This window comes from Hippocampus zosterae, chromosome 5, assembly GCF_025434085.1.
Source record: "Hippocampus zosterae strain Florida chromosome 5, ASM2543408v3, whole genome shotgun sequence".
Classification (NCBI taxonomy): Eukaryota; Metazoa; Chordata; class Actinopteri; order Syngnathiformes; family Syngnathidae; genus Hippocampus; species Hippocampus zosterae.
In genome coordinates, this window is record NC_067455.1 from 7,578,904 (window position 1) to 7,700,799 (window position 121,896).

Sequence of the window (121,896 nt, forward strand, 5' to 3'; positions counted from 1 at the left end):
TATTGGAAGCGCCAACCATGGCTTCAAACCCTTATTTGAAAATGGAACCCTGGCTTGTGTTTAAACTGTGGTCACATCTTGACACCCTAATTTACTAAAACACTAGTGTGACGTTTAAGCACAAATCTTTGTTAAAAATCCTGCTCTTGGCTTCCAACCCTAATTTGAAACCTGAACTTGGGTCTGGAACTCAAACTTGAATCCCGAACTTTTTATTTGAAACCCTCACCTTGGTTTCAAACCCTAATTTGAAACCATAACCCATGCTTGAATTCCTTATTAATTACCCAATTGCCAATCTGAACCATGACTTCAAGTCCTCATTTACTGCAGTGTGAAGTTCCAATGAGAATGCGTTTTAGTGTAATGAAACTGGTCATCGATGGCTATCCGACTTTTACCCCTTCTGTTTTTTTTAGCAGTTTATCGTTTATCAGGCCATCGCAGCGGCAGGTGAGGTGGCCGGCGGCTTTTGTCTGACGGAAGAGCACGGTTTAAAAAAAAGACGAAGGTCAAGGCGCACCGGTAATCCGGGCAGCTGCGTTGGCGGGATTAGTTTGGCTGCTCAGGCCCAACTAAAACAAACGTTTCCATGGCGGTGGTACAGCCATAAAAATCAGCAAACGGTGACACACCTACTTCACCCAGATTGTTTATTTATTTATTTTTTTAATGGAGTTGCTTTCTTAAAATTAATCTAAAAAATATCATGACCAAGAGAGCGCGTGCAGGAAATGGTGATAAAAGACAACTTAAAGGAATTGATTATTGGCAGCATGTGTTGCTGCTCGCTAATAAACATACGAGTGCCACGCACAGCGGTGTTGAACTACACGCTTGTGCTTTCGAATGTTTGTTTTCACATTCTTGCGCTGTGGAGAACTTTTTCAATGCCTTGTCAATCGTCGCCATCCTCATTACTTGCTGTTGTAGAGGTCAGGCGCAGAGTAGCAAGGGTGGCGAAAAAGATTTCCTTGGCGGAGGGCTGGGGGATGTGTGTGTGTGGGGGGGTGGTCATGCTGAGATACAGCCGGCAAAGATGCAGTGTCAGCCGTTTGACAAATGGTGCCGCTAGTCCCAGGATAGGAAACCCTAAAATGGCTTTGTAAACCCAATCTAAACCCTACCCCAGGTCTGAAACTATTATTTGAAAGCCTGATAATTGAAATTCTCGGTCACATTTCAAACCCTAACCCAAGACTGAAATCCGAATTTGAAAACCTAGCCCGGGCTTGAAACATATATTTGGAATCCTAAATCTGTCTTGAAACCCTAATCCTTGCACAAAATGAAACCACAGGCCTGAAACCTTAACTTGAAGCCCTCCCCTTGTCGTGGAATGCTAACTTGAATTCCTAACCGCAGTATGAAATCCAAATATGAAACCATAACTTGAAATCCTAAATCTATTTTGAAACCCTACCTTCAAAGCCAAAGCAGGCCTCAAACCTTAGCTTGAAATCTTAAGATGGTGAAACCTTGAACTTTAAAACTATAACCTTGTTTTGAAACTTTTATTTTTTTTTATTTGAAACCATAAATGTTGACACTCTTCACTTGAAACCCTAATCCCGATTTGAAATGCGAATTTGAAATCCTTGCCAGGATTGAAACCCTCATGTGAAATCCAAATCCCGGGTTTCAAACAAGAATGAAACTCAAATTAGGGTTTGAGGCCAACTTTAACCCTAATTTCATATCTTGAGTTGGCCTCAACACCAAATTTAATGCGTTCACGCTTCTTTGAAACACGCTTTTGAAACTATTTGTAGTTTTAACCCAATTATCTTTCCACGACAAAGCATCACCTCTTAATGTCTGTCGTGTGTCCAGCAACGCATGGTCAGTTTTACCCCCATTTTGCTTCCTTGTTTTTTTTCCCTCAGATGTCTGCTACTGATGTCTGTCGCCAGACACAAAACGACATCAACCAGCCACAACGTCGACTTACTTGTGTCCTATCTGGACACAAAGTGACCAATACCACCCCCACCAACACTGTCATTAAAGTCCTCCAGTCACAAAATACGACACGAAACTATACAAACTAAATTAACCAACTCACAAGTGTTTTTAATCTGCATCGGCCAGAGAGATGCAACGCATTCAATTTAAAATAAATAAATTAATAAATAATAAAACATTGTGACTAAATCTTCATAGTTCTTTAGTGCCATCTGCTGGTATTTTCAAGTACTGCGTGCTTCCCCATCTGGGCCTCGGACACGTTTGCTCGTCGCTGATTGGCTGTCCTGAGAAATATAGGAAGAAAACAGTGTTCACGATTTACAGTATAAGGATCCGGGCCTGGAGGGCCACTGTCCTGCCTGTTTCCCAGCTCTCCAGGCTGCAACACACCTGATTCATATGATCAGCTCATCAGCCAGCTCTGAAGCAGCATTAGAATGATCTTGATGATTTGAATCAGGTGTGTTGCTCCTGGGAGAGCTCGAAAACAGGCAGGAGAGCGGTCCTTGAGGACCGCCTTTGGACACCCCGAGTATAAGGTATTTCATTTTCATTTGAAACTATTTAGTCATTGAGGTATTTCACAACAACATCCCGGGAAAGTGAGAATAAAAGTGTATTATAAATGTGTTGTTCAAAAAGCCAGAACAATCTTGAGTAACCTCCCCAAAAAATAAATAAAAAACACCAAGTATACAAAATTAGACTCCAAAATCGCTTATTCCGCAGACAATACCTGCATCTGCATCATCAACACCGCAAACAGGTGTACTGTTCTTAGAAAAAGATTACCAAAATTACTTTTATGAATATTCATTGTAAAACTGGTAGTTTTTTGAGGGCTTGAAGCCTCGAATTAAGTGATTAATGAAGCGGAATAAAAAATTGGCTGGCACTAGCTAAAGTAATTACCTGCTAACTAGTTTAGCTGGTTGTAGTTAGCAGTTGGCTAAACTATTGCTCTTTGTGTTTTGGACTATTCCTCAACCTGATTTAAAGAAATACATGTCATGAATTCTTGAATACTATTTCTCTAAATACAAGAGATTTTACTACTAGTGCAATTTTATTCATGTAGTGTGCATATACAAAGCATTTATTGCGGTTGTTAGCGTTATGTTGCCAGTGTATTCCATTTGTATTGTTCTCTGTGCCTAACACTGTCTCATGCACTGTATTATTTATGTATGTGTAAAGTTTTAAGGGTGTGTTTTTTTTTTGGGGGGGGGGGGTTGTTGCTTTCTTGGTAAATTGGTGGTGGTGGGGGTGGGGGGGGGGGGGGCGTAATGACACGTCCACTTACAATGTCTGCCTTGATCCTTGTGTAGAATAGTCCATCTCGCTCCCAAGAAGTCTAATCTGCTTCAGATGCCTGAAAATGATCTCTGTTCACTTTTGGTCTATAAGCGGTGAGTTTTAGGACCATTTATGATCGATGGTCTGATTGTGTCTAACACAATGCATCCAAAAAGGGATGCAACACAAATCCATCAACATTCTGTAGCATCAGAGTGCTTTGTATCCTCTTTTTTTGGGGGGGACCCATCGGTATCATTTGAAGAGTCCTTGCATTCAGACTGAGCCTCTAAATCTGGACAGATTAAAACAAAGAGGTGAGTTTGAAGTTACATCGTTCAGTTTGCTTAAGGATGCCAATTGTGAAATGTCATACCTGGACCTCCACCAGGAACTCATCTTCTCTTTCTGTTGTGACTCTGTCAGGACCATCAACAGCTCTGGAATGACAAAAATATATATACTATATATACTGTATGAAAACAAATTAGGATGTGTTATGAACTATGGGTATACAATCGTTCAGTCGCTAATACCATATCCTTTCCCGACCGGGTTTAGCATTGATTGCTTTGGTCGCCTCCTTCGGTTCTGATCTTCTGCCGGACCAGACGATGATCACAAAAAGTGAAAACGCTCCTCTGTTTTATGGGAAGGTCTGTAGAAATAAAGTAGAAAAAAAAAAGTTTGGTGACATTGTCATCCAAGCAAACCAAACCCCAGCGAGGTTACCCGGTGACTTTACTAAAAAAGGAAAACCAAACCTGTCGACTCTATCTGGTGACATTGTAAACTCAGTAAAGCGAGCATATTGAGACTATTGGTGACAATTTTAAATTAGCAAACGTGTCGGAATATCATTTAATAAACAAAGCGACTCTATCAAGGCAATCTGCTAATGAATGAAAGACAATCTTTAAATTATATTAAAAAATTCGCCCCTGAAAAGATTGCTGGACTTACAACAAAGTGTTTGGACACCGTCATGTCTTGTCTTTCTTTTTTTGGGTCTTGTCGCTATCCACACTGTTGTGAAGAGATGGATTAAGTCGCGCTTAACAATAATTTTGGCCGTAATCTATTAGATTAAAAAAAACAAAAGTCCAGGTGTGCACATCATCCTCTAACCTACCCAGTGCGGTTTGTAATCCCAGAAGGGGGCTGTGTTTTGGTCACAGCTTTAGCCCTTTCGCTGGTATCGGTCTTCCATTTACGCGCAGATTCAGTCCTCCTCCTCCAGGCTGAGTAAGAGTTCTGTGCCTTTTTGCTCTTTGGTGTTTCTTGGGGGGGGGGAAAGACGTCGAAAGATGCTGTTACACAGACTAAGGAAGCACTTTCGAAGACTCTATATAACAATTTTTGCACTTCGGTCTCCAAGGTGAGGTACATCTGACTGACTTACTATTTTTTGTCGGGACGCCATCAGATTTTGTTTTCCTGCCAAGATACAACAATGATAGTGCGTAATGTTTGATTGGGGGTGGAGCTTTTATGCCAAATACAACAATGTGCGTCTGTCACAGGTTCTGATACTTACACAATGCGCTCTGTCGCTGTAGACTGGGTTGTATTCTCCGCATGGGTATTGGCCCCATCACTACTTTCCGGTGTTGTGTTCATTTTTCTCTTCTTTGTTACCGGTGAGTCCCTGTACAGATAAAATATTATGGGAAGACCCATGGGAAAATTAAAGTTTGTGGTTTGCTTTTTCTGGGCGGATGGTTTGTAAACAATGTCTTGTGTCTCACTTGGTCTGTTTCAGGAAAAAAAAAAATATTTACAACCGTACTGTAATGTAATGTCACTTTCTCTTACTAGGCAAAAGAATGCAAACAGGAAGAAGGTATGTTGATGACTTCTGTGCAACAATTAGCCCAATTACATTCTAAATCCAATTCAATTCTAGTGTTGCTTTGAGATAAGAGCCAAGTGACCCAACTTCCAAGATTTCAAGATAACATATGGGTGATTCCTTGCTTTGACTTGAGAACAAACATTTGAGACATTCAAAGCCAAACCGGATTCCATTCAAACCAACTAGAGTGAGAGAGAACAGTCAGGCGACAACACTGACCTCGAACTGTTTGGTGCGGTTCTCAAACTCGGTCTCCTCCTTTTCAATCTTCCTTTTCCTACTGAACACAGTGCCCATGAGCAACGACAAAACTCACACAAGCACACATGAAGATATATTCTCGAGATGTGTAAAGTAGGTGACTGAAGACAAACCTTTTGGTGTGCGGATGCCTCCTGGCTTGGCCTTCCATTTCACCCGCTTGTTGCTTGACCAATAAAGACATGAAAGGTGAATGAGGCACAAACGTGTAGTTCATGAAAAAAACGATAAGACATCGTAGACCAAGTCTTACTTGATGCTCCTTGGCGTTGAAGACGTCGCCGTGGCCATGCTGGTGGTCGCAGATTCAGTAAACGTGTTGGGGATTTCTGGAGGAAAAAAAAAAGGGACGACGTGTTCAAATAACAAACTTCATCAGACTTGCTCGCCAGCTATTAGACTGCACCGACATACCGGGTTGGGTACAGTGACATAATCTAGGTAAAAGTTTTTTCTCAATTAGTAAATAAAAATAAATAAAATGTTGCAAGATTTTGTAATGATATTGGCTCAAAAAAATTCACATCAAATTTCTGCTAACTTTTTTTTCATGCAAAAATATAACATTACATACGATTGTGATTAATTGATCGCGACAAGCGGTGGCATCACATTTCTAAATATGACTTACCCTTTGCTGTTTGGTCACCATCGGAGATAGTGGTTCGTCTTCCATCCGGGTTGGTACTTTTTGGCGCACTTAAAAAAAAAAAAAAAGCAAGTAGGAAACTACGGATTTGGCAGACATCTTAAAAAGAGTCTTGACCAAAAAAAAAAATAAAGCTAAAAACTGACTGGTTGCTGTTTTGCACTGGTGGCTCAGATTTAGCCGCTGTGGTGGACATCATGGTGGAAGCCCCTGTTGGAATGTCAGAAATGGTGTCATCGTACTTTGATTCCAACAGTGAGCTCAAACATACCTCTTTGTTCCTGCACGGACTTCTGATCCTCCTCCTGTTGTGGTTCTCTGAAAAACAAACGCTGTCAACAAAAAAAATCATTGGCAAATTGACCTTTCTGATGGTTTGGTTTTGATGTACCCGAACCATTTACTATGTTGAACGCAGATGCGCAAATATGTATTTCTAAAACTCGATTTTAACCCTTTCAGGGCCAGCGGTTACTACAGTGGACGTTACAGGGCACATGAAAGATCTTTTTTTTTGGGGGGGGGGGGGGGGACTTCAGTGCATATTTGTTTCATTTTATTGTGTCTTTTATACAAAATAATATTTTATGGACAAATGGATAAAAGATGGCAGAAAATTACCATTAATTTCATGGAATTTTAAGGGCAAATGCTCTATTGGGATATATAGGTCCGTCCATCCATCCATTTTCCAATCCGCTTATCCTCACAAGGGTCGCGGGGGGTGCTGGAGCCTCTCCCAGCTGTCTTTGGGCAGTAGGCGGGGGACACCCTGAACCGGTTGCCAGCCAATCGCAGGACGCACAGAGATGAACAACCATCCACGCTCACACTCACACCTAGGGACAATTTTGTGTGTTCAATCAGCCTGCTATGCATGTTTTTGGAATGTGGAAGGAAACTGGAATACCCGGAGAAAACCCACACAGGTTCAGGGAGAACATGCAAACTCCATACAGGGGGGCCAGAGCTGAAATTGAACCTGGTACACCTGCACTGTGAGGTCGACGTGCTAACCACTGGACCGCCAGGCCACCTGGATATATAGGTGACCCCCTAAAAAAAATTTACGCACTAAATATATATTTTTTAATTAATTGTTTGATTGATGGGAAATCATTTTTTTTCCTGCCAAATATCAGAATCGGCATCATCCCAATAAATAAATAAATAAATAATCGGTTCAAATCTTCTGCTGCTTACCCTGCCATGTGCCGCACGTTTTCATGGGGCGACGAGTCTGGCGACTTGTGGAGGTTGACTAAACGGAGCCGAGACGAGAGAGTCGTGTGTGACTCCGAGTCGAGGTTGTCCAGGTTGAGGCCCCTCAAGATGCCCGAGGAGATCCCCACGATGTCAGGATGTTCCCGGTGGATCTGCCAAGTGGGACGAGTGGCGTGGTGCGAGGCCGCAGAAGTGTCAACCTGAGTCCCAGGGCTTGAATTCTGACAGGCCTGCATCATTTCGCAGCTCAGTTTCATGCTTGAACAGAAGAAATCAGGTGTTTAACCCACTGAACTGGCTTCTGCGGTTTCTTGCCGTGAACTTACTAGAAGCTGTTGGCGTGGCTGTGTGCAAGGTCAGTCAGGGTGACGAAGGGATGCTGGAGAATCTGACTGGGCATCAGTCGCTTGCCAGCGTCAGGCCTCAGGAGCTGCTTCAGCAAATCCACAAAGACCTCCTGGTCTTGGACTTCTGCTGTGGTGTCCTCATTTGACAGGTGGACCACTTGTCTGACCTGGACCGGAACACACGACAAGCTTTAATACTGAGACGCATGCCAACATGACATGAATCATGCTTTTTCAAAATCCAACCCTCATTTATGGTTGGTGAGGTATGACATCGCTGTTTTTATTTATTGAATTATTTCTCCAAGAAAACCAAAGGGAAGTCAGAAAAGAAACATAAAGGTTTAACAGCAGCATCTGCAGGTCGTGCCTTTTTATTCAAGGTCCAATTAAATGACACGATTTGGGATTTCACTCGTTTTGCTTATACAGTTCATCTTTGGGACAGTAAGGAAACTTTAGAGAAATTGCTTTGTGTCAACACCAATACACTTAATGATATTTAAAATTAAATGTAAAAAAAAATCAAACTGCAATGACGAGATTCACAAAGACAAATTTGTGAACATTTTTGACCGACAACCAAACTATATAGCATTTGACTAGCACTTATATGTGCTAGCCAAGGGATTAGCAGCACCGAAGCAGTTACACTTCCTGTTCCTTAGCTAATGTTACGTGCTGGAACTTGACACAGCTCAGCAGCATACCAAATGCTCCATTCCATTTACCCCAGTAATATCTCTGAATTAGTTTTCCCCCCAATTGATTTGTTTGTTTGGCATTTTCACCTTGGCACCAGCATTCACATGCGATTAATCAGGCAAAAAGACATTTCTCATCCTGTGTTCTTTGCTAGGACGCTATTAAGATAAAGAACAAAGCTTGATACCTTGCAAAGGTCATCCAGAGAGTTGAGAAAACTGTCGGTGCAGGCTACATAGCCATACTCGTTGGGCGTCTACGGGGAAGTGATACAAAACTGTCAGAAACGCAGTGAAATCTAAAAGGAAGTTTTCCAAATGTCCAAACCTTTTGAGCCATTCACCGCCTAAAGATCGTAGGCTGTTGATAGCTCATTGCTATTCAGAAGTTAACTTTATACCTTTAGTCTCCAGTGACATGTCTGGTAGGCCCTCTCCTTCTTGTAAAAATAAGTCGTGTTGACTCCAATGTTCAGAAGTCTTTGTGGAAGATGACCCAAGATGTGCTCGATCTTTCTCAACTGTGGAAAAAAAAGGTTAAAAATGGAAGAGACCTTATTTCAGAGCAGTCAGGATTGGAATACATTTTTTTTTTTTTGGATGGGTGGGTCAGGGCGGGCTTCTTGCCATGTCGTATTCACAGGTGCTGTAGAAAAGTGGAGAGCCCAAAAACAACTCTGCGATAATGCAACCGAGAGACCACACGTCGATCGCCTCCGCGTAGGGAAAACCGAGGATGATCTCTGGAGCCCTGAAAGTAGCAAGAACTATCTATATCTCTTGCACATACATCATCAACCAAATCTCAACATAATCACTGAGGGGAAAAAAGGACTTCAGCTACACTCTTTGCATACCTGTAGCGGCGGTTCTGAAAGTGTCGGCCCTGATTGGTCTCGGAGACGTGCTGGGCCAAGCCAAAGTCGATGATTTTAACTTTGTACGGCCGGTTGACGTGCTCCACCATCATGATGTTGTTGGGCTTCAGGTCTGCGTGGATAAGTCCAATACTGTTCAGAAAATGCAGGCCCACGGCCAGCTGAAGACACGAGTACATGGTATTCAATTATAATAGCTTCACCAGCCTGGCTTGCTAGCTTAAAAGCTAACTCAAACGATGGACAGAAATCCCGATATAAAGCTTGGGCATCAAGGATAAATCAATGCGTATCGAAAAAAAAATATGTAAAATTATCACAAAAACTGTTCAGCGCAAAAATAACTCCAGGCCGAAATGTTGAAGCGCATTAGCATACCTTGCTAGCTTAAGCCACGACAGGGCACAAAACCCCTAACCCTCAAATTGCAATCTAGATGAGAATTAAGTATTATTTTGGAGAAAAATCCATCTTCTGTGAACAAACTAACACTTTTTTTTAAAAAAAGAAAGAAGTTGTACTGATACAACAATATATTTTTTCCAAAACAAACGACAAAAAAAAGTTTCGTGAAAAAAAATGTAACATTACAAGACTGTTGTTTTAAATTATGTATTTTTTTTCTGTCAAATAATTTTTTTTTGCTAAATTACATTTTCCTCCACAATAATACATTTTAAAACTGAAAAATAGGACTATGGTGGACCACTACTGGTCTGTGTAATATGTAAATTGTCTTAAAAAACTCTGAATACCCTCCAGTATGTGTTTATTATTAAAACAAGCGGGGAATGGCCAGGAAAATTAAAAAGATGTCCATCAATAGGTGAATCTATAGGTGCAAAACCACAAATATGTGGGGGTCCACTGTATTGCTGTAATATTCCCGCTTTTCATCCTAAAAAAATGCTACCTTTTTCTTATAAAATAAAATCATTATCCTCTCAATCATTAAGTCATTCTTGAAAGATGACTTTTTGTATTTTATTTCTTTATTTATTATTTTGGTCAAACGAAACACAACAGCATGACACCTTGTTTCTCATAGTAAAATTTTCTTTTTCGTGTGGCCCCAGTACTCCGCTTTAACAAATTCAACAGACAATGTTTGTGTTAGATCTCTGTTTTGGAATAAAGAACTCTTCCAACTTTTCAACAGAAAGTTGAACTTTCAAACAAAACAGACATGAGCTGATCTTTGAAAACCACTACTGTACATCTGCCACATAGATGGAGTCCCAAAGATCACAATGCACTTTTTTTCTTATTTCATTTCGGGTATCAGTCAGAATGACGTGAGCCCTTCCGTGAGGAGTTTTTGCCAGCAAATTCTCTCGCCCGTGAGACTTCTACAATCGACGTAAGTTTAGATGGAGGCAAATGTACCTGATGAAGAATGGGTCGGATCTCCTTGACAAGGAGGCACTTGGTGGGTCTGGTGTTCATAAAATCCCACAAGTTGATGTCCAACATCTCAAACTCGAGACACATGTACGCTCTGTCCACAAAGATGCTCTTGCACTGGATCAAGTTGACTTTGTCCGTGTCGTAATCCATTAAGGTTTGCAGTGTGCTGGCCTGAAAAAGACAAATCAAATCAAATCAAAATCATCGATAACCAGAAGTCCATCACGTCTTGTGTTCGGCACCTCTTTCTTAAACGTGTCCAGGGCGTCGATGTGCTTGAAGATCTTGACGGCGACTTCCTCCCTGGTAGCCGTCTTCAAGCACTTGACCACGTCGCCGAAGGTGCCCTCCCCAAGGAAGTCCAGGATGTGGTAGTCAGATGAGGGCGAGTGGAGGACCCTCAGGTATCCGTCTGCGTCGCACGGCAAGGAGCGCATGGCGATGGCCTCCTCTTCTGACGACGTGACGGCTTTGGCTTGCACCCTGTAAGGGGGTTTCTGTCCACCGACAGTGACAGTAACAGAGCGAGCTCAAAATGATTGTTAGGTTAGGATGGGTTTCTAAACAAAGGGTAGGGTTTCAAGCCAGGATTAAGGTTTCAAGTTAAGATTCGGGTTTTTATGGTTCAGGTTTTTTACCCTTTCAGGGACGGTGGTTACTACAGTGGATAGCTTACCATGTTATCTGGTTTCAGGGTGCATGAAAGGGTTACATTGAGAGTTCCAAAACAAGGATAGGGTTTAAAACCATAAGGTCTAAGGAGTCAAGTTTGGGTTTCAGTCCAGGGGTTAGGATTTCAAAGCAGGGTTTTGGTTTCAAGACGGGGTTAGGGGTTTAAATTATAATTGGTGTTTCAAACCAGAGTTGGAGTTTAGTGTCGGTTTTAGGGTTTCAAGGAAGGCTTAGGGTTCAAGTTATGAGTTTCAATCCAAGGTTAAGATTTCAAAGCCAGGTTTGTGCCTCAAGTTAGCTTTTTGAAGATAGGATTTCAAACAAGGGTTATGGTTTCAAGCCAGGGTTAAGATTTCTCACAAAGGGTTCAAAGTAGGGCTCGTGTTTCAAACCAGGGTTAGAGAAGGGTGGGATTTCAGTCGGGGTTGGGCTTTCATGTAAGACTTTGTGTTTCAGTTCCATGTTAGGGTTTCAAATGACTGCTACCCGGTCTGGTTTTTAGTATCAAACTTGGGTTGGGGTCTGAAGACAGTGTGCCTTCACGAGAAACAGAGTTAGAGCTTCAAAGTAGGGTTCCAAGTCAAGGATCAGTTTCAAGCTATGGTTGGGGCTTCAAACAATGGTTCGGGTTCCAATCAGGGGTTTCAAGACAATTTTAAGATTTCAAAGTAGGGTTTCAAACAGTATAAGAGTTTGTTTCAAAGTTTTGAGAAAGTAAATCAGGGTTGGGGTTTCAATGCATGATGGTGTTGAACCCTTCATTATCGATTTATTAATTGTTTACTAACCTGCTCCGCAGCCATTTTCCTGTCATGGCAGACACAAATGAATAAAACACATCCACCTTTGGCAGCACTTAATTTTTTTTTACGAGGATACTGACAAACTATTTCTTCAGCATTTTAAAATGTTATTTCATGATAAAAATGACTTTTACAGGAGTTGTTGTCACTGTCAGCGGCCCCTGTAAAGTGAATGATGTCACATAGCTGTGTCATGTCTCTAATGTACTTCCCCTCCCGGCATGAGTGACATCACATTTTCATAACATCACCATGTGACCTCACTACGCCACATCAAGTCTGCTGGTAAACTTGATCAGAGAGCTTCTGTCTCGAATTTGCATAAGACTGATTGGAGCCGCTAACAGGAAAAAGCAAAATGCTACTTATCTTCTGATGAAAATATTTTGAAAGTATTTTAAGGGTCTCAAACACGACCGCTAACTCACTGGTGCAACCTGGGAAGGTAAAAAAAAACAAAAAAAAAACTAACTAACCAAAAAAAAACAGTGCCTAGGTCCAATATCAAAAATGACACGTTTGGTGAACCTGTCTAGTGCACCAGGACCCACAAAAAAAGTACTGGTATTCGAGACCCAGGCCAGAAACTGAACAGGAAATGGGGTTAACCTGGCTGTCAACAGCCATTTTGGGTAAATTCCAGTGCGAATACTCGGCAGTATCCTCAGGCAATGCCAAGACAGAAAGCTGTTTTTGTCTCCGACATCGAATGCAGCATGAAACTTTGATGACTTTTTTAAAGATTCACAGGTTTTAAAAACATTCGAATTAAAACAAACAAACAAACAAACAAACCCCTGGAATTAAACAGGAAGCTGGCTATGCTAAAGTTGTTGTTTTTTTGCCATCTTTTGTGATAGCTGCATGGCTTTAACATTCGATGATTATTTTGAGGATTGTCAGAAAGTTAAAAAAAAACAAAACTCCCAACATCAGTTGGAACGATCGACACGGAATGGAGTAGACATGGATCACAAACAGGACACACGAAAAACTCGAGGACCCATGTCAGAGTGAGGAAATAAAGTAATCCGCTACACTACCATCATTTTTGTTTACACATTTAATTATTACTACAAATAAATATAAATATGTTTTTTTCTGTTCATGTCCCTAAAAACATAATTGTAGATCGTCAGTCATAAAATGCAAATGATAGCTAAAATTTTTAATTCTAGCAGCGTTTTCATAGAGTAGCCTCTTTTACCACTAGAGGGCAGTGTGGCATTGAGGGAGACAAGTAAGACAACTAGTCGAGCATATCTGCTACTAATTTCAACACTTTTTTTTTAAAGGCTTGACTTTAATTTTGGAGCCGTAAATTGACCACTTTTAGTTCATTTTATTTTTCTCTGTGTGAATCATTCTAGACTAGATCATACATGAAAAGCCTTTTGGAAAAATGACTATTGATGAAAATATTCAGCTGAGCTGTTGTGTGGTAATCAATGGGGTCCTGTGGATTATACATAATAGACATACAAACCTTGCATGATGTCTCCGTGTGTGTGATGGACTCGTCAGACTCTTCAATTAGCAATCAATCAATGCAGGCAGGAGAGTGGTTTGGTGTTTGGGGTTTGGTCTTAATGATCTTTTAGTCTGCGAGAGTATGGATTGAGTCAGCCTTGTGGGCCCTTCATAACGCAGAGCCGTGTTATTATCTGGGCTGAAATATTGACCCGCCAGGGCCGTGCTGGGGCCTTGTGGCATTATTAGGATTTTCACATCCATACAGAAACAAATGGGGGTGTGATGTCTGCTTATGTTTCTCATGCGTCTCCTGCCTGCATTTGTCCTCTTTGCTACACTTTTACAAGCCACATTGGTGTGTTTATACACTGACCGTGCGCGTGCGTGTAATGCAGCCCTTGGGTGCCATACCGCGCTGCAACAAAGGCGCAAATATCCCATCAGTGAGAGATGCAAACTTTTGACCTTTTACCACTATGAGAAAACGCGAGACCCAAATGCACATTTAATGACGTCCTGGTTTAATCATGCCATCAACAAAATGCGTATTAGAGTGCTAATGTGATGATTTGATTAAGAAATGAGTAAGAAATGTATTATTGTAATGTGATATGCGTCAATAATTGCCATAATGCACATAATAAGACATCCATTAGATATCATTTTTACTATTTTAGGATTTAGCCTGAAAAGGTTTTTTTTTCTAAGCCACTCAAGAAAGGTTGTTTTATAAACTTGCTTGCGGAGACCAAGCAAAAGATAAATTTCAGATTTAACATTTTGGAGAAGATTAAAAAAAAGATAACAATAATTCAAAGGGGGCATGTGATTTAATAACAATAAAAACACTTTTGGGGCAGAGGGCTATTATTTTAGATTTTAGGCCTACTCTAAAAATGATTTGCTTTGAAAACTACCAAAATACAAATTGTATAATGTTTCAATATATTTTTTACTAGGTCACAATGCATATTACACAACACATGGCAACAGTAATTAATTTCATTGAATATTCTCTCTTTTATTTTTATTGTTTTACTTGGCTAAAAATTTAAATGGAACCAAAAAAAAAGCTCTTAACTCCCCGAATCAAAATATTTTAGACCAAAAATGAACTTACTTGTGCAAAAAAACTCACACAAATTTTACATTTTATCGATGGTCAAAATGATCATCTAAGAGTAGGTAACATTTTAATACCATCATACTTTTTTGTTGCTGTTTTAGGCAAAACAGTTTGTCCAACGTTCTCAACGTAAATGTCATTTTTTACATACTTATTTGATTCATCTTGTTTGTGGAAAACAAGCAAAACAATAGGCAGAAAATATCAATAAATGTATTTATCAGGAAACTGGTGAATAGGATGCATCAAAATGAGTTTTGTACTTTGTATTTATTCATGTATAAATATATGTATTTTTTAATTTTAAAAAATATGTCCTTTTATGATCTTCTCATTTCTGGTCTTAATTTTTTTTTTGCATGTGGATCATCAAAGAAAAAAATGAAATTATATTTGTAGGGCGTTTGTGTGTATGTATTGGTCTCCAAATATGACACAAAACACGCTGATGAATAACTTAGTACAAGTGACATCAAAGGTCATCACTTCCATTGCCCAATAAAGAAGCACACATGTGGACATTAAATATAAATACTTTTATAATGTACAAATTGTACAGATGCGGCGGTTAACAAGAATAACGTCATAGATGGACGGGACGGCATACACATAAAGAATACTTACATCACTGGCATGTTAGCTTTTCAGACACAAATAGGCAGCTGGAATGATACAATATTCAAATGTCTCCTTACTGCTGGCAAACTAAACAAATCAAACAATTACCCACAATCCCAAGGGTGGGGCTGGTCTCAGAGGTCTCTTATCGGGAAAAGAAAGCGTTCTGTTGGTAACGTGACGGAAGCGTTTGTCAAGGTTAAGACCGTTCGTTCCCTGTCCGAATGGAATGTTAAGACACACAAACGGCTATCGTGTGACATTGGTGATGTCATTGAGGGGAGGGCAGGCCAAGGGGGTTGCTGATTGACATGTTTCATAACATAACAACAAAAAACAACAACAAAAAACCCCACCCCAAAACAAACAAGTTAAATTCATTAAAGTAAATTCTACCAATGATGAAAATAGATACTTCGAGGCAAAACGGACAACTTCGGATTTGACAAAATATCACCGAGTACGAATCCAAATTTACTGATAGACCAGTATGGATCGTTGATCGTCTGATAAAAAGCCGCTGTGTCCAATCTGTAACCTCGATGTGCAGTCAACGATGGATATTTAAACCGTAACATGAAAGCGCTACCATATTTTTACGGTTGACATGTGACGTATCACGTCGTCCGTCACCGTCCAAAATCGATTCCTCAGTATAAAACCTTGATATCGTCAATTTGTGATGAAAGTGCTTCTATAATCTCGGTATACTGTCTACGGTTGTACCTCCCCACCACGCCCCACTACTGGAAAATTTGTAATTTATCGAGTATAATTATTTGGGTAAATTATGAAAATGTCAATTTTTATGCATAGCATTACCTAAATTGATGTTTTTCTTCCAATATATTGGTTATTGCTAAATCACCATATCATACCAGGTGGGAGCCCGGTATGATAGGTGGCACTGATCATTTGCACGGTCTTTGTACATTTTCAGCATTTGTCCTGAAGCATGTAAAATATATCTTGAAAATTGTTTTGAAAAAAGTTTTGAAATTGCAAAGTCAGACGGACAGGCTCGGTTACAAAAGAAACGACTTGACACTTTGGCAAGAAGAAAGAAAATCTATCGACAGTTTTAGGAGTGGCTTCATGTTTCTCTGACATCACCACACCCACAACTGAAATTGAAATAAACCAACAAGTGTTCGTGAAACAGGAATCAGTGTCAAATTTCGTATGCAGGAACCCCCCCCCCCCCCCCAGCTGAACATGCATTTATTCTTTCGTTCCTGAAATACGTTAATCACCGATTAATCACCATATCATGATGTTACCATTTAAAATATGGTGCTGATGAACATTATTTTGTTCCGAAATGTATATAAACCGAGGAACCTGAGGAATTGTGGAAAAAGGAAACTACATGAGCTCTGTGCCTTTGAAGCGCTGCGGCAATTCCATAAATCATCGCAAAACACAAAATACAACGTTCAATTAAAGCCCAAGAGCAGCCAAAAGCCTTCCACCAGTGAGAGAATGTTCTTCATATCTTGGAACACAATTAATAGTGCTTCTCTCCTTTGGAAAAATCAATCGGACGGTAAAATGTGACCCTTGAACCCAGGCGGCCATTAAGTATGACCTCGTACTTTGCCGTCGGGAAGGGCGCAGACCCTCATTTTAAAAATCAAGAAACCCTCGGGAGGTAGCTTGAAGCATCGGTCTCAACACAACGGGCAGGCAAGTCACTGTAATAAAAACTTGAAATTCTTTCTTTCCAGTGTCGCCAGCGTCAAAACCATTTTCAAACATTTCGAAAAACCCGACTGGGAAAAATACCCGCCTGTGTATTTTCAGCCATCTTTTTAAAAACTTTTTTTGTGGGTCACACCTCTTGTGACTATCAAATTTCACGTTGTCAAGTGACACTATTTCCAGGTGTTGAATTTTCAAATCATCCCAGGCGGTGTTGCTATGCTAATTTTTCAGATATTTTTGGGGGGAAGTGGTAACTTACGAAAACAAAAAGAAAATAAAAAAACAAGACAATTTGGGGTGTTAAGGCTAAGCCGGTCTCACGCGTGTTTTCCGCTCTGCACAAAAACAGCACCAGACAAATATTTTTCGACACATGGACACCACATGAGCGAACACAACTAGCTCGTGTAATTGTTACATTGAAAAGCAAAACCATCAAACCAGGAAAATCATTCCGAGTTCACATGAAAGCATGAGACATCAGAAAGCTATTTGTTGAGGTACCTGGTGTGGGCATTATTGTCAATAGTGGCCTGGCGAAGCGAACCCCTCTCTCTCCTTGTGTAAGAAATGCCTGATTTCTGACAGATGCCCTACTGACAAAATCCATTAGCGGCCTAATGAGCGATCTGCGTGGCGGACGTCCCCACCTCTCACCTTGCCGACCCACCCGCTGTCCCGCCTTTCACTGCGGCCGCGCCACCAAATGCCATCTCACGACTCACTTATCGTTACATACAGCACCTGCTGAGGAGCGCTGAAATAGCTGGAGGTCCAAAAAAAAAAAAAGCCACGCTAACTACACTTACTTTCAAATGAGCCAATTCATTTCTATTTCATTTCACACGCCACAGGGCAGCTTGTGTCCGTTTTCTTGAGCTCGATTCGCGAACTGGCAGCCTCATGGCATGAATGCACATTTCAAAATGTATTTTCTTTTTTTAAGGGTTGCCGTCAAGTGAAATATTTTTCAAATCCTTTTCATGGCAAGAGACAGCTCCATAAAGCTCAAAAGAAGTCGGGTTGTATGACGGTCCAAGCATAACCTGGTTTACGAATGGCGTACGAATCGACTAGTTAGCGCAGTGGCATGAACATACGTCAGTTAGCGGGATACTTCGTGTCTTTCATAAGATTGTTTTATATTTGTGGCCTAAAAATTGGCAGACGTCGTTACAAATTTCGGTTATATCATCAAGGTAAAACAAGGCGAGGCAGCTTTATGTACTGTACATAGCGCATTTCATACACTAGCTAGCTCAACGTGTCGGAACAGAAATTCGGGCGCCGTGTTTTACGAAGGTGGAACCTCTATAGTCACACAATTCATAATTGGATCACACTTTAGGGGAGGGGCTCTACCAGAGTCATTAAAGTATCAAGTACTGTAACGCTGCCTTCCCAGTCCATATACAGGGCTCCTCTTTTCTCCTTTGGCGTAGAATTGTTTTCACAACAATATTTACCGTATTTACGATTTTTAGATTTGTTATGTTAGACCTGGGCATGAGTTGTAAACCAACAGCTCGCTTTATTCGGATTCACCCCACATCTAAGACCCCACAAATGCAAATAATGCGAACCTTTGGCTCGCAGCTAACGCTATAGCTAGCTAACATTTTTAGCGGATGATCGCAAACTTGATCAGGAACAGCAAGTTGAAAAACATCTCCAAAAGGTAAAAGCTACATTTCATTCCCATGAATTTGACATGTGCTTGTCCGAAACATTCTGTACGCAAGGTGAGTATAAGCCGTCAATGATGTATCGCCTCCGAAGATCTCTTGACGCTAGTTTGGATTGCCTGTCGCAAACGGGTCCCGCCCCCAAATGTCGGCCTTCTCGTCAAGGCAACACATCAAATTGCGTAGAATTGAATGCATCACAAGTCTTTTCTGTCTTTAGACGGTCAGTAGTATCACGGAGGTTGGCCAGTGTTCTTTGTCTTTCGACTTAAGGTTTGTCATCTTTTTGGATGTTTCTTTTCAGAACGAGAGTAAAGATCAAGCAGAATCCAAAAATAAGTTTTTTCTGCGTACATCGGTTATGCGGCACTCCCTGTCGCTTTAAAGGCAGAGAGTTGCAGGCCACCTAACACTGCAAGCTCTAGTTTTAGGTCTAAGTCTAGTCCGAGGATCTTCATCTGGTTCCTTCAGGTCCTTCAAGGATACATGGTACATTCAGGACGTGTGGTTATACAGCAGAGTCGGTAGATGAAAGCTGGCAGATTTAAGAGGTCGACGCGAGTCCCAAAAATGTTCAGTATGAACCCTGTCTTGAGTTTAAGGTTTGCGAGGTAGGGTTTCCACAATTCTGGGCTACTCTTGTTTTTCGTTTATCGTCGGGGTCTGGGAATCTGCCACCATATCGTGTCCTATCGTGTCCTTGACATCTTGGCCAACGGATTCGTCAATCGTGCGTTGCTTCTGGTCTGGTTTCTCTTCAGTTTCATCTTCGTACATTTCAAGGCCGTTTTCCACAACAGCTTCCACTTCCTGCTCATCCACGATGCCGCCGTCCTCCTTTTCATCAGCAGCAGTATTTTCTGTGACTTCCTGGGCATCAGTCAATCCCTCTTTGTCAAGTTCGAGCGTTTCCTTTTCTCTCTCTTCTGCTACTGTAGCTACTTCCTCTTTCCATTGGTCAGTTTCGACCCCGGCGGTGCTCGTAGCGTCAATCTTTTCGTCTTGCTCGTCTGGTTTCTCGTTCTCTCCGTTCCTCTCGTCTCCTTCCTCATTTCCAACCTTTTCCCAGTGATTGGGAATTTTCGTGTCTTTTTCCAGTTTGGGTTTTGTCTTCCTGTCCTTGTTTTTGAGGCCATTTTTGCAGGCCTTACCGCGAGGTTTGAAGATCAGTTTCTGCAATAATGGGAAGTTTACGTTAGCGTGGCAACATTTGACATCGTACGATACGTGAAGAAACACGGGCACAACTGTCTAGTGAAACGGAAACGGTGGAGAGAAAGTGCCGCAGTGCAGAGAAAATCTGGTTGACTTGTGCTATCTCCTAAATCTTAGGCCCATTAACCATGTTATGTCATTCCACTCACACAAAGGTTAGCTTCAGGGGTTATCACGACTCGTTGGGGTCATCTACAAAAATGTTCAGTTCTACTTGTGTCAACATTTCACCCACTGCTGAGGAATTGACCTCACTCACAGAGAGGTCATTTTATTTGGCCTAAAAGGAAAAACATCTGTGCAAACGGCCATGGAGCAATGACATTAGCCAAAGCAAACCATGAGAGGAAAAATGAGGTCGCGTACCTTGGATTCCCTCTGCTTCCGGCTCAGGACAGGTCGCTGCAGGAACACAATCTGTTTGGTTGCCAGACTGCCATCGCTGCAGAGGACACATTGGCAGGGAATATCATGATCAAGACATCGAGAGAAAATATTTCTTGGGAGTCATCCAAATTATTGGGATGAGTTGAGCAGATTTTTTGGGGGTCAGTAGAACAAATGTCTGTCAAGGATGGTCGGCAAACAAAGATCTCTTGTCAAGTTCGAAATGACATAAATCATGTTTAGGAACCCAGAAATGCAGACACAGACAAAATGCGAGAACACAAATGTTTATGATCAAAAATGCAAAGCCGACAAAGTCCAAAACAGAAAACACTGGTCACAAGGATCCAGAACCGCCCCCCAAATACATTCACAAAAAGCACCTGCAAAAGTCAAGGAAATAGTTAATGGAGAATACCAAACAAAATGACAAGAGTCCACTTCACAGGCAAAACAAAAGCCAGATCAAATAACTGAACAAAGTCTATACTTACAAAAAAATGTGGTACTAAGGGAACAAGAACGACTATGACGAGAGCAAGAGGTCTCGACACACAAGAGCAGCAACAAGGTCAAAATAATCAGACAAACTGCAAGCAGTGGCGTGGGCATATGTGGCTAATGAAGATTAGCAGCAAGGTGTGCACACTGAAGGAAAGACCCTCGTCTGCCACCTGCTGGAGACACGCATGAAGAGGATCACGACACTGTCCAGCTTGAAAAGTATTTTTGTCTGGTCGTTTGCTGGTTAGCAGGCTACTTCCAGTTTCACCACCCAAGATGTTTTGCTTTCTGGGGTGGTTGTTCCATGTAAACCTTTAAAAATGACAAAACAGTGAGAAAAGATAAAATCCCAAATCCATATTTTCATCCTGAGTTGCCGTGGGTACACTTGCCAACTAAGCTACTTGGTATTTCGCAGGTGCAGCAGCTTAAGAAGAATTATTTCTCTTGTAGCAGTTTAAAAATATGATGTGGGATACTTCACGGCTTGATCTTGGCTGCTCTTGAGAAGAAATTCTTTAATTTCCAAGTGTGAGACAAGACCTTAGGATCTTTCATAGAGAAAGATCTTTGGAGGAGCGGTTCTTAACTAGTGGGCTGCGTAAATTCATTACTCATCGCAATCTAAAATAAATTGAACTTTGAAAATCAGGTGCATCCATTCAGATCGCCTTTCTGTGGCAGGTGGTACGAAAAAAAACATGTATGTGTACCACAAGCCTTAAAAATTTGTAAAAACCCCCCAAAACATTTTTGGGGAGCGTAAATGATAGTTACAGCTTCCAAAAAAAACCCCGAATGCTGCATTCACCCTTTTCATGCACCCTGTAACCTGATAAACTGTCCACTGTAGTAACCGCTGTCCCACAAAGGGTTCTGTAACGTACCAAGGCTGCTTTGTGCAACAGATGGCGACAAACCTTGAAAACTGTCCTCCCCCCCTCAAAAAAAGCAATATCTTGAAACTTGGCTTCTATGCTGACATTCAAAATAACGCGAGACACAAAATCGGTCCATGTTACAAACAACATTGGAGACCGCTGCTTTAAAAGTCAAGACACCAAGTAAAAACATATACTTAAGAATGTTATGCTATTGTCAAGAAGGAGCAGTCAAATGAAATAAAATAAAATACTAAATAAATAATCGACTGTTTCATCCAGTATGTGATGCATTGTGGTTGGCAAGTCCAGCCGTTTGTAATCTCGTAGCAAGATAAACACCGGTCCTGTCTGCATTTGAGAACAAGACTCTTGATAAGCAAGGGACAAGCCGCCTGTTTCACGGAACCGGGCCCTCTTAACCGCCACGTTCACGCCAGTGACACACTTTGTAATTTGCCTTTGAGCATTTTTTTTATTCCCACCCGCCCCACCTCACAAAAGCTTCAATCGCTTCCACACGGGCCCGTGTCAGGTTTTGGGTCGGCGCCCCTCTATGATCCCGTGCCTTTCATTCTTTCCACCGCACTCATTAACAAGACGTCTGCTCTTTTATTTTTAATAAATCCGCCGCTACAGGCTGATGTTGACCGCTTTATCGCTCGCGTCCGCTTTAGGGCTTTCATGTTCCATCCTGCTGTTTTGGGCTAAAATGAAGTTGTCCACATCGCCCACCAATGAGAGCTGCGGCTGCTTGATGATGGCTCAGACACATTAAAAGCCCCTCTACAAATCGTCCCCCCCCCCCCTTTTTTTTTGCAACATGAAACAAATAGATGCAAGACTTGCAGAAACCACCCAAAAAGCCTCACCAACCGTCTCTTTTTCCATTAGCGGTCTCCTAGTGTGCACGCTCTCTCTCTCTCTCTCCCTGTGCTATTTTCTGGGCTGTCAAGAATGCTGGACGGCTTCCTGGAGAATCAAAGGCGAAAAAGCGAGCGCGCTTTTCCAGCAGAAACTTCAGTCCGGCTTGTTGAGGAAATGACAGGCCTTTGTGCATCGCTCACTCTGCTGCGCCATAAGACTTCTCACTACTGAATGGACCTGGATGTGGTGGCGTAATAATGCAACATGGAAGAAAGCTTTAATTTTTTTTTTTTTTTTTATAAAAAGCCCATGGTAAATCACAAACTGCCCCTAAAACAGACAGCGGACTCTACACTGTGTGATTCGTCCTTGAGAGCTTTGTCATCTGCACTCAACCGTGCCACTTGGTAATTGCTTGTTTCTTTGGAGCACTTGAGATGCTCCAGTTTTCCGGCATTGCGCTTCATAGTACTTGAGGCTTTTTCATCTGGTGTTCGCCGAGGTCTGGCGTGCAGTGCATGCATGCCCATATTTGGCGGTGTTTGCTTAGCAGCCTACCGAGATGTAGCATGGATGCTTTTGCTGCAGCTCGGTTTATTGCTGTCAGCACTCTGGTATTACTCCACTGGTCCTTTCTCCTATTGGATGTGCTTTTTGACCTCACCCCACAAATCTGCTTTAGAGTTGAACGTGTCAAGCGACCCATGTTCTGTCCTTTCATATACACAAGAAATAGGTCCACTGACGCCGTTGCAAGGCGCAATGAGAAAAGGCCTTAAGTGCCCCAATTGGTATCATGGATTGTCATACCAATAGAGATGGTCTTTGTGCATTGAAGGCGGATGTGCGCCGATGTTACCCGAGCGTTTCCGAAGAAGACTGGAAGTGAGAGTGTTGCAAAATGCAGATGTTGGCAAAAAAAAAAAAAAAAAAACTTGCTTTGGAACTTACATTCTGCCACTTGGGGAAGATATATATACATATATAAATGACATTGCGTAGGACATACTGTATTTATTTCCAATACTTGATAATCGTCAGTCAGGGCGCTTCTTAATTGAACATTTACATCACAAGTCCATGGAGTCAGAGGACACGAGTGGAGTCAGCTATCCCTACACACAAAGATGTTTGGTCCTAAAACCTGTTTAATATTTAAGATTGCCTCGATCCGTTTATGTACTGTATGTATTTATGTAGGGACGGCCCGGTAGTCCAGTGGTTAGCACGTCGGCTTCACAGTGCAGAGGTACCGGGTTCGATTCCAGCTCCGGCCTCCCTGTGTGGAGCTTGCATGTTCTCCCCGGGCTGGCGTGGGTTTTCTCCGGGTGCTCCGGTTTCCTCCCACATTCCAAAAAACATGCGTGGTAGGCTGATTGAACACTCTAAATTGTCCCTAGGTGTGAGTGTGAGTGCGAATGGTTGTTCGTTTCTGTGTGCCCTGTGATTGGCTGGCAACCGATTCAGGGTGTCCCCCCGCCTACTGCCCGGAGACAGCTGGGATAGGCTCCAGCACCCCACGCGACCCTAGTGAGGATCAAGCGGTTCGGAAGATGAATGAATGTATTTATGTACAAATCCGCTATGAACACACTTGAGAGAGAAGGATCATCTTTATAGGACAATCTTGTAAGACAAAAGATACAATTGTCTTAATGGGTGTACAGGTCCTAAGAAAAACAATCCACTTATATTAAATTATATCATGTTAATTTTTTTAAGAACACCCCATAATTTTACCTGACTTGATTGCACTTCCTCACAGATTGTCAAATCAATTTAAATGACCAGTAATTATCAATTCAATCCCCCCACACCCCCATTGATATTAACCAACATCAGGTGCAATCGTGTACTTGAACTTTCCCATTTTTATCATGAGCTTTATGCAATCATCAATCCAACAAGGCTTTTATGTGTCCTCGCCATACACACACATTTTTTTTTTAATCGGCGAATGATGACAAATGACTTAATGGCTGCAAAATGTAATCACAAGCTACACTAATTGAATGCAGCCAAGGCGAGACTAGCGTCCGGGTTAATGTTGCGCGGAGACGCCAGCCGAGCCGTCCGCTAGCATCCATTTCGGATGAGACAAAAACAAGCCAAAAAAAAAAAGAAGCAATTTGCACTTTGCAGACATGTTGTTTCAATGAGCGAGCGAGCGGTAGCCGCCGCACAAACAAGCCTAATGAGTATCGGAGCGAAACGTATCATCAAACTGTTTGCGGGCCGGGTGAGAAATAAGCTGCTCTGTTGTACTCTATCGAGGCCGGCTTGATTAATTAGCCCTGTTGTGTTGCGGCATGGAGGCACTTTGCGTGTAAACGGGGTAAGGGGGGGGGCGGGGTGTGCTTGGTGAGACAATGAATCAGTTGTGAAACGCTCAGTCAGGGTGCTGATGGAAATATGTCACGCTTCTCTCCATTGGCGGGACGCATCACAGCTTTTTCAGGGGAAATAATAATAATAATAATAATACATTTGATATAAATGTGCTCTGACCAAACTCTTATGCATCCTTTACACCAGATCGGGTGGAAATTGAAATATCGGTGCCGCAAACTAAAATCAATTCCCAGGACAAAAAAAATATTCATGCGTTCATATTTTTTAAGAAAATGAATTTGTGATCTTTTTTTTTTCCTCCCTGTTTTGTTTTTAAGATTCAGGACCCCTATACCCAGTAGGGCTCTGGGGATTGCAACCTCGGGTGGAGCCCAGGTTTCTAAACAAACACAGTGAAGCAGCATTTAGATGTTATGCTGCACCCAATTGCCTTGCCTTTGAAGTCATTTTAATAAGCTACTGTGCTTTTGTTCTCTTTGCTTTGCCTTGGAACATCTGCCGTTATTCTCTCTGGAAATGCTTTCAAGCGTTTTGGTTTTGGGTGTGTGAAGCACATTGAGTTGGCTTGTGTGTGAAAAGTACATTTGCCTTGCCTATCGGTAACCTACATTGTGTTTACTGTGGTGCTGTAAGAAACTTCAGTTTTTCAACCCGCTTGGGTACCGCAGCATTTAGAGGCGCGGAGCTTTTCATTTAGGCGTTGGAAGCTTTAACACATGAAGTTTATGTCGCCCCAAGGTCCTCCTCTTAAACAAAAGCGGATGCCGCTGTCACCGCCGTCGTCGCCGCAGCCGCGAGTGATGCGTCAGCGTAGGCTTAGCCGAGAAAGTGTTTCCGCGTAGAGATTCTTCCTGTGACGGGCGGCAGCTTCTCTGCTTTAAAAGTTACCGAGAAGCAGATTGAGGTCAACGTCTTAGAGCAGGAAGTTTGAACCGCAATTCAAAACAAGGTGTGCACGCTGGCTATGTTCCACTTCATACAATCTAGGCCACATGGCGGTGGAGAAAAATGTCAGTACAGACACGAAAAAAACAAGCGTGAAAAGCCGATGAAGAATTTTCAAATGTCACATCCGCACACTCAATGACAAAACCAAAAGTGTTTCGCAATTTGCGTTACTCGTCTTTCAAGTATATGCGGTTCATATTTTTGAGCAATGAGACAAACACTCGAAGACATGCTTGCCATTAAGCCTTTTGCGCACCCTGTAACCTGATAAAATGTTAAGCCGTCCACTGTAGTGACTGCCATCCCTGAAAGGGTTGAAGGCTTGGTAAATGGCCAGAACGTCTCTTCAATAGTCACTTCAAAATTTGCAGACTTCCTGTGTCTTTTCTCAGGCTTCTTGAGACCTTTTTTTAGTGGGTCTACGTATGAGAGACATGCCTACCATGCCTACCATACCTACCTACCGTTTTTTGGGCAAGTCATTCAACTTAAACGCCATGCAAGATAAATGTTTTGCAATTTATCATCGTCCATCTCATCATCTGGTATAGATTGTTCAATTTTGTAGTAATGTAACAAAATCTTCAGGACAAGTTTGTCTTGGATGGACCCGTAAAAATATCCGACATGAGTCAACAACTGGGCTAAGACCTGGAATAGAAAACATCTCAGCGTTTTTTTTTTTTTTCATTTCATGAAAGACATGGCTACAAAGTTTCATTTCACAATGTGAAACTGGCTTTAGAGGCTGAATTAAACATCCATCCATCCATTTCCTGAACCGGTTTATCATCACAAGTCGCGGGGTGTGCCGGAGCCTATCCCAGCTGTCTTCGGGCAGTAGGCGGGGGACACCCTGAACCGGTTGCCAGCCAATCGCAGGGCACACAAAGACGAAGAACCATCCACGCTCACACCCAGGGACAATTTGGAGTGTTCAATCGACCTGCCATGCATGTTTTTTGGAATGTGGGAGGAAGCCGGAGTACCCGGAGAAAACCCATGCAGGCCCGGGGAGATCATGCAAACTCCACAGGACTCCACAAGTACCTCAGCACTGTGCGGTCGACCCGCTAACAGCTTGACCAACGGGCCGGCCTGAATTCAACAAAAAAAAAAAAAAATCCAGGCTGTGCTACCCGGCCGACAAGTTTCTATTTGTTGGCTCACTCAGAATGATGAAGACGGCCACTTCAATCCTTCATGTGTCTTATCAAGCAGAGCTTATTGAGACTTTTTTTTTGGGTCTCCTCAAAGACACACCTGCCAAATGTGATATTTTTTTAAATGAGCTTCGGGTCCGAATTTTTGAAAAATCCTAGGTGGCGTCATTGTTGCCAAATGTCAAGATTTTGGGCCATTACCTGTTGGTCTTGATGACAGGTGTCGGCAGCACACAGGTGAGTCTCCACCCATACACGGCCAAGGACTGCAGCAGAGGAACATAATCGGCCTTCACCTGCAAACCCTGCACAGGAAAGAGACGCAACGTTTAAATCCAATCAACTTTCCGCCGTGCAAGCGGCGTAAGACATAAGCGAGGCTTGAAAACAGCATCGACTCTTGGATACGATGATGTGCATGTCGGCGCTTTTATGCAAGGTCTTTGCGTCGTGTTGGAGTTTGCTGCAAAGGTTGGGAAAATAAAATCAAGCGCCGCAGAAAATCCCCCGGTTGCTATGAGTCAACATAGCAACGCGCTGAGATGATGACAAGAGTTTGTCAGCGCACTAAGACCTTGAACAAACAGGCTGCACAGTGGAATTGCTCACGTCTTGCTGTTTGCCATTTTTTATTATTATTATGATTTTTTTGGGGGGGGGGGGGGGTACGAGATGCCTCACTATCTGGCCATAGCCACATTTAAACTAAATTCTGGGGTCTCATGGGCTTCCTCGCATGATGTAACTGAACCCTTGCGTAATTGAGCCTTAGCCTGACTTAGATTTGTTCTTGATTTTACTGTTTTGTGCTTTCTACCGCCTTTATTACCGATTTGTCTTACTGTTTATTGTGCATGTTGAATTGCTCCATGTACAGCACTTTGTATGCAGCGATGGCTGTTTGAAAGTGCTCGATAAATACTGTTGACTTGACTTGACTTGACTTGAATTTTCACGCGACGTGATGGATATTTTGATTTAACCGGAGTCTTGGGAGATTTGAGTTTGTTTATTTTTTTAACATACACGTGAATTAGTTGAGATCTGGCATGATTTGAATATGTCCACCATGATCTGGCGGAACGCTGGTAAGATTTGCGCTTTTTGAGAAGTCTCGTGCGATTCACAGTCCTTGTCACAAGATTGTACGTTGTCTCCTGTAAACGAATACCCGTAGATTCCACACTATAAGGCGCATCGAAAACCATTACATTTTCTCCAAACCCGACAGCCCGCCTCATAATCCGATGCGCCTTATATATGGATCAATATTCAGATTTCTTGGGACATAGTATTTAAAATGTCTGTAAAGTGCTTTGTTACAGCTGCAGCCGTTGTGAAAGCTCTATCTAAATAAATCTGCATTGCATTGTATTCCTTTAGTGTAGCTCCATCTAGTGGATGCATAACGCATCTGCAGCCACATTGTAGTGAGCCCTATATATGAAAACAGTTTTAAAAAAAGGCCATTCATTGAAGGTTCGCCTTTTACTCCAAAGCGCCTTATTGTGCGGGAAAATACGGGAAATTTGTTTCACAATAGTTCCGATTATCTTGTGTGATGTGCATTTTTGGGACATTTGACATCATGTCGCATGATGTTGCGCAAGTATAGCATCATTTAGCATAAGTCTGGGCATATTCGACGCTGCCTATGGTGATTTAGCCAAAGTTTGGCGAGACTTGATTTTGTCTTGTGTGATTTAGATGATGTCTTGCATGATTTGTCATTGTCTTGTGATTCAAGTCACGACGTGACTTCGTGGAAGTTTCATTATAAATGTAGAGCTTGCTCGCGGACACGTTTGCAGAAATAGACAAACGATCTGTGGAATTTGTAATTTCATACAAGTGTGTGAAAGAAACTCAAATGCTGACATTTTTCATTTTTAAATTGCCTACGACCGATGTCGAAACGCACGTACCAAAATGTAATAAAAGGAAATCGTCGCCCTGACAGAAAATGAAGCAAATCAAGTCTGAATTAATGCACTTTGATAAGACATATGAATGGGAAAAGGTAATGAGCCCCGCAAACAGACACACACAATAAATGTCAAACATCACAAAGATTTAAATGCAATGGAAACTCATTCAGCGACATACGAGCCAAAACGCAGCCCGGAGGGAAAGGAAGAAAAACAAACGATAAATGATAAGCAACAAATGTGTTCGTCAAGTAAACAACTGCACACATTCTGCATTCAAATGTCAACGGTGTTAAACTCTGCCTTTAAAACACAAAAAAAATTCTGCTTGTTTTTTTTGTTTCTTGTTGTTTTGTTTTTCGTGTGTGTTCGTTGGCTACCCCTTCATTTTTATCCATGGGCAGGGTTTCGAGTTTCAGCGGCTGTTTTGTTTAAAGATGACACATCTGTTTAGGTCTCCGCAGTTTTTAAATGTTGGTAAAATTTGCCAACCAATATAGAATTTTTTTTTTTATGCCGTTTAGGTATGAAAGATATTACATTTGATTTCATATATATGCTTTTTAGGAAACCTCTTCCAAGTTAACGACGAAAACGTCACCACCAGCAGCTTGCATGTCGCACATGTTGCAGTGTGTGATATCTCAGTTCTCCCTGGCGGAGGTGAGAGAAGAGGCGACCCAGATAGCAGCGGGGCTAATTTGCACCGGCGCTCCGTGTGAGAGGTCGCGCTTTGGCCTGTCAGGTTTTGCCACTTCGATAAGGAGGCAGGAAAGACCAATGCTCCTCAGCGACCGCTAAGAGCCTCGCGTAACGCTAACGCAATGGATTTAGACTCAAAAATGCTCCCAACATAGGGATTACCACGGAGATATTTTTTGAAAGGAAATATTCTGGTTGAGTTACATAAATAGCTTTTGCAGTGGTCTGGAGCTTTTGAGACAAATTCAGAAATCTGAGAAGGGTTGGCTTAGGTTGCTGATGTGGCTTCTTATGTAGAAGCTAACGTTTAGCTAGCTCGCAGGATTTGAATGAAATATCAGAACCCATGGTGGGTGAATTCTTTATTTCTTCGTCCATTATTGTCAGCTACGCTCTGCCAAAGGTGTACAACTTTCAAGCTGTGGCCCGGACGACACTGTGTGAAACAACAGTTGTACCGGCAGTTGTTTCGCTGGTGAGGTGATTGGCTGCGCTTTCGCCAAGTCGCCTCCGCGGACTGTCAAGAAGTGAATTGCTGGTCCAAGGGAATGTCCTTTCACACTTAGAAAAGTCTAAATTCCATTAGCGAGATAGCATCTGTATACACGTACACACATGTACGGTATAGAGTACACACATGGACAAGCAAACAACCGCACATCTTTTAAACACACTGGACCAGAAATCCATTTTAACACCAAACCTTTGCTAACAGAAGATATAATCTGGAGGAGATAAGCGCTCGTTTACTGCGACTGACACACGCACACGTGCACACAGTCAATGTGTCAATAAGATGTACCGCACGTTACCATGTTTCATTCCGCAAACAATAAAAAACAAACAAAGGGTAAAGAAGACCAAAAAAAAGGCAAAATATTCACATAAAATACACAATTGTTGGTCTCTTTGTCTTAAAGCAAGACACCAATCAAAATTCCTTCTATTAAAAAAGTGCAAATATCAATGGAATAATGACATACAACCGAATGCAACCATATTGGACTTTTCTGACTGGTTCACGTAATCACGCAAATGTTAATTTTGGGCTTGCTCCTGAGTTTATTGTGCTATAAAAATGTCATCAAGTATTGCCATAGTTTCCCCAACCGTCACAGGTTCCATAAGTTATTTTGAGAAGGAAAATTAAAATTGACGGTGTCAGTTCCTGGCGAATGCAGCCTCATGGTCCACGGAGAAGGTGCAACCCATTCCATGAAGGCAGCAAACTGTGATTGATTGTCACCAAAATTTAGGTGCACATAACTTGGCATGATCTAATCATACTCTGAAAATATCAGAACGAAAACACTCAATATATATATATATTTTTTATCTATCGATGTCGTAAGTTTGCCTCTTCTAGTTGCCTCAAAACCTTTTCCCCTAATTTTTGTGGACATGAATATTGACATCCGAATCAGAGTCTGAAAATATTAGTAGAAAACTCGCAAAATTTTGGATGATATACAAAATCCAGAGCGTTCATGCACTTGTAAGCGGTTGACAAGAACCACCAGCAAAATATGTCATAGCTGTTGTTAAAAATCAGAAGGAATGCAAAGAAGTTGCACTGACGTCAATGACGGTCCACTGCTCCACCACGATGGCGTCGTAGGTGGTGTTGGCCTCGCCTTCCCTGGCTTCCTGGAACACAAAGACGCTTTCCACCGACTTGGGAAGCAAATCTGCAGAGAGGAAGGAAGACAAAGTGGCAATCAACCAACCAAGAAAAACATTTACATAAGCGAACGTGAGCGTTTTAGTACACTCAGGCTCATCGAAATGAACGACGTTCGTGTAACATTGGCACAATCATACGAGGATTGCACCAACGATTGCTTCAATAAGTTTGATTTTTGTCACACTTGGGAAAAGCGACAGGATTTCCTGCATTTTTCGCTATAAACTTTTCCTCACAAAATGAGCTGAACTCATCAGGATTTGTCTTCATTGGTACACGAGCTAAATTGGGAAGAAAATTAGCACCGTCTGCCCTTTTTGCCGTTATTTATTGTATATCGGCACAAGAATTGTGAGAAACAACAAGATTTGTGAACAAACTCCAATACCTGCCTCTTTTCACAAATTTAATCGCAGAGGTTATTTATCCTCGTGTTCATGCGGGTTGGCAAATTAGCTCATTGCGCATTATCGCGAACAACTGGACTAAGCGTGGAACAGAAGATTATCAGCAACAACAAGAAGAAGAAAACGTATAAATCGCTCCGGAGTGGAAGTCACAATTTTTGTCTCAATACATTTGACAAAAACTGAGAACAAGAACAGGAAAGCTCAGAATCTCTTCGAACCATGCAACAGTTTTTTCTTTTGTGTTTAATATAGCTTACATCAACTTGTTCCGTTTCCATTTCTTCTTCTACTTTCATTTGACATTTGGCAATTACTTTTGGTACATTACCGGCTACTTCTTTAGCAAGCTATAAAGAAGGTGGCCAATGGCGATAATGCATGACTACTACTACTACTACTTCCATTTGCAAATACTTTTGATGCATTACCACTGGTGGACATAAGGTGGTAGTAATGCACAGAAATTCAACATCATTGGGGAACGCGGGTTTTAGGTCTCTGTCCGAGCTGTATTTTCAACAAATCACAAGACCAGCCAAACAACGACCAAAAAAAATGTAACTTATACAAAAGAAAAGTACGATAATAACATGTATATACTGTATTTTTTTTTTTTAATCTGAAAACTTACCGGTTGCAAATGCGCAGGTAGATGAAAAATACACTCACCATCTCAACATTTTAGAGGCAAGATGCGACCATTTAGGGGCAATCTGAGGTCATGTGGAGGCATTTTTTTTTAGGAGGGGGGGTATTTTTTCACACAGTATACGATGCGTGAAACAGCTGGCTTTGACAGGAAGTGCAAAGGGGGTGAGTGAGTCACATGATCTCAAACATGCTCCAGCGCTGATACATTTCCTCTGCATCACATCCCAGACAGACTGACCTTCATGACCCCTATATCCCCCCCCCCCCCCCCCCCCCCCACGTCTCTTGTTATTCCTTTGAAACACACAAACACACACCACACACACATCCAGGCTGGCCCTGAGTGCTTTCTCATTACTACCCTGCCATTTCCACACTAATACAGTTTGCTGGAGCCCAGACGCAACACAAGACACTCCACATTTCATTACAAGACCCAAATAATAGTGCTGGGGTGGGGGTGGAGGGGGGTGGTAGGTGGGAGGGGCGGTGCCAGTGGCTGGAGCGACAGGAAGGAGGATAGAAAAGCAGACAGACAGCGAGGGGGATTCATATAGATGCCTCCCCAAAATCTAATTAGGGCTGGGGCACTTTCAATTGAAGATGTTTCAGACATCTGCTGGCTCACTCAAATACAGACATTGTTCACTCAAGACCGCCAAGACCCCCCCTTTCCATCCCATTCAATCCTCCAGACTCTTGCCTTTTTTTTTTGGTCCTCTACTCATTCTGCGAATGAACATTCTCTCTCACCCATTCAACATGCTGCACTGCGCCCTTCATGTACCTTGCCACTGGGCTTGTTACGCTCACAGAAAAGATCGAAAAATGTACAGAGTACACGGTTTGCTTGTTGTAGTTTTTTTTTTAAACACTACACAGGTGAATAACGGGGGATAGGGTACCCCTGAAAAATCTGTCAACAGGTGAATTCGCAAAACTATGAAAATTTGGGGGTCCACTAAATATGTTAGCATTAAGCTAGCAGACATGTTTGGACAAAATTCAGATACATGACTTGGTTTGAGTTTTCCATTTATATGTTTAAATGTCTTTTGTTTTTACAGTACTTTAACTGGGAGTGACCAACAACCCGGTTGCTGCTTTGATCCCCCAACATTGCAACCATGTTGAAGCGTTTTCTAGAAAGTGATGTTATATGATAGTCTCCTATATCTTGACAGCAAGGGAGTGCTAACACACACATAATACTTCAAAAAGTTTTGTTTCATTACATTATAGTGTATTTAAAGACTTAAATTGTGTCATATTGTGTCTATGTATGAGTTTTAAGACTAAACTCCCCAAAATTATACAGTCTTTATATGGGTGCCTTGAACGTATGAAAACCCCATAGCGACAATTTTGTAGCGTTTAGCATCTCGGAAACTGAACAAACCTTTCACAGCGCCCACAGTTTCCCCCGTGTCGCTGTTCTGTGTGAAAGGTACCGATACAAATCTTTGATCAACCCTTTAGGGGACAGCGGTTCCTACAGTGGACAGCTTATCATTTCCTCAGGTCACAGGGTGAAAAAGAAAAACCTTTGAAGAAAACTGTTGACTGGTTTTATTTGATCGCAAGATATAGGCCAATAAAAATTCTGCCGTTCTACCTCGGAAGCATTAATTCACCGGGAAGGCAGCGTGAAAGGGTAAATTCGAGATTTTGTTCTGCCTTGACGGAGGTCTGCCCTTTGAGTGACGCATATTTACAGAGAAAAGCAACACCACTGGGTGAATGCTGATGCCTGATGCCAGAGCGATGCATTATGGGTGGTTCATCATCAATAAATTACGGTGTGAAATGAAAAATGAAATACACATCATTTTGGGCTCATTAGTGGGTGCGCATTAAGGCTTGAAGACAGCCTGTGACCAGGTCATGTCTGCCCACTTCAAAATGAAGGCCGGGACCGGCGCTGACGGCTCATTTATATTTCACACAGTGGACGGGACGGATGTGATGAACATGTGTGTGTGTGTGTGTGTGTGTGTGTGTGTGTGTGTGTGTGTGTGTGTGTGTGTGTGTGTGTGTGTGTGTGTGTGTGTGTGTGTGTGCGCGCAGCTCGTTGGCAGGCTGGTCATTCCTATCGCTGGGCAGAATTAGCATGGCTGTAAATAGTAAAAATTCCTCCGCGCTAAAAGTCTGTAATTGACCGTAGATACCGAAAGATAGCTGAAGACGTTTGTCTAAATGAAGCTCTTCAACTCACTTCAACATAGTTCATCGGCAGCGAGTTGCTACCAGCTGGCGGCGTAGCACAACTTCTTTAATTCAACATGGCTCCTTTGCACCAAGATCGCAAAACGTGGTGAAATCATGAGTTTGTCGAAGTGAAGCTTCTCAACTCACTTTAACCTAGTTCCTTGTCACCAGGATGCCACCAGATGGTGGTGAAGTACAAACTACCACTTTTGTCTCAATGAACCTCACTTCAACTTTGGCCTCAAGATGCTACCAGATGATGACAAAGCCACTACTTTTATCAAAGTAGTTTGCGTCCAGATTTTGACAATATGAAGATCCTTAATTCACACTCCATCATAGTTCCTTGACACCAAAGTGTCATACGTTGTCAGCAAAGCAATCCTTTTACTGTTTTTGAGCTCAGCACAAACGAGCAAAACATCGAGGACTTTTTTTTTTTTTTGCTTCGGCCACCTTGGCGCCAAGGACTATGTGAAAGTAAGTTGAGGAGCTTCATTTAGACCAAATGAGGCGCAGGTGTTGGATAGAGACTTCTGCCTTGATAAAGACAATAATGGTCAGTTTTGGCTGACACAATCAAATTTTACATCCCTGCCAAGAAAAAAAAAACCTTGTGTTTCCAAAACCATAATTTTCCATGAAATTTAGGGGAACCCCCCTGCAAATGTTGATAAGTCATTCAACATTGAATCGGTCCATTTTTTCCAATAATTTTGTAGCTTTGTTCATAATTTTGAAGCGCAACACAAACAGAGAGTGACCAATATGAAAACATGAGGGCTCTGCCCAACAGTGACAATACGTTTGTTGTTGTGCTTGCTAGTTTTCATCATACCGATGGCCGTTTCTAATATTTTCACTGTGTCAAGTAGCTCTAGAAGATGGTACAAAATTAATTACTACAATCATATTGTGATTATTTCCTGCCATAGGTGATCAAAAAAAGTAAGCAAAAGGCTCAGTAGCGACTGTAATGTTTGAGGATGGATGCTAATCCTTTGCTAGTCCTACACAGCTTGCGATGTGTAACAAAAGGATTAGCTCGGTGCCGGTTGCCTTGTTGCTACATAATTGCTGGCTTCTTCTTCTTCTTCTCTCTTTTCTTTAACTTTTTTATGTTCATTATGCGCCTGCATCACCAGATGCATTGTATTTGGGCATCGAGGAAATGGCACTATGCAGCAAAGAGGAAACTGTGGCCCCATGACCTTCAACAGTCATGGGAAACTGCAAAAACCAAGCGACACTGAACGCATCAGTCGCAGTCATCTTAACTTTGAATGTGGTCAGGAACAGGTCAGTTTCATTCTAGAGAAGATTTAGGGCAGTCAGGATGAATGGCTGCAGTTAGGTGGAGACTGTGGAGTCACAGTGCGGTCAGTGTCTGTGTTTGTCAATGTCTTTTTTTCATAAAGTGTTCAACTATGTGTAAAAAAAAGTGCACTTGAGGAATATTTCATACGTTGAATCAATATGTTAATGTAATTTCAATTTAAGAATGCGCTTAATATGAATACATTATGATGTGTTAATTTAATAAACTGATTTAAACATTCATTCAAATTTAATTAAAAATAATTTAATTATGGATTCGGTTAAACACACTTAATTTTAATTCATTCATTTAATCTTCATTTCATACTTTCATTTAATTTTAATTTAAAAAAAATAGTTCAAAATGATTAAACCAATTTTAATACATTCAATTCATTGTAATTTAATAACTTTCATTTCATTTGAATACATTCATTCCTTTTCAAGTGACCCATTCATTTATTTTTAATATCAAGAGCTGATATTCGGTCATCTCAAAGAGTCCTTTCTTTGATGGACATATATTCCTGCATTTTCTTCAAGCATGTGAACTCAACTCAAGTCAAAATCATTTTTTTTTCTTACAGTTAAAAAAAAAAGCACATTGGCTGACTGCAGCGTCACCTTGTTTGTCGTCTTTGCCCAAATTTAGATCGCATGGTGGGCTGAGTGTGGCGCATGTTGAATGGCAGCTCAGGCGTTTGTGTGACAAGAAAGAAAAAAAAAAGGAAAGGAAAAAAAGGCTGCAAATCCTCACAGCAGCTCTGGAGAGGGATTAAGCTATTCGGGTAACAAAAGGAACAGTCACGTTTTTGCACTTCTGCTGTCCCTTCGTTCGGAAACTCCACTCTTGGGAGGCAGTGGCAACGTGTTTGTGTGTCCGCTCGTGCGTGTATGTGTTCATTTGTGTATATGTATTTTTAATGCTTTCCGTAATTTCGATATGTTTTCATTGCCTGCGGCCACAGCGAAGCACGCAGACGAAAACATACACAAAATGCAAACAAAACACCCTCCACACAAATATGAACACACACTTGGCCTGAACTCACACATGCGCACACACATTGTGCACATGTCTATGTTTTTTTTTTTTTACAGTCGTATGCCAACTTGAACTTTGAACAATATCTCAACTTACAATTTGTACCAAAACAACTCTTGGGTGAATTAAATTGTGGAGTCTATTTGCACGCTCCAAAGTCATCTCATGTCTTTTTGTTGCAGTTTTTCTGATCAACCTTGTCACTAAGCCACACCCCCTGGAATCGGCCAATCGCTGCGTAGGACTTGCAAAGAATAAAAATAAAATAGAACAAAACTGGAAATCGACCATTTTGCGCCAAATGAGTGAGTTGGAAGCAGGTTTCCAAGCGAGGTGCCGCTAAATTGTTTTTTTGAATTTACTTAGTTGTAATTAGTATTTATTTCCCCCCAAAAAATGTTTCAGTTTAGTTGTTTTTCATTTTCGTAGTAGTTTTTTGATTCTAGGAAATATTTTTCAACTGCAAGATTTTATTCCATTAACACAAATGTTTTATTTTTTCAATTTTACTCTCCCGTTTCATTCATTTTTATTCGCCACAATAGCCTTGCTCGTGACAATACTTTCACTGATAATTCGGTAGACAGCATAACAAGGACACACGAAAACCTCTGCCATGCTTGACACTGAAAAGGAAGTCGGGCATTTTAGTTCGAATCAGACATTTTGGTCAAATTCCAGGGCTTGCAAGTTTAGATTTAGACAAACTCCTTCGACGGAATCCAGCCAATGGGAGGAAGATCCAAATTCTACTTGCAGCTTTAATTCTTATTCTTACAATAAACATCCCTGCTATTTTGTCAACAACTAAAAATGGAAATGAGGCTTTAATCCGTTATCAACTTCATAATCTGTTTTTCCAGACGTTCAATTTGCCAGATGAATGAAAAATGTGTTTACTCTCACTGCCCCCCCCCAAAAAGCCTGCCAAACAACCCAAACAGGAAATAGTTTGGATGCCAGGAAAAAAACCCCAGACAACATCGTGTCCTGCCCCGACACACCAACACGACCACCCGTTTATTTACCATCAACGTTCCCCAGGTGGAAGTGCCCGTCGACCAGCGAGGCTCCGTTGTTAAAGTGCTGTGTCATGTGATCCAGCCAGTTGGCTTCCACCTCTCGGACGTCGTCGCCGTTGACGCCGGCGTGCACCCGCAGCGGCACCTTGACCGTGTAATACTTCACCGTGCCGCCCTCACGCACCGCCGGGTGGTTATACAAAGCCAAAAGTTCAGCCCCTGTGGAGACAAAAGACGGACAATGTTAACGTCTCGCATTGGTTTTCGCTATTTCCGCACGCATTTTTATTTGGCTTCCTGTTAGACTACTAAGTCACTCGGTTCATTAAAACAAAGTCGGATCTTTTGCCATGTTACGACTCTTTGCTCCGTCTGCTCTGTATCATTAGCATACGCTCCACGGAACGCGATATGTGCTGATCTGCAAAAAAAAATCCCCATTCCCCTCACCCCCCCTCACCCCTTTGTCGCTTCTCTTCTGTCCGATCCAAACGTGCGGCGAATTAAACGCAGTTTGGAATTTCCGGCCATTGTTTTTCCAGGAATGCAGCAAGTTAAGAGGGAGCGTTTGCACTGTAAGTTAATTTGCGGCTAGAGTTGAGTGAATAATGCATGAAAGGCCCGGCCGCCAGCTCGCTGTTTACATCAAGAGGTAGCGTATACATAATGCAGACGGCCCTCAGGAGGGAGAAGACAAAAGAACGCATGTGTCCCCGTATCAAAGACGAGCCAAGTGGGAGGGTTATTTTTTTCACTCTTTGGTGGAAATATTTTTGCTCTGCTTGCAGTCGCGGAGAAAAAAACAAAACAAAAACAAAGACAAAAGCAGTGTAGCCGAGCGCCGAGCAGATCAAGGAGGTGGTTGTTGAGTGCACCTGAACCACAGTTGACCAGATGGACCAGCAGAATGGCAGATGACCAAAAATTGCCGCACACGCACACACACACACACACACACACACACACATTAAAACAAAAACACATTTAAATGAACACCCCCCCACACACACACACACACACACACACGACAACAAAAACACATTTAACTGAACACACACACACACAAACACAAACACATGGACACATACAACAAAGTGCAGGACACACACACGCACACACAAGAAAACAAAAAACACATTTAAATGAACACACATACATACATGCACACAAAACACATGGGACATGTACACTAACATGCAGCACACATACACACACACACACACACACAAACCCTCACAAAAACACACACACACACACACGAGCAAACTCACTAATGTGAACACCCCACACAAGGACGCTTACGCAATAACAACATCCGCATAAACATGAGCACGCACGGCCACGTGAAAACAGATCCACCAGAACACACAAACAAAAGCACACAAGCATATGAACAGACATGAACACACGGAAACTCATGTACACACGCAAACACAAATAGTATTTCTCCTAGGCGCACGCGCGCGGCCTGAAACACACCGAAAGAAAACAAACTAAAAAAAAAACCACACACACATACAAACGAAGCCTCAACACGCAACACATGCAGGAACGGATGCTAAAAAGACCACAAACTATCAATTTCAAAGAAAGCACACATATGAAGTCATGAAATTACACACACACACACACACACACTTGGATGCGACAGAGATGGCGTCAGGGCTTGGATCCGGTGTCGGCCGAGATGAATCATTCATAAGCACTTCCTGTCAGGCTGGTGTGACGGACGCGGCGGCCGGACGCCAAATTTTGCCCCCAAATGTTGACATTTCGTCCAGTCACTGTGGAATTCTAACGAGGCAAACGAGCACAACATTGGCCAACGTTCATCTCCAAATGACACCCAGGCAAACACATCCATCTTTGAGGGCTTGTCGTGGGTCGCTTGCATCATGGCAGCTGGGCCCCGTGCCTGATACGAAGCGGTAATACCAAAAGTTGCCCATAGTTGGTGTTCATGATAACCGGCATCTTGCACAGTAAGAAGTTGAAGTTTACCGTCAAATTAAACAAAAAAAGACACATTTTTTCAAAGCAAACATGGTGAAGCAGCATTTAGCTGTGCTGCTGCACAGAAATGGAATGGGCTGACAACAGAAAGGAAGTCAGCCCCAAGTAGAAATGCCTTTAAATCCAAGTTAAAAACTAAGATTTATTCACATTACGATCTTTTAAGCATTTGCTAAATCAATTTCGTGATACAGGCTTTCAGTAAATTCAGAAAGCGACAATTTACTTCATTCATTTGCTTAAAAATGTCTTCATATCTTTCTTTGTCAATGTGTTTAAATAACTTTTGTTCTCTTTGCTTTGCCTTGAATGTCTTTAGCTGTTGTGCTTTTGGTAGTGTTAAGCGTATTGACTTGCCTTGTGCTATATACATATATTTGCGCATTAATGTCTGATAGTATAATGAAAGCACATTTTTGGCAAATTCCTCAGATAGGCTAGTCAATAGCATCGGTGTCGGTCCATATAACAGTTTTAGAAATGGATATTTGAACACAAATGTTGGGGCAACAGAATTTATAATAATCACAGGCATGTATTCTTTATCCTCTGCCATGATTGAGCAATTTTACTCCATCTTACTGAGAAACAGAGACCTTTGCTATGTCCACCGAATGGCCATGGTGCGTACGCCAGAAGGAGCAGCAGAATGTCCTAATGTGAAGCTTCACCTCATTCATTATTAAAAATAACCACCAACTTGCACAATTGAGATAAACAGAACCATTTAGAAACAATCATGAGTCAGGAGTGGTTTCTGTTGCTCTCAAAATCGATAACCCACTCCTCAACGAAAACTAACAGTAAAGAATGTAATGTTGTAGGAGACCCAAAATAAAGATAATTGATTGTGCACTTGTGTGGATGATACTGAAAACAAAGCTCATTTTTGAAACGGTGATGCGACATTGAAGAATATGATATCAGATGATGCCCAACCTCTAAGAGTGCAAACTCTAGATGAGCAGATTACTGTTAAGATAGCGCATATTTCTTTATCTACAATTGCCTCACCAGCAAATAACATCAATCTTTTAGCGGGGCCTTGCAGTTCACAGATAATAAAGACAAATAAATTGTCTTTGCCAAGCATTGTGTGACCTTCCTCTGATGATTCGGCATATTTTGCGGCTTTTAGAGTCCAAAATGGAGACGCCTGATTTGTCTTTGCGTTCCGGAGAAAAGCACTAAAATCCTCATTATGGTCATCATCAGAGTCCTCCAACTTTGTTATCTGTTCTCCCTCCAGCCTTCTATTCCATGCATGTATATTTTGTTTTACTTTGGTTAGTCTCCATCCCTCTTCTTTCCATTGCTTGCCTCCACCTTTCTAAACAATGTTTTCAGCCCCACCAAACAAAATAATCAAATGGCAGAAACAGCAGCTAAGCTAAGAAAGGCTAAGGTTAGGCTAGCGTGGCTCTAGGCAATCACAATAGCAGGCCACATAGTACTAAGCTATGACCTTGCCAATGACATTTAATGATGGCTTTAGCATGCCAAGCTAATTGCTAAGCGAGTGGCGACAGTAGAATGAACACTTGAACATTTGAAAAATCATCAGGTCGGCGCACATTAGTATTAGCGTGTTGCCAAAGCTAAGAGCTACGTCACCATGGAGCTAAGACATGCAAATATGAAGAATTGCACATCAGTTATATTAGCATTACCATGTTAAGCTAATCGCTGAGCTAATGCAAGATGCGACAAGCATTAGAAAATTAAGCATTGAACGTTAGCCTAATAGCATGAGCATGTATACCGGTACAATTACTCTAATTGTATCCCACCAGTGGTGTTGTTCGACGAGTCTCCCGTTTCTCCACTTGGATAACAGTTTATTTTTTGGTGATTTTCTGACACCAGTGACTCACACAGAAGCTCATCTGCTTCATTTCATTTCCTGGTTTACCACTTCATCTTCCTCCAGAGCGATCGACTTCCATTCGTTTCAAGTGACAACAGCTGGGACTTGACAATACGCCTACCCGAGACTTCTTCTATCGTCGCCGTTTCCTTCAACATGTACATTCAAATGCGCACCAGCCACTTGCACGCCTCTCTGTTTCTCTCTTTCGCTCGCTCTGAATTAGACTGCTGCTTCAGGAATTCTTCTTATCTCGTTCGGAAGCCTATCTGGAGGGCATAACCGCTAACTACATTCAACATTTATTTTCATTCGTTATCTGAGCCGCTTATCCGAGCATGAAACACAACACTCTTCATTTAAAACTTCGGCCTCATCACTCGATCTGACATTCTGATGGCTCCTAGTTATTCGTGATAACTGCCACCTTGGACAAGATATAATATATAGTCACGCATGAGTCAAAGGACAGAGTGATTCAAGCTATTCATGTTACATTTGTCTAATCTGAGCGAGGGAGATTTTCTGGGACAGCTCAATCCCAGCCTACCAAAGCTTTCCAAGTCATGTCTCTCGCTTCCTCTCTCTTTGACGTGCCAACGCTGGCCACCACGCTCGGGATTAAGCGCCGACAAGCTAGCAGAACCTCGGGACGTTAAGAGAGGGACAACACGGGAACATGGGAGCTTGGCACGGGCCGTCACCCTTTCGCACACCATCTGGGCTATCGTTAGCCAAGAAGAGGCAAGAAAGATGGAAGCCACGCATAGGCCCAGATGGAGACACTTGTCATGACGCCATGTTACATACATGTCACACATACATTTACAGTATTTTGCAAAAGCTGTACCGTATTTTTAGAGGCAATGGTATACAGAAGAAGAAGTGGGTGTCTCCATCTGTTCAAAGTCGGATAGACGGTAGGCGTAAATCACGTGAGCCCCGCGAGGAACCCGACGAAACAGTTGCGGATTATTTCACAGACGTCGTTTTGCTAATTGGGATTCTGTTGAAGAATTTTTCTTACTTTCTTTTTAATTTAATGGTTGTTTTGGAGAAAGAGGATTACATCCCGAGGCACAGTGTTATTGTGTAATGTTGAGGCAATAGCGGGAAACCAGAACGCTGCACACATGTTTACTTCAGCAGCCCAAAGACAAGTCAAGACAAGGTAGGGGTCGCCTCTCTGTGCTGTGCTTGGGCTCAATTGACCCCGAAGGTCTGATCATGTCCAAATTACAGCCCGAGGGCCTTTTACGGCCCACCATCCATATTTTTAATGGCACATGACATATACTAAAAATAACATGGCCTGCAAAAAAAATGGAATAGGGAGTGTTGGTGGGCAATGTTAAAAATGGAACTGTTCATGCAAAGATACAAATAATACAAATAATATTAAAAACGGGCGGCCCGGTAGTCCAGTGGTTAGCACGTCGGCTTCACAGTGCAGAGGTACCGGGTTCGATTCCAGCTCCGGCCTCCCTGTGTGGAGTTTGCATGTTCTTCCCGGGCCTGCGTGGGTTTTCTCCGGGTGCTCCGGTTTCCTCCCACATTCCAAAAATATGCAAGGCAGGCTGATTGGACACTCTAAATTGTCCCTAGGTGTGAGTGTGAGCGCGGATGGTTGTTCGTCTCTGTGTGCCCTGCGATTGGCTGGCAACCGATTCAGGGTGTCCCCCGCCTACTGCCCAAAGACAGCTGGGATAGGCTCCAGCACCCCCCGCGACCCTAGTGAGGATCAAGCGGCTCGGAAGATGAATGAATGAATATTAAAAACTGTACGTGTCACTGATGAACATGATTGTTCCGATTCAGTTATTCATGATGAACAACACTGGAAACAAACAGCATGTGAAATTATTCACAGTCAAAGTTCCGACAAATGATTCAGGTAGTTTTGTCTTTTCCCCGATTTGGACATTTTGACCTTTCGCTATACTTCATTGCAGCTTGTTTGTGTTTCGTGCGACATCCTTATTATTGCGATTGTTTGGATTTGTCGGGCAGGATAAACATGTCCACCGTGTCTTTGGGGGGTCGACAAGCTACGCACAAGCCCGGATGATGACCTTTGACGACCCTCCGCGGACCAATTAGTATAGCGGGTGAGGGGGTGAGGGGGGTAAGGGGGGGATAACTTGCAGACACATGAAACAACACGAACGCGTCTTCTCGGCTCCTGCTGCCTTTTAAAGTCAACCGTTTGAAAACCAGGATAAGAAGTGGCAAGTTTATCAGCCATTACTTTTCTTTCTGGTGGAAGATTGCGGCAATGTCCTGCTTCGCTAACGTCGGCACGAAAGAAATCTCGGCCGCACTGTTTTGCGGCAACCAGTGAAACGGCCCTCCAAATTCAAACTATTGATTTTATTTTGTTCGGGGGTTCTTGAAAGACAGTCACCATGGTTACCACTACTCACCATAGGATCTATGCTGGTATCTGGTCCTCGGCTTTGTCTCTGGTGCGCTGTCCTTGCTGTTGTTCTGGCATGGCAACTCCTCCTCCGTCAGCTCCTCTGAGATCGGAGATGAGGCGGCCGAGACTTCCCCGACAAACCCCGAGTGATTCCCGGAGTTCTCGCACGTGTCCGTATCCTTTCCGGGACGTCCGTGGCGGGCGGGACTGGACGGGTCGGAGGGGCTGCAGCTGCTGAGGGAGCCCAGCACGGAGCTGGGGCTGGAGTGCAGGGACAGGGATGGGGTGTCTGGTTCTCGGATCATGGTGCAGGGTGCCCCGTAGGGTTCCTGCACAAAGCCCACAAACGTGACACCCTGCTCAGCCGCGTCCTGGATCTGCTGTTGGGGAAGAAAAGGCATCAAGTCAGTGGAAGTCTTACTGGCTGCCGTTTGAGGGAATATTTCTCTTCAAAAATAGCTTACTCTGGAAACTTAATAGGGGAACTTTAAAATCAGCTCAAAAGCGCTTTTCACTTAGTAGCATGAGCTTTTGTTGATCCTAAGTACAGCCGCAAAAACAAAAACTCTCAAGAAGTATGCCCGAAAATGCACAGGAAGTCTGCTATTTTAGTTTGAAGTGGCCATATTGGGGTCATAGCCCATGATCCTTTCAATAGACAAGTTGTCAGCTGATTGACACTCTCTGAAATTGTCTTTTGAATTCTGCTCCCCAAGCCAGAGTCACATTGCAATTGGAAATTTGGTAGGCATGTGTTTCACTAGCAGGCACAAACGAAGTCTCAAGAAGCAATGCCAGAAAAGAAACAGGAAGTCTGACATTTTGGTTTGAAGGGTCTATTTAAGAGTCATTTTTAGGGATCCTTCACGGCGGCTTGAGATTGTGACGATTGTTTTTTGAAACTACAGCCAGTTTCACTGAAGAACAAAAATTTGTCTGTTCTGACTACATGCACACACACACACACACACACACAAAAAAGGCTCAAGAAGACATGCTTGGAAACAGAAAGGCAAACATATTTTAGGGTCGCTTTCAGGGATCCTTCAAATACAAAGTCGTAGATTGGGGAGCACCTCCTTGAATTGTTAAAAATAAATAAATAATCCGTCCAGCCAATTTCACCGATCAGCATGAAATTTGGTAGGTTGCTCGATCACAAATACACAGCAAGTCTGCCATTTTTAATTTTGAAGTAACAATTTTCTGGTCCAATTGGTCCTTCAAAAACAAATTCATCCTAAAAATTTAGTTTGGGGCGGCCCGGTAGTCCAGTGGTTAGCACGTCGGCTTCACAGTGCAGAGGTACCGGGTTCGATTCCAGCTCCGGCCTCCCTGTGTGGAGTTTGCATGTTCTCCCAGGGCCTGTGTGGGATTTCTCCGGGTGCTCCGGTTTCCTCCCACATTCCAAAAACATGCGTGGCAGGCTGATTGAACACTCTAAATTGTCCCTAGGTGTGAGTGTGAGTGCGAATGGTTGTTTGTTTCTGTGTGCCCTGCGATTGGCTGGCAACCGATTCAGGGTGTCCCCCGCCTACTGCCCGAAGACAGCTGGGATAGGCTCCAGCAACCCCCGCGACCCTAGTGAGGATCAAGCGGCTCGGAAGATGAATGAATGAATGAATTTAGTTTGATTGCAACTTATTTGAACCACAACTGAATTTGAACCACAAGTGCGAGACAGACAGACGATGCAAACCTGCAAAAGAGTTGAATTTTCCCCTTTGGGTGCGGTTGGCGTTAAAGGCTCACCATAAAATCCCAAACTCAAATAAGAAAGGCCTTGACCAAATGTTTTGTGATGAAGAGACTCATAGGCGCCTCTACTGGCAGAAACATAATGATGCAATTTTGCCAAATTCCTCCAGCGCTTCCGTCTTGTTCATTTGCTCGTTTACGTCACAAACCACTCCAAACACACACACAAGCGCAAACGCTTTGCAACCGACTGACATTCGATGTCACTCCTGCGATCGCGCCACAGACAAAGGTTGAGCCGTTTTCTGTCAAAGAACGCCGATGGCCGCCACTCTCGGCATTGAAAGACAACACATACACACAAATCCCGCCTTCCCTCAAACCCCCCTCCCTCTCTCCACCATCTCCATCTCCGTGATGGAAGAGAATAAAAATCAAATTGCAGGTTATTCACTATGAAATTAAATTGGAAAAGAGTCAAATGGCTTCCCGGCCTTATTGCTTCATGCGAGGCGACGGTCGCGACGCCAGGCTTTTCCTTGCCATGCGTCCAAATGGAATCACACAGATAAAAGGTTGTTTTTCATTTAAGGCTAATACAGGCGGGGGGGGGGTATGGATGGAGGTGATGGAGGGCTTGGGTGTTGGCAACGGGAGGGGGGCGGAGGGCGTTTGAAATGAATGAATGGCAACCGGCGCATTTGAATGAATTCATTTTCAATAGCGCTATCGTCATTAACATCGTTTTGTTAAAGGTCTTGTTTGACCAAGTAGAACACACACATTAATTCTAATAACGTTACACAAAGCACACCCACGGTATCGGGTTGCCGATCTAATGAAATCTGCTATCAAAACATCTGCCAGTCGAAAAATAATAACGCTCGCCATTCAATGGCACCGTTGGCGAGTTATTCATCAGGAAATATATTTATTGGCTCGTGTATTGGTCATCATCATTTTGTGAGCCGAACGTGGTGGCCTGCGAGCGCATTCATTTGGCTTCCTTCCCAAGGTTACTTCACTATGTTTCACTGACTGCTGTAAGAAGTGTTTAACCCTTTGAGGGACATCGGTTAGTGACTCCAGTGGACAGTTTATTAGGTTATCAGGTTAGCATTTTTTGTGCATGAGAGGGTTAAATAAAAGATATCCCTCTGATCGGACCTTAGTACATTGCGTTTATTTTTGTGTATGTGTGTAAATCGCACTGTATTGCACTGGTGTCCAACGTAAGGCCCGGGGGCCAGATCTCGCCCGCCAGGTGATTTTATGTGGCCCGTGAAAGCGGCAAAAATGTCAACTTCTATGACGCTTGCTAAAATCTGTCATTTCAAATTGTCAAATGTAAGAAATAACAGAGATATTATCGGCATTTTCTTGTTACCAAACCCTCCTTACAGTAAACAATAGCTGAATAAAACGTGATTCTTGAATTCTTTATATGGTCGTAACGGCCCTCCAAGGCAAACAGCAACTACAATGTGGCCCGTGACAAAAATATGTTTGACACCCCATAATTGATTCATATTGCAATGGGGGTCAATTGTATTATGCGACAATAGAAGTGAATCATATTGTATCATAACAGGAGGGAACTGTGGCATAAGTGGGAGGAATTGTATCAAATCGTAATTGGAAGGAATCGTATCATGCTGTGATTGGAGTGAATCAATTTCGTATCGCATACACTGACAATCCTGTTGATCACACTCTTCACATTTTGGACACTGGAAGACTCACAGAAAGGCATAGAAATCGACAATCCTGGGAATTTTGGTACGGAATAATTCAGCAGTGACTCCGCGCATTTCAAAGTTTAGAGAAGATCAAATGAAGTTCAGCTGTAGAAGGCGATAGAGCACCTGTGGTTCGTTTGACAATTTTACCCGACAGCCCAGGAGCCGAACTTTGTGTGCGTCGTGTATGATCTGTGAAAAAAAAGTCCTGCTGATGTTTGTGCAATGAACGGAGACCTCCTGGCAACAGCAATGATTGCTTCAGGTGTCACGGTGATATATTCATGACACAGTTGAGATATTTCCGTCTGGATCAGCCACGAACAGATGCACCCGTCAGACGCGGCCTCGGGCGCGAACGTTTCCCCGCGGCGTAAACACCGAGAAGGTAGCGGCAAGGTGAGCCAGACACCTTTCAGGTCAAAGCACTTTGCACCGCTTGGTTTCCCCACTTCGTTAGCCAAGACGGGCGCGAGGCAGAAACGCTGCAGAACAATATTCCGGAAAGCATCACAACAATTTAGAATTCTTCCCATTTCCTCCCGGTGATGGTATGATGAAGAAGGCATTTGAAGGTCAAGATGGAAGCCGGCGAATAATGACAGAGATTGAGAGAAAGCCAACGTAATGATAGAGAAGGAAAAAGTCATCCCTGTCCGTCTCACTTGGAATAGAATTCCAGTATGAGTGCTCAGCTCAGCAGATGAAAACGATTAGAAGCGGTAATGAGGTCCAACAGGATGGCGGGGGCGCGACTAATGGAAGGGCAGAGAGGGTTCGAGCGGGGAAACTTCATTGGGGAGGGGGGGGGGGGGGGTCAACGGCATGGCGACGGTTACAAACACAGGTTAGACAGCACAGAAAAAGATGACAAAGATCGAGGTGTTTGTGCCCGGCAGAACTCAATTTCAGATAAGACGTATCACATTGCATCCTAATTATAAAGAGAAAAAAAGGGATTGGATCTTCGTGAATCGGATAGCATCGTAAACCAGAGTGAATCGTGTGGTAATCGGATGCATTTGTTTGACACGGAAAGAAGAAATATGGAGTGAATCAAATCGGATTAAAACTGGAATGAATCCCAATCATGTAAAAAAGTGTTCACACCGTAGTGAAGCAGACCATAAATCGAAGGATCAAATCATCTTGTATTTGGAATAAATTGAGTGAATCTTATGTCGATTATCGCGTTTCACAAACGGAATGGTGGATGTCGCAGAGTGAATCATTACACGAATGGATCACGTTGTATAGAAACTGCAGTTTGAGCGAACGGATTTTATGGTGAGCCGAACGCAGTGAATCCGATCGTAAAAGGAGTGAAGCATATCCCGTAGACGGTGACTCGTATCCTCTTGCGTTCGGAGTAAACCACATTGCGTCATAACCGTGAAAGTGAATTGTATAGTAGCGTAAATAGAGTTAACCCTTTATAACTACGGTGAATCGCAATCAACGAGATGAATTCTATTTTCACTTCAGGGAATCGTATTGAATTGTATTGTAGTTGGAATGAACCACGTTGAAATTTGAGTAGGGGGGTGTGAACCGTATCCCATCGATTCTTCCCATCGTAATTGGGAAGAATCTAATTTATTCATGATTATAATTCACGTCCTAATGGGCGTGAATCCCATCATCGTGTAAGCGGAGTCAATCTTGTCGTCTGATATCTGGTGTGATTTCTTACCTTCTTGACGTATCCCTGGATGAGCTCGGGGGTTGGCGCCTGCTCTGCGGGCACACACGGCTCCAACTGCAGCCTGCACGGCGAGCACGCCGCCAGCCTCTTGTCTACCCTGCGGAGGAGAGCACAACATTAGCTGCGCTCCGACTTTGATGAAAAGTTCAAATGGAGATTTCACCCCCCCAAACCCCCCCACACACACCCCGTCAATAACATATTGTTCTCTGTGGCCCGTATAAATGTAGCGAAAGGAGCGTGTCAAACATGAGCTGCTGGGATCGTCGGCCTGCGGGAAGCGACGACGACGACAATGACAATCGAACAAACTTAAAGACTCTCGCAAGATGAAAGACAAGACGCGCGGAGGCAAAAAAAATGCCATGCAAATCTCCTCACACAAAACACACACCCGCACACACACTGAACCTCAAGTGGATACAAGCGGGCTGTTTTCTATTTATAAAAAGACGTTTCCCCTCCGTTCTTCTCCCACGTTGGCCCCCAGGAGGGGAACGCCGCCGTTTCCGTCTCCCTGCTGCTCATCCTGGTGACAACAAGTCCCGAACGGCCTTTTCCTCACCGCATGCGTACGAGTGTGTGTGTGTGTGTGTGTGTGTGTGTGTGTGTGCGTGTGTGTGTGTGTGTGTGTGTGCGTGCGTGACGAGAGCAAAGTCACCCGTAACGCGGCAGGGTGCGTTCGAGCTTGTGGTGTTCGACGTGGCGTGCGAATAAACTGACACTCGCTGACTTTTAACGCCTCAAGCGCACGCACACAACCGGAGACCACTCTCTGCAGTTACTTTCGTCACCACGCAGACCCTTTTCTTCAGAATTAGAGCCATTTGCGCCTCACTGAATGTGATGCTATTGTAATTGAAGTGAATCAAAGCGAAGTTGGAGGAAATGGTTGCCGATTGCATCGTATGCTAATGGTGGAGAAGCGTGTATCGCGCCTGGAATGAATCGAATTGGTTTTGGTTGAGAACGCATTTTCAAGGATTTATTTGATTTTTTTATTGTTTTTTTTATCAGAATCTGGGTGAAAGATATTGAGTAAATCTAGTGATGGGTCCAGCGACACCGATGTGTTGATGCATCCGCCGGGCTCACAGAGCAAACCAAGTGTCGGTGCATGTGCCGCTTCATTACGTCACGTGATTGACACATGAACTGCACCGGCGCAGTTTAGACTGCATCGGCTGCGTTTACACAGTCCAGGCTGCTAATTGACACATCGGCTGCCCGGTGCAGTTTAGACTGCATCTGCTGCTTGGCACAGTCCAAGCTGCGGCACTTAGTCCAGGGGGCGTCGACTCAGTGCAGGGGGCGTTGACGCAGCAAAAGCCCGCACAGTGTTTCCTAAGGAAGTGCGTCTGGCGACACGATGCCGATTGCCGAAACAAGCTAGCCGAAATAGGCTATTATTATATGAGAAGTGTTTTATGAACGTTTGTACTGAACGTCATACTCCAGTTGATTTAGAGGTGACTGCGAGTGAGCACACTGCATGTTTGATGACTCTGCCACCTTGGTATTAAAAGTCACATAAAACGTAAACCTTGTCTGCTGACCATCATTACATCGGCTAGGCTAGCTTAGCTGTTGTCGTAGTTCAAAGCTTAATATGTGGCGTGGGTTGGGTCGGCGCCGCAAGTACGTGCTCGCGCGCACAGCTGAGAGCAGCAGACTATCGACTGAGTGCTGAGACGCACTTCACTCGAGTGACGTTGCTACAGTATGTGCATATTATGGAGCAGCTTCTGGACAAATACAAATTGTCCGGCGCGTAGAGCCATTTTGATCTCCTTTTGGAGAATAAGGTATTCATTAAAATCTCCTTGTCTCACCAAGTGCCTCTCGGATTTTTGACATGTCTTATTCCATTGTGTGTGTGTCTTCTCCACAACAGAGGAAATAGCATGCATTAAATGCAACAGACTGAAATTTAAAACACCGGAGCATCTTATTTTTCTAAATCAAAAATTGTGAAGACATAGCCCACAAGCATCCTCATTCACACGAATTTCACATTATTGAAACACATTGAATGATACAATATGAATGCATGGATGTGAATGATATTGTCAAGGGTCAATGTCATCTTTATTGTCAAATATGCTTTATGTATGACATGCAGCATAGATGGAATTTCTTCCTCTCAATCCTCAGTGCATACATGCATGTGAACATGCTGTGCATTAAACACACGCAGCTAAGAAAGGATAGTAGCTACACTATATAAAAAAAGACATGTAATCTGAACAGTATAGACAATATAAACAGCGTAAACAACAACATAAACAATGGCGCTTGTGGCTACACTGAGCTTTTAACTCATTCAGTACCAGTCATTGGGTAGAGTGAGGTAGTGCATTGTATACACGTCATCATCAAATCAGTTTGTTCAGTCTGTCAAGTGGGTTGGCTGCAGGGATTTTGAAGGTCCAGCAGGTGGCAGTGGTCAGCGACACAGTATCGGTACAGTATCAACACAGTGTGTCATTGCGTCGACACGCCTCATGAGGCCTCATGAACCCATCACTAAGTAAATCGTATTACAGTGATCCCTCGCCATATCGCGGATCCCCCCCCCCCCCCCCAAAGTTTTGTATTTAGAAAAATATGGCGAATGGCTCAGAGGTTTTGTACATGGCTGTACGCATGATTGGTTCCCGGCGCGACGTCGACCAATGACAGCACAAGTCAATTTATCCGGTGAGCTGATTGGCTGCGCCTCCCAGCTAGCACCTTCCCTTGTGTCTCGTCACGTGGTTAACTCTCTGATCAGTGTATCGTCAGCTGTGGACACTCTGATCAGTGTCCAGTCACACTGTTGTGTTGACTACGGGGGGAGTGGGGGGCGGGCACAGTAAATCATACTAGTAGGGAATTTTGCTTTAACTGGAGTGGATCATGTCGTAATTTGGGAGAATCGCTTTTGCGGTATAATTTGACTGAATTATATCAGTCAATTCAATCATTGGGCTTTATTTATCAACTCAAGACCATGGAATAAGATACATAGAGTAAATCGAAATTGAAATTGTAGTGAATGGTATCGGAACTGGAGTGAAACATTTCGCAATTCGAGAATCATATCATAATTGGAGTGAAGGGATCCTCAATGGATTGAACCTAGATCCAAAATGGATTGAATCATTTTAGATTGTGTCCCAATTGGACTAAATTGCATCATAATTGGAGCGAATCATTTTGTAAATGGCAAAGGAACAACTTTATGCTTCTGTAATTCATCATCCAAGAATGTCAGAGAGCGTTTTATGAAGACGGTTTTAAATGGTAAACACAAAATTGCAATCTTCGTGGGTCTCGCGGGAGAAAGCGTTGTGGATCGGTCGTCATGGTTACAGTTCAAACAGTAAAAGTAAATCAATTTGTCACCAGAATTCAACAACGTCAAGTTACATTTACTTGCTGTGAAAAGATTTGTTGCAAGATTTGTAGTTGTGGTCTGATAAAAAAGAAAATGAAATGTGCGCTTCTACTTATTATTATTCTTATTTTTTTTTATCTATACACTGTCATAAAATGAACCAAGAAATTAAGCTTTTTGGGGCAGAGATGACATCAAAGACTAATAGAAACATGAATTTATGAATCATACATTACATTTAATCTATTTTTACACCCCTGAGCTCCGTTTGCGATCGTCCAGGGAGCGATATGCACACATACCGCGCATGTGCACACACACACATTATGGTGCTTTTTAAAATATGTTCTCCTATTACTGCACAAAGAGGAAGAAGCAAAAGAAGACGAAATGAAAAGCTTTTAGCATGAACACGCCACCAGATTGGGAGGGGGGTGTCTCCATTTTGTCATTCATGCGCTAAGAGTCATGAAAATGGGTCCTCGGAGACAATCTCGGTATCAAGAGCTCTAATGTGCCATAATTTGATTTGGTAGGGAAAAGGTTGAGCCCGCATCAGACAGTGATTCTGGTCGTCATCGAGGATTGAGGAGAGGACTAGGATTTTTCTTGGTGCATGCAATTTCGCCACCGGGGCCGTAGACACAAACCCGCCAATCACGGCTCACCTACTATTTGGGTTTGATCATGTGACCTTCACAAGGTGAGCCCATCGGCTCTGTGATGTCATTATCAGGCGACAGCAAATGGCAAAATGGCCGCCCCCTAAGATGTATGATATGGGTGGATTTTGCTTCCTAATTCACATTCCACAAACAGCATATTAATCCGAATACTATGTGAAGACTCGTAGGTAGGCATCGAACATATTTTAAAAGAACTTCATTAAAAAAAGAGGGTAAAACTAAATAACAAACTGAAATTTTTGTTAATTAAATAAAAACCACAGAGCTGTAATAAAAAAAGAACATGAAACTACATTTCATGTTTTTCAAACAAACTCACGATATTGATATCAAAAATGTCCTTCATTTTCATCTTTATCAATTAATATCATAGATCAGCTTAGGGCATTGTTTTAAATGTATTTACAGTATTTTATTACTATTTAGCCGTATAGAAGAAATATGATCGAACAGTTGTATGGGAATTATAGTTGTTGGGGTTTTTTTTGCACTCAACAAATACTTGGCATTTAAAAAAACTAAAACTAACACCAAAACTAAAAAAACTCAACGAAAATGAAGCATTTTTTGAAAAAAAAAACCCCAACAACTTACCAAATCTGCCGCAAAAACTACTTAAAGTGAACTGAATTTAAAAAAAAGTCAAAACAAAATAAAAATTTATTATCATGTAAAATCCCAAACTATTATAACCCTTGTCTTAACACACGTCTGACAAGAGGATCATTGTATAGTGTGACATAAGACAAGATTGTTGTGCATTTGACATCCTTGGCCGGGAAGGGACAGAATCCGAACTTATATAGCGAGATTGTCTTGATTTGTGTCGCTGGCCTTAGAACATGAGGGATTCTTGGGGAGGCAGTGGGAGAGCAACAGAGCGTGGAAGATGAAATAAGGGAGTGCAAGAGACAATTGGTAGTAATGGAGTCGGGGAAGGGCGGTTCAATTGTAAGCAAGCAGGAGGGAGTGACAAAGTAAAGGTTAAAAGAGAGAGACAGAGAGAGGGGGTGGGGGGTGAGAAGGAGCGATAAATAAGGAGGGAAACATAAGACAGATGGGTTTGTCTGTGTTTTCGTCCAGGGGGCATTCACGTTCAAAATAGCAGAGCAAGACCTGTAGTGTCAACTCTTGTCTTGGTGCATCACGAGCTCCGCCTGCTTAGGCCTATGACAAACATCTAGCGGCCGGTGTCGGGATCCTCCTGCTGGGTGAGCACACCTGATGACCCCCCCCACCTCCCCAGCCTACGCCCTCCCCCTCAGCTGGTCCATAGTGTGGACAATATTCATTGGTGAGGAATGTTGCCATTTGGTGTTTGTGGATGACTTGGGTGTGCCTGCTACGTCAAAGCAAGAATGCTTTGGATTTGGAAGCATAGACGAGTGTTTTTTTTGGGGGGGGGGGGGGGGGGGGAATACAATGCCCGAGCAAGAACCGTCTTGATTTTTTATTTGAAAGGCGAGCTGATGGATGATAATGTAACTAAGGTCAAGCTAAAGTTCTTGTTGTGGAAACCATTCTCTGTCAAAGTTTTAGCGATACAATGAAATTCAAAGGCAGAACCTGAATGGGATTTGAAGCTTAGTATCGTAGCCCTAGAGGTAAAGTCATGATTTTGATTGAAAAAAAAAATGCCATTCTGAAGCAAAAACCCTACGGATTCTGAGAAACTTTTTTTTTTCAACGCCACACGCCATTTAAGGCAGCTTAGCATACGACCATCAACTTTGCGACATCACTCGCATAAGTGGACATTTATGAGGCGTATTCGGTGCGCAACACAAAAGTCTTTTCTCTCGTGCAACAGGCGACAACGAGGCTAAAAAAAGACTCGCAGCGGAGAACACGACTCCCTCTGGTGCCATCTCCCCCCCCCCCCCCCCACCCACACCCTCCTTCCTTCCTTCCACCCGTCCATGCATGGGCTCCATCCATCGCTATGACAACACAGCGAGCTACAGAGCATTTCTTCATATTTTCACCTGTTTGTGAGTCATTTCATGCCGGACGCTCACCTCTGTTGCTCTTCAGTGGGGACCTCATTATCCCCCCCCCCCCCCTCACCATAACCACGCTTCATCATCTTCTTCTTCTTCTTCTCCCTTTTCTTCTTCTGCCGCAATCAGCCAGTAATGATGAATACGTCCCATCAGCCATTGCCTGCTCAACTGTAAACTCGCTGCATCGCTGCCTAATGGAACATTGGGGGAGTTGAGAGTTGACATTTTATGTTTTTCTGATGTGAGGCGGAGATGTGGGGGGGGGGGGGGAATTACTACTGTGTTGTAATACAGCTTTGTCTTTTTTTCAAGCCCTATTAGAGCGCTTGAAGCATGATGACCAATTTACAGTTTTCTTTGATGTCTTCTGCCCCATCCCCCTCCCCCCACCACACACACACACACACACACACACACACACACACACACACACACGCACACAAAGCTTGAGGTCACTTTTTTCAAAATATGGATGCAGGATTTTTTGGAGTGGGGAGTGTGGTTGTTTCTTTTGTAAGGAAAATTATTTGGTATTTTTTAATAATATATAATACGAATATAAAGTTGAATAATGTATTTTTTTCAATTAAAAAAACAATTTTAACTCAATGGGCTCAATCTTTAAATTTTAAAACAGAGTTATTTTATTATTTTGTAATAGTCCTGTTTTTTTTTCAAATCAAGATTCTCATGTAAAATAATAATTGCATTTTTTTTTCGTGAACTTCAGTATCAGAAAATATCATCAAAAACATTTTGGGGGGAAAAAAACAAGCTTTACAACATCCTTGCGAATTTCCCCCGCGACATGTAATGTAAACATTATTATTTTTTAATTTAGCTTTGAGCTGAATTTGAAGCCCACTGTCTTTCCTTCAACTGCAAGCTTCCTTTTATGATTTTTGGAGGTTGTGCAGCCTCACCATGATCCTTTTTGACCATCCCGATCGTCCAGAAATGACTGCCGATAATATTTTGTAGTAAATGCATCAAAGGTATACTCACTACAAACATAATAATATATTTTTTTAAAAGGCACATTACATGCTTGTGAAGTGGCAGATATCACAAGGCGACGCGCCATTTTTATTTTATTTACGACTTGCGATTCATCTTTAATATGTTCCCTCCATGAACTCCCCCACGAGAGCCCACTGACTTCTATGTTATTCCTTCTGTTCTGGTGAAAATATTACTGTTTAAGGTACAACGAGAACACCCAAAACTCACTCAGTGGCGCCCACTGGAAAATTGGAGTAAATCCGCGAAACTGTGGGTCTATTATAACAGCAAGTAGTCAAGCACCCATATTGGAAATTGAACAGAAAGTCAGACATTTTGGGAGAATTACATGTGCAACTGCATGTCGTGTGCAGCTTGAATCGAGCATTACTCCACCTTTAACCCTTTCAGGATTAGCGGTTGCTACAGTGGACATTTTAACGTGTTATCAGATTACAAGGGTGCATGAAGGGGGTTAAGTAAACAGCAACCTATTACATGCCCAGTAAATGAGTGTGTACTTATGAGCACGTACCCCTCGTTGATCTGGACCAGGATGGCGCGGTAGAGTTGGTGTTGCGGGCTGTTGGACTCCGGGCCGCAGGGGTGGATGAACGGGTGAATGGCGGCCAGCCGGAAGTCTTGCTGGTAAAGCTCCTGCAACTGTTCTGGCAACTCACGCACCGACGACAGACGCAGAGTGGACGTCCCACCTGAGACAAACAAACATGGCAAGGAGAGGACATGACGCCATCGCTTTGCTTTTGTAACATTATTATGAGGCCATAAAGAGTAAAGCGACCATTTTTGAGGACATTCCCACTCTATAAAAAAATAAAATAAAAATAAAAATTCACTGAGCAAAATGAAATTTGGTAGACAAGTCTATCATGAGTGGACACACAAAAATGTTCAAGGAGCCATGTTCGAAAAGACACAGGAACACTGCCCTTTTGGTTTTAAGTGAACCATTTTAGGCCATTTCCAGGTTCCACCAAACACAAAGAATTTGACTCGATACTAATGTTATCATAGCTAATGAAAATAATACTAAAACTAATACAACTAAGCTAAAAATAAGCATTTTGGGGGGGAAAATAACAAATAAGACAGCTGCTCTAAAAACGAAATAAAAGTAATGGAATTTAAAAAAACAACAACAAGTGATTAAAACCAAAATAAAAACAAAATATCATGAAATATCCCAGTCTACTTCTATTATAACCCTGCTCAACACTGTTATACAATACTAAATGATGAATAAAAAATGAAAAAAAAAGTCTCAAGAAGCCAACAAATCATCCCATTACTGAAGAAGAACTGATTACGTGCATTGGCTGACATTCCTGAGCAAGGTTTTGCAGCTGCAGTGGGAGTTCAATGTAATTAAAACTGTCCTACCAAAAAAAAAGACAAGATAAATAACAGATCTGACAATTTGCATTTCAGATAGAAAAGTGATTAAGAATTCACTTCAGGTTGGTTTTGCTAAATTAGCCTCGGCGCTCCAGACCTAATCGGAGGAGATCAAAATCCAATCACCGCTGATTGCTGACGCCGTATGCGGGCACATTGGCTTTCGGCGGTCCGGGAGCATTAGCGCTAGCGTCGGCTAACGAGCCGCAATCAGCAAACGTTGTTGAATAAAAACGCATTCGCTGCTCAGTCTCCAAGATGAGGCTCTTTAGCTAAGATCGCTAACATCTCGAGCGGTCGATTCTACGCTTCGAGTCAAAGTAAGGTCGAAGGGAGGTGTGAACTCGACAATCTTTTTTACATATAGTCACATCCTACCCCAGTCTTGGGGACCTAGATGCTGCAAGAACCAAGATATGGGCAGGCAAATTTCTCTCAGACCCTCCAAATCCTGGTCACCACCTCTTTCAGCTCCTTTGCTCAGATTGGCACTATTGAATAATGCCCTCCAAAACAAGCAGACGACAGCTTCTTTTTCTTCAAGCATCGTGGGGCATTCAGAGTGTGTTCACAACGGCGCATCATTCAGCACATTTTCTTCGATTATAATGCTTTTATGATCATAGATAATCCAAACTTGAAATTATGAATGACTATATGAAACACTGCATATCTCCTCAGAGACAGTACCTTGGCCATGTACATCAATTTATCACTCCAAGTCCTTGGTATGACATTGAGAAACCATCCCTGAAGGTTTGAAGAAGACTGGTTGAAAATTGTGCCTGCTAGCGAGGTGACAAGAGTGAAAATCTGACATCCCAGCACGTCCTCCCAGGAAGCAAAGTATTATGGAAGCGCTGACAGAAGAAGCAAAAGAAGGAGAAGAAGAAGAAGAATGATGTCCTCAGGGGGCGTTAGTAAGCGGCCGTCTAAAAATACCCCCCACCCTCCATCCCCGCCACCGAATTACTCAATCACAGTGTCCTACTGCACCACAATGCTGCCGCTTTGGAAACTGACACGCGTGAAGGAATTAACACAAAGAAATAGGCCGCAATGGAAAATGACTGAAATATAGCCCTTCCCCCCCCTAACACCCCATTTCCATCTTCCTGCACCACTGGCGCATTAATCCTTCTGTGATCCCTAATTTGGTTTTCTTGCCTTTGGTGCGAGAAGAACTCCTGGCGGAGGGAAGCTACAACGGCACGATGAGGATCAGAGCAGGAAGTGAAAAGCAGAGAAGAGTAAATAAGGAGCGCTTTCAATTAGTCGTGGAAACACAGCCGCAAGCCACTTCTTCCCCAAGTGGGCGCTAATCACTCTGGGAGTCGCTATTAATCCAGCCTTTAAAAAAAACACACACTCACAGCTATTAAATCATCAGAGATCAGTGTTTTTGCGAAAGCGGGATTTTTGGATTCTGCGGTCGACAACCAGGATACCCAAGATGGAAGAGAAGTAACGTACGTTGTTGGGACAACATGAAATTAGCACTGTTGGCCGAGTTGCATCGAAAATGTAGAAATGACAAGCGGATAACCGTCCCTGAATTTGAACGACTTTATGTCCGAGTTACTATTTGCACACCTGTAAAATTTGACATTTTGACATTTAACTTGAATACAGTGATGACTTTTAGCAAGGCAACCATGCCACAACTCTTAATAATCCTACTGTCATTTAATTCTTTTGGTAGGGTGAACGGTTCAGAGAATGGATAGTTCAGAGAATGGATAGAGAACTGTTCTGCATTATTTGCCGAAATACTCACTTATTCACTAATTCCAAAGTAGAGCTTGGCATTGTCTAATATAAACGTAGCACTCTACCTCCATCCTGTGGGATCAATTTTTAATTATAAACCAAATTCACAATTTGCTCTTTAATCACTATATCAAACCAAAATGGCCGACTTTCTGTTCAAAATGGGTGTTTGAGACCCTTTCATTTAACCTAATTTCACATCGGTCCATGAAACTGATGTCGATGGGTATTTGTTTTTTCTCCAAACTTTTGAGAGGGCACTATTGAACCAATTTTGGACAGTTATGTTAGAAAATCCGAAAATCAAAAAGATTTCCAGCGGAACACACGCACTCACCGAAACGTTTTTTTTTTTTTGGTTTTGTTTTTTTAGAAGAAGCAAAATTATTAGTGAGGTACTTATGTAGTGCATTTCTACTAACACTGTAAAAGCCATCAAAGTAACAATGTAAAAAAAACTGCTGTGGAAATGGATATTTAGCATATAAAAACAAACAAACAAGCGAAGAAAACAACAGCACGATGGCAAATCACGGCAAAAATAGACGCTTTTCTGTCTGACGGGCAACAAATTGGTTTTCCGTGGAATTGTGTTAGCGCAGAGTCAGACAGGAGCATTAAACACAGCCAGGCTTCCGGGGGGCGATTGTTTATATGGATGTACCGTAAGGATTGCGGAGCTAGCCTCGGGGCTTTGGATTCCGAATGGCTGATGGAGTGAGAGCTCCTAATCTAAGATGTCAGCAAACAATCTAAGAAGGAAATTGGACCTGGAGCTAGCGTGACGCCACCCGTCGTGTTTGCCAGCACTGATATGACACACCGTGACATTGTTATTTATGTTGACATTCACTTCAGCTTGTGTGTTGGGCTATTTCGTGTCATCACTGGTATGTTCCTTCCTGAATTGCGGTCTTCAACTTACGCTAAGTGGTGTAACAATCTTCCCCCCCCCCCCCATAAATTCAAACAAAGATCTAATTAAAAAAAAAAAAATAATAATAATATTTTGAGGAAACCGGTTGTGCTGTCTTTCACAATCCTCTGGACAAAGAGTGATTAAAAACAACACCAACGCCCTTTGGCGGCATGAAGTACAGAAATGCATCACTGACCCGCTCAAATTTACTCATGAGCGCCCCCTAGAATGTGATCCGATTAAGCCCTGCCACATATGCAAATTCCATTTTACGATAGCAGTGATTTGTTGTTGAGTCAGACGGAATTTGAAGTACATCGATGTTACAAAACAGGATCGGGATTGTTTTATTCACCACCAGATTAGGATACAAAAAAAACCAAACAAACACAAGAAATTTTTCAACTCACTTAGGCGTCATACCAATGCAAGCTACCAAAGTGTATGAAAATCTGTTCACGACTGCTTCAGTTACGCCGTGACAGTTTTGAGGATTAAAAAAAAAAATCCAAACAATGAACTATCCACGCAATGTGAATATTCATGTTGCGCGCACCCAGAAGTAAATATTATGTAAACGTATAAATAGAGCATCTGCTCTGCGTATGTGGTGGGATACGAACCATGGACTGACCGTGTGCTGCAGTGTGAATTTGCCACCCTGCGTGTATACGCAAACACGTTTACACCCCAAAGACCCTAAGGCGCGTGGGAGCAGGTGGCATTTTCATACAATATGAATGGAGGGAGACCAAATTGAACTGCCCGCTGAAAATGGGCAAGAGCAGTTGACTGTCGTTTAAAAACTTTGCTCAAAACCATCATTTGAAACCTGAACTTTAATACGAAGCCCTAAACCTGTCTCTTAACTCCAGTTTTGAAATCATATTTTTAAAACACTAACCTTGGTTTTAAACCTTTATTCGAAAGTGAAAGGCTGGCTTCAAACCATAACCCCTGGTTTGAAACATTAACTTTGTTTTAAAACCCTAAATTGAAACCCTGAGCAAGTCTTGAAACCCTAATCCTTGTTTTCAACCCTAACCCTTGTTTGAAACCTCAACAAGCACATCCAATAAGTATGTAACAAGCACTGTGATGAAGCACTTTGAATGTTTTCGCCCAGAAAGAATGAAAAAACAAAACAAGGATCTCATTAAGCATGAAAAAAAAAATCCTTATTTTCTGATCCCTGACTCAAATCAAGAGCGTCAGTGCTCCGTTTTGATAAACTCACAAGTTGTTGTCTCATATCAGAGCAAGAATCATATTGATTTGGTCATTCTTGTTGTGAGGCAGACGTTTATTGATCAGGAAGCTTATCGGGCAGCTTCAAACATCACTGGAGCTCTTTGATGCCACTACAAGCCTCCGACTCTCTTTTTCATGACATCTGATCGATGTGTTCAAGATTAGCTTCCTAAACCGCCTTGAAACTGGAAACACTAACACTGGCTAGAACCCCCTAAACTCCAAAATCCTAATTTCAAACCCAACCGTATGTTGAAAACCCTAATTTGAAATGCTCAGCCTGTCGTGAAACCTCAACCCCGCAAAAATTCAAGTCAAAACGAAATACAAACTAACTTGAATGAAAAATGTTAGAGATCTTTATAAGAAATCCAAGCAAGAACGCAGAGATATAAATCACACGACAGAGAAATGAATTCATTCCAAGCGTAGGTGGCAGAAGAAATGTAACAATAAGCCAGCACATTTCCTCCTCAAATGTGAGAAAGTCACACAAGCGGGCGTGAGATCGACGACTTTGACACCTCGATTGTTCCAGGCCGCCATCACTCAGCAGGTTTAAAAATAGATGAGTAAATATGAAATTAATATGCACACGCACGACGCCTCCGGGTGAGACATTTGCATGCGCAGAGAAAAAGTAGCCTGGCATCCATTCCCTGCCCGATTGCCACCAAGAAGGAAGACAGTCTGCTGGTCTGACGTCTTTGTTTTAGACTCTTTTGTGACACCCGTTTGGGTTTCGAGACTGGAATTAGGCTTTCAAACCGAGGCTAGGGTTTCAAAGTAGGGTTTTGAACCTCAGTTAGGCTTGCGAATAAAAGTTAGGTCTTCAGCCTGGATTCGACTCTCAAATTAAGGTTAGTATTAGAGTTTCAGATTTGAGTTTCAAGCATGGGCTATGATAGGGCTTTAAATAAGGGCTCCAGGACAGACCTGAACCCTTTCAGGCACAGCGGTGAATACAGAAGACAGATTGTCATCTTATCAGGTTAAAACAGAGGTGGGCAAACTACGGCCCGCGGGCCGAATCCGGCCCGTTGGTCTTTTTAATCCGGTCCGCCGAAGGTTGGTCCACAATTAAGGTTCGATGTGAATGATTGCATTCATTTCAATTGGACTTGTAATGACAGGCATTTCACCGCCAGGTGGCGCATTGACTTGAAGTTGCAGAACACAGGGGGGGGGGAAATCTTTTCGACCACCTAGTACCTCTGTATCGCTCTACTTCTACTGGTCTGATCACAACCCATCTGCAGCAATGCACAGGCTAAAATAGGTCATCAACAACACTGTTGTCATTTTAAAAAAGTATATTAATACAGTACTTTCATGCTTTTGTTCTGTTGATGTTTGATATGGACTGTCAACAAATGTAGTTTTTTTATGTACCATAGCTCATGCTGACCTGGCCCTTCTGTCAAATTTTAAAAGTCAATGCGGCCCCCGAGCCAAAACGTTTGCCCACCCCTGGGTTAGAAGGTGCATGGAGGGGTTAAAAACCAATGGCTAATTGGCCTTTCACACTCAACATTTCTTGCCGTGAAGTCGTCCTCTTGTTGTTCTGCTGCCAATTAAAATGAGTCCTGACACCTGCTGGGACCCCCGCGAGTGGCCCTCTTTCCTGTCATTAGCTCCCCCAAAACGTGGACGCCGTCCTTACACTCCCACTTCCCCTTTCCCTTAGATTGCCTCGCATTGTCCTCCTCTTCCTCCTTTACTCACTGTGGGAGTCGAGCGGCTTCTGTCGTTGCCACTCCAAAGCCCCCCGTGGATTCCCTTCTCTGCACCACCGCTGCTCTTCAAAAATCTAGTAGGGTTCTGAAGCCAGCAGCAGGGTTTCAAAGCAAGGTTTCAAGACGTGGCTGGGCCTTGCAGATTAGTGGATCAAAACGCCTGGATTAGGGTTTCAAGTATGCTTGAAACCCTTGGTTACGGTTTTAAATATGGGATCCAACATAGGGTTTAGTGTTTCAAATTAGTGTTGCGGTTGAATATTTGGTTTTCAAAGTCCGGTTTCTTGGGGCTTCAAATTAGGCTCTCAAATTAGAGCTACAGGTATAAGGTTAAATTTCAGTTTCAAGAAAGGATAAGGGTTTCAAATTAAGGTTTCAAACTAGGGCTGCGGTTTAACATTGGGGTTTTTTAAGTGGCTTAAAATTTGAAGCTATGCTTTCAATTCCCGGTCAGAGCATTGAAATACGGTTTGGTTTTGAGCAAGACAGGTGTTTCAATCCTGGGTTATAGTTTCGAAAGAGGGTTTCAAGCCGAGGTTGGGGTTTAAAGTGGGGTTCAATAAATGGTTGGGGGGTCAAAGGAGAAAAGGGGCTTCAGGTTGGACTTGCAAGTTTGTGTTTCAATCCAGGTTTTCACGCATCGGGTTAGTGTTTCAAAAGGGGGTTGCTCAAGCCTGGGGTGGTGTTTCAAAGTAGGTTTTGGGCGGGGCTTCAAGTCAGGCTTTCAAATTAGGGTTTTAACACTGGTACAGCGTTTCTTTTTTTTTCTTTTCTTTTTTAATAGGGTTTTGCGATAGGGCTACATGCGTAACATGTAGAAAGTGAATTGTCAAAAAGGTGACATTTTCTTCTTTTGCAAAATAAATGATCAAAAAACAAACTCTTGGCAGTAAACTCTCCCAAAAAATCAAGTTGAGAACAGTCCAATATATATTTTTTTTTGTTGAGGAAATGGGAAAGTTCCGTTCAAAATAAAACACTGCAAGCTGCCAGCAGTAAATGGCAGATATTCAAACACACAAAATTTGGCAGACTATAAAACATTTCAGGACACATTCTTCAATTGTTGAAGTGCAACATCGACAGCGTGTCTTCTTTTGAGGAAAAGGTAAAGGGACAGCGGTTACTACAGTGGACAGTTTATCATGTTATCAGGCTAAAGGTTATTATTATCGGTGCGTGAAAGTCCATCTTTCTGTCTATCGCTCCCTCTGTGAGGGCTCCACGGCCGACAGGTCGCATTTGTCTCCCTTCGCTTAGGAAGCGACGAAGCAGGCAGGCAGGCTGGCGGGCGGGCGACTGCTGCAGTCGCTACAGCACTGACATTTCAAGCTCGACGCTAGAGGAATGTCAAGTGAAAGTCAAAAACACTTCCTCAGATGCTTTGGTCACATGAAAGACTCGATTCTACTTATACCAAGTCTTCGACATCTTCTAAGCGCAGCGTTTCCCAACCTTTTTTGAGCCATTCACGAAACCTCATCACACGCATTAAAAAAAAAGAAGAAAAAAGTCGCAAAAATTATATACAGCACAGCGAACCTAGAAATTTTCATGGTTCACGTTTGTGCTTCATGGAATTCATGGCTCTATCAATCACAGCAAGTCACCCAGGTCGTGAAGGAGCAAAGCAGCCCCAAGCCATCACTGCAGCCACCATGTCTGACTGCTATTTTGATGTTCTTGTTCTGTTACAATAACGCCAAATACAATGAGGCAGACACTTCTAAAAAGTTCAACTTTTATCTCGTCATCCCATAGAATAGGAATTAATTAGATGTGGGGGCGGGGGGTTATTTTCAAAAAGTAAGATGTAAGATTCTGTTCTTTTTGGTCAGCAGTGGCTTTGACTTTGGAACGATGACATGAAAATCATTTTAGTTGAGTTTCTTTTTAATCAAATCATGAACACTGACTTTAACCGAAGCCACTAATATAAAAGCCGTATTTATAGCACAGGTTGATTGGTCATGCCTGGAGAGTAAGGCACAAGGATGCCATTATAGAAAAATGCCTGTCGTCGTGTTCCCCTCTCAAAAACTATGTTCAAGTAGCTACGGAGCTAAAGCATTACCCCACGCATCAAAATAATAATATAAATGATCGATGTTTATATTTCCTCCATTGGTCTTTGAGCCGCCCAAGTCAATTGAGCATTGCTGCGGAACATATAGAAACGAACCTGTAACAAAACTATGAACACCTGGCTTCTCTGACATCTGCAGCCTCAAACCAGTGACCGACATGCCCTGATTAAGTCCCCCAGCTCCGCTTCTGGTTCAGCTGAATCCAATTGAAAACACATTACAAACCATGAAGAGCAGGGTAATACTCATGGGTTTGCGTGACCTGTCCATGAGTAGCATGTCGCTTTTGATTTTTGACCTTGGCGGGACGATAGAGAGGTGGCACAAATGTGGAAATACCTTACATAACAGATCTTGGGTTAGTCAGGGGTGGTGCAAAAAAAAAAAAAAAGAACCCCCCAAAAAACCCGCAGCTGTCATGATCTCAGGATGTGATTTTCTACCCCAGTCGGTGTCTTTAAGGATCTCAAGGTAATTACACAGTAATCCAGAGCACCTAATGGACGACCCGTTGCGTCCCTTCAGCACCTCGAGAGTGTAATTGTCGCATTTCCACATCCAAATTATGTTAATGGAAAAAAAAACAACCAAAGATTTTCCTTTTAAGCAGAGCATGCGAATATTTGACTCATGCTGGTGTGAAGTTGTGTGTGACGGGCTGCGCGATGCGGCTTGGAACCCTCCAAAAAAAGGAAAATAAAAGCCTCCACGTCCAACCCCTCGTCTCCAGCTGTCTCTTGGCAACTGTCATCTGCGGAAAAGACGAACAAAATGCATTTGCTTCCTGTGATGGAGGTCCACTTTAATCCCTGAACATGCTTCTCTTTAAAAAGCTTTTTGCTGAACAAATTATAGGTAGTTTCACCCTGCCTTGCCACTTAGGTGCCTTGGAAACATGACGTGTGGGGTCTTGAGCAACGAGGAAAATTAGCTGGGTTTTAGCTCGTGGACGTCTCTGCGGTTTCCTGGCTGGCTTTAGTTGTCTTAAATGATGCCCGCGCGAAAGAGAGAGCAGCCTTATTAGCATTTAGATGCCTTGTTTACCCCGAGAACCTCTGTTCTGATTAAGCATCACGGCCCAGGCCAGGATGTGGCTAAGCTAAGTACCTCAAGGACTCACAAATTGTTGACCGAGCAAAAAAAATAAAATAATAAATAGAGCCTTGTGTGCTTTCTTCAGACTTGATTTATCTTATCCCTCGAATTTGCTTTTGGAATTTTAAGCATGCGCTATGTTTTCTTCCTTCAAATTACACAATGACTTTGTTGATAGCGTGCTCATCATGACAGACATGACTAGCTTAGCGTTGATTGTTTTTAATAGTTCTCACAAATTTACAAATTTGCCTTGGCCCTTTTTTCCCTCATGTTTTCTCATGTTGGACTAAATGTTTTCTTAAGACAAGCTCATTTTAGAAGGACCCACGAAAACGACCCTCAAATGACCGCAAAAAACAAAATGGCAGGCTCATGAGATTTTTGTTGTTGTTGTTGTTGGTCTATTTGGTCATGCCTTCCAAATGACACATTTTTAATTGATGTCAAAATGCTGACGGGTTCACCTCAACCATGCGCTGTATTGCTCGCAAGTTGAGCCTCTGGACCCTGTGACGTCACTTCCTGTCGAAAGCAGGTGGCCGTAAAGAACAACATGGCAGCCGCCACAGATGCATAGAAATGGGTGGATGTTTCTGTGTACTTTTTAATTCAATAAATCCACACCAACCACAAGATGAACATCATCAGGAATCAAAAGGTCACGTTAGCAAATACATCCATTTAAATCCAGGGCTGACAAGTGGAAACCACTTTTTTGCAAAGAAACGTGTGTTTTCCCCAAAAAGCGAGGTCCTTTAAAGAGAACATAGTGTTGGTCAATGATTGGTGACAGGAAAAAGAATAGAAAAAATAAATCAAAATCAAAAAGCGATAATGTCTCCTTGAACAAGCCCGATCGATGCCTTAATTAAACATTTTTCAAGCAAGCCTGTTCACCTTACTGAACAGTCTAAAAATAGCCTCGGTGTGAAAACGGTTTGATGCCTACAAATTGCTCCTGACTGTGGACTCGAGCCAGTTTGCTGCGGTTTGGGGTCAGCATGTTGAATCCACTGTTTTACTGCCTCAGGTCGACAGTCGAGCCTCACTGTTTACCGATCGACCGAGCCTTGAAACACTGACAGTCACATGTCTTTTAATCTTTGAGTGGTCTCAATCTCAGGAAACAAAATGCATAATTGTAGTATAATAATTGAGTGCAATGCTTTGTTGCTGGCGCTGTACGCTCAAACGTTCGACTTTTGTACCCTAATATGTGAGTTCTCGAGTTTGGAAACATAAAAGCCCAATCAGAGGTGCAGAGTTCGATTCGGGCTGCGGCCTTCCTGTAAGGAGTTTACATGTTCTCCCCCTGTGCCTGCGTGGGTTTTCTCCGGGTACTCCGGTTTCCTATCACATTCCAAAAACATGCGTGGCAGGTTAGTGGGACACTTGAAATGATCCTGAGGTCGTTCGTCTATGTGTGCCCTGCGATCGGCTGGCAACCGGGTGTATCCTGCCTGCCGGATAGGCTCCAGCACACCTGCGACCCTCGTGAGGATAAAGCAGATTTGACGATGGATGGTTGGACGGTTTCCGACCAGGCCTTGACTCCAGTTTCCTCCCATTTGTTTGGCTGTGCATTTTCTGTTTTCAAAAACATGTGTTGTGTTTAATGGCAGGCTAACGAGCACATCTAATTTGATTCAGGTGTTCGTTTTAGGAATGGAAATTTACAGGGTGATTCAATTTTTTTCCTTTGGATTGAGTGATTACATATTTTTGCTTGGTCTAAAACTGTAACTGTTACTTACCAAGACCTTTTTTTTCTTAATTTGTTTACTAAAGGCATAAAACTGCTCTTTTAAATTCATTTAGTTTTGTGTCATGTCTGAGATTTGGTTTTTCTGAAACGTCAGAGCAGTAAATAACGCATTGGTAAAATTTGTATTTGCCATTTTTGTGTGTGTGTCAAACGTCAAACCCAAAAATGAAGAAAAAAAAAATCAAGATACTGTATACACACACACACACATATATATTATATATATATATATATTTTAATCAGTGTCAAAAATACATTGAGACACACAAAAAGCCATCTCCGTTTCAAACTGGCTCTCTTGACCGGTGTTACCAAATCACTCCCGTTAGGTTTGGCGGCGTCTCAGAAAACGAAAGGCGAGCCCGAGCGTATGCTAATAGGAAGACACGGCCAATCCATCACCCTGCGTCTTGAGCAGTAATTAAGTCCAATTATAAATGGGCCCAAACCTCCCCGTTGAACGACAGGTGGTCTTTGCTGGTAAAAAAAAAAACCCACACCCACCTTTGCGGTGTCAATGCAAACAAAGGCCACTCAGAGGAGTGAAATTTGAGAGCCTCGTGTCCTTATGATGGATCGGCTCATTGTCTCACGGTAGGCCGATGCATCTGCTTTCACTCCTGACTGACTATATTTAATTGTTTTGTAGTATTAGTGTTTTCCTCCGCTACACTGAAAAACAAATGACTTAAGTTTCGGTAGCACATAATTAAAATAAATTCAATGAACAATTATTTGTTTATTTTTGAGGAAAACAAGGGGGAAATTATGTTGGTTTATCACATTTGAATCATGTGCAACCGATGTACTTGTTCAAATTTAAAGCAAAAAAAAAAAGGTCTTTTGGATTTGCTTAACTTCATGAAGTTTCATTTATTGACTTCAAATGACGAAGGGCGTGACCCTTTTTTGGGGAGTTCGGGTGATTTTCCACAATTCATGTTTGAAGTCAAGGTTATTTCAAGCATGGTTTAACTGATTCCAAACAAGGTTAGAGTTTCAAATGAGGGTTTCAAGCCTCAGGCTTTCAAATTGGGTTTTGAGCTTTCAAGTCATGATTAGGGTTTGAGGTTGAGGATAGGGTGTAAAATCAGGGTTCCAGGCAAAGATTATGTCTGGTTTCAAATAACGGATCCAATCCAGGGTCACGTTTCAAATAAGGGATTCGACTCAAAGTTAGGGTTCCAAATCAGGGTTTCAAACCACGTTTGGACTTTTGAGCCAGGCTTAGTATTTCAAAGAACTTTTGTTTTCTCTTCAAGAAATTGGAGCAAAGCGCCTAATGGAAATGGTGAAGGCAAACATGCCACCAATGTAATCCAAGTGATGTTGTACATGTCACATGCAGGAGAGCGAGACCAAGCTCGGTGTGTTGGAACATTACGGCGTCAAACTGAGAAAATCTGTCCACACGGCAGCCGCTGCAAGGTGAACTCTGATTGCTTTTCCCTCTTCGTCTCTCTTGCGCGTCCGCAAAATTCATCACGCCGACAAATGGCTGCAATCAAAGAGCAGCGCGCATGCAAAAAGCGCCGCAATCAGCGGACCCTTCAGCAGCCGATCGGGGAATAAAAGGTACGTCCCATTTACGCCAACTCCGGCTCGTGTGTTCATCGGGAAAGAACAACGAAAAGCAAGGAAGAGTCGAAATGGTTGAATGCAAAGTAAGTCGACAATGTTGGTTTGAAGCAACCATTTTCAGGGATTCAAGCATCCGAGGGAGAGTCAGTCAATGCAGAAGTACCTTGACAGCCCTAATAGACTTATACAGAGATGGAAAAAAGACCACCAAAAAAAAATAAAACAAACAAAAAAAACCCTGAACCTCTTTTATAGTTTGACCATTTTTCATTCCCATCAAATTTTAGTTCTCAATGATAATGTTTACAGTAGTTTGGTTTTTTTTTCGCAATTAACCCTTTCACGGACAGCAGTTAAGTGGACGGCTTTTCACGTCATCGGGTGACAGGGTGCTTGGAAGAATTAAATGGAACGTGAATACGACTTTTTGATTCAAGCCTTCTTAAAAATCAAACGACAAAAATGTTTGTAATATGTTTCATGACTGCATTTTATAATCATTATGAAACCGTTTCTGCACCATCGTGGCTCCTTGTAGTGTGCTCGATTTGGCCTATGGGGGGCAGTATAATACAGACATAATATGAAGAAAACTTCCACGACGACTATGACTTCGTTAACTGCATGGACTTGGATATGACTGGACTAACGATGTCGCTTACTCACTAGGGGCGGCCATATTGTGTTGCTACTCGCTAAGGGCGCCTAACCTGAATATAGTAATATCGCCGTGGCGTTTTCACACGATTTTCTGTCTCTAACCATGGCGATGTAAGATGGCTACCCTGTGGATTCAGCTGTGAGGGGCCAATTGTTAGTTCATTATATATACGTCTGTGGTGAACTGTTTTTCCACAGATGATAAAGAATATATGCCTTTGAGTATCGTTGTACTGCCTGATCCATTGCTGAAAGTGTTATATCATTGCCACATAGGTGCTATTCGTTAGCCCATGTATGCTGTTTTGCATTTTGTGTTAGAATTAAGCTAAAAAAAATGTTCATAAGCCACATCTAAAAGATGTCTTCATAAAAAAGAAGACCATGTGTGATTCTCTTCGTTTTACATTTACAGTAAATTTCAACGGGACGTGAAATAGAAATCGAAGCTCAAAAAAATGCCAAGTTGGGAAAATCATTCACCCACAGAAACCTTGATACGAAATAAAAAATGTCAACCGTATTGCAACTTGTACAGCACCGAGGCATAATACACTCTGCGAAACTGACATTTTTCCTCGGAGAAGCATTACGAATTGAAATGCCTTGGAAATCTTTTGGCACGCTGCATTTGACATCAGCAACTTGTGAATTAGCACACGCCGGCCATATGCTAACATCTGTTCAATTACATCCGTCTTACTTTCAAGTCGCCTTAATGATATGCAACTTTCATCAATTATGGACGAGCCGCAGCACTGACGGTGCCAACCTGCCGGGCGAGGAAAAAGTTGTTCTGTTGCTTTTCAAGGTCACGCGTGCTGCTCTCGCCGAGGATCTGTGCTTGATTAGTCAGGCCTGATTGCCCATTATTGTGGTAATTAGTGGTAGTTGATAGCAGGGACGTGTTCATAATAAACTGCCAACAGTATGATAGCGTTGGCAGTACATATGGAATAAAGTTGCGCTAACACGATACCCTGAAATGAACTCCAAGTCCAATGTAATAGGATTGTCTCCAATTACGATGAGATCAAAATAACTTTGATTCTGATGTGAAACGATCCATTCGGATGACAATTGTAAAAAAAAAAGAGCTCTACTTTCAACGCGTTACTATTCTCTCCAAATTTCCTGCCATAAAATAAAACAAATAAAAAATTTCTAGAAGATATGATTCTCTACAATTGCGATACATTAATCCTCAATTACGTTCGAAAGAATTAACTCAAATTAGGATCGGATTTGGTTTGCTCCAATCACGGAAAAGTCAATCCATTCAAGATATGATACAATTCACTCCAACTGCAACACGATACAGTTCGCTCCAACTTCAATATGATATGGGCAGGTGTACCAAATGAAGTGGTCAGTAAGTGTCCATGTAGTTATTTCTGCCCATAAATCACATTAAACATGACGTGATGGGAGGGTAGCTGGGTGGTCCGGGAAGTCTGGAGACAGAGCGCCCATTTTGCTCCCCCCCCGCCCCCCCCTGACACTTAGTCTCCATTAGCATGCCAGGATGACAGGATGGGAGGGGATGGATGGATCAAGAGGATGGAAGAAGTGTGTGTTTGTGTGTGTGTGTGTGTGTGTGTGTCTGTCTGTGTGTGTGCGTGCGTGCGTGCGTGTTTAAATGTGGGTAGTAGCATAAGATATTGTGTGCATGCGTGAGCTGTTTGCTTCTTAACACAATCACTCGCCCCTTCCTCAGTCTGTCACTGTCAGGCGTGTGTGTGTGTGTGTGTGTGTGTGTGTGCGCATCTCGTCTTTCTCGAGGGAGCGTATGTCTGCCATGTGTCTGCCGCGAGAACTGAAAGTCTGTCAGTCGGCGCCGCCCCGGTGGCTGAATGAGTTCACTGCATCAGCACATTTTGCCCCACCCCCCTCCCGCTCCCGTGCCTCCAGAATGACCTTGTTCCATTAAACCGTTTTTTTTTTCTTTTTCCGTCTTTCATTAAGGACTTGCATATTCGCGGGTCGTCCTGTGAGGTGCTCGCACAAAAACCCGCACGGCTTCATGGAATTATTAAAGATACTTTCCAAGATTGGGGTGAAATGAGGTGGTTTTGCTTTTTGGCCTCTTTCAGCAATTTTGCTGTCAGGGTTTGAAAAAAAAAAGCCGCGTTCATGCCGTATTTGAAATGTTTATGTAAATGTTATTTTTCAGAACTGCGGTGATTGTGTGGAATCGATGAAACGTTCATCGTGATGAGGTTATCCAAACTCAAAGTTTCACATTTTTGTTGTGTTTCGTATTTAAATATATATATATTATTTTATTCTTTTTCTTAAGGATTCTGAAATGGGATCTTTTGAAGTACAAATCAATTCAATGTAGTTGTACAGAATTGTGATCACGTGGGATTAGATTGTCACATTTCAACAGTGAAATGAACGTCCAATTAAATATGGAAATTTTGTTCGACATATCCATAAAACAATTGCCGTTTGTAACAACAACATAAAAAGAACCCACATAGTTGAGATGATTTTGCAAAATTTCACCATTTGAAACCTATCGTTAATCGGATGACCGATTTAATTGAACGATATTAGCTCTTTTAAAATTTGCCAGTTGTTGGGGTTTTTTTCCCACATTACGACATCAAATTTATCATTTATATCTTTATTGCTGAAGGCATTAAGGAACCCCAAAATAAGACTTTTTTTTCCTGATATATTTTTTAAATTAATCTGTTATTAGAATTTTATTCTGACAAACGTTGGAATCGGCATCAGGCCAAGAAAAAGAATCCATAATTGGTTGGACCTTAGTTTTCATTCCATAAAAAAAAATAATAATAAAAAATGTGAGTTTTTCAATAAAAGTGTCTTTTTTCAGAGCTTATTTCAGAAAAAAGACACAAAAACGATGATTTTGAAAAATGCTTGACCCTTATAGCTATCAAATGCAATCAATGTATCATTCATGTCAATGAGGTTATAATCCAATAAAAACACATTACTCAAAGTCATTTTAAATTTTTGATCTTTCGCTTCAGTTGAACATTTGAAGATGTGTGTTTTTCGCCAATTTTTGATCATTCAAAATTGTGATCAGCATGAATTAGATCCCAGCATATCAATGCATTCAGAAGACAAGACAAGTTCAAAGAGTTTGACTTTTTGATTCCTCCCACAAGTCCTCGTTATCATTTTCACGCGCTTGTGTGTGCGTGTTTTTCGCGCTAAGAACGAAGTTGCCAGTCATTTGTTGCTACAGTGTGACATTTACAACAGTCAGCAAGCGAACGAACGAGATCCGATGCCTCCACGGGCTACCTAAACTGCTTCCAAATGGAGCAAAAATAAACTCGGGCTGATGAAAGCTGGTGTCAATTGGAGGAGAGCTCCACGTAATAAAACGTGTCATCTGCTTTTATTTCACAGCCGCCACGCACGCAGAAACAAAAGCGTGTGATATCGCGACGATGACGCCACGGGGATGAGAGAGTGCTAGGACGTTGTTGATGTTGAAGTGACCGCCGTTGCCTCTGGAAAGCGCACAAATCGGGTTTACCCAAAATGCAATTGTGGAACATATGAGGACATACGAGGCTGTGTGTGTGTGTGTGTGTGTGTGTGTGTGTGTGTTTATTGTTGTTTACCGACAAATAACTATGCCAGTGTGTGCATGTGTGTGTGTGTGTGTGTGTGTGTGTGTGTGTGTGTGGAATGCAACAGCACAACTGAGAGGGATCCTTTGAGAGAAAGGCTATTTTATTGATCCAGTCTGGCTTACGACAGGGCCTCTGACTATTTACGCCGTTGCTCAAAATTCTATAAAAACTTTCTTGTGATGTCGGGTTTTTGTAACATCGCGTTGGTGCGCCGGCTTGCTTTGTCGCGCATTTAGTAAAAGCTTCAGTCTATTTTTTTTTTAAATCCGAATACCTCACAATAATACAGTTGATTTTTTTTTTGGCCGCTAAATCCGTCAAATATGTTTCTGCATAACCTTAACCTCTGCCAAACAAATCATGTGTTATTTCATCTTTTATTCCTGAGTGACAAAGAACTTAACAGTAGCATTTAAAAAACGGCCAACATTATAACATGAAAGGAAGAAAAAGAAACGATTGTTCGTTTTTCCAAGATGGAGTACAAAAAAAAACAATTTGTCCACCTTCCCCCCGCCTTGACTCCCCACCGCTCCCCCCCCTCGCTTTTGCATCGGTGGCTCTCAGGTGCAACTCGCCGCTGCGGGAGAGGTCAGCGGGAAAGCGTCGCGCCACAATGTCTTTCCGGAGGGAGATTAGCGGCGGGACGGCGGGGGAGCTGCGACTTATCCCCGCGGCTCACCGGCTGGAGAGCTGGAATTGAATCCCTCTCACTGAAGGCCAGCGTGACATTGAATTGGGAATTCATCGTGTTTTTTTTTCCACCTTCTTTCTGGTCTTGCGACACGCTTGCGCTCAGAACGCGACTCAAATTAGGAAGTGACAAGGTGACAATTAAAGACGCCATTATTGATGATTATGTTGATGGCGGCATTCAACGTGGCGACGAGTTCAATTTGCTCAAGTTATTGCGCAAATACACACTTAAGCATTTAACTCATTCAGTACCAGCCAATTCTGGACCAAGTCCGAAAAGACGTTTATAAACGTCTTTGGGAGTGAATGAGTTAATACCAATAGGAAGTGCAGATATTCCACTGCGCGAGAGTAGAAGAAGTCATGCTGTACTCTTTTCACTTATATGCCTTCCTGTGTGGCGTTTGCATGTTCTCCATGTGCCGGCGTGGGTTTTCTCCGGGCGCTCCGGTTTTTCCTCCCACATTCCTAAACCATGCGTGGCAGGCTGATTGAACACTCGAAATTGTCCCTCAATTGCTGGGATAGGCTCCAAGTGAGCCGTGATTGGTCGTTACCTGAGCAACCGTGATGTCATTTTCATTGAATGTCGGCAGTCGTTTCATATTTACTGCACCCGTAACATATCGTAGAAGTGCATAGAATCTATCCACTTTGAAGCGTGCGAACAATGACGAACAGTCTCCAAGTCAACGCAGCCCCCATCGGCTCACGGCATCTACTTGCGTTTACTTGGCACGCCTCTTTGCCGCTTCTTTTCAGCCAGCGTCAAAGCAAAGCTTCATTGGCCGTGATTGGCCTCTGGCTGGGATCAATACTTGTCTATCGACTGTGGCGAAATGCAATCAGTCTGGAATAGCAGCAGAGGAGCAAGGCGTCCAATGTTAACAAAAAACAAGAAGAAAAAGTCTCCACCCAGAGGAACAAACAAGGAAGTGAACTCAGCCTTCACCACACTTCCTGTCAAGTGGCCGCTGCCATGCTATTGGAGTGCTTTTCTGTATTTTCCACCCACTCAGTCAGCAGACGCAAAACTTTCACAGTGGAAACAATATGGTGGGTTGGTCTTCACTCGCCAGAAACATGCACACTCCGCGTTTCCCTCTTTCCCCCCCGGACGTCCTTACAGAATCCGTGCATCCATTATATGATCACAGTCAAAACAAATCCCGTTTACATCCAATACATGCATACGTTTGACTGTTTCCCGCATTACTTACAATTTTCCACATTTTTACGATTCAAATAAATGAGCGAGCCGAGACACAACAAAAAAACAACAAAATAAATCAAAGCTGCATGCATCGATTAAACGAGCTCTGGCCCTCTTTTTTTTTTTTTTTTTAAATGGTGAAGTCTCCAAATGATCAAGCCGGGCCCCAAACCAAAATGACAACCTTCCTGCTCAATTGCGGCAAAGGTACAAAGGGACTTTTGTGTGCATCCTGTTCCGACATATCACCTCAATTTGGTGTCGATCTGTGAAACTGGTGTCAGGGGATAATTTTCTTTTCAAAGAATCCTTGTATTGATTAGAAAGTAACATTTGCTAATAACATGCTTCATCATTCCCAACAGGTGTGTCTACCGCCCCCCCCCCCCCCCAAAAAAAGCATCACAACCATGTCAGCAACTAGGCAACAAGTGATCAATATTTGCATCGAGTTCACACTTGCATTCGGATATCAATTCATACATGAGCTACAACAATAACGGTTTCTATTCCACTATTTTCATAAACCTCAAGAGATTCTGAAATAACCAACAATGTCGTGCTCCTCGAATATAATCAATTCATACAGCAATGATTAAAAAAGAAAAAAGAAAAATTCTTTCCCTTGCCAGCAAAGGATGAGTAACCATAGCTCGGACATGTTGTCACTGGTAGGGGAAAGTATTTAGAGAGCAGCGGCGTAAAACTAATTAAAAGACATCGAGTCTAATTTGTTTTATCGGCCAAAAAGCCACATCGAGATGAATTTAAGCGCTAAATGCTTGTGACATTGATGGCGGCCTCGCTAAGGAACCTCATCGCACCGCAGAAAGAGCGCGACAGGAAAGTACAGATCGTCAGGAATCAAAAAAAGTAAAACGTTGTTGATTGTGTTCATACTTTTAAAATCAGAAATTGGCAGAAAAAAAAAAATCAAGGAATTTTTGGGGGGGAGGCCTGCGCTCATTGATTTTAGAGCATAAAGAGCTAGTATCAGCGGTATCGATCGATGTCATTATCGATCTGCACATCGCGAATGGGCGTGGTCACGACTTACTGTGGTGGCTAGCAAGCTAACGCAGCTCTACTAGCGCTCTTACTAAACTTCCAAAGTCACGGAAACCGAAGTGCCCTGTTTTTCAGTTTTGTATTTTTCATCTGATATGTGAAAGATCAATTCATTTAGATGTTTATTGTTTTTTTTTGGTGGGGGGGGGCTAGATTTTAAAACAAATAAAAGAATAAGTCATTTGCACTTTTTGATTGCTAATAACTAGCTATTAACAAGATACTTTATTCAACCACAAGGGAAATAATTCACTGTTCCATTTCCAAAATCAAACATCTTGTACCTGCTAGCGTGCAAGTCTCTTTTTTTAAATTCTGCATTCAATTTTCGAAGCCTTACCGTCCTTGCCGATGAGGAAGTCCAGGTAACGGTAGGTGTAAGCCACGCCCACTTTGGTCTCCACCTGAGGTCTTTTCAGCGTGGAGTAAATCTTGCCCGGTGACTTCTCCTCCGCGGTAGGCTTCATCTTACGCAGTCCGCAGCCCATGACGTCACTTAGAGGACCGCCAAAACTGAAAGACAGATAACCACATTTTCACTTTTCACCTCACCAATACATATCGTATGTAACTTTTTTGGGAGGGGTGGGGGTAGGGGGCGGGCTTTGGGATGACCTCATTTGATGCAACAATGACGCAAAGGGTATTTGCTTAGTTCATAACGTCACACTTCACGATCATGTCAAAAATCAATTGGTAGAAAATCGTATCAAGACATGTATAAAAGAAAAGTCCTTAAAACGGACCTTCACGTCTGGCTTTTTTTTTTTTGGTCAGTTTGTTTCAGTTTCAGAGCTTTCCCCCGTTGTTGTTTTCCGAAGCCAACCTCTTGACAGACGTTGTTAGGCTTTGGGGGGGGGGGGGGGGGGGCCCCGAAACATCCTAGTAAATGATGAGCCATCAGATTAGTGAGCTTTCCTTTAAAAACAACAAGACGCATTCTTACAATTTTGCACGGTGCATTCTTACAAATGTTTTGCCCGTTTAATTACTTTGTTTTTATGATATGAATAAAAATGAGATTGGACTGGAATGCAACGTTTTAATAATAGAACAGTGCACCAGCTTTGTCATACTTTTCCCTTTGATTGTGTAAGTATTGTTAAACTTTGGAAGCGAGCAAGCTCATTAATTTGAATATCAAGTTCAAAGACGGGGAGGCAAACCTGTGAATAGAGAAAGCACATTAAAACAACATTAACACAGCGCCGTTACGACGGCACCCCAACGTGCTTTTGTCAAATTCGGCATCATAATCAGTGTGACTGCTATTGGGGTGGTAAGACTGAACAGTATCCGAACGGTAGACGCGCATAAAGCATTAGAAACGTGTCGGAAATGTAGCAGTCGCAACATAAGTTTGAAAGGCAGGAGGGGGAAAAAAAAGGAAAAGGAAAGAAGTACAAGCTGGATAAGCCTCTTCAAATAAATAAATAAAGGAGAATGAATACGGTTGATTTCTCACGCCTTGGCGCTTCCTTGTTCCCATCAGAGAACCAAATGAAATGCAAACTAGCATGAAGGAGGAGAAGGAGGCGAAGTCACAACATATCCCAAACACCGAATTGCTGCTTCATGTAAAAAATGGACAAATATAGCGAATAATAATAATAATAGTAATAATAATATGAATGTATGGGGTGGCCCGGTGATCCAGTGGTTAGCGCGTCGACCACACAGTGCAGAGGTCGTGGGTTTGATCCTGGCTCCGGCCTTCCTGTGTGGAGTTTGCATGTTCTCCCCGGGCCTGCGTGGGTTTTCTCCGGGTACTCCGGTTTCCTCCCACATTCCAAAAACAAGCATGGCAGGCTGATTGAACACTCGAAATCAGGGCTGTCAAACTCAGATCTGATTTGCACTCATTTGGAGACCTTCTCTGCCTCTTCTTCTTGCTGTTAATTATGCTCCATGTACTCCAGAAGACCTCAGTGCTGCTCGGTACATTCTGCTGCAACCTAGTAGTACCATGTAGGCGCGCAACTTTAACTTCAGACTTTCCTGTATACTGTCAACCACGTAAAAAAGAATCACCTCAAAATCTGGAATGTCGATTGTAAAGTATTTGGTTTTCTCTGCCCTTCCAACTCTTATGTTTGTTCTCAATAACATAGAGGGGATGGATAGATGATTGCATGAATACATAAATAAATGCTAAACAGCAGATGCGAGGACTTTTCTTTTCTCTTCCAGATCAAGTACGGGTCTATTTAGGGAACGTCACGTGGTTTTTCCAGGACACAATGAAAAGACAAGACAGGAAGTGCGGGGGACTTGGAGATTGTGAGCTCGGGGGTTTGGACTGCAGGAAGTGTGCACAGTTGGTGGGCGCTAGCGGGACAAAAAGAGGAAATGAGCAGACGGCGGCTTCGCTAATGAGGTGAGCAGCAAGAATGGGGAAAGGTGAAACTCAATCAAGGGAGAAAACGGAGAACGCGGGACGCAGGAGCGTGAAATGAAGCCGCGGCGGAACGGCAAACAAAAGCAGTCGAGGGAGAAGATGCCGCAGATTGATTCACGAACGTCAGCGCACATCAGAGTCGCGCGGGTAAACAGGAAGTCTTGCGGCTATCGAAACGCATGACGAGATGAGCCGAGCTCGTGACTCATCTCGCAACGACCTGCAAAAAGCTACAACGTGTCATCGCGGCGTTGAGTTAGCGCGTACAAAACCAGTTTCGGTTTTAGTGGTGTACTCAAACGTGCTGAACAATGAATCGAATTCAAAAGCGATTTTAAAATGGCAAAGGCTGCAATTAGGTCAGTCGATAGGCTTTAATTTATACATCCCCTTGACGTCCATATGCATCAAACCCTTTCCGCTCCTAACGCAGCCAAAAATTGGAGATTGTCGTCCTCCACTGCCGTTTGATGCATTACCGGCCGGCAGATATCTATGAACCTTTTGCAAGCATTCGTTTCGTTGGTTTCTGGTTTGGAATCAGATCCATGTTTGGACTTCAAAACTCGACTCGTGCTATGCCGACATTTTTGGACCCTGAACTAATAAAAATAAATCAGTATAAGTATGTACGGTACTGTCTTCTTGTGTACTTGTATTGAGGTGGTAGGAGGTAGAGTACCTATGACAAATATTTTTGAAGATAGTGCACAAATTGGATTTGATGTTAATTTGTAACATTTGGCCAGAAGGTCTTTATCCCGGCCACAAATAAATACGATGCTGTATCGAGACGGCTTTCTTTCAACACTCGCATGCATTTTCTTTCGAAACTGCCAATATCTGTAATACTTACAAGAATAATATGTTGAGTTTGCCACGGTGCCAGAACCGTTAGCCCGTCCGCCTCACAGTGCAGAGGTGCACGGTTCCATTCCGGCCCCGGCCTTCCTGTGCGGAGTTTGTATGTTTTCCCCCGCGCCTGCGCGGGTTTTCTCCGGGTGCTCGGTTGTTGTCCCACATTCCAAAACATGCGTGGTAAGTCGATTGAATCCTCTAAATTGTCGCAAGGTGCGATTGTGAGCGTAAACGGTTGTTCGTCTCTGTGTGGCAACCGGTTCAGGGTGTCCCCTGCCTACTGCCCGAAGACAGCTGGAATAGGCTCCAGCATGCCTGTGACTCTTGTGAGGATCAACTGACGGATGTTTACGCCACACTTGCAGAATTTTATGAAGTTGTCATACTGAAAGCTTCAAAGGATAATCTATAAAACCAAACAATTTGAATACAATAAATCTGATATTGTTTCTTGTAATACAGATTAATTTATTGGTTCTGTTTGTTAAAAAAAATAGGAAGAGAACCTTTAGGAAAGAATCGCATATTAAATCACAATCGCATATTGGTGGGGAGGACCAGTGGGGGTACATTTGCAATTAGCAATTTTCAAAATCTTTTAAACCTCACCCCATTGAGGCTATTTATGAAGGGTCATACGGAAAAGTGGAAGATGAAGATGAAGCACCTCGTAAATATCGATGGCTGACCACCAAATTCAGGGGGCGAGCAAGCAAGCGGTACAATGCGGACCCAGGCTAGAACCCGTCGCCGCCTCTGTGCCATCTCAAGACCCAGACTCACACACACTCACATATATGAAGGCAGCTATCGCCATGGGAACGAGCCCCTCGCCGACTGTCGGCTTTTCAGAAGAATAATAGGCAGCAATCTCTCTCAGGCTCTCTCTTGCTTTTTTCATTGTCACTTTCTCTCGTTCTTCCTCTCTTCAGGACCACCACCTTTTCCTCTTCCTCTCCACTTCCCAGCTCCTCTTTCAAGCCTCGGGCAGTCATGAGTTTGATTTTCACCGCATAATCTGTCCACGTCGGGATTTGTCAAGGCAAAAAAAAAAAAAAAGAAATACCATTTCAGCCATACGGTTGCAAACAGCCTGCAGTATGTCGGCTGTCTGAAAGCTCACAAACATGAAGGGATTCAAAGTTGTGTTTGGAGAGGAAGTTGTAAGAAAAAAAATGAGGCATGGTAATCAATGTCGAGATCAAAGGTGTCAAAGTCATGGCCTGGGGGCCAGATCTGGGCCGCCACATCATTTTATGTGGCCCGGGAAAGCAAATCAACTTCCATGATGCTTCCTAAAATCTCTCGAAAATGTTAAATTCTTATATGTAATTAAAAAAGAGGCATATTGTAAGCATTTTCGTGACCAAACCCCTCATTATGGTCACTTAAACAATAGTTGGATAAACCGTTATTAGTGACTTTTTTATATGGTTTCACTCATATTGGCCCCCAAGGGAAACGGTCACTCAAATGTGACCCAGGACAAAAATGAGTTCGACATTCCTGGTCTAGATGAAAACCGAACAAATTTCAGAATTTCAGATACAATTGCGATGTTTACGTGAACCGTGGAGAAAGAGTGAAACACTTGGATGGGGGGTCTTTTACTGATCTGTGGCGTCCCCTTGGCTCGATGGTGTATTGTCTTGGAGCAAATTACAGTGGTGCCTTGACATACAAATTTAATTCCTTCCAAGACCATGCTTGTAACTGAAGACACTCAAGTCCACGTGCAAAATTAATGCAATACTACACCAAAAAGCATTCCATTTTCTCAAAATTCGACAAGACGCCTTATAATCCGATGCGCCTTATAAATGGATCAATATTCTGATTTCTTGGACGTAGTATTTTGAATGTTCTGTAAAACGCTTTGTTACAGCCGCAGCGCTTCATAAAGAAAACTTGTCTTGTATTGTCCTGTATTCCCTGCACAAAATAAAATTATATGGATCCAGATTCATTTTTTTAAGTAACCTATACATCGACCGGAAAAAAAAATAATTCAGTGCTCAAGATGATTTTATTTTGTGAAACCACTTCATAAAATAAAATTGAGTATATTCAGCAGAACTTTTATTCCTGTGTATTCCGGAGCTGATATAGTCAGGTCCTTTGGCATTTATCGATATGTGTGCATTACACAGTCAATAAGCGCTGTCATTTTCCTACGCAGTCCATTACGAGACAAGTCAGCGATCCTTGCATGACTAAACGACTCCGCCATAATGGGTACGCGTTTGTTACCCAACAGTGATGATACATTTCAAAGACGGACGTATGAGGGAGAGGAAAACAATAAAAAGTGAGGTCTCACTGAAGAGGGTTTTTTTTTTTTGTTTGAAGTAGTAAAAAGAGCGCAACGGAGATGACACTGCTCGAGATGAAAACGGGGGCACACAGGTCGCTCGGCGTGTTGTCTGATTGGTCACGTGGTGCAAAAAAAAACCAGACAATTACACACCGGCGGAACGGAGGATTCACACTGTTTGAATCCTCAGGAGGTTAAATAAAGGCAAGTAAGGCTACGCTGATGCCTGTGTCAACAATAAACGTGTGGGCTTTCAAATTAGGGTTCGAGGCCAGGGCTAAGGGTTTGAAGGCATTATAGGGTTTCAAACAAACTTTACAGCTTCAAATGACGGTTTCAAACAAGAGTTAGGGTTTCAAATTAGGGTTTGGAGTCAAGGTTTGAATTTCAAACAAGGCTTTGGGTTATGAAATATTCTTTCAAACTAAAGCGCGTTTTAAATGTAGGGTTTGAATATATTGTTTGAATTTTAAACAAGGGTTAGCGCTTAGGAGCGACCCGCTGTACGACTGGTTAGCATATCTGTCTCAGAGTGAAGTCATTGTGGGTTTAATTTCCACGGCGGGCTTTTCTTGAAACAAGGCTGCTATCGACCTGCTAAGATTATTGTACCATTACTCGCCCATACCTTGTTTCAAGATCTTAACCTGAAGCATGGACTCCCCCCCAGACTCCCACCACAATAAATTAGCCCATAACTCAATCGAGACCACAGTAGAAAAATAGTTCCTGCTGTTGGAATACGACGTTCCTCCAAAAGTTACTTCTGTCTTTGAAAAGCTCCTCAACTTCTCCTCGTTTGTCTTGTAGCGAGGAGAAAATATTTGAGTCAGCAGTCAATTTACTTTAATGACATTCAACAGCCCACACGGGAGGTGCTTCCGCACAAACATCAAGTTGTTAAAGCAGACAATGACACGCGGCAGTAAACAACCAATCAAACGAATTGTCCACGTTGGGGAGGTACGCACCAACGTCCACTTGTACTCGCGTCACCGTCCGTGTTTATGACATCTTCAAAGGACGAGGTGTGCCTCCCGGGGGGCTACTGAGCTGGAAGTGGAAATGCATATGTTGTAATTGTGCACATTGGATAGTTGCTGTTGGAAATTTTGTGAGGGGACGTTGGACATCTTTAAAAAATAATAATAATAAAATCATTTGAAACCTAACCCAGGCTTAAACAAACAGTTGAAATTCCAACGTTGCCTTCAAACCCAAATCAGAAGCCCTCACTTTTCTTGAAACCTTAAAAAGAACATCTCCTGTTGTCCACCATTAAACATTCTTCACCGTCATACAAGTGTAACCAAATAAATACGTTACACCTTCCATGATCTGAACAGGCCCTGCTGAGACGGTGCCTTTAAGATGGACTACCATTGAAAATCCCGAAAATACGCAAAATGCACTTCTGGACTCAAACACTTGACAGTGGCCGAAGTGAGGTTTCACGCGATGTAACATCTGACCGGGGGGGGGGGGGGGGGGGGGGGCGCAAACATCTGGAGCACAGAGCGCCGAAAAAGGAAGGAAAACAAAACTTGACGCATTTCGCAAGCATGAGCGTGGCCATTTGTTCAACGTTGACCTCTTTCCTGTGGCTCAGTGGCATGGCTGCAGTGTGACGCAACACCAATCACTTCCACATTTACAAACGCGTGTGATTGTGTGGGTCCGTGCTTGCCGTGTGTGTTCGTGTGTGTGTACCAAGAGTGCAAAGTTAACTCCTCGGGCCACCAGCTGGAACTAATTATCTGCACTCTCACTCTCACACAAACATTTGCGCACGCACACTCGCGCACGGACGCAAACACACTCGTGCCTTTTCGTCTCTCATATCTCCCTTTGCTTCCTTCTCGGCGACATCCCTCTGCTTGTTTTTCCCATTTAAGCCGCCACAGTAACCCGCGTTGCAATATTGTGGCCATATTTGGAGTAGAATGTCAGGAGAATACTGCGATTAGGGCATATTGTGAATGCGCACCAATTCACCTATTAGCGAGTTTTCTATTTTTGATTGTATTTGTATTAACGCAGTCATGAAGAGAAAGATGAGGAACACTTTCACAACTACTGTCAGTGACCCAGCGAGCTGCAGTAATAAGAGTCGTTTTTTTACGCAGATAAAGGATATATGCCAGTGAGTGCTGTTATATCGTCTGTTTTGTGGCAGCATTAAGAGAGTGCAAGACAAAGTTCTGCGATTCTTTGAAATGCACAATGTATACGTCTTTTTGTTTTATGTTGACTTTGACATTAAACTTCAACTGGGAGTGGAATGAAACAGCTTGAAGTCTTTTTGAGAAGGATTTTTCACTATGTGCCAAACTGATGCTTGTTGTAAAGTGAGTTGAGTTCCCACCTCATACAGCTCTCATATCCTTACATTTTGCTATTTCATCCAAACAAAAGATCGTAAGAAATAAAATCAATACTTTTGTTGGGAATCACTCTCCATCTACAGGAATACAAATTCAATTTAAGGAAATGGTTGACAATTATTGGATTGAAAAATCAATCAATGTAATGCATGGACCATACATACTAAAATGGAACATCATTTCATTCAATCGCGAGGTTTGTTTTATTCATTTTTACACTTTACGCGCAGAGGTCTTGCCTACCCTGAACTCACGTCTCTGTCACCGAGCCGTGAACACAGTTAAATATAGAAAAGTAGGAATTGGCTGCTTCTTCACACTTCGTACGTTCCGAATGCCTTTTATCTTTAAGAGTAATATTAGACAATTTTTGAAATGATATTGTGTTTGTGGCTCAGAGTTTGCACAGCTGGGATAGGCTCCAGCATGCCTGCGACCTTCATGAGGATAAGCGATTAGAAAATGAATGGATGCAATGGATGGGTCACAGTTTGTGATATATATAATGTTTATTACGTGCAAATAGACAGCTGGGTTGGGCATACGTTTAGGAGTGATGTTTGTATGTCTCTGCATTATTGCCATATTTTAGTATGACGTCACGATGACACAGGCGGTAACACAAACATGAAAACAACATCAAAAGTTTCGTAAATGCACCTTTCTTTCGTTTTGTATTGCAAAACAGACGGTGACACTGACAGTTACAAAGTCAAGTGATGAACAGACACGGGACAACAACCGATCTTCGATCGACGACTAATCCCGCGCGTGCGTACTGTAAATCTGCGCGGTCAACGTGCGTGCACCGGTGCGCTCACGTCAGTGATAATTGCCCTATCCAGGTGCAACCGACTCCGAGTTAATGACCGGCACTCCCGGTAAAGTCACGTGACGTCGGCGCGAGCACGCGCGTGCGTCAAACTTGTACGTCCGCGTTACGGCCGACAAACGAAAAGTGTCAACTTTGCAGTCAGAGCGGCAAAACGCACTCACTACTGCGTTTACTTCATCTTTGAACACCCCAATGATCATGTGTGAAGTGGAAACGGATGCCGAGGGGCGCATAAACGAACTTACGTCTCGCTGTGGATCAAAGTAAGAGAGCGTGAGCGTCACGAGGAGCGAAGCATCCCACGCGTGGACGAAGGTTAGCCGTGTCAAGGCGGTGTCGGTTCCGAGCTCTCCTCCGTGGCCGAACACAGTCCTCCAGAAGCGGGGCGAAGACACTCCGAGTCCCCGCTTGGTGGGCGCGGATGTTGTGCCAGCTCAGGGAAACCACATCCTGTCACATTATTCACCACCTCCTCCTCCTCATTATTATTCTTCCTCCCTCCGTACGTGTGTCGGCGAGCTCGCCTCTATCTTGGTGTGCGTGCGCGTTCACGTGATCGTCTGGATGAGCGTGTTTTGACCCGGCAGCCTTGAGTCGACGTCTGCCGCGCAGCTTCCACTCCACTGGCTGAAGAATCCATCTGAAGAGACCCGAGGGGAGAGGGTGGGATGGTTCTTTGGGGAGGGGGGGGGGGTGTTCACTGGGAAATACCGGAGTTGAAGGAAGGAACGGGGGTGCATGTTTTTTTTCGTGATGGGATCAAGACAGACCTCTGCTATGCAGGATTTAGGGCATAAGGGTGAACTTTCATTAGATTACAGTCACGTTTAGTACAACTATTGATTAAAAACATCCAATCTTGTAAATTCAAACTAGGGGTTCAAGCCAGGGTTCTAAAACACTGTTTCGTGTTACTAAAACGGCCGCCTAAGTTGGAACACCTTTAAAATATAAACTATTGAAATGTGTGGCAACAATGTTAGTTAGCATAAGGCAAGCAAGGTGTTTGCTCCAAAACGGTTTGCCGAGTTGTTTTTCCTCATATCTTTCAGTTTGGGGAACAATACAAGGGGCAGCAGTTCTGTAAACTCTTCTTTCTTTGTTGTGAAATGGAGGAAACCTCATTTTCAAGACAGCAAAACTTTCTTTAATCCTTGCTTTAATTCACAGCATCCTTGTTTCCTTCCATTATCTATCTTCCCTCCCTGTCCTCTATCCCTTACCTGCCTGACCCACTTCCTTCTTTCATCCTTTCTTTTATAAAACATAATTTCCTTCATTCGATAGTCCCTCTTTCTATTTTCCCTTTCCAGTTACTTCCTATCTTCTGCCCACATGTCAATAAGTCCATGTAAAATGCATCCATACTTTTGGGCCACTCTGTGATGGGTCTAAGATGTAGTAAGAATAAAGGGGCATTAAAATATGTGATTAAAAAAACAACAACAACGAGCAATTCAGCACAAATTATCAAATTTAAAACAAATTGAATTATACTCCTCACATGCATAAAGTTTACCTGGATCAACATTCTACAATATGTCAGCTTTGTTTTGTCAGGTAAATTGAACAATGTACCGATTCACTTTCTAGAGACACATGTATGACTGTAAATCTTCAAATACACGATTCATCAAATGGATACGATAGACTGATGGATAAGATTTCATAGATACAATATAAAATTGAGATAAAGTAGGCCTGCAACTGTACATCTTTCAGCTGTGGTTTCCACTACAACAGCAACTTCATTAGCTACACGTTATTTCAGAAAAAGATAATTCTCACTTTAGGTTGATTTACTCAATGTGAGTCATTTTATTTTTTGCGTTAAATCACTCCATTTCCTGTGGTGAACAGGAAAGAGGTGTCGCTGTCACATTGTATCTTTTTTGTAGCTATGCGGCAGCACCCCCTAGTGTATAATGTGAGGAAAAACTGCCTCCTCGAAACCTGTCGTCTTTTCACGGTAAAATCAAATACAAAACTCGATTTTAGTTATATTTATTCGTCGCCTGTAGTTTGTTGGCAAAAAAATAATATGAACACGCTAATATTACTTTAGATACATAAGTGAGTGGATATGTATTTTTTGTACACCGTTCGATTTAGCTATTTAGCGACAATTGAGCAAGTGGTGGTACAGAGTTACTGATTCCCAATTCAATAGGCGTCTATGTAAAGTCAAATTTCCCAACCTTACTTCTTCCTACTCCCTCGAACATAATAACTGTGTTGAATGAAGACTGATTTCTTACTTTTTTATTATTTTATTTACCTTATTTTCAGTCAAATTATTACTGTATATGTTTTATGTTCAATAAACAAACCAAACCTGTGAAGTGTGGAAAGGTTAAAACCTAAATCTGGGTTTACTTGACACGTAACAATGTTCACAGTCTCAGATTAAACAGTGATAGTCAAAATGAAGTTTTATCATTTTACTGGAGTGACAGGGTACTCCTGTCATTTCAAGTGTTCAGTTTAAGGTGGTAATCTCTTTTTCTTTTCATAGTTCTGGTTTTAGGACAATACATTATTAGATCATAGAACATAAATGACTTGGGGAGTTCTCAATCACTTCATGTCATTCGTTTGACAAATCATCCATGGAATAAAAAATTGCATCAAGTAGAAATACAAAACAAATATATTTATTTGTCCATTATTAAAATTTGATTTAAAGCAATACATTTTACCTATGGCTGTGATAGTCCATTGTGACATATTTTACTTCATAAAGGCCAATATGGTCAATCAGGACTGTTTATCGCTCTATTGCGTACACGACCTTGGCAAGACATCATTAATTAGGAATGGATACACCACTTTCAAAACTCAAATATTTGTATTATATGCCGAGTAATGCGACTGAAAAATTGTGGCCAACATTGTTGTTGCCCATCCCTGAAATACTTACAAATGAATATTTTGTGACCTTCCTAAGGGACTTGGAATTTTGCTTCCAGATAATACAATCAGAAAAGATCCTTTATACATGGACACATCTTATAGCCAGAGAGGAGCATGTCAGGATGTATGATATTTGCCTTCCTCCTACAAGCAAAAGGCAAGTGCAATTTCCTTATTTTTTTAGCCCCTCACACACACATTATTTTCAGCTTGCTCGCTTGGCGCATTAGGCTGTCAGCTTCCACGCAACTGCTGATGATTACTTGAAGCCTGCTGTCACCTCTTCGCTCTTACCTCACGTACGCTGCTTTCTATGTCTTTAAAAAGCAACTCTGGAAAGGGTTGAAATCACCCTATCTGAATCTTGCATTGTCTTCTAGTGGTGTGCCATACTGCAAGATTAGATATTGATCCCAAACTAAGTACAGTGTACCTAAGCAATATTGCAGTTCAACATGCAGACAGCACTATGGTCGGTACAGTGTTATTAGGAGCAAGAAGAAGAGGTAGAATTAAGCTCCTGTCAGAGTTGTTCCCACAGAAGAAGGATAATTCAGTGTATGCTTGCGAGTCTTGTTGTAAACTCTGTGTGAATTACTATAACGTGAAAGAATAAACAGTCAAGATGCTTATTGTGCCTCAAGAAATTCTAGAGCTGCCCTTTTCACATTGTCAGCGTGTACAAATTAAAACAGAAAAAAAGTTGGTGTAAACGTCTGCTCTGAACATTTCAATAAAGGAGATGAAAGATATGGATTATACCCACAGATGTGGATTATTCCCACCCGGTCTGGTTTGTTTACATTTTAATGGGGATGGATGAAAGGCAGCCGGGTTGAAAATGATGACATAGCGTTAGGTACACCTGCAACCTTACCCCTTTATCATCATCACAATGGAACATCCGAATGGAGCTCTCCAAAAAGTGATACAATTTAGTGTTCATGCAATATGTTAAAAAATGCAAACCATCATCATGTGTGATGTCAGAATATTGTGGGGAAACTTTAGATAAGTGAGTAACGAAAGTATAACGTTTCCATCCAAACCGTATAATAACACAAGTATAGCAGCTCTGCACAAGACTCCAAATATATTACAAAAGGGTGGAGTAGTGTCAAAGAGAAGCCATCTTGCACGCAGACATCATTATGTCGTGAAAAGAAACACAAGGGACACAGTGGCTGTGTGTAAGAAATCAGCTTGTTTCCTGCAAACACAGTTTATGTGAAGCAAATGTCTCTTCGCATGAGTAAATTTGGGTTGCTAACCCTTGTTAACCGACAGATGACGCTGTTGTATAAACCACAGCTGCCCTCCCGCTTTAACTCTGCATGCAGATTGCAGCACGTTTGTTTTGCTGTGTGCGGACCAGTGGCCTATGCATAAATCCATTCAGTCGTGCAGAGTAACATCATGTCGTCTGATTGGATGTTCGCTATGTGCAGATCCCCATTGTTGTCTGACGTCACAGCCTTGTGATGAGATGATGAGAAAGATCTTTGGTAGCTGTCATGCTATGACAACATTGCTTCATTGCTTTGGAGACCTCAGAAAAACTCTTAATTTGAGTCACGTCAATATCTTTTGTGACACTATACACAAAAAATCCCCCCCCCTCCCCAAGAAAACGGCACTCCTGATGAAAAGTGATCACTTTGGGACTCAAAACTTTCAAAATGTTGAAAATTTAACACTAACGGATGCTCTTATACGAAAACGTCATTGTTTGCAGCGTTCACGGCCAAAACAATGTTGAGTGTTGGACAAACAAAGTAACATCGCCACCTATTGGCTCGTTATGCAAATTGCAGCCTATTCGTGAATCGATGTCACTATTGGATTTCAACAGCTTCTCCCGCCGTGTTAGAATGAGTAAAAGGGGTTTCAAACAGACAGCACCAATATTTATATTTTAAGATGCTGTATTGACAGCTATGGTGGTTGACTGGTTAGTATGTCCGCCTCACGGCGCAGAGGTCACAGGTTCAATTGCTCTTCCTGTGTGGAGTTTGAATGTTCTCTCTGTGCCTGCGTGGATATCCTCCCACATTCCCAAAATATGCACATAACTGAACACTTTAAATTTCCCTAGGCATGATTGCGAGTGTGAATGATTATTTGTCTTTGCATGCCCTGCAATTGGCTGGTAACCGGTTCAGGGTGTACCCCGCCCACTGCCTCAGGACAGCTGGGATAGAAACAAAAGTATACTCTGATTAAATATTACACTTTGAGACACGAGTGACCTGACTTAATGAGCTTTTCAAGAAAAGAGCTCTCATTCAGTCAATTTTTGTATACTTGAGTTGAATGCTGTATGGTAGCAGTGAAATCAACTTCCATTTCAGAACATGGCGTAGTTTGCCAGATCGTTAAAAAACAGACTACAACAATACTCACTCATATGTTCTTTATCATCTGTGAGAACCATCGAATGAGAATGCAGTTCACTCACTCACTTACAGTACAATAGTTGAGAACCCCTTAGCCGTTTGTGTTTTAAAAACACTTTAAAAAATATATTTTTGGAGGCGGTGGGGGTGTGATAATCGATTAACGACATTCCCATTCATTTCAAGGGAAAAGGACGACTATTTTTAGTCACAAGCGTGGTCACAGAACAAATTAAAATAGTACTGTAGTACAATTCAGACTTCCACCCCAAAAGTCGTGAGTGTGCGTGTGTGACATGTCATGTCATGTCATCATTATTCAAAGGGGCGTGTTTACATTGGAACCGGTCTGCTCGTCTTTGCCCTGACACCTAAAAAAGAAAAACAATTGCAAAACGGTCACAATGAGCTACGGTTGACAGCACATCCTGTTTTTGCCTGGCGCGCGTTCATAACTCGCGTGCGCGTCGACGTATGAATTGTGATAGTTGCGATTCGAACGTCCAACTGCAGTTTGCGCGTTTCTCGGACACCAAGCCCAGGAAAGGCGTCCCCGCTCCCCTCCTCCGGTAATAGTGGTTATGGTGTTCTCACTTGTTTTTCAAGGGAGCTTCTTTTCAAGCGCGAAAAGTTGTCAAGTAAGTTAGCCGACTCCCTAGCTGGCTGGCTAGGTAGCTAAGCCGAGCTTACTCACCAGAGCAGCTGTTAAAACTCACCACCGCCTCCCCGTAGCCGCTCCCCCAAATGGAGAGCTACGCCGCCGCAGACGGACTGGAGGTCCCCGGGTGAGTCGCACCGCGGGGATTTAGCCGTTAAAAGCGACACGTTGCCAGCCGCCTGTCTTGCATTTTGCCCCAGAAGCTCGCTATCAACTCGGTCCGATGTCACGGTGTCGTGTACCGACACCACCAGTGGTTCCGCCGCCGTCTCCCCGGGCACACGCTTCCACCACTAGCCGCGCGGCACCTCCGAGCACCCGGCGGCGAATGATCGACGACAAGCACCAGCAGCAGCAGCACCCCGCGCGGATGTTCCCAACCAGGAAATTGGATTAAATCCGAACCGGGAGGTTTTTCGGGACTGGGTGAGTGAGTGTGTGTACGCGCACCCATGGCGGAGTTCGAGGAGACCGGGGCCAGGCTGCTGGATCACGCGGCGGCCGAGGTGGGCGTGCAAGCAGCGGGGAAGACGCCCGGTGAGGGCTCGGTGTCGAACGGCGACTGTGGCATGTGTGAAGACAACATGGTCGGCCAAGGTTGTGAAGGCGTGGAAGCCTCCGTCGAGCCCGACAACAAAGCAGACATGCCCCGCAGGAGCAGCATCATCAAGGTGGGTGGAAATATGGGAGTCAGCCTCTACCTGAGCACCATAAACCATGTTTTCCATCATTTTTCCTGATGACTTTCCAACACACACTCGTGGTACCTCAAATGATCTCTTTATAGCAGTACACTGTGTACTTTGACTATTTTGCAAATATTACTCATTCATGTTGCCTAACAAGTAGCAAAGATGATGACAGCATGCAGGAGTGGAGCCGTTTGCGTGTCGAAACCCTCTGCAGATGATTTCAACGGCTAGAAATGCAAAGTTTTGCTCCACTGTTGCTACGAGACTCCCCATGAAAGGGGGTATGTGATGTAAAGATGACATTTTAGCAGTAGTGGGCTGTGCATCTATACCTGGGCCTTTAGTGAGGACTTGGCTGACTTAATGGACCTGCTATCAGGTTGCTAACCAATATTATACAAAAATGTCGGGGCGTGACAACAACATTAGTTTTATTTTGTTTCCCCCAGCATGACCAATGTCACTGGAAAGAGCTGGGATAAAAGAACAAAACGGTGTATAAATTTAGTCAGTGTATTAAGAAAGAAGGAATTATGACATTTTGCTTTTCGGTCGTCCATTGCCAGCGCTGGTGGGAGCTGCTTGCCAACCAGAGAGACAGGGGTCGCACTGCAATGATGGCTGTATTTATGGCACTCCTTCCCTATGCTCATATAACTCAACTCAAGATGCTTATTTTCGTTCTCAAGTGCTTCTTTGACAGCCGCACACCGCTATGCACACAGACATCCGCATTTCTCTCTTTGACTAGCCTACTCCGCCCTCACGCGTGCGCACTCGAACCGCAAAGTTCACTATGAAGGCAAACTTGGACAATTTCATTTGTCCGCTGTGGCATGTTTGGACATTTAATCGGTCAGATGTGACTTCGGTAAATGTATTGATGGCTTGAAACTTGTCAGTAAAAATGAATAAACTGCTTCACATTAATTAAAAGCCGTAGGGTTCAGAAAATGCGGAAAAAAGATTGTGGCTATAATTTGTGAATTACGGTAAATGTGGTTATTCTGACAGTCTTGGAAAAATGGTCAAATTAACGATGTAGTTATCTTGACGTCTCATACGAGTGGCACCAGCTAAGGTACTGGATGCACAACTTTCTGAATTTTTCGTGTTGCTGGACTGTGCAGGATGCTAATAAAATAACAAGTAAAATAGAGGCTGGTTCATGGGGTAAGGTTGCTCTTAAATTCAAAATCTTAACATTTCTTTTTAACACAATACCAGACATGAAACCTGTCTTTTTTTTCCCTTCACATTATCCTGACGAAATTTACATTCTCATATTTGCTGGGAAAGTCGAGACGTACAAGAGATACAGTCAAAGGTTGCTAATATCATTCTGATGTGCTACTCCACTCCCTTCTTCTGTTGTTAAGGTTGTTATAAAATAAGATAAGAAAACCTTTATTAGTCTCGCAATGGAGAAATTCCCGATGCACAACAGCAAAGTTATGAAAGGAAGAAGTAGGACAGCGATTGCATTGTTATACTGTTTATATTGACAAGAATGTCATGCAAAACAACCAAATAATGCCGACTTCATGATTTTGATACAACCACTACAAATTGAATCTTTGTGACTTCTCTCATTCCGGTTGGTCCAGAAGTTTCAAAACATTGCATCCTCCACTCTGTGCTTTGAAACACCATTTCCTTTTTTTTTTCTTTTTTTACCCTGCATAGCCACAATGCTCAGTGGCCTGAAAACAAAAACAAAACAAAAGAGCCCCGTAATCACACGACACCATCGAGATCCTCTGTGAATCAGCACGGGACATAATTGATATGCGCAGTGAATCAGTTTTTAAAATCATGGCGTGCTTTTGTGACACTTTGTTTTCCCGATGCAGATGGAAGAACCTCATGAGTCACTTAAAGCCCAGATGATGTGAAGCCGTTGCTTACTCTTTCCCTGCCATAGACGGCTATAGATGCCAAATATGCAACACGACTGGGAGGTTTGGCAGTGAATTCAAGTGTTGTAACACCTCAACCGTTGATGCTGCGTACTGGAGCATATCGCAGCTGTCTTTAGGCAGTAGGTGAGGTTGGCTGGTTGCCAGCCAATCGCAGGACACACATAGATGAACAGCCATTCGCGTTCACAATCACACTTAAGGACAATTTAGAGCTTTCCACTAACCTGCCATGCTTGTATTTTTGGATATTGGAGAAAACCGGAGTACCCGGAGAAAACCCAGGCAGACACGGGGGAGAAAATGCAAACTCCACACAGGAAGGCCGGAGCTGGAATCAAACCCTACACCTCCGCATTGTGAGGCGGATGTGCTAACCAGTGGACACCATGCTGCCCAATATAGTACAAAATAGTGTTTAAAAAACCCCTTGACTTTTTATTGCAATCATTTAGATATCTTCAATAGAAATTCTGAACTGCTACTACTATTAATAATAAATACAAGAATTAACCAAACAAATTAAGTATCTACAGTATCTGTCTATTTCGTGAGCTAGCTAGCTAGCTAGCTAACTATTTATCTATAATAATGATTTACAAGACAAGCTTTTTTTTCTGAGGCTATTTGTCTATCTATTTAGCGAGCAAGCTAGCTAGCTAGCTACTTATCTAGAAAAATGTTTACAACAGAAGGTTTTTCATGAGGCAGACGTAATACCATCCTGACCATGCGCCATGACATGCATGTGGCATCTCTTCAAATTTATAGTATGCTGAAAAGGGTCTTCACATGTAACAAAGTCTGAGGGTTCAAGGAACATTTATTTCACTCTGTAAGGTCACGATAGAGGATGTGGTGAACACAACCCAAACCTGCGTATGGCACGATCAATTCTTGAACAGCTATTTGCGGTTTGGTTTCTCAACTGCAGTTTTACACGATGAGACCGTTCAACAAACAGCACATCGTGTTTACCGACCCCGTGGTGTATTTACGCTTTGCCAAGTAAAAACAGAACTGGTCCATCTGGCTCCCACAGTTAACCAGTTGCAAATTAGCAGGTGCTCAAGCGGGACGATGGCCACCTTTTGCATTTTTCATTCCCGCTGACAACAGTTGAAATGCATTTATCGATTTCACAAAAATAATATAATAAATACCCTTTGAAATTAATTCAGGTATTTCTTTCTAAATACATTATAAATGTGAAAAGGTAATGCTGAAAACATGCAAAGACTGAGAACTATATAGTCTTGATGTGTGTACAGCATTTCAGTTGACTTTATTCATTCATTCATTTATTTAAAGTCCAGCATAATTTGCCCCACCCCGCTATAAAAGAAAGAGTGCCTTTGTTTATTATCACTGTTACCCGTTGTATTTGTAACATTGGCATAGCTGGCATAGCATCAAAATATACAAAATACTTTAGAGTGCTGCATTGTTGCCTGGCTGTGTGCGAAAGTCACAATGGGAAAGGTGGAAGCTCCAGGAGCAGGAAGTTTTTTAAAAAGAACTCTACCTTTGACACCCAGTGCGTGAGCTGGGGCTTTGGGCCAGCGTAACCGCTCTAGAGTGCCTCGTTGGCCAAGAATGCATGATTGTCACAGAGAGAAAGTGGCAGGCAGAGTGATCGGGTGGGGTTCAGAAGAGACAGCCAGCGCGCGGCCCGGCCTTTGTGCTGTCATGACTGCTCTGAGCGCCTTGTCACGATGTGGAAACGCTCCGCGGCGACCCAGTGGGATATACAGTATTCCGGCCACCAGGGGCTTTAAATTTATATATTTTTGCGGTTCTTACTGGAGGTGTCAAAAGTAATTGATTAATCAACTAATTGTTCATCAAATGAATTTAAAACTATTTTGATAATTAACTTATCATCTGGGTGGCCCGGTGGTTGAGTGGTTAGCGCATAGACCTCACAGTGCAGAGGTACCTGGTGCAATTCCAGCTCCGGCCTCCCTGTGTGGAGTTTGCATGTTCTCACCTGGGCCTGCGTGGCTTTTCTCCGAGTTCTCCGGTTTCCTCCCACATTCCAAAAACATTCATGGCAGGCTGCTTGAACATTCTAAATTTTAACCTAGGTGTGAGTGTGAGCGTGGATGGTTGTTCATCTGTGTGTGCCCTGCGATAGATGGACAGAAAATGGACGGAAAATGGATGGACTTATCATCTAGCGCCATCGTTTTAACTTAAAATTGTCCAAATCCGGATTTCAACCTCTCTACAGTCACTTTATTCTGATTTCATGGAAGCAGGCTCAAGCAAATTATCTTTTGTATTTAATCAAATTGAGACATTGGCAAGTACCTGCTTTTATTTTGGAAAACCAATGACCGGAAGTGTAACAGATTCAGTTTCAAAAATGTTGGTGAGTCCACCATCTGGGGTGATATTGCTTAACTGTTGTGTACCCCCCCGCCCCCCACCTCACTAATCTTTACTAAATAAATTTAGAACGATTTTAATCCTTTCCCTCTTTGTCTATCAAGGAAAAGAAATGATCCGCAGTAGCTCCCATCTGGTTTAGTTGTGCCCCAATCCCCCCCCCGCCGTGTCTATTCATGAGTAGCCATGTTGAAAGCCCATCCTTATTGAGCATTCAGAAGCCAGTCACCCAGCTGGCTCTTGTCTCATCTCATGTGACCGTCACATCCTGCCTCTGAGAAGAGAAGACACAGGTGTTTTGTTTATCCAGCACAAGAATGTGTGTGTTTCTCTACTTCCAATCCTTGAAAGAGCTCTTCGTTGTCACTTCCCGCTCACAGGCTTACTCCAGGTGCTGGAAGCGCTGGCATGTCGCAGATATTCTTCCGACCGTTGCTGATGTGTGTCACTATGTGTGTGCACATTGCTCATTCTTGCATCAGCTGGAGTGTAACAGAGTTACACAAGTGCTGCTCGCCTCACCCTCTCGTTTCCTGGGTTGCTCAAATGGGCCCCGGTCTCCAAAAAATATATATAAATTGCATTAGAAATTTAAGGGGAATGATGGATGAAGCAGATCAGTGAGACAAGAATGAAAACACGTCTGACTGAAGGAAGTGAAACTTAGGCTGTACAGGAAGTAGACACAAGCTATTAACACGCCACTGCTTTGACTCCGCCTTCAAACGCACACATTCTTTTCCCTGCTTACAAGGATGATGTGTGCTTATGCATATAAGCAGGATATGGCCTGTTATTATTTCACATGAAAAGTTAGTGATAAGTGTGCTTGTTTCTGTCAAATCACTTTGTTCAGATATTTCAAAGGCATATTTTTGAAGAGTTATTTTCCACGAGGTAAAAGTCAATAAGGTCCAGAGTCTAAAATACCTTAAAACACTTTTTTTTTTTCAAAGAAAATTTGACTATCAGACTAAAGAGATTAGGAGCCGCTTCATGAAACATACAAATGTTAATTAACAGAAAAAGAACATTCATCTGACTCCAGCAAAATGAAGCATTAACATGGCAACATTTCAATGTCGATTTTTCACTAGAGTTTAATGGGCACCATTAGTTCCTTATGGGACAAACAAGCTTGACTTTCCCTGAACTCTGCAAAGTCCACAGCATAAAAGTTTGCCCTCATGTTGAACCTGGTGCTCTTGCAGCGACGATTGGGGGGGGGGGGGGGGGGAGAGGAACAAAAGAAACTGGGTTCACTCAAAATGTCAACGCTGCCTGGAGAATTTTAGTCGATTCCTGCGGGCAACTTTTCTCCCTGGAAGGAAACGTCTGTAATGTACAGTGACAGGTACTTGTAGTCCGCTGAAGTCAGAAGTGCAAAATATGTTCACAGTTCAGGAGGCGACCAGACTACTGGCGGTTTAGATGTGATTTTATGCCTTAAAGAAGGCCTGTCGGGATTTTTTTATTTTCCACTATTTTAAAAAATGTTTTGTTTTGTTTAGTTTTCTTTATTTTTGTTTTCGTCCCCAAAATAACCTCATGATCAAGAATTAAAGCACCATATTTCTCCGCCAGTCTTGAGGGGGCGGTCCTATATCATGCAAATGAGCCCTCCCTAGCCCCGCCCCATGTACGTCTGGGCTATTTGCTGAACATATTTTGGTACCAAGATCACCAAGTGTGGTGTGCCATCAGGAATCAGTGTTCCAGCTTGCACTCTTCCTCATTTTTAAAAACTTTTTTATTACCCTCTTGGTGATGAAGATCAGGGAATGTCATTAATATTTGTCAACTGTGAGCATGTGAAGTCCTTTGAGACATTTCTGTGATTATGGACTATATAAATACATCCGATTCACCTTGAATTAATTACAAACTACGAAGCACATAGCAGCCCCTACAAAGACAACATGATATTTTGATAAATATTTTCCCCCGTGAAGGCGGCACTTCATGACTCAGACACCAGGTTACATTGTGTGTAGCGGGTCTGCATGTTTGGCACTTGTAACGGATGTATCGTCAACAAAAATACCTACCCCATACCGCCCCCCCCGACCCCCCCATATCCTCTCTGCATTGACAAACGTCATCAAGCAACCAAGTATCTGCAATTTATCAGAGGCTAATTTGTGCATCTGACAAAAGTCAATGCAGCTCTGTTTACCTTTTGGTTCTGACATGAAATTGATTTATACTCTGTTGTCCAGCTGAGATTTGAGTAGGTCTGGTTCTTCAGCCATTCTCGCTTCCAAGTAATGGATAGAGAAACTCATTGTGTGAGAGGTTTGTATGTAGATTAGCCGAATCGTGACTTTACATTTTCGGTAATTTGCATACTCACTGCACCCACGCTGAACAATTAATTCTGATGTGCTCTCAGACACCATTTCAAAAATACGTACTTAGTTGTTTAATTTTAGTGTGCGGCTACTTCAGAAACCCACATTTTTTGTTAACTTCACAGGATTCCTCGAGACAGCGGAAGGAGAGGAAGAAGACCGTGTCGTTCAGCAGCATGCCCACAGAGAAGAAGATGAGCAGCGCCAGCGACTGCATCACCACCATGGTCGATGGCTCAGAGCTGAAGAAGGTGCGCTCCAACTCGCGCATCTACCACCGCTACTTTCTACTGGACGCTGACATGCAGTCCTTGCGGTGGGAGCCGTCCAAGAAGGAGTCTGACAAGGCCAAAATTGATGTCAAGTCAATCAAGGAGGTTCGCAAGGGGAAGAACACGGACACTTTCAGAAGCAATGGAACATATGATCAGATCTCGGAGGATTGCGCGTTCTCCATTATCTTTGGGGAGAACTACGAGTCCTTGGACTTGGTGGCCAACACCGCAGACGTAGCCAACACCTGGATTACTGGCCTGAGGTACCTGATCTCATACGGGAAACATACGCTGAACATGATCGAGAGCAGTCAGAATAACATGCGTTCGTCCTGGCTCGGTGAACTTTTCAGCGAAGTGGATGGCCACAACAGTCAACAGATAACTATATGCGCTGCTGTGCAGCTGATCAAAAAGTTGAACCCGGGACTTAAAAATGTGAAAATTGAGCTGAAGTTCAAGGAGCTTCACAAAGTAAAGGACAAGGTCGGCTCTCTGGTGACGACGGATGAGTTCATTGAGGTCTTTCATGACCTGTGCACGAGGCCGGACATCTATTTTCTCTTTGTCCAGTTCTCCAGCAACAAAGAGTTTTTGGACACGAAGGACTTGATGATATTCCTGGAGGCTGAGCAAGGAATGGCACAAGTCAGCGAGGACACCAGCGTGGAGGTCATCCAGAAGTATGAGCCATCCAAGGAGGGCCGGCAAAGAAGCTGGCTCTCTCTGGACGGCTTCACTAACTACCTTCTGTCGCCGGAGTGCCACATATTTGACCCCGAGCACAAAACCGTGTGCCAAGACATGAACCAGCCATTGTCCCACTACTACATCAATGCCTCTCACAACACTTACCTTATAGAAGATCAGTTCAGGGGTTCCTCTGACGTGACGGGATACATCCGTGCCCTAAAAATGGGCTGTCGCAGCGTGGAGCTGGATGTTTGGGACGGACCCGACAGTGAACCGGTGATTTACACCGGCCACACCATGACCTCGCAGATCATCTTTCGCAGCGTGATTGACGTGGTCAACAAGTATGCCTTTGTCGCGTCAGAGTTCCCGCTGATCCTGTGTTTGGAAAACCACTGCTCTTTGAAGCAGCAAAAGGTAATGTTTCAGCACCTCAAGAAGATCCTGGGAGATAAGCTCAGCCTGGATCCCCCGAAACCCGATGACTGCTACCTCCCGTCCCCCTCAGATCTGAAGGGAAAGATCTTGCTGAAGGGCAAGAAACTCGGCACCAACTGCACTGCCTCCGAGGGGGAGGTGACCGATGAGGACGAAGGAGCTGAAATGTCGCAGAGAATGAGCATCGATTCACCGGAACAACAGACAGTTGTGCCCAAGAAGTTCCAGCTGTCAAAGGACCTTTCCGACCTGGTGACGTTGTGCAAGTCTGTCGAGTTCAAGGACTTCCCGACGTCTTTCCAGGGCCAGAAGCATTGGGAGCTCTGCTCGTTCAACGAGGTCTTTGCCGGCCGCTGCGCAAGCGACTTTCCCGGAGAATTTGTGAACTACAACAAGAAGTTTCTGGCACGGGTTTACCCCAGTCCAATGCGGATCGACTCCAGCAACATGAACCCGCAGGACTTCTGGAAGTGCGGTTGCCAAATTGTGGCAATGAACTACCAGACTCCTGGTCTGATGATGGATTTGAACATCGGCTGGTTCCGCCAGAACGGGAACTGCGGCTACGTCTTGAGGCCAGCGATTATGCGTGAGCAGGTGTCGTATTTCAGTGCTAACACAAAAGATTCAGTGCCTGGTGTCTCTCCGCAACTGTTGCACATTAAGATCATCAGTGGACAGAACTTTCCCAAGCCAAAAGGTTCGGGTGCCAAAGGGGACGTTGTAGATCCTTACGTGTACGTGGAAATCCACGGCATTCCTGCCGACTGTGCTGAGCAAAGGACTAAGACGGTCAATCAGAATGGTGACAACCCGCTGTTTGACGAGAGCTTCGAGTTTCAGATCAACCTGCCCGAGCTCGCTATGGTTCGCTTTGTGGTGCTGGATGATGACTACATCGGCGATGAGTTCATCGGCCAGTACACCATCCCCTTCGAGTGCCTGCAACCGGGTTTCCGCCACATACCGCTGCAGTCGCTCACCGGCGAGGTCCTGCCACACACCCTGCTCTTCGTCCACGTGGCCATCACCAACCGAAGGGGTGGCGGAAAGCCCCACAAGAGAGGCCTGTCGGTACGTAAGGGCAAGAAAAGCAGGGAGTACGCCAGCATGAGGGTGCTGCTCATCAAGGCCGTGGACGATGTCTTCAAGACGGCCGCGCTGCCGCTGAGGGAGGCCACGGATCTCAGAGAAAACATGCAGGTCAGACTTGTTGAACCAAATGTGACTTCAGTTTGCTTATGTTCCCCCTGAAAATCTTAGTGATTAGTTGTTTTGATCAGCATTTGCTTAATTTAATTGCCAAGTTTGGCAAAACTGACCAACCTAATTCCACTAAATTTGTAAAAGGGTTGCACATAGGCCAAGGATAAAATATTCAATAATTTACATACCCCAAGGGTCTTTATGACTTACCTGTGACATACTACTATCAAAATACCCCAAGACTCATTAATTGGCAGAACATTAAACCCACGCTAACCAGGCCATCTTGTTCTGGACAGTCTGCTGGGCCAAGAGGCCAGACATTACAAAACATGACACGCAAACAATAATTTCCTGATTTGTCATCTCCCACTGCAGAATGCCATCGTGTCCTTTAAAGAACTGTGTGGACTTTCGGCAGTGGCCAATCTCAAGCAGTGCATCCTGGCCCTCTCCCCTCGACTCAGTACACCGGACACCGGCCCCCTACTACTCTTCAACCTGGCTGACCACTATCCAGTCATGGAGCCGCAAGGTTTGCTGCCAGAGGTCCTCAAAAAGGTGTTCACCACCTATGACTTGGTGAGTAGCAAGAAGAGTTTGTAAAGTCGTGCATTGAGAATAATGAAAGGGGAACCATATCACATGTGGCTGTGAGGTTTGAACAAGCATTCAAATGCACATCTTCTGCCTCGACTATAAATTGAGTTGAATGTCAGTGGCTTTTTTAACAATAGCATTCATCAATCACTTGGTGAACGGTGTCATCTTTGCTCATGATCGCGACACACCTACTATGACACGCCCATTGGTGTGTTTATAGCAGATGTTTACACGCCCTGTTGTGTGCCTACATTTGTCCGACTTGTGTTGGCATTTCTCTCGCTCATATTTGACATGACAAGCAGAGATTTCCCCCCTAATCTTGATCTTTTACTCAAAAACTCTGCTGGTCTCAAATCCAAATAGATGCAATGCCACCATCTGCAGGAACAGTTTGCCCTGTCTCCCTAGTCAAAAGTCACTTGGGATAGACTCCAGAAGCTCAAAGCCCTGTCGCAATGTACGGATGGATTTATTTGTCTCCATATCCCGCATGTGTAGCAGTCTACCACAACGGAAAAATAATCAGCACCTGCTCCGTTTGGTTCAATAGCTTGAGTTTTGCCGCTGTTAATGTGGACAGCAGCCTTGGCGAGCTAATAGCACCACCGCTGCTGTCAAGTAATAAAATCAATACCGGCGCATTACGCAACACACCAGGCTTTCCCCGTCTCCCTATTTATTTATTTATTTTGTTTCGTATGGCTGATTCCTTTCCAGAGCCTCTTGGCACATGAGACGAGCAGATTTTTTTTTTGTCAGTTGTTGCCACACTGAATAATTTAACAGCTAATCAAATGCATGGCCCTGGCACGCCGTGGCTGTTTAGCTGTTTCTTCCAGCATGTCAGCGCACTGTTATATAACGTGCCCTTGTGCTTGTTAAGGTGACCCTTGTGGAAGTAATTGTGATGGAAAGAGGACAATTGAGTCGGGTAGAGAAGGGAGAGTGTGTGACAGGTATTTGTGGACTACAATCAATCCAATAAAAAGCCGCAGCTCAAATAGGTGTTACCAACCTAATAGAAATGAGGCGCACTGTAAATAATGTGGGGATCATTAGGAGCACTGGGCTGTGTGTGAACTGAGCCACTGCGGGGACTACCCGTCCTGGTTCCTAATTGGCGGGAGGAGAATGTGGGGCTGACCCATGCGTTCTTCTATAAAAAGAAACCTCTATGAGGACAAAAAGTGCAAAGCAAGATGCAAATGAGTCTCAAACTCAGATGTACATATACAGTATGTTAATATGTATGTGATGGAATGTGTGTTTAGAACGACACCATAATCTCTTGTTATAGGTTTGTGAACGCAGCATGTTTCATTCCTGCATTTGACAACTTATTTTGAAAATGAAACCATGATCCAATCCAAAACATGAAACAGCGGTACCTGTACTTACGAACGTCTCTTCATACGAAATTCTCACGTTACGAAACGCCTCTACAGGAAAATATTGCCTCTTGTTACGAAAGAAATTTCAATATACGAAAGGTAAAAATACTAACTCGCACCTCCGAGTTTCTTGAACATAACATCCTACAACAATAGCTGCTTTGCCATTGGCTATTACCGAGCATCATCCTGGCATCCCATTGGCTAAGACAGACCTCTACCGAATGTGTCCATGTGTAGATAGATAGATGTGTGTCTATGCAGCGTCCTCGTCATTCGCCCCCCCATGAGGCGTTCCGATGGTTTAACGTAAATGTGAATTACCCAGACAATTCAAAGGATTGTTAAAAGCCGAGAAAAGCAAATGTCCTTGGATCAGTTCTTTACAAAACGGCAGGTAAAAGCCACTCTGGAGAGAGAACATGGACTAAACATGGCAAAAAAAAAAACGGATGAGAACGTAGTTAAAATGAATTGACCATGATTTTCATTCTTGACGATATTCTTTGTTTTTTACATTACGCACAACTGTGATTTATTGTGCAATATCATTGTAACATATTTGTTACATTTTTATGCTTTAGGAAACATTTATGTCTGAAATTTCACTGAAGGGAGTCTCGTAAAGCAAATTCCATTTTCAATCTTAATCTAGTTTAACATTGATAACACATACGGTGACATCCGACTGCACTTCATCTGTAAAATCCAAAGAAAGAGCGCCGGCGGGATTCAGTGTCGCGAGGTAAGAAGACGCTTCCCAGGCCCCTGCGCTATGTCTTGGGTGGAGGACGAAGCAGCCTCTCAAAATAAATCACACGGCCATTTGATTTCACCCTGGGGGAGGTAATGACAGCATGCGCCGCACAGCAACGAGCACGTTTTCTGCAGCTGCGGTGCCTCCGAGATTGTACCGTTGGGGGTTTGCAGAGCTGTGACACAATTCGTCATTTGAGAAGAAAAAAAAAAGGCTCCACTGTGCTTGTGCGTTCAGATGGCTTGAAAGAAACTGCCGTACTTTGTGTTCATAAATCGACTGAACACACCCTTGGAAACTGTATTTTATTGCAATTGTTGAAATTTTATGAAAGTGAGCTGCGCGGTGAAATAAATTCATCAGACTGATGTTACTAAGCATTTGAGCTAGAATGTGTGGAGTTATTTTATTATTTATTTATTTGTCAATGTGGTTTCCCAGAGATTGAGGAGAGCCCCCTTCTTCCGAGCAACTGTCTGCAGGTCCCCATAGTCTGTGCGCTCCATTTAACAGCATCACAGCTAAACTTAGCGTCTTGCTATGACTCACCCTGGTGTTTGGCTTGCTAAAAATTACCTCAAGAGCCACATTTTCCCTTTCCAAAGCCTGTCGCGTCCACGTTTTAGCCCTCCAGACCCGAGGCTTTTAATAGAAAAGTCCTCCTGTCTGCTTTCCCTCTAATTTTGGCCTCGCAAAATGTCGACCTCGCCCACGCAGGCCTTCCTGCAATAGTGGCTGCTGTCTTTTTCGGGAGAGACCTCCCATGCGCAAAAGCGCCCCCTGAAAAACCACGGCGGTGACCGCGTAGCTTGTTAATGGTAATGTGAACGGTGTGTGTGTGTGTGTGTTTTGGTCTCAGGTGATCCAGACTAGCAAAACTCTCCTGGAGAACTCCGACGGGGTCTACGAGAGGATCCTCCAAACACAAAAAGCTGGTAAGCAGAGGACATTGTGCCACATTTGCATAAGGCCAATTAGCATTAGCTATAGCTAGCGTGTGTGTGTGTGTGTTTGTGTTTTTTTTAATGAAACACTTTGCCATGGTGAACAGATGCTGTGATGTTGAAATGTTTGTCTGTTGTGATGGGCTGTGCGATGTCAAATTATCATCAGTTCGATGGCCGTCTTATGTCTTAAAAGATTGTCCTCCGTCTGATTATCCTTCTGTCTGAGGTGTGTAGCCAAGGCTTCAAGCCCGAACTCTTCTTTGAAACGTTACCCTCCAAGCTTGAAACCCCAACATTTTCTTGAAAGCATAATTTGAAACCCAAATCGGGACATGACAGCCCACCCAAATCCTCACCCTTGTTAGAAACTCTAACCTTGATTTCAAACCTTGAACATGGCTCGAAACCCGAATTCAAACCCCTAATTTGCCGGTCTACCCTTCCCCCACATTTACCTCAAAACGATAAAGAACCTTGACTTGAAACCCTACAAGATTGCTTCAAACCCAATCTTGTCGTCCTTATACACATTTCTTTTAATGCCTGCTTTTAAATCTTGCCTTTCCATTTCACTCAAAATGTAACCAAATGCAATGATGGTCAGTTTGACTTCATGTTTTGACACACTTAAACAAGTCGAGTCCGCTGTCGAATTGACTTGACAAGAGTAGCGGCAGTGAAAATGTACTTTTAATTTGCCAGTCATCTACTCAGACATAAGTTTCCGCGGCGCGTCGACATTGGTTTATTTTCACAAAATTCCAGCAGTCAGCGATATTCTAGCCCCGCCCAACGTTTTGTGGCTCATGTTTCTCTCAGCCGGCATCTCCTAAAAATAGTTGAGGATATTTCAAGCTAAACAAGCTGTTATTTGGATCTCCTCTTCCGCTGCTGCTTAACATCTTGTGGAGCGCTCCAGGATGTGATGTAACTGTTATTGTAACACACACGCGCACACCCACACACACACACACATGCACACGCGCACTCTCACACGATGTGTGAACCCCTGTGGACAAACGGTAGTCCTGGCTGAAGTGTGAATACAAACACAACCATTAAGAAAAAAAATGATTATATTTGTCTTCATGAAGTCAAACCGAATTAGATTACAACAGATAGTTGAGTTGACAACACACACTCACCTTTATAGTGTGTGTCTGCATTGTGTTTGCGCAGTCCCCCTTATGTCAACAGGAGGTTTTTCTTTTTGTTGTCTTTTTATTGTCAATCATCTATCAGGTCAATGCGGGACACACAACCCTTGAAATAAAGACAAAACACTCTCACTTTGGAAAGCCATTGGAGCATTTATTTGATATCACGACCGTATTTTCTGTCAGGCGCTTTGGAGTATAAGGAGCACCTTCAATGAATGACTTCGTTTAAAGCGGTTTTCATATATAGGGCGTATGCATTATAAGGCGCGTAGAATACAAGCGACAATAGTGGCTGCGGTTGCGCTATGCATCCACTAGATGGTGCAACACCAAAGGAATACGATACAGCTTTATTTATATAGAGCCTCCGCAACCGGCTACAGCTGGATTTAGGTTGTGTGTGCAATCGTGACATCCATTTCAATTCCTCATTCAAATGTCAATAAGTGTTCATTTTCTGCGTTATATAAAATACTAATATCCCGTTATAATTTATAGATAGCACAGCTCATGATAGTAACCTTTATATAATTGTGAAACCATTGCTAATAGTTTACATAGGCTTTGATCGCGTTCACCAATCACGCACTTTTTCACGATAAGGATCGACCACCGATCGATCGGAGCGTCTGTAGGTTTAAGCAAAGAATAGGGTTTAAAGTTGTCGGATTCAAGCCAGCGCGAGGGTTTCAAGCAAAGGCTCAGGTTTTAAATCACGGTTTCAAGCTAAGGTTAGCCACGCCTTTTATTTTTTTTATTTTCTCCAAGCAGCGGTGAAAGTTTCATATTACAGTGACACACCAACATGAGTCTTCCAAGACAGGATTATGGTTTGAAAATTGGGTTTTTATTCCGTTGCTGTTAATTTGCATGGATGTGATCCAGGGAATGTGGCTTCCAGGCACCTCTGAGCAACCATCCACCTTACGCAGTCCATGTTTCCCACCTTTCTGGTGGCTTCTGGTTATTTTATAAAGGGATGTGCATAGGCTGTTAAATGCAGACACACATGCCTGTGCACACAAAGGAGGGGGGAACAAAACGGAGCCTTTGGGGCATTGATAAATCAAAAGGCAAACACAGCTAAATCCGAAAAATCACAGTTGCTTCTAATAATGTCCCAGCAAAAAAAACACAAAAAAACACTCATTGTTCTTCTCTTCCAGTGTGAGCCAAAATCACAAAACACAAGCCTTTAGTCTCTGAGCAATTTCACTGTGTGTGTTCTCTAATTATTCGTCAAGCCATCTACCTGCAGAGCTCAGTATCAAAATCTCCCATTGTCATGATCAAATGGAACACAAAATGGATCCTGCGTGGAGTTGGCATGTTTTCCCCACGTCCGCCTCGCAGCGCAAAGGTCACAGGTTACTTCCCGTCTTGTTAGACATGGCTCCATGAGGCATTTTTTTGTTTCTACTCAATATAGACAAACCGACCACTTTCATGTTACCAAGTCAAACAGTCTTTGGTGTAAAACATAAATCAAATCCAGGTGGCACTATCAAGCCTAACAAATTAGTTTTTGAAGGATCCCCTGGAAAGTATCCTAAAATGGACTTTCTTTGTCTGCTCTTGATAGACAGTCCTAACATATTTCACATTGCAAAGTCAAACTGAAAAAAAATGAAGATGTTAACCACCTGACAAGTATGTCTTTGAAGGATCTCTGAAAGGTGTCTTCAAATACAGGGTGGCCCACTTAAAAGTAGCCCGGATTTTTTTTTAAATTAAAATATTTTTTTTATTTTTTTCAAAACATGTATTTAATTACGTGAATGTTACAAGTGACCCAAGTCTTTCCAAAACCTGTTTTTATTACTTACAGGTTACAAGAGATGCTGGAAGTGTCCCCCATTGACATCTTTTTTCGCGTGTCATGTGGGGATTCACAGAAGACCAGTACCGCGTATTCTGGGAATTTACGTATCCTGATAAGTGAAACCATGCTTCGTCCGACATAAAGTATAGCAGTGGGTCCAAAAGTCCGTCTGCAATGCTAGTCAGCAACCATGTACAGTAATTAATGCGTTTAGCTTTATCGGGCTGCTTTAGTTCCTGAACACATGAAATTCGGTATGGTTTCAGTTTCAGAGAATTCAGTACACGCTGACATGTCGTTCGTGATACACCAACTTGCTGGGATAGTCTCCGAGTTGACTTGTGAGGGCTATTTGTAATTCGCTGCTGAACATCACTGACAACTTCGGGCGTCCGGACTAATTTAGGTCTCTGCTTCTTCACGTTTGCGAGAGAGCCAGTGTCTCGCCATTTCTTAACCAGGCTCTGAACACAACGTTTAGCCGGTGGTTTTGTTTGTGGGTACTCGCGAGTGAAGGCCTCTTGTGTTTTCTTAATTGATCCGGTTCGCACATAGCCTTCCACAATCACTATTCTCTGCTGCAAGGAAAACACCATTTTCTTGAGGTATGGTACGCACCCGGAGAAGGTAGGAGCACTACTGTTCGTGTATAATCTAAAACAAACAAAAATTGGCTCAGCGCCAACGTGTATAACCGGAGCAGTTTTGGAACACTTCCAGCATCTCTTGTAACCTGTAAGTAATAAAAACAGGTTTTGGAAAGACTTGGGTCACTTGTAACATTCACGTAATTAAATACATGTTTTGAAAAAAATTTAAAAAATATTTTAATTTAAAAAAAAATCCGGGCTACTTTTAAGTGGGCCACCCTGACCCAAATGGCAGATTTCCTGTGCATGGCTTTTTGAGACGTTTTTGTGGGTCCACTAATTTTAGAAATACCTAAGCAAGTGTCATGCTCAGGCTTACTGCCAGAGGGCCAGGGCCTGCTGCCACTTAGCCAGGGGTGGGGGGGGGGGGGGGGGCCTCCTTCCCAGACACAATTTTATACTTGGCGGCCTGTCTCCACTCGATTTAAAAAAACTTTTTTTGGGTGCAACTAGTGATAAGTATCCAGCTCCGGCCTCCCTGTGTGGAGTTTGCATGTTCTCCCCGGGCCTGCGTGGGTTTTCCCCGGGTGCTCCGGTTTCCTCCCACATTCCAAAAACATGCGTAGCAGGCTGATTGAACACTCAAAATTGTCCGTAGGTGTGATTATGAGTGTGAATGGGTGTTCATCTTTGTGTGCCCTGCGATTGGCTGGCAACCAGTTCAGGGTGTACCCCGCCTACTGCCCGGAGACGGCTGGGATGGGCTCCAGCAACCCCCGCGACCCTAGTGAGGATCAAGCGGTACGGAAGATGAATGAATGAATGAATAGTGATAAGTAAAAGAGGTTTGGAGAGTTAACTATAAAGAGAAAAATAGGCTTCAACCAAGCCGACGTATTGTTTTTGAATGATCCCTGGAAATATTTTAAAATGCTCACTTTTTGAAGAGAATCAAGACAATTTAAGAAAAAGTTCACAATACAGTTGAGACCGAGAGAATTCACGGATGAAAAGCAAAGACACACGGGCGGAAGCCCAGCTTGTACTTGTTGTGACACTGCGCAAAATTAGCAGTTTTATTGCTCGAGAGGGAAAGTAGTCTCTGGTACGCTTTGTCTTGTACAAGGGCCGGTTTGGTGGGCCAGTGGTTAGCGCGTCAACCTCACAATGCAGAAGTCGTGGGTTCGATCCCAGCTATGGCCTTCCTGTGTGGACTTTGCATGTTCTCCTTGGGCCTGTGTGGGTTTTCTCTGGGTACTCTGGTTTCCTCCCCACATTCCAAATTGTCCCGAGGTGTGAGTGTGAGCGCGGATAACGATTCGTCTCTGTGTGCCCTGCGATTGGCTGGCAACCGTTTCAGGGTGTCCCCCGCCTACTGCCCGAAGATGGCTGGGATAGGCTCCAGCACCCCAAAAACGCAACTCCCAATATAAAACAATTTGGTGTGGCGACAAGGGCGGATTTGCTTAGACCGTAAATTTTCACTTTTGACCATTTGACCATATCGTCCGGTTGCACTATTTTGCCCGCCAGGAAGTTAAGCCATTGGTGGTCCGCTGGTGGGATCCGTTCCTGTTCAACTGGCCGTTTACTGTCCTTGCACAATCACCCTTTGGAAAAGAAGGAGCTTCCCTTCTCCTGCTTTGCAGCCTGCCAGACCCAGTCCAGTGTTGCTAGGCAACCCCCCACATATATATGTGTGTGTGGGCATGTGTACGTGTGTACCTCAAAGTCATAAAGTGCAGGAAGGTAATTGTACCGGAAATGGAAATGTATGCTAAAGAGGCAGCGGCGGTCAAGTGACATCCATAAGTTTTTCACTTCAGTCGATCGAGAGGGTTAAACGCCTCGACGATATTAATGTCAGTTTCCCCACCGTCTGTGTGTGTGTGTGTGGGGGGGGGGGGGCTCTTCTCGTGTTTCCATGACAACGGCACCAACAGGACCCACAAGGAGCATTGACTCCAGCTGACAGCGGAAGCGGTAGTATGTAGTTTGCGTGTTGTGCGCATCTTCCCCTGCAAGCCAGAACCTTGAAGACAAATAAACATCACGCATACCCCCCCCCCCCCAACCCAGTTCTCCTTTGTCTTTCTCCATCGTCCTGCTCATCTTCATCAGCTTGCTGCCTGACTGTGCTCATCAACGTTGCGTTTGTTCCTTTGACTTTACTGCCTCTGAAGAACCCCCGCCCCCACTCCTCTTGCCTTCCCACTGGAGGCTGTTAAAAAAAAAAAAAAAAAAAAAAAGCAATAACAGTCTGAGCCATTAATACGCTACTCACACACACACACACACACACACACACACACACACACACACAGAGTAAGAGGATGTCTCCCCTCCGATGTTGATTTGTTCCGAGTGCCTTTTAGCACTCCGTCACAAACTCAGAGGTACCCGTGGGTGCTGGCAATACTTGGAAAAACAGTTGTTTGAAATATTGCCTTTTCAGTGAAGTCATTTAAAGTGGTTGAAAATCAAATTACAAACCGACTATATAGACCAGGGGTGTCCAAACTTTTTGCCAAGGGGGCCAGATTTTATGTGGTAAAATGTCGGGGGGCCGACCTTGGCTGACATTCTTTACATTGAACAACAATATTGTTAACAAATTTTAGTAAGCCAGTCTGTTTCACATTTCCATTTTTATTTTAATTTCAACAATCTTAAGAATTTCTTTTGGTTCATTTGAAACAGGTATATCACATGCAACTGCTTATTCACTTGACTTTTTCTTAAACAGAAGTCTCCTGAGTGCAAATTGATTGATTTGAAACATAAAATGTATCACCATGACTTTTCAATAGTCACAAAACCTTTGACTCGAACAACAGGGAAATGAACAAGCAATACACATATCCACAACTGCAAGGATCATTTGAAATATGCCATATCAGTCAATATAAACACAGAGTGATGTCTTGTTAACTCGTGAGTGATGCCCTCTAGTGTCTAAATGCTATTACTCATTTAGTGAATGCTATTACTCATTTAGCCACTAGAGGGAAGCAGTACTCTATGAAACATCACTCACCAGTCTACGAGACCTCAGTCAATGCAACACGTGTTCCATTGCGCCCAACCTGCGGGCCAGACGGCACTGATTTTATGACACGGGCCGAGGGCCGGATGAAATTCGACGGTGGGCCAGATTTGGCCCCCGGGCCGGACTTTGGACATGCTGATATAGACAGTCCACAAAATGGCAAAGCATCAAGATTGACAAGGGTTCGCAGGTGCAGGCGATGCTTTAAAAGCATTATGTTGAAATCTTCCTGAAAATGCAGCTCTCACTTGTTTTCCTAAATCCACAAAATTTTTGGTCAAATTTTCAATTTCAATTTCAATTGTCTCCTCTGAGTATGGGTAGGTCTTGAAAATTGAATCGAAAGCAGCGTCATGAAATTCGAGTTGCTCTCCGGTCTCGTGTTGATTTCCTTGTCGTTTGTCTTCTCGCCAGCCATGCAATTCCACGAGAACCTCCACGACTTGGCGGTGAAGGAAGGGCTGAAGGGCCGCAAGCTTCACAAGGCTGTGGAGAGCTTCACGTGGAACATTACCATCCTCAAGGTGACGCCTTATTTTTTTTTTTTTTTTGAAGGTGTCACAACGTAGTGAGCAAACTTCACAGTTGAGCTCAGCAATATGTCCTTAAAATAACATCTCAGATTTTCTTTTCCTGTGGTAGAAAAAATGAATGATAATGACATCTCTTAAAATAGATGTTCTTCTTTTTCTCCTTTGGGATTTTGCTTTGAAACTGTTTTTCTTCAAACACAAGTCCCCGTAAAAAAGCGTTCACTTGCACTGAAGACAGGAAACACTTGAAACTGCCTCAGCGGCAGAATTATTTTTTTTCACTAAAAATTGATTTGATTTCCTCGAGTGAAAAAAAAAAATTCTGAACAAATATTTGTTTCCCTCCCCACAAAATATCTTGCAGCCAAAATAGATCGCCCTCCACCCCACCAATTGATCGCCCCTGAAGAAAGATTTTTGGCCCTTCCAAAAATATATTTTATTTATTTATATTTTCCCCCATTTTTTTACTTCTCTGAAAAGGTTTTTCCCCTCCTCTTCATTTTTCTCCCCAAAATATTGTTTTCCCAAAACAAATTAGTATGCCAGAAAAATACATTTGTGTGCCAAATTTACCCCCCCCAAAAAAAGTTTTTTTCTTTTGCATTCAAAATATAGTTTATTTCCCAGAAAAATGGATCCTCCATCCTAACAAGTACAATCAACTCAAGCACAGCTGATCCAAAAATGCTGCACACGGTTGAAAAAGCAAACCTAAGCTAGAAAAATGATTTTTTTGGGGGGTTGCAGCAATTGTCCTGTTTAATGTTCTCATCTCGCATCGTTTAAAAAAAAAAGCCGGACAAATCACTAAAATCCAATAATCGTGCAGCTTTCCTTAACAGCTTGCCAAATGCAACACGCCTCGAGAAGGGACATCTCACATCCTTTGATGTTCTTCCCCTCAGGGCCAGGCGGACCTTCTCAAACATGCTCGCGACGAAGTGCAGGAGAACCTGAAGCAGATCCATTATGCAGCACTGGCGTGCGACCTCAGCAAAGGGAGACCGGCGAGCAGCTCGTCCGACTCCAAAAGTAGCCGACGCAGCCTGGAGGGCATTCCTGAGAAGGCCACCGCTGACGCAGCGCTCACAGATGACGACGAAGACGACAATTGACGTTGTTTTCACATTCCACTGAAGACTTTGAAACTACCGGACACCGCTTGGTGATCTTCAGGTATTCCTATTTAGAAACCCCGCCCCTCCCATAAATCCTGGAACAAAATTGCTCAACCTCATCCTGCGTGAACGGAAGAACATCGGGCATGTTAGGTGGTACCTTGAAGTTCCACCAGTAACCTCAGGAAATACGCTAAAACTGAACACCCAGCTAGTCAGTGTGCGGCTAGCCCAAGCGGCTAACACGGCAGTTGGGCACATGCACTCGCTGCTCCTTCTTGTCAAACAGATGGAATCAAATGCAAAAATCAATTCACATATGATCAACATCCATTATTCATTCACAGAAGGTTTACAGGAATGGTAAGAAAAAAAACGGGAAATAGCACCACCCTGCTAAATTGAAATCATAATGGCTCTTAACATGAAGCAACACTCGTGCCAAGTCATCCGGGTCTGTTGACTGCATTTGGTGGGTAACGATCCCTAAAATAATTTCGTCTAATTCTTTGATGGCTAAGGTCCCAGTGGAAACCTGACAGAAATTCAGCTTGTCTCACAGGATTTCCTTAGCATAGGGGTCGGCAACCCGCGGCTCTAGAACCTGAGGCTCGGGCATCAGGTTAGAATGCCTCATGGACGCCTCTGGTGAGGTATTCTGGACACATCCTACAAGTAGGAGGTTCCGGGGACCACCTAAGACACGCTAGAGAGAGACTGTCCTCCCAGCTGGCCTGGGAACACCTAGGGATTCCCCCCCAGAAGAGTTGGAAGAAGTGGCTGGGGGCGGGGGAGTCCGTGCTTTACTGCTTAAGCTGCTGCTCGATGGATGAGCAGAAGAAAATGGATTGAGCAGCTGGAAGTCTCGTGGGATTTATTGGAAGCCTTTTTTGGCGGAATTGTTGCAAGAGTTGAGCCGAAGTCGCAACATTTGAAGGTTTTTGTGGGAAGCTGTGTGTGGTTTGGTCGATTTCTCATGAGATTTTAGGGCAAGCCAAGTGATTGAGCAGAAGTCATTTCTCAAAGTTTTTATGTGGCTGATAGAAAGTTTTGTGTGATGTGCCTCTGGACTTTCAGACCAAGGACTGTTCCTATTCCAATGCTTGTTTGAGTTAGGACCCCCCCCCCCCATCACCACCTAAAAATGACCTGGAATTTGTGGAATGATTCCAAAACTGTAGGAATTTTGGGGTCTTTGGAACTTCAAGGTAGCACTGTTCGCGATGACTACGCATTCTACTTGCCTCAACTCTCCCGTTCCTCCCACGTAAGACTCGCTAAGACTCTCTGGGTTCTGGACACACAAACACACACCTTACACGTTTAAACACATACACACACACACACACACGCACATATGGACACAGGCGAGCCTTTTGGATATTTCAAGATGTTCCTTAAAGCACAATAGTGAATGTGAAGGGAAGAAATGTTTACATTCCTGAACTTGCGTGCCAAGCAAACCTGATGTGTGTGTGTATATATGGATATACCTTTTTTTCCCTTCCTTTTTATTACTACTTGGGTTGGGGGAGGGGAGACCAAAAAAAAAAAGATTTATTTTATAAAAAAAGAAAAAATGAAAAACAATGTGTGACAGGAAGGACTTCTAAGCAACCGGCAAGTGCATGAGCAGAACCACCAGTGGACATGTTTTCCAATCTGCAAGTTTTTTTACTTTGGTAGTTCCCCGTCCAATTCGTGGATCTGTTTGCCAAGTTAATAAATGCAATTAACAACTTATTTTATGTGGACCAAGACGATAATTCCCTCATGTTAGCTTCTACAAGGTGGGACATGTTTCCACTACGAAGCTCATGTTGAGGAAAACGACCTACCGGTAATCACACAATAGGTTTTGGTGGGCGGTTGAGGGGTGCAGCTGGCTGCTGGCAACGCATTTTGGTTTATTAACGTTCACTTGTGCAGATCTAATCACAAAAAAAATGTCACAAAAAAAAAAGGTCTTTCAGTGACTTTCTCATTCTGATCGCCGACAGGATAGAAATCAGAATGGAGAAATGGAGACCAATTAGTTCCATCCCTGACAAAAAAATAAAAATCATTGTTAAAAGCGCAACGTCTGCTGTGTGGTGAATATGTACACTGTATATTTGAACACAAATAGTGGAGCAACACAGAAAGATAACAAAACACACTCATATTCTTTATCCTCTTTAAATAATGCCAAATGTTACTGTGGTTTGTCTGTTTCGTATTGCCCCCATGTGACCAACGCCAGAAGTAGCAGCACAATGTCCAGTGAATTACATTAAAAAAATACATACAGTAATTCTTTACATTATATCTAATTATGCATTGTTCGTGACTGTTCTTAATCTCTCACTGTCAAGAAATGGTTGAGATTGCCCAGAAACAAACGCAATTGCTCAAACTTTTCGTCAGGTCTCATTTTCCCCGTTATTTGTTGCTCGGCAGATTTTGTTGAATGATAAATTACCATTGTGGCAATTTCAATGTGCTTTCCACAGTGTAAACGACGTGTTTGTTATAAAAGTGTCAATTCTGAACAATATAACCTGTTCCACTTTGTTATTTAATCAGCGCTTGTATCTATGGAATCCTTTTAGGCTTTTATTGCTCCTTTTCATCAAGACCACTACTTTCCAACGCTGCTTCTTAAGAGGTTTTTGACGACCATGAGCCGTAACATTTTTTTTTCTCTGTTTTATGGCTGACTTTTATGGTGTGCTCGTCGTGAAAATTAGCTTCTTTTAGTATTTTTATTGTTACACATAGCTTTTTAAAATGCTTCAATGTGTTCAGATAAGATGGATGGAGGGCTGGGGGAGAGAGCCTTCAAATATATATATATATATGTATGTACTAGTTCAATAGTACCCCCCCACCCCGACCTTTTTTCAGTCCTTCTACTTGGACTCGTCTTTTTTCTTTAACAGTGACTACTTTTGCCAGATCAGTCAATACTATGCTGGCGTTAGAAGCGTTTTGCCCTGAGGCATTCTCTCAGGCCTGCCGCTATTACAGCAAGCGAGTGGCATTCATAGTATCGCAGCATTCATGGCTTTTCTTCGGGAATCATTCATGCTCTGCTCATCTCTAAACGTGATGAGAGTGAGTAAAAGCGAGTGCTGTTGTGCAGCACTTAAGAGGCCTGATGGCGGTTAGACGTTACGATCCCGATCCCAAGGATGACGACACTCGGTGAGGTGGTCTCCAGGCAGAAAAGAAATAACGGCTGACAGTGTCCTTGAAATGTCTCACTGATAGAAATCATTCCTCGTTAAATGAATGTTTAAAAAAACAGCCCCAAAAGTCAAATACCTCCATTGTCAAACAGCACAAAAGTCAAATATCTAAAAGTCACACTGCACATGCACACCCTTCCATGACAACCAACTCAAAATTCCATCACCTCAAAAGTTTCACACTGCAGATGTCGAGTGCCCCAAAAATAAAATGCACTAACGTCAATTTATCTCAAAAGGCACGCACTGCAAATAAAAAATGCCTCAGAAGTTTAACGTCACAAAAGTCCATTGCCCAAAAAGTCAAACACCTTGACCAACTGCTGTCGACTGAAAATGACGTCACAGTTGTGAAGGGCTCAGGAAACAACTGACTGATACTCATTTTCAGCACCGCTTTTTCTGAACAGTGTATGTGTGTGTGAGCGTGTGTACCTATAAACCTAATCTTCGACTGAACTGTCCTATAAATGCACAGACGTTTTCCCGCTTTTCGATTGGCCAGAAGCGGGCAAATTAGTAAACGGTGCGTTCCTGACATCTGGTGGTCGGAAGGGACTATTGCACTGGTAGCAGCAATTGTCGAAAGGAGTTGATTTCTGAAGCGCATCATTCCTCGCAGGTACGTGTGTACATATTCCGAGTGAGCGTTAAAATATTTCTTTTTTGTAACTCACCACGCCATCATCGTTGTACATTATGAAACAATGTGAAAATGTCTGTGTGGATTGTGTACCCAATGAATTGACCAAATAAGCATACGTTGACACAATGATCATATATGCATTAAAATTGAATAGATGAAACATAAAGACAAAAATTTGAAAGATTTGATTCATATATGAGAAGAAACATGCATTGTTTGAAATTATATAAATCCTATACATTAATATTGTGGAACTATCTGAGATTGTGTACCTAAATAGACTGACTAAAGCGTCCAGAATCAAAAATCAATTTTGAGTTTTCAGTGCTTTAAAAATGTTAATTCAGTAACATGTCCTGTTGACATATGAATTCATTATTTGCAACGTTACATAATACTTTATATTAAATTGTTAACTGGTTGGAAAAATGTTAAATGTGAATGATAATACCGTGTACCTATTTCAGTTTGTGTTGCATTTGCATATCTGTACAACTAGATGGCAGGTTGTGCATGTGGAATTCTTACCTGGATGCCCCCTACCCTCCCTATGACAGTCCCCCGCCCCACCGCTTCCCTCTCCATTCCCTCCCTAAAGTGGCTTATAAGTTTTCAATCTAATCATGTTTCTATTCAGTCGGGAGCTGATAGCACCTGCCGTTTTCCCACAATTCACTGCAGCAGCTCCCCGCCGCCGTGTCAGTATGAACATATGGCACTTTATTAAAATAAAAAACAAACAAAAGATTATAAGTTAAAAAAAACAAACAAACAAACAAAAGTGATGAGCTAAAAAGTTGCACTGCGCTAACCAAGTAATCACATTTAGAACTGCAGCTACGGCGTATTTTTTTAGATTAGAGCGTTTAGCAATTATCCCACAAGTAAGCAAGTCAAATCAAACAATACCGACACAAAATACAAGAAAGTTCATGTAAAGCGATTTTGTCCACTAACGTCAATCATCATAGTATCTGTGACTGCGTGTGTGGCTTTGAAAGGCAGGGTCGAGGCTGGTGACTGACGGGGGTGTCAGCAAATAAGACTGTATTTGGCTGTGGTTTGCCGGGTCAAGCAGCTGTCTGTTAACTAGCTAACTATCGATGTGTCATGGTGCGTTACTGGGTGTCAGTTGTGGGCCATAGAGGGGCAGTTAGCCTGCTGGCCCACCCAATTACTGAGTCAGCACTTTTACAAATGAAGGAAACCACAGACCCATCAACGTGGCCGAATTTGAGGCGGTGACCAACCTGTCACTCAATAGCTCACGAAACCCGGAGATGATAGATCCAACAAGCCACTAAACACGTCTGTCTTCATTCATTAGCCGCCTCTCATCACCATCAGGCCTCCTGATTTAATGAGGCACACACACGCTCGCACACACACGCTATTAAGTCTATTAAATGGACACATCTGTTTTTCATTAGCAGCTAAAGTCACCTCGATGCTGCCGTGTTAATGGAGCGAGCCGAGCCTGAAGAACAATGCACCAAACAACACGTTGAGGGAGGAAGGATGAAAGTCATACCTACGTTCACATCAACAAGGTGGAGTTACTCATACTGCACTCGTCCAAACGTGCTTGGGCTCACTTGACACCTAGACTCCAATCTGTAGGTGATTAATATTTATTCAAGACCCCCTTCGTTGCTGTCATTTCTTATATATTTTTAAATATTTATAGTTAATAATTCAGTATTAGTGTAACTCTCCTGCAGCCTCCTCAGTCATGCACAGGCACATTTACGTGTGCTATAATTAATATGATGACTCCAGCAATTCATGAAAACTGCCACCTTTCACAAATGGAAATAAACACAACATCTAGAAATACTCCACAGAGTCCAATAAAAGTCGAATTCACATTGCTTGCTCATCCCGAAAAACTCGCCGCTTGCATTTGCGAGTGCAAATGAGCATTGGGCATCATGTCACTCATGCGGTTCTCTCACTGGGCCATTCTGCTGTGTGAGTTGGAAAATTGGGAACTCCCACGACACCTGAACTCACCACCAGTGGGACCATGACAGGCTGTGTGTATGTGTGTGTGAGTGTGTGCGCGTGCGCATGTACATTTGATGCCATATTTACTTGCATTGTCCCCGAATGAATCAAAATACTTGCCTTAGGTTACTACACGAGGCCGAATTTTTAACAGTTAAGCAAACTAGTAGCCTGAAAAGCTAACAATGCTAAATACAAGTACCGGTAACTTGAATTATCTGTAAACGTATGTCATGCTGTTGTTCACCCCAACACCGTTGTTTACACACACACCGACTACGAACCCTAATCACATCCACATCATACAGACTTACTTGGCTTACTTTACACTTTTATCTTCCTGCTACCTAGTTCCCAATTGCATGTCTACCTAGCTAGCTACCCACCTAGCTATCTACCTCCCATCTTAATCTCTGAAAACATTCGGTCAGCAAATAAAAAGTGCCTTCTGCTGTTCAGGATGTGCCGTACCCCGAAGCTGTTTATGATCAACTTTCAATCTGTTAGACTCACTTTACGTGATGTACCTGCCTAAAAACTAGTTCCAACTGAATACCGACTGTCCAAGTAAAAGACCGATTACCCTACATTTTCTCAATTGACCCGCTATTGAATTTTTGCAATGTGATACTTTGTTGCAAGTTATTTTGCTAATGAGTCTTTTGAAGTTGACGTTAGCAGTAGCATATGTGCTAGTGTAGCTAGTTAGGTACTCTGTTAGGTAGAGTTGAGCATCATGTGCTTACATTGGTATAAATGTTCACTATAAGGCTTCCATTTCGTATCGTAATTATTTCTAGCATATTCACCATCGCACCTGGAGGTCTTCTCTTTTACACGGTGTAATTATTATTATTGTTAGCATTTCGGGGTCCCAAAAGAACAGTCATCCAGGCAATGCTGAATTTGTACAACATTAATACCCAGGCTAATAGCGGCTGGCAAGTGGAGCTAACACCAAGCTAATAGCGGCGGTGAGGGACAGGGCTGGTGCCACCGCAGGGACATGCCCAGCATCCTTGTTGGCCTTGGAGGAGGCCCCTCACCTCCCAGCTTGTAATTAGTAGCCAGTGACAACAGCAATGCTAATAATTACCCAAAACAAGAGATTCCCCTTGCGCTTTATTCTATTAATTTTGTGTGTGTGTGTTTTTAAGTTGTCATTGCAAATCAGGGTCATGTGCTCCTTTGAGTATGGAATGGTGACTGAGCCAAGATGGTGGCTTGTGATATTTCATTACAGTAAAAGCAAAATTGTAGTCTCAATTTAGCTTTAGCCTTATTGCCTTGTTGGGTGCAGGTAGAAAACAATATAGTTGGGTTGGTGTAGTATTATGTTGCTCGCTATGTAACACATCTTTGCATTGTAGCATCTTGTTGCGATTGCATCTTAACTATTGCAACATTTTTGACTGTTGGACAGGGCCTACGTTTAGCCTGCGGTGTTAGCCGACCTTTCAGAGAGTCTTGACCCATACCTGTCAACCTCGGCTAATAGCTGCCCTTAAAAATGATTAAGATTCTCCTTACAAAGCAACAAAAACACGTACAACGGCATACCGCGCATGCACACAGCTTGCTTTATCAATCCAACCGTACGCAGCGATGAAAGAAAATTGAGGATTACTTTTGCTGGTTCGCCGTGACAATAGTAGCGATCGATGACGGAATTGTCGTTGGCGAGCAGCAGGTGAGAGAATCTGGATTTGAGCCAGAATGGTCTTTGTGAGATCGATTCACAATTGATCCCCCCCCCCCCCCCCCCTATAAAAGTTGAAATACGCCGTACATGATTTGAAATGATGAAAAAAAAGTATAAAATACTGGGAAAACATACAAGTTGACAGGTATGTTGACCACATGCATATTGTACACACAAATGTCCGGAGCATTTTTTCAAAATGAAATTATCTTTAAACCATAATCTTTTTAAGGGTAGTGACAAGTTTGAGTTTGAAATCATAT

The 121,896-nt window shown here is 42.9% G+C and overlaps 3 protein-coding genes across 3 annotated transcripts; 1 reads left to right on the forward strand and 2 right to left on the reverse strand.

Moving 5' to 3' along the window:
- Positions 1-7,204: 7,204 nt before the first annotated feature.
- LOC127601214 (homeodomain-interacting protein kinase 3-like) lies at positions 7,205-11,493 on the reverse strand. Its single transcript, XM_052066277.1, has 8 exons — positions 10,832-11,493; positions 10,569-10,760; positions 9,162-9,343; positions 8,921-9,055; positions 8,706-8,820; positions 8,493-8,561; positions 7,580-7,767; positions 7,205-7,511 (listed from the first exon to the last, which is right to left on the reverse strand). The coding sequence occupies exons 1-8, from the start codon at positions 11,024-11,026 to the stop codon at positions 7,229-7,231; spliced, it is 1,359 nt and encodes a 452-aa protein (XP_051922237.1). The 5' UTR covers positions 11,027-11,493; the 3' UTR covers positions 7,205-7,228.
- Positions 11,494-15,184: 3,691 nt separating this feature from the next.
- Positions 15,185-91,564, reverse strand: LOC127601055 (raftlin-like). The gene is made up of 11 exons (XM_052066032.1): positions 88,476-91,564; positions 86,386-88,338; positions 77,692-77,864; positions 57,001-57,178; positions 49,384-49,492; positions 44,258-44,633; positions 37,961-38,173; positions 31,196-31,305; positions 27,189-27,292; positions 20,252-20,327; positions 15,185-19,843 (listed from the first exon to the last, which is right to left on the reverse strand). The coding sequence occupies exons 3-11, from the start codon at positions 77,837-77,839 to the stop codon at positions 19,304-19,306; spliced, it is 1,854 nt and encodes a 617-aa protein (XP_051921992.1). The 5' UTR covers positions 77,840-77,864; positions 86,386-88,338; positions 88,476-91,564; the 3' UTR covers positions 15,185-19,303.
- Positions 91,565-91,744: 180 nt separating this feature from the next.
- LOC127601051 (inactive phospholipase C-like protein 2) lies at positions 91,745-116,128 on the forward strand. The gene is made up of 7 exons (XM_052066026.1): positions 91,745-92,234; positions 92,308-92,778; positions 99,586-102,069; positions 102,451-102,654; positions 105,686-105,761; positions 112,809-112,918; positions 113,836-116,128. The coding sequence occupies exons 2-7, from the start codon at positions 92,560-92,562 to the stop codon at positions 114,043-114,045; spliced, it is 3,303 nt and encodes a 1,100-aa protein (XP_051921986.1). The 5' UTR covers positions 91,745-92,234; positions 92,308-92,559; the 3' UTR covers positions 114,046-116,128.
- Positions 116,129-121,896: the final 5,768 nt, after the last annotated feature.

Excerpts from the sequence above, each read along its gene's own strand:
- LOC127601214 (XM_052066277.1), bottom strand. The coding sequence starts at position 11,026 with ATGCGCTCCTTGCCGTGCGACGCAGACGGATACCTGAGGGTCCTCCAC. Across the intron at positions 8,821-8,920 it reads TACGACATGGCAAGAAGCCC|AAAGATCGAGCACATCTTGG; the intron begins GCCCTGACCCAC and ends TCCACAGTTGAG. Across the intron at positions 8,562-8,705 it reads CATGTCACTGGAGACTAAAG|ACGCCCAACGAGTATGGCTA; the intron begins GTATAAAGTTAA and ends ACTTCCCCGTAG.
- LOC127601055 (XM_052066032.1), bottom strand. The coding sequence starts at position 77,839 with ATGGGCTGCGGACTGCGTAAGATGAAGCCTACCGCGGAGGAGAAGTCA. Across the intron at positions 38,174-44,257 it reads ATACCAGCATAGATCCTATG|GGGCTGAACTTTTGGCTTTG; the intron begins GTGAGTAGTGGT and ends TTGTCTCCACAG. Across the intron at positions 20,328-27,188 it reads CCTGTCATCAAGACCAACAG|CGATGGCAGTCTGGCAACCA; the intron begins GTAATGGCCCAA and ends TGTCCTCTGCAG.
- LOC127601051 (XM_052066026.1), top strand. The coding sequence starts at position 92,560 with ATGGCGGAGTTCGAGGAGACCGGGGCCAGGCTGCTGGATCACGCGGCG. Across the intron at positions 92,779-99,585 it reads GCAGGAGCAGCATCATCAAG|GATTCCTCGAGACAGCGGAA; the intron begins GTGGGTGGAAAT and ends TTAACTTCACAG. Across the intron at positions 102,070-102,450 it reads ATCTCAGAGAAAACATGCAG|AATGCCATCGTGTCCTTTAA; the intron begins GTCAGACTTGTT and ends CTCCCACTGCAG.